Raw genomic sequence first — 144,179 nt, 5'->3', positions numbered from 1 at the left:
AGCTTCTAGAAAATCTTGGTTTTCAAACTTAATTTTCATTTAGACTCACATGGAAATGTAATTTATTAGCAGAAGAGTACCTCACTAACTTAGATTGTTGCAAGTCTCAAGTAGTTAAAGAAGAAAGGATGTTGTGTCATGGGTCAATGTTGTTGCAAGCTTTCCTTAAGGTGCAGAACATTTCACTTTTTCCAATTTCTGCTTTTGAGTGGTCAGACAACATTTATTGTCACTGCATACATTAACTTACAACTTTGCAACACTTTCATGAAGGTGAATACAAATTTTCCTAATGCAAGAGTCTCTTGATGCTCCATTTTCATATGCAATGGTACATTTACCTATTATTACAAACAACTATTTAAGCATGAGAAAATCCTACTTAACCTACTCAGAAAATATTCAGTAGTCTACCTATTATCCTGGTTTCATACTCTGGGATTGTAGTTACCCATGGTCAACCTTGATCTAAAAATATTAAAGGAGAAATTTCAGAAATAAAAAATTACAGTATACACTTTTCAGATAGCATGGTGAAATCTTGCACTATTATGCCTTTCTTGCTTGGACCAGAATCATCTCTTTATCCAAAGTATTCATGTCGTATATACTACCCATATGTTACTTAGTGGTTCTGTGGATTATGAGATCAACCATAATGACATCATAGTGCTTGTGTTTAGTAATCATTATTTTATTTAATAATGGCCACAAAGTACAAGGGTAGTGTTTCTGGCAATTTAGATATGCCAGAGAAGCCCTAAAGTTCCTTCTTTAGTGAAAAGGTTCAATTTAGTATGGAAAAAAAAAATGTGTGCTAGGATTGCTAAGACCTACAGTAAGAACAAATCCTCTACCCATGAAATTGTGAAGAAGGAAAAAAAATGTGCTAGTTTTTCTGTCAAACCTCAAAAATGCAAAAGATGCAGTTACAGTGAATGATAAACAGTTAAGATGGAAAAGCCTTTCAATTTGTGTATCTACATATAGGGAAAAGCATATATTTATAGGGGTTGTTACTGTCTATATTTTCAGGCATCCAGTGGGTCACGAGTCACCTCTCCTGTAGATAAAAGGAGACTATCATAGTTACAGCAGATGGCATACTATTTTGAACTAAAAGATACTAGTTTAATGTGGCCTTACTATGAGTAGTGATATGGTAGTCTAAAGAGATGCTCTTTTTAAAGTGCCTTATAAAATGAAGGAGTGACATAATCACTTTATAAAATAAAATTATTAAAATTTGACATACATTGATTGGAATTTGAGAAAAGCTGATTCTGAGAAATATTCAAGAAATGACATTTAGAATTTAGGTTTGCAGAGCATTTGCTGATGCTTCTGTCATTTTCAAAAACCTTTACTTTGAAGTTTAGTGTCTCAACATAAAGACTTAACTTACAGAACTGGAAAACCTCTCAGTGCAAGTTACATGATCATTAAAAGTATAACCAGTTAATTGATTTGTTACACAGTTTCCCACATAATGAAAAAAATCTAACTTACTTCAAAATTGGGGAAGGTGGACTTACATGTTGACACAGTGTTGTTACTTGGGTGATTTGCTTTATTCTGACGATAGCTTTTCTCTAACACTTACTACATGTAATGTGCCATACAAAGAAGGGTAGAGAAATTGGTCATGAATAAAACATGGTCTGTGGGTTAATGGGTTTTGAATAATAGGAGGCAGATATATGAAGCGACAGCTACATAAAGTGTGTTGCTTATTAATATTAATTTAATAAGAATTTATGAGATTACAGAGGAGGAAACACCCAGTCTAGTCAGAAAAGGAGTGAAGGATCAGGGAACACTGTTTTTTTGCAGACATATTACTTGAACTGCATTTTGAAAGATGAATAAGATTAGCAAGCAGAAAAAATATGGGGTAAAATTTGATTTTACTCATTTTGCTTTGAAAACTACTTATACTTCGTAAAGAAAACTAATATGTTTATGGTAGAAAACATAAGCACATGGGAAAATGCAAATAACTGTAACGTGACATTTTGCTTTGTTTACTTCTAGTCATAGTTACACATTTACTGTGTAGAGATGCAATCCGTTTCAACAACACTGATTAGACTTTCTTCTATTTGCCAACCATTGCTCCATACCTAAAATATCCAGTAATCAGACCACAGCCTAGAGAACTTAGACAATATTTTTACCTCTATCTAATTGTAAAAAGTCTTTCTACCATGAGGAGAACAAAAGGACCTTTCATGTGTCTCATTTTTGACAAGAGGTTTTCTCTCACTTCTGTGCTCCATTCAAAAATTGTACAATATTGATTATAGAGCTCTTGTGTGATCCCAAGAATTGCTTTATTCTGATGAAAAACCCATCTTTTAGTTTGTGTAGTTATTATAGCACTGCAGGAGTCTTCATGGATGCAATTATCCATGCATTGTTACAGAGCAAATGCCGCAAGGGGAAAAATAACTACATAAAACAACTGAACCAGATGTATATTTGAAAATAAAACACTTAAGATATATGTAGTTTTTTGTGGTTAACAACTGTTCACCAGAAAAAAAAAAAAACAATATAAATAAACCTTTGCAATTCTTCTAGCCTAAGGTGGTTTTGTTGATGGTTGTATTGTTTTTAATTCTCATTTGCATTTCTTTAGTTACTTTCAAAAGAAGGAGCCAACACATATTTTCCTGTTGCCTTAGTGGTTAGAGGAAAAAACAGTTTATCATTTCCTAGGGCAATGCCAGATGATGGGATAGAGTCAATTCCCAGGAGTCTATGGGAAAATTACCGGTTACAGAAAAATAGTAAATACCATATTTGAGACACTGTGACCTCCAAATCTAAAATTAGAGCTTAAATTGGGTATGACCTTACAAGATATCTTACTATATGGAACAAATGAGGAGAAAAAGTAAAGCATACTCCAGGTGGAGAGAAAAAGAGCAAGGATTCTTTCCCTCTAAACCAGGAGAAAATTGATCTATAGGTTCCCAGAAGAGGCCAAAGTAATGTTTGAGTGATGTCAAGACTGCAATAGCAAAGATATCTTTCACTGCTGTATATTTTCCCCAAGCTCAGAGTCTCATCACATGTGACCTCAATGATCACAAATGGAGATGAGTTGTTTTATACCATGCTCACCTTGCAGCTGCTATTCCTAATAGTTGCAGCATAATGTTTTCACGACATTTTATCATTATTTTTAAAGACCAGTTTTTTTCCTTCACTAGAAGGTGCAAACAGCAGACTTGCTCAGAGGGAAGTGAAGGTCGACATAAAATTCCTTGTATAGAGAGCATGTAATAATAGTTGTTAGGAAAAACGCCGCTCTCAAAGAAAGCTCACGAGAAAGCTCACGTCCATAGAGCAAGGTTTAATGGCAGGCCCAAACTGCCAGGCTGGCCAGGGAAAAGATGGTGCAGCCAGAGCCTGGGAGAGCAGTGGCTTTTATAGAAGGGGGAGGGTAAGGAAGTTGTAAAGGTGCTGTAGTCTCTGGTAGGGGTGGGGCTGTCTTAGAGCATGAGAATTTGTTTAAGGGTGGGGCTGCCATTTTGGCTGATTCACAAAATGGCGACATTATTGTTCTATCATTCCCCCATTTTTTCTTTAATAATGATGAGGGTAGGGGCTGTGGATCAGGAATTGGGGCGAAGCATCGATCTCTTTAACTGCTTCCTGCTGGCAGGGGGCGTTGTGTGGGGCGGGATCCTCAGGCTCCTGTGGTGTCCTGGATGGGGCCTTCACAGTAGTTTTCAGGGTGGTTTTGGAGAGGTTGATATCCCTGGAAATACAACTGGTTAAATTTTTGATCAGCAATAGCAGGCATGCAGTATGATACAAGGGAGGAAGCTTAAGAAAAGGAGAGCAAGAAACATAGGCATTAGGATGGGCATTGGCCAGGAGAACCACTGTGAAATGTTGCTCCCTAGACAATTTCAAGAGTCCTCCAACTACAGAGAGAAATGGGTGGCCATACATTATCTAAGACCCAAATAGGAATACTGGGAGGAGCATAAAAAGGTGTCTGTTCAGGGACTACATACCTAGGGATCTAAATTCTGCAAAATCCTATAACTGCCAGGAAAGCTAAAAGCTGTCTTATGGTATGGGGGTTGGGATTGGGTTGATGCATTTATGACTCAGGGAGTGAGACTGTCCCTTTAAGGCCACACAGGTAGGTGACCTGTGGGAGGCAGGGGCTTCAGGATTTAAATGTAACACTCTTGGATAAAAGAGAGCTTTAGCTCATTATTTTATATAAATTGACACTTTCAACCTTTTAAATATTTGTACCATATTCAGATTACACTGTTACAAGGTGGTCATTTAAGACACATAAGCAAATATGTAAATGAACTCTGATTTAGTAGTACTTAAAGCTTGACAAGATCAGCAGAAACCATGAGTAATTTCTTTGATAAAATCTTTCTCTGTAATGGTTTTTTGTAGATGTTACTCAGAGCAGAACAATATTAAGATAACCTTGTTATTTCATAGACATAGAGGATATAATTTTAGTTTGACAGGACCCTAAAAATCTTTTAGGCAACTCTTAGATTATATTCAACTTTAACTTTATCACACATCGAAGCTTTTTTTATACACTTTTCAAACTTACTCAGACCTTCATACAACATACTAAACCCTTTGATGGTTTGTCCTTATCCTTCCTATTTGAAACAATCTTTAGGACAAATCCTTCTTTACAAAAATCCTTCTCATCCAAAAAACCATTCCTTTTTCCTTTAACTTCCCAAAAAATACATTTATTACCTAACTATATCCTTACCAGTTGTTTACTTTGTAACTTGTATTTTAAAATTAACTTTTATAAGAATTTTAAATTTATTATAGGGGCTGGAGCAACTAATTAGTAGCCCTTGTTGTTTTAAGGAATTTATGATAGGCATAAGGTCTCATCATCCCTCAGGCTTGAGGGAATATTGTTTTAGGTGTGGAAACTGTAAGGGATTTTTGAGTTTTATTTGACTAGGGAGGGCTGTTTTGGCTCACCCTACACTCATCTCATAAGTCCACACTGTGGAATCTATTTGTTTCTGAAGGAGGGGGCAGCAGAAATAGCTGCCTAGGGGGAGGAGAATTTGAGCTTTTAATTGAGATAGTAAATCCCATCCCAGCAGGGACACTGGAGTTTCAGGTACTATGGGGAAAGAGTGACAGAGGAGGAGGTCTCCCCAAGAGCAGGCCAGAGGCCAGGTAAACTAGCGCTCTAGGGGCTGGCCAGATTTGCCCCGAATGATAACTTTTGTCATTGGACCAGGGACCAGGAGAAAAAGGTAAAACAGAGAAACAGGCTCTACTGTCTAGGAGGAAAATGGCCTTTTGTTTTTTTGCCATTATGGCTCCTCAACATTGATGCCAAGAAGTGGAGTGTGGACAGGAGGCTTGGACCCATCAATCCATAGAAGGTGGCACCTCGCCTTCCATCAGGTGACGGGGGCACTTAGACCTTTAGACCTTCAGTGGTTACCCTTGCAGAGGGCAGGGTCCCAGTTGGGGATGGGGCTGTCTCCCAGGCTGTCCCCCCTTAAGCATTCTCTGCAGAAGTGCCCCTCCTGTTCACCATGGTAGCAAGTTCAGGATACAGGCCCCAGTCGGGTGGGGCCCTCTCTGAGAGCAGCAATGAGGCCATGGTGTCTCTTATCTTTTTCTCTCCTGTTAGTAAGGTCCTGGACATACAGACGTAGCCATAAATACAGACGTGGCTGCTGTGTTACTTGGTCCAATGACTTTTCCCTTCAGCCACAGTCTGAGTTTTTACGAATATCTGGGACTGTTAGGAATTTATCTTTGAGGAGAACCTCTCTCACCTGTGACTGAGTCCACCGTGGTATGCTTTCTGATTGGTTGTTGCTGTCAAGTAAAGTTGTTATTTTACATTGACACCTGACACTCTGGAGAGCAGGTCTCTGAACTGTTCTGGGCCTCAGTTTCCTCACTTGAAGAATGAGGGATCTGGTCTAAGTTAAACTACGTATTTCTACTATGAGATGGCTAAAGTGACATAAATGCCACTTATCTTCTTTACCATTTTTTATTTATTTATTTATTATTAGTAATGCTGGGGAATTGAACCCAGGGCTTTTCACGTGCTGGGCAGACATTCTCCCATTGAGCTACTTCCACAGCCCCAAATATTATTATTATTATTTTTACATTGGCTGTACTGGACTTGAACTCAGGACTTCATGCTTGTAAAGCGGCACTCTACTGCTTGAGCCACATAATCATTTCCAACCTGAGTGGCCTGGGCCCAATCCCATTGCTTTTCTAATGAGATAAGAGTCTGATCTAGAAGCATAATATCCTTTCATGTCAGTTGAAAGGTTTGGATCACAGAGTTAAAGGCTTGAATGTATTTGTCTGGGCATCAGTACAGCTGTTCAGATGTTTTTAAATTTTCCTTAGATCTGATAACTGGAAGGGGACATACGATTTGTCCTCTTCCTACCATTGCCTGTTGGAGAGGGAAGCACTCATTAAGAGGTTCTGAGTACTGGGGTGGCTTAGAAGGTAGAAATTTGTATAGGGGACCTCAGTTTACTTTTTTACTTTTATAGAAAAGGTCTAATTGGAGTATGGTATTGTAATTTAAGGAACCCTGTGAAGGCCACTTCTCTTGGTCACCCAGGGCAAACTGAGGCCAGGCCTCAGTACAAAGCTTCCAACATCTACCAGCCAAAGACTGGAAGATGCAGGTCCCATCTAGAAAGAACAAAACGTTAGGATCCTGTCTTTTAGCTAACAGCAGGCAGCCTCTTTAATAAAGCCTATCTTTTTAACAAAGAAATCATTTGTAAAGTTAGAGAAGGGCATTCAGAGGGCATTTCAGGCCAGTAACAGTGTCATATGGGACAACTAGTGTTAATATTTGGAGGGAAAAATTTATGCTGAGGCCAAAGTTATAGAAAATTCTAAATGAGAAATTTAGAGACCACAGTAATATCTATTTTGTTATTTTGGGAACTATAACCTTGAGCTAACAATTGGCTTACAAGGGCTGGGTCTGATGCCCTGAGGTGCGAGGTGGGGCTAGGAGCAGGACTTGTGCAAGGCCACTCCCTCCATACACATCTGGGACAAATGACCCTGACTGCCTAGACCTGATCCTGAGGACTGTCCCCCCTCCCCCCTTCCTGTGTACTCTGGGTGCGTTTATTCTAGGGGAAGTGGCGGTGGGCTGCAGCCATTGCCACATGTGGCTGGCAGTCCAGGATTTGCTGGGTCCTCTCTATGGATTTTCCTAGCTATGGCAGGCGTTTTTGCTTTGTCCAGGAGCTGGCATCCTGTGCACAGGTGCGCCTGTTTGCTTTCCTCCTCCCCTTGTGGGGGTGGAGTTAGAGTGTAAGCATGGCATCTGCAGGTTTTTGCAAGCACTTTTGTAAAGCAGCAGATTTAAAGTTACGTTAGACTGAGAGGCCTGGCAAACTAGTTGGAATAACTTAAGTCATAAGGTACCATGGTACAGGTTTTTCATGGGGGTCAGGGTCCCAGTAAGCCCAGGGAGGGGGAAGGCAGACAGAGACAAAGGACAGGTGGTGAGACCATAATGGAGGCAGAAAGGTGTCCTGACATCTTAGGTAAGGGAGGGGAAGGCAGAGCCTGGAGGCATGACACATGCTTAGGGGATTAGCCATCACATGTGTCTGTAGGTTGCTTCCATTGATTAGTACTGGCATGCTTTCAGGAAATGAAACCTCCACTCTCTGGTCACAGAATAAACCATGAGCTCTCTCAGAGCTGGAATTGCCTGGAGGTCAGAATTGGCAAGGAGTGGCTCCCTTAACTCCATGACAGGGAAAGTTTTTCAGGAAGATAGGAGGAGATAGCTATGGTAAACAGTGTAAGAAGTCTGTTTACATGGGGAAGGAGGAGGTATGGGAGAGGAATTGGCTGATTTAGAAACTGGTTTACAGACTAATAGAATCTGCGCAGGGGAACAGAAAGTATAGAGGGAGGGGTTGATGCAGAGATAGAGAAAGGATTGGATGTAGCAAAGTTCTTTCCATTTACCAGCACGCTCACAGAGATTGTATAAATCCCTTAAAATATTGGGATTGAAAGTGCCATTAAGTGGCCATTTGGAGGCATTGCCCAATTGGGGCCAGGCCTGAATACAGACTAAAATGAGCTTTCGTGGCTTAAGATCAGGCGTTAGGCAGAGGGGCCCAAGGTTGGCCAGGAGATATCCCATTGGGGACTCTAAAGGAATTTGGGACTGTCCAACTCCCATGGTGAAGGCCTGACCTGAGGAGAGATATGGTGGGTGTCCCTGAAATATCAGGTCCTCAGGAGAGAGAGAGAGAAATGTGGAAAACAACCCCCAGAAGGAACGTCTTCACTACCAGGGGTTCCACAGTCCCAAGTGGGGAACCCAGTTTTCCCCGGGATGAGAGCGAGCTGTGACCTAGAGCTAGGGTTTTCGAGGAAATGAGAGAGAAACCACAGCTCAGCGTGTGAGGAGGACTCACCGAGGGAGAGAGGACCTTAAGGGAAGATTGGCCGGTGGTGGATGGCAGTTGGAGGTGCGCTGGGGTGGAGGAACTTCCCTGTGAGCTAGTGAGAGAGTGGCGCTTTCTAGCATCGGGGGTCCCGGTAAAGCAGCTCAGATCCTGGAGGAAAGTCGGGAGAGCAAGGTCAGTGCCAGGAACTCAACCCAATCCCGGGTTTCAGCACCAAATGTTAGGAAAAACGCCGCTCTCAAAGAAAGCTCAGGAGAAAACTCACGTCCATAGAGCAAGGTTTAATGGCAGGCCCAAACTGCCAGGCTGGCCAGGGAAAAGATGGCGCAGCCCAGAGCCTGGGAGAGCAGTGGCTTTTATAGAAGGGGGAGGGTAAGGAAGTTGTAAAGGTGCTGTAGTCTCTGGTAGGGGTGGGGCTGTCTTAGAGCATGGGAATTTGTTTAAGGGCGGGGCTGCCATTTTGGCTGATTCACAAAATGACGACATTATTGTTTTATCAATAGTAATACATATAAATCAAATTATTATTATGATTAGTAAACCAGATAGCTCTGCTAAAGAGGTAAAGATATAAGAAAGAATTCATTTAATAATAGAAATCATTTGAAATTAACCATAATTATTCTTTCTCCCCATATGTTCACCTCTCCATTCCTCCTTCATCCTTCCTCTCAACCTTCAAAGAAAAAAGAATTGGATCTTTAAACATACTGTATGAAATGCTTAATAATTACTTTAAAATAAGCTATCATAATTTACTAATTTAGAATGACTCTTTCAGTCTCTTTGGGACCTCCTGACATTTCTGCCTTGTTTCTGAAGGCTAGTATTTACATTGAGAGAGATCCATAGACTAGTTGTAACTGAAAATCAAACATTAACCTGAGTCATCTTAACATAGACTGCTTGATAAATAAAATGTTCCTTTGGGATTAATGAATGTATGAATGGATAGGTGAATCATGATGATATGTGAAGGCATATTGAGTATAAGAAGTATGATGCTCACTCATTGCTTGAAGTATTTTATTTGTAAATTTATCACTAAAAGTGTTTTAAAACTCATTGGTAACTTTTGTGTAGCTAAAACATTTTTACTAAATTATAATCAAAGATATTTTTAACTCTGTGACTCAGTGCTACCTCAGATATTTACTATTTGAAATTTTTTTTAGAATTTAGTATAAAGGAAAACTTATCCAGAATCCATTCCCTATTCATATAGGAAATTAGGAATATATAATGCAGATATCTCCCTTACCCTCAGCTGGCAAGAAGTTCAGACAAAAATTTTATACTGAATCTTAACAACTTTTTAAGAATTCAATTTCTTTTTTGCTTCCCTAAACACCTTATTTTCTTCTATTCTTATTTCAGTCTATTGAAACTATTTTTTTTAGAATACATTATTGTATGAAAAGATAATTCATCTGGGGTATGGTTCAAGTTGGAGAGCCTCTACCTAGCAAGCTCAAAGCCCTAAGTTTAAATTCCAGTACTGCCATAAAACAAAATAGAACAAAAACAAAGAAGATAATACCTAGACATTCTTTAGGATAGAAAAGACTTTAGTTCAAGGAACACTGAGTAGGCAGTATCCTTATGGATGACCATTTCCCAGACTTCATGAAGCTGTTGAGGTCCTAGGCAATTGATACAGCAGTTGTGATAAAAGCATTTCATCTAAGTCTCCTTTTCTTCATAACATAGTTACTGACATGATAGGAAGTTCTGAGCTTAAGGAAAGATAATTAAATTTTAGTTCTAGAACATGGGCGCAAAAGTGGCTAAAACAATTGACTGATACTTTAAACTGATAACTTGCCATTCCTCTGGTGTATCCTTCATGATTGCTCTACTGAAGTTTATTTCTCAAAAAATTTCCTTCACATTATTGTACGTAAGTGATAACTTGTCAGTGTTCCAGAGGTATCTTAGCTAGAACCAGTGAATGCCCTCACTTAGAGAGATTTTGAAGCCTGTATGTTTGGTATTGTTTGGCACTTCAGCATTTACATCTCCTAGTATGGAGGAAGAAGAAAACTGCACGTTGTTGTTTGAGAGTCTGTACATTTTAGACCAGATTTGTATTTGCACTGTCAATATGGCAAATGAGCGAGAAAATGTTAATACACTGTTGCATTTTTTATTGCTTTTTTGACTCAGCTTAAAATCAGTCTGAAAAATCTCAATATTTGTTCATAACAGTGAGGTTTTTTTAATGTTTATATTTTTTCTAATAAACTGCTGGAAGACTTTTTTAAAAAATGAAACACTAACTAGGCAAAACTTGAGATACTGTTTGACTGCAGAACATATTCTAGACTGTAATGATTTAATGTATATTTAGAATTTCTAAAATAAAGAATTAGTTTGCATAAATTTAATTTTCAAACTTATTTAATTGAAGGATTCCTGCCTAAGAATATATAGAACAAAATTTAGGACATGATGTGTGATATTATCTGTTGGGGATGGATAACCTTTTTTAAGCTACTCAAAAATATATACGAATATATACATGCAAATACAATAAGACACAGTGGAAATTTCTAATTAAGTCCTTTTAACCTTTTACACATAGATACTGATTTCAAGTTGATGAATATTCATTCATACTGCTGCTATGCATTATGTATGCACATGCATGTGCGAAAAATAGTTTTGTCTTAAATTAGTTGTTTTATATAATTGGTGTCATACTGTATGAATGTTTTACTCATTGGGTTCTTTGATGATTAATAATATGTAAATTATCTAACCTTATCAGCACTTGTGGATCAACTTTGTTCTTTTTATTGCTATATGGTGTCATTTAGTGTATATGTATCTCAATTTATTGGACATCATACCAATTAGTGAGCACTGAATTAAATCCAATTTGTCCTTCATAAACAAGCTGCAATAAGTTGAGTTAGTCAAGTTCCTTGGTAAATGAATGACCATAAATCTATGTGAAGACTCTTTATTTTCATTTTGTTTCAGTTATTTTTCCATTATCCTCCATCATCAACCCCATATACCTCCACCCAGTCTTCATTCACTCCAAGTAGTAGTATTTGAATATGTGTCTTTGGATTTGTAAGTATCCTTGAAAAGAATGTTGTTGCTTTAAAATGAAGAATTTCCCAAATTTATATAAAAAGATGAGTTACAGAAGCTATTTGTTTCCTACTTTATTAGGCATCAGGTTTTAAGATCTATCATGGCTGCTATCTGCACACTTAGTGGACTGCTTTCAATTGCTGCATAGTGTGTAGTTAGATAGCCACCACATTTTATTTAGCCATTATCGCTAAGCTACCTCAGGTGCTGTGCTTTCACAAACATTCTGTAATGAAGAGCCTTGATCATACCTTGTGGACCTACATATGAGCTTTTCAGGGATTTAGACACAGGCACAGAACTGCTGCTTCCCAATGTATACACATAATTAATTTTGATAAGCACTGCCAAATTTCTCTCCAGAAGGCCATAATAGTTTACACTGCAGTAGCAGTTACCAAAGATTTTTTTTTATCACTTTGTCAAAATTGCTTTTTATCTGGCATTTAAAACTTTGACCTTCTCATAGGAGGAAGATATGGCTCATTATTTTAACCTGATTTCTGTGATCACCAGTAAAAAGGAACATCTTTTCATTTATTAGCTAGCCTTTGGATTTCTCCTTAGAACTTAGTATCTAAAGTCTTCATAATATCTTAATTGGGTTCATAACCTATAGCTTACACCTAAGCAGCATTTTATATATCCTAGATAATATTCTTTATGTTTTATAAATCACATATATATATATATTCAATCTATCACTTAACTTTTTGCTGATATCTTTCAGTGAAACTTTAAAAATCTCAATTTTAGACTCACTACTTTTAAAAGTGACATGCTCTGTATTTGGGTTTTTGCTTAAGTAGCATTCCTCTATTTCCTTGAAGAAGTCACAATAATATTTTTGTACATGCCTTCTTTTTGTATTATTAAATACAGAACATTTCTCATTTACATTTGTAATCATCTTTAGGTAAGTTAGACAGTTTTATGTACTTAATCATCAAGTTCTATTTTAGAAAGGCAAAATTGATTTCACATAAAACATAATTCACTGGATTAGTACTTAACACAGAATTGTAAAGGACAGTATCAGTAGTGAAAGACACATATATCTATTTCCTGTCTGCTTTATTGTTTAAACATAATCTCTCCAACTGAATTATCCTATGGTTCAACCTCTCGAATACTATCTAACTATACCCACTCCTTTAATGAGGGTATGGAATTTCATAGTTTTACTATCATTTATAAGTCTAGGATTCCAAAATGTGTATCTCTAGTCTGGACCACTATCTCAAAGTCTATATTTATCTATCCAAGTGCATACATAACTTCTTCATTGTAATATGGAGATTTCAAGTTTAACTTAAACCAAATCCCTAATACTCAGTCTACCAAAATACATATTTCTATAGCTTTTCTCACTTCAGTAGTTATCAACTTTTCAAAACTTTTTATATCTTTCAGATAAAAAAGATTGCAATTGCTAGATCTTATGGTCATAACATGTTTAATTAATATCTTATTTGATAAACTACTTCTCAGAGTGGCTTTATTATGTTGCATTACCATCAGCAATATATGAGTTATCCAGTTTCATCATATCCTCACCCATATTTGATATTGTCACTACATATGTAGTGGCATATATATATATATATATATATATATATATATATATATAATAGATATCATCATCATCATCATTCATATAGGAGGTTTTGAATTGTACTTTGATGATGACTAAAAATGTTTAACATATTCTCTTTTCTTTCATTTTTTTCTTTTTTGTGGTGCTGGGGATGGAACTCATGCTGGTAAGTACACAGTCTATCACTGAGGTACCTCTTCAACCCTGAACATTTTTCATGTTCTCATTTGCCATCTTGTATTATGTATAATCAAATATCTGTTCATATCTTTTGCACATTTCCTAATTTAATTGTTTGTGTTTTTATTGTTGAGTATAAAAAGATCTTTACATTTTTTAGATTCTTATTGTGATTACTAATATTGATTGTCACCTTAATTGGATTGAAAAATGCCTAAGAGATTAGTAAAGCACAGTTCTGGATGTGCCTGGAAGGGCCCTTACAGAGACTGTTAAGTAAAGGGGGAAGACATGACCTAATGTGGGTGGTACCACCAAATAGGCTGGGCACCCAGTTTGAGCAAAAGGGGAAGGAGGATGCTGCTAGCACAGACAGACCTCGTGCTGCTTCCCACCCACCAAAAGGTGAACAGCTCTGATCCACCATGCTTCTGGCAAGGGCTTAGAAGACCAGAATATGGACAGGAAAACAGATACTGAAAGTCTGGATCCTAAGGCTTCAGATGAGGACAAGGACTCTGTTGGAAAATGGGCTAGAGACAATTCATATTTTAATGTAGATATTTTGTTCATATCCTGAGACTTTGGGAAAGTTCGAATTGAAAGATTAAATAACTAATCTGCAGAGGAAATTTCCAGGTTGCCCAGCATTTAGGCTAAGTTGTAATTCTTCTTGGCTGCTTTTTGAGAAATTTTTGATGACATTGTGAATATAAAGCAGAGTATTCTGTAGTTTGATCAGAAAAGCTGGTGTAAAGATGGAGCTAAGGAAAGGATGGTTTTTGAAGGGATTAGTGCCTTTAAAAAGAAGCCAAATAATTTGCATTGAGACAATAGGAAAGGTGCCTTCAGAACATCTCAGGAATCACTAACACCCCACCCATTACAGGCTGAAGGAGGTAAAAATGTAAACTGATTTGAAAGATTTTCCCTTGGGATGCAGGGGTGGTTCAACATACACAAATCTATAAATGTAATACAATACATCAATAGAAACAAAAACAAAAACCACTTGATCATCTCAATAGACACAGAAAAAGCCTTCGACAAGATCCAACACCACTTCATGATAAAAGCTCTAAGAAAACTAGGAATAGAAGGACTGTACCTCAACATTGTAAAGACTATATATGACAAACCTACAGCCAACATTATACTTAATGGTGAAAAACTGAAACCATTCCCCTAAAATCAGGAACGAGACAAGGGTGCCCACTATCACCACTCTTATTCAACATAGTACTGGAATTTCTAGCCAGAGCAATTAGGCAAGAAGAAGAAATAAAAGGAATACAAATAGGTAAAGAAACCATCAAAATATCCTTATTTGCAGATGATATGATCCTATACCTTAAAGACCCAAAAAACTTTACCCAAAAACTCTTAGATACCATAAACAGCCACAGTAAGATGGCAGGACACAAAATCAACCTACAGAAATCATTAGCTTTTCTATACACCAACAATGAACAAACTGAGAAGGAATACATGGAAAAAATTCCATTCACATTAGCCTCAAAAAAAATCAAATACCTAGGAGTAAATTTAACAAAGGATGTGAATGACCTCTACAAGGAGAATTACAAACTATTGAAGAAAGAGATTGAGGAAGACTACAAAAGATGGAAAGATCTCCAGTGCTCATGGATCAGTAGAATCAACATAGTAAAAATGGCTATACTACCAAAAGCAATCTACATGTTTAATGCAATTCCTATCAAAATCCCAATGACTTTCATCACAAAGATTGGAAAATCTACCATAAAGTTCATTTGGAAACACAAGAGACTGCGAATAGCCAAGGCAATACTCAGCAAAAGGAGCAATGCTGGAGGTGTCACAATACCTGACTTCAAACTATATTACAAAGCAATAGCAATAAAAACAGAATGGTACTGGTACAAAAACAGACATGAAGACCAGTGGAACAGAATAGAGGACCCAGATATGAATCCACACAACTATACAGACCTCATTTTTGACAAAGGTGCCAAAAATATTCGATGGAGAAAAGACAGCCTCTTCAACAAATGTTGCTGGGAAAAGTGGTTATCCGTCTGCAAGAAATCGAAACTAGATCCATGTCTATCACCCTGTACTAATATCAACTCAAAATGGATCAAGGACCTAAATATCAGACCTGAAACTCTGAAATTACTATAGGAAGGAGCAGGAAACACTCTGGAACAAATAGGTATAGGCAGAGGTTTTCTCAATAGAACCCCAGCAGCCCAGCAACTAAGAGAAAGGATGAATAAATGGGACTTCATAAAATTAAGAAGCTTCTGCACAACAAAAGAAATGGTCTCTAAACTGAAAAGAACACCCACAGAGTGGGAGAAAATATTTGCTAGCTATACATCAGACAAGGGACTGATAACCAGAATATACAGGGAACTTAAGAAACTAAACTCTCCTAAAATCAATGAAGCAATTAAGAAATGGGCAACTGAACTAAACAGAACTTTTTCAAAAGAGGAAATTCAAATGGCCAAAAAACACATGAGAAAATGCTCACCATCTCTGCCCATAAAGGAAATGCAAATCAAAACTACACTAAGATTCCACCTCACCCCCATTAGAATAGCCATCATCCAAAATACCACCAACAACAAATGTTGGAGAGGATATGGGAAAAAAGGAACCCTAATCCACTGCTGGTGGGAATGCAAGCTGGTGCAATCACTCTGGAAAAAAATTTGGAGACTTCTTAAAAATCTAAACATAGACCTTCTGTATGATCCAGCAATCCCACTCCTGGGGATATACCCAAAGGAATGCAACACAGGTTACTCCAGAGGCACCTGCACACCCTTGTTTATTGCAGCACTATTCACAATAGGAAAGTTATGGAAACCACCAAGATGTCCCACTACTGATGAATGGATCAAGAAAACGTGGTACTTGTACACAATGGAATTTTACTCAGCCATGAAGAAAAATGAAATCTTATCATTTGCGGGTAGATGGATGGAACTGGAGAACATCATTCTGAGTGAGGTCAGCCAAGCTCAGAAGACCAAAAATCGTATGTTCTCCCTCATATGTGGACTTTAGATCTAGGGCAAATGCAGCAATGTGGTTGGACTTGGATCACAAGAAAAGGGAAGAGCACATACAGAAGATACAGGAATAGATAGAAAACCCAAAACATGAAAGCATTTAATGTCCAGAGGAACTAATACAGAAACCTTAAAACAACAGGTTATCATGAGCAGAGGATCAGGAACCAATGTAAAGATCAGTTAAAGTTGAATCAACATGGGTCGTAACACATGGCTAGATATAGATGAAAGCAATAGTAGGAATCTTTCTGTATAGCTATCCTTAACTCAACTAGCAAAAACGCTTTGTCTTCCTTATTTTACATATGTCTTTTCTTCAACAAAATCAGTGATAAGGGCAGAACGGGACCTTGCTGAAACTGAGAGGGGGCAAAGGGGGTAGGGGAGGGGGGTGGGGAAATGACCCAAACAATGTATGCACATATGAGTAACTGAAAAAAAAAAATAAACAAATAAAAAAAATAAGGAAAAAAAAGTGAGGGTATCCTGTTCACACAGAGCCAAGTAGGAAGCAGTACTCCCAAGACTCATTTCACCATGCTCAGCTATTCAGGCACTCAGTGGTTACAGCAGCCATAGTACAAGGGGCCCAGTCTCTGATTCAGATGGCAGTAGATCTTGGCATTTTCTATATGATGAGTAGTATAGTGTCAGACATGCAGAATGCAAGAGTTATAAGGCTTAGAGGTTTACACCCAGATTTCAAAGGAAAGGTTGAGAGTTCTAGAAATGTGTAATAGGGTCAGAGTTACTGTGGGCTTCTCCTAAAAGGACAGTGTGTGAATATGTCAGCCTGAAGACAAAGATCCAATAGATGCTCCAGGATGTTAGATATGGCAGGAATATGGAATGTCTACAAAGAAAAACCACAAGCAATGAGCCGAGCCAGCTCAAGAGAAAGATCATGTGACCTAAAAATGTCAACATCGTAAGGGCAGGGCTGCACAAGGCTTTTGGGACCCACATCCCACCAGCACATGGCCTGGATGCCATACATGGAGATGCATGATTTAATGTTTGCCCTTCTGGGCTTCAGTCTTGCTTTTGGTCCATTCCTCCTTTCTATGCCCCTGCCCCTACATTTTCAATGGAAATGTTTGCTCTGGGCCATTATATCTTAAAAGTATACAATTTTCTTTTTGACTTTACAACGGCTCACAGGAGTTTGCCTTAAGTCTCAGAGGACTCTTTGAACTTAAGCTTTTGAGCAACAATGAAACATTTGAGAGTTTAGGAAAGGAATTGGTATGTTTTGGGTTGCATATAGGATAGTCATATCATGTTAGATGGAATTATGAACTTTTTATCTTTATTTAGAAATTATCTATATTATAAATATTGAAAGTAATAACCCTCTAGTGCCAAAAACAGACATACAAGAGAGAGAAAATCTTGACAAGGCAACTTTCTCTTGATCAAGAGGCACAAGCATGTGCTCACTCCCTCTAAGCGTCACGCAAGCACAAAATGGCTGACAGTGTCTCCTTTTTACATCCCTGACGCAGTCCTACCTGCCCCTCACCTGGGATTTGTCCAGGTCAAGGGTTCACAATCTCTCTCAATTGGCTAAAAGGCTTGGGGGATGGGTTAAGGGCATGCAGTTTGGTGGGTAATGGAGTTGTATAGGAAGCAAGGACCCTTTAAGCATGCAAGTCGCCTAAGATGGTGACCTGAGGAATTTTTAAGTAATCTAAGAGGGTAACAAATAGTTTGATAGAAAAGATCATTTTTCTCACATAAGGAAATGTGTTTGAGTGTCAAGTTGAGAAAAATGTTAATTTGTGAAGGTTAATCTTGATTCTCAACTTGATTGAATTAAGAAATGTCTAATAGATTAGTAAAGCACAGTTTGGGGTATGTCTGTGAAGGCATTTCCAGAGGCTGTTAACTAAGATGAGAAACCATGTACACTAAATATGGATGGCACTAACTAATAACCTGGGGGCCCAGATGGGATAAAAGGAAAAGAAAAAGGAAGCCCATTCTGCTTTCCAGCCAGCAGGTGATGAGGAGGTCTGATCCATGACACTCCCACCACCAAGATAATCTGTTTTGCCTAGGAGGCATCCAATGGAGCCAGCTAACCATGGATTAAAACCTCTGAAACCATGAGCCAAAATAAAATCCATTAAATTGTTTATAGGAGATATTCTGTCACATTAATGGAAGTCTGACTAATATACTTTGTTGGATATGTGGTTTGCAAATATTTTCTTCCACTTTTTAGTTTGCTTTTTCATTTTTTAATGTGGACTTTCACAAAACAAAAGTTTTCCATTTTGAGAAATCAAATTTATCAGTTTTTGTTGTCTGTGGATCATGCTATGGGTGTCACAACTAGGAACTCTTTGCCAAACATAAATTCTACAGATTTTTTCCCTTATTTTTTCTAAAAGTTCTACAGTATTGAATTAGAATCTATGATCTATTTTCAGTTATTTTTTTAATAAAATAGAGATAGATAAAGTAAAGTTTCTTTATTTTTGCATCTGGATGTCAAATTAATCCAGCAATATTGGATGAAATGTCTATTTTTTCATTGAATTGCTTTTGCACTTTTTTCAAAAAACAATTGTAGATATTTGTGTGGGTCCATTTTCCCTGCTTTTTACCATTGATCTATATGTCTATCACTTCAACAACAGTACTCTTTCATAATTACTGTAATTATGGAGTAATCCTTAATATCAGATTGAGTATTTCTTCCTGAAATATATCTTTCTTGAGATTATTATATCTCTTCAAGGGATTTCCACTTATATTATAGAAAAAGTTTCTTATGAACAGACATGTTTGTCTTATTTTCTAATATTAGGAGAAAATACTCTTTTATTGTTAGGTTTTCTGTAGATGCTCTTTATCAAGTTAAGGCAATTTTTCTTTCATGCTAGTTCACTTGGTTTTTTTAGAATCATAAATGGATGTTGGATTTTGTTATATACAGTTTTAGTTTCAATTGATACTGTCATTTGAAGCTTCTTTTCTAGATTGTTGATATAATTTTACACTGACTGCATTTTGAAGGTTGAATCCACCTTTATTCTGAGATAAATATGACTTGGTCTTGTGTATAATAATACTGGATTCAGTTTGCTAATGCTAAGGTTTTAAGATGTCCCAAGAATGAGGTCACAAAATTATTTTAGTGAAACATGAAGCATAAGACTGTAATCACTTAGTCAGTCTGACCCAGCATAGTAGTTTTCTGTGGACACTCTGTTACCATAAAACTGATAAATAATTCCAGTAAAAGCCTTTTCCACTTAGTGCAAGAAGTAACTGACAACCAACCAATATCCTGTGATATTTTTGTCAATCAGTACAATCATAACAAGTGTTCTGCTAAATCCTTCTCGTTCTTTTTTTAGTCTATAAAAAACAAACAAAAAACTCTCAGGTGCTATTTGGAGAGCACTTATTCTAGGCAACCAGAATTTGTGTTTTCTCCCCAGGTGGCCATCTTCATTTTGGCTCCAACAAAGTTTGTATTTTCAAATTCAGTGTGCCTCAACTTGCCTGTTAGGTGGATAACACTTTGTTAACAAATTTTCTTTATCTACCTTGTTAACTGAGAATAAAATCAACTGAGTCATGAACAAAAAAAAGAAGTGAGCACAAACTTGTTTTTATTATTTCTCATAAAATTCCTAATGAATCCAGCATCTTTAGTGATGGCCCCTTTTTCATTCCTACTGTATTTACGACTTTGTCTTATCTTTTTATTAATATTGCTAGAATTTTATCATTTAGTTTTAAGGAAGTTGATTTTTGTTTGCTTTATATTCTCTAATATTTCCTGCCAAAATATCTTCAATTTCCACTCTAACTTTATTACTTGCTCCTTTTAGCTTGCTTTGAGTTTACTTTTTCTTCTTTCCCTACTTTAACAAGATAAAAACTTATAGTGCTTTTTTGAGAACTTTCTTTATTTTTAGAATCAGTATTTATTGCTATAGTTTTCCCTCTTAGCATTGTTTTGGCCATATCTCAGATACTTTGATATGTTACATGTGTTTTTAAAAATAATTTGCTACCTATTATTTCATCCTCTGGTTATTAATATTATGTTGTTTAATTTTGTAGTGTTTAGAGGTGTTCTTTTTCACATTCTGATATGATTTTTAGGTTGATTCCATTACTGCCACTGAGTCATTTAATTATTTAAAAAACGTTGGCTGTTGTTTTATGGGAAACACTTTTTCTTTAATATTCTTTCAACCCAACTGTCCTCTGCATCTGGGACTCTTATGACATAATTTTTGGATCTTTTACTCTTGTTTCACTGGTTCACTCTTTATTTTTTTCTAAACTATTTTCAGTCTGTTTTCTCTCTGTTGCTCAAATTGGATTTATATTCAGTTTTACTGTCATCTCTATTCTACTTGAACATTTGCTCCAAGAATTTACAAAATAACAACCGTATTTATAAGTCAAAACTGCAGGTTGGAAAGTTGGTGTTAGTGAGTCCATCCAGTAAATTTTTATTTCGTTAATGTATTTTTAGTTTTGTAATTTCTACTTCATTCTTTTTATAATTTCTAAAATCTCTTTAGTAAGAATTTCTATTATTTCCTATTTCAAGAGAATTTATGATTGCATGTTGAAGTATTTTTATGAAGTCTACTTTAAAATCCTTATCTTGTCATTCCACACCAAATTCATCTCAGTATTAACTGTAATTTGTTTTGTTTGTTTATTTGTTTGTTTTTATTCAAGTTGTAATTTTCTTGGGTTTTTGGTCTGGTAGGTGATTTTTTTTTTTTTATTGCATCTCAGAAATTTTGTCTGCCAAGTTAGGAGACTCCAGGTTTTAGTTAAATATTTTATTTTAGGAAGCAGATACCTTGCTTAAGATTAGCATTTTGGTCTTGGCATACTTTTGTGAGCTGTGGTACTAGTGACAATATAATTTTCAGAAATGTAGCAGTGTTATTTTAGTCTCTTTAGTTTATGTGGTGCCTCTATGGTTGCCACTGCTCCCTGCTTATACTGCTTCAGAGACATAGAGGTTTCTTCAGGCCAGTGATCCAGGTGTATCCCTGTTGTGGAATCCTTCTACAGTGTCTTCTAGAATAACCAGAGTCTCTGGAGAGTCCCAGACCAGCAGTGAATATGAGGCTTCCCAGATGGGTCAAGCTTGCTAAAACCAGTTTCTGTTGTTCAGAAAGCCAGCCTAGTAGCTCTTGAAGGAGAATAGCCTCAGGAACAAAAAAGACTTCTTGAGTTGGGTCTCTTTCTGGGACTTGAATACTTTTTATTGTTGTATCTATGCACCTTATTTTCTCTAAGCACTAAAGGAACATCTTAGGCCTATATAGACAAAAAAGTTTCCTATATTGTACCACTAACAGCTAATTTGACTTTTTTGTTGTTGTTCCTGTTCTACCTTCCAGCCTGCTGTCTTTGGGGAGAGAAGTAGTGTATCAGATTCACAGGAACAATAAGGCTTCACAGACCAGGCCACATGTTATGGTTTGGTTTCTCTTATGTGTTTGACCATAGCATCTTCTATAGAAAATAGAAATTTCTGACATGTGGAGAAAGTGTTCTTCTGTGCATTTGGTTTGCAAAAGTCTCTTAATAGATGGTCCTTGCAGGTGGCATCAGATTCACATGATGATGTGAGAGATTCTCTTCCATTCTTAGATGAATGAGCTTACCTGGAGCTCCTTCTTTTGTAAGAAATCAGAAAATATAGGATTTGGCTCACATTCTGATCATTGAGAAGAAACAAGGCATGGACTGCTGTATTGCTCCTTCTGTCTTAGAATCCCAAACCAGCTTTCCTGCTTTTTACTACTATTAGAGTTCTCATTTGGCTATCTTTTCCATTATTTCCTGTATTAATAATTGGGTTTAGGGGAAAGATGCAGCAAAATTTTGTCTAAACCATCTGATCTGTACCAGAAATCTTGAATCAAGTGATTCTATAAAAAAATCTTTCTTAAAAAACTTTCCAGAAAGAAAATTACAAAATGTTTTTAAAGGCCTTTTAGACTGTATTATTATTAACCAGTTTTTCCTTGAACTCATTTACTCCCCTCTCTATCTGGTTTACTCCACTTACCACACTGAGCTCCTTTCTATTGTTTAAGCATACCAAATATGTTAGCAAGTTATAGCATTTGTACATGTTGTTGTCTCTACCTGAAATTCACCTTTTCTCCCTTTGTTTTTGGGTGGTACTAGGGTTTGAACTCAGGGTGCTGTGCTTGGTAGGAGAAAACGCATATATGTAAGTATATAGATAAAGTTTTTAAGTAATGTACTCATTCTTAATTTTAATATATTTTACCTTTTTATGATTCTATTTTCCTTTTAATTAATTATAAACTTCCTGTACTAGTGAACTCCAAAGTTATGTTTGTATGGTAAAACATCTGAGACCTTGCATGATGAAAGATTTTACAAACTTTTCCTTCACATTTGAATGAAGAATATAAATACTGAAGTGTGAAGGCTTTCTTCACTGTCACAATTTTAAAAATATTACTCTATTATCTCCTTGCATGAAGTTTTACATTGAGAAGTTCAGTGGCTTTGCTTCTGTTAATAATTTTCCACAATGTATGACATTGTCGTAAAAGAATGTAGCATATAAAATTAGGGAGATTTTTCTAATTTATTGTTTTTTCCTTTATGCTAAAGTTTCTGTACAAGATTTTAAATGCATACATACGTACATTTTGTTAGACTGCTCCATACTTCCCAGTCCTCTTAACTCTTTATTTTCAGATTTCACTCACTGCTTTAATATTTTCCCCATAAGAACGTGTATTTATTGTTGGGTCTGGAGACCTAAGGCAGATGAGTGCCTGCACCCTGAGAGGGAGTTGTAAACTGTATTTCTGCATCCTAAAGAAGAGAGAGATCTGATAGATCTGATAGATCTGCCACAGGACTGATGAGCATAATGCTCCCAAGATTGTTTCCCCATCCCATAAATGTGCAAAACCAAACAATTCACCTGAGAAAGCCCGAGAATCCACAGCCAATGAGAAAACCCACTTAACCCAGAGTTAAAACGTCCATAGAACCCCAGCCTTCACCTGAGCAGCAAGCTACCAGTTTCCCAGCTTCACTATTCTTTTCTAGTTGTAGCCTTTCCTTTCTCTCTAATAAATCCCACTTTATATACCAGCTTTGGCTCATCATTCAGCTGTCTCATGAGACAGTTCCCTGGCCTGTGAAGACAAGGACCTTTGACCCAGCCCGCAACCCTTCAAACCGGCATGTAACATTATCAAAAGAGAAATTTATACCATTAATTCTTACTTTTATGTTTTTATTAGATTCTACATCTTCATTTAATAAATGCATTAGCTTCTTTTATATTTAATACACGTACACATATATGTACAGATATATACATATGCATACGTATGCATATATTTCTTTCAAAATTTTCCCCTTTTGTGTTGTAATAGCTGAAACCTGGGAGAGTTAATATTCTCATTCTTGTATTTTATGGCTGTCATTCTTTGTGTTGGTTCTCTTCAAATGTTTAAGGTTATATTGTGTTTAACACATGCTCCCATGATTTGGGGGTATAAGATGAACCTGAGAAAAGCTTGACAATATTATGTTCTAGACATTGGAGAATTTCATTCTCCCATAAGTTACCACAATTAAAAAAGAGCCTCCCCTTGCTTCACCAACCCCAATCTTCAGTTTGGAAATAATACTTAGTGCTGCATACAAATGAATGAATACAGAATTTCTAAACCTGTTGAAATCATCATAAGAAGGGCACGAAAGTAGAAAGGAGAAAAAGAGAGGGCAAGAACCAATTCAAGTTACAATACATATATGTACATGGAAACGTCACAAGGAAACACCCTGTAGAGCTATCTTTTTATGATGATGATGATGATGATGATGCTGGGTGGGGATATATCATGGTGTTTACAAAAGTTCTTACAATGTATCGAGTATATCATACTTGGATTCACTCCCTCCCCAGCTCTCCTTTAGACCCTACCCACCCATTCCTGGAATGGTTTCAACAGGTATCATTTTTGCATTTACATACATGTATAACACAGTTTTAGAGAGATCTTAAACAAAAATGCCTTTTTACAAAAATGGAGAACAGGAAGATAAAACAGATCCTATCTGGGAGTTGGTACCAGTGAAAGTGAGGTAGATATAAGGAAAGGGTGAAGGAGGCTAAATATATTGGAAATACTATGTACTTATGTATGAAAATGGAAAAAAATGAGACATGTTGAAACTGTTCCAGGAATGGTGGTAGAGAGAGATAAAGGAGAATGATGGAGGGGGGAATTTAAGTATGATATATTGTAAGAACTTTTGTAAATGTCTCAATGTACTCCCAGTACAATAATATAACAAAAGAACATTTTGTAATAAACAATAAAAAAAGAAAGGGAATATGGAAAATGCCCTCCTAGTTGACCCATCTAAATTTAGTTTCTGAAACAATCATCTTGTATCTTTGTCTCTAACCAGTAAGCACTCTGCACAAAATCACCCTCCACCTTTCAAAAAAATCCTGTTCGTTGTGTATTTAGATGGTCTTTTCCTACTTCAATTCAATCATCTTTTAGTTTTTCTAACATTTCTCAAAGTTTTTGGTCATTGGTCGCTTTCTAATTTTGCAATATTTTAAGCATTTAAAATATGTTTTTATCATGAAACAAACAGGGCAATATTTTGAGAAAAGTACTTATTGTCCTGTATTTAATGCACTTCTTGATGCTGATTTATGTAAAGATACGTTATTTACCTGTGGTCATTCAATAGCATCCATTTAGGGAGTCAAAACTTCTGAGGCAAGACTTCAAAAAGAATGTGTGTGCCCTACAAAAGCTGACTATTTGGTTTGCATTCTTCTGATGTGTGGATTGGAATGACTAATTAATTATACTTTGAGTCTGTAAATCTGTCACTGCAAGCAAGATTGAACACTCTGCTGTTATTTCTGAGTCTATGTCTCTGCAGAGGAATAATGGATTGTTTTACTTACATTTAAAATCATCAAATGTTAGATTTATAAGGAAATGTAATTATATAGTCTAATCATTAATTTTCTAGTTGGGAAAATGAGTTTCGGCTATGATATGTGGTTTATTTAGGGTCAAATGGATAAGGAAGAGCCAAGATTTCTTATCTTTCAAATATTTTATTTTTCTATTATACCAAGCTTCTCTCTAGTGGCTTATACTTTTTTTCATTCCATAAATAAGTGAATTTAAGACTTGTAGTAGTGTTATGATATAATCCATAGGTTAATAAATACTTCTGGTTATTTCTTAAACTATAATTTCTAGAATAGCATCCTTTTATTTTTTATCTTCCTTCCTCCCTGCCTTTCTCCCTCCCTTTTTCTCTCCTTCCTTCCATCCTTCCTTTTTTCTCTACATAATTTTTAAATTGGCTATTGTCTTGAACAGGACTTCATCCTTCTCTCCTCTAGGGGGAGTTAGTGATGTCCTGAACCTGGGAGATATCCCTATGGTGGAATTGGGATATGACCCAAGGCAGACTTAGGGTAGAGGCAACAGAAGCCACTGCAATGTCCCTCAAAGATCACTCAAACACTCAGGTCAATACAACACCATTTATTCGCACTTCTAATAAACACCTATAGGGTCCGAGAGGGAATCACTGGCATATGGTCAGTTGCCTTGCAGGGAACCGCGTCAAGCAAGGCTTGTGCTCCAGGGATGGAGCCCACCAACCAATCTTTCAGGCTGCGGGAACTGGCAGGCAGAGCCAGTGTTCACAGGGGAGCCCTGCGCAGCTGTCAGCAGTCAGACAGAATGTCTGGAGCTCTTGAGCATCAGAGGACATTGGAGAGTGCACTCTGCTGTGCCCTCAGCTGGTGTCCTTTTTATGTGATTTTCTCCTCCAGGGTGTTCTCCTCTTATGTCATTTAGGCCTCTGCTGATTGGTTTTGCCCAAAAGTGGGGGCTCCAGCAAGCCGCTGTAGACATCATCATGTCTTAGCATAAGCATAGCCATATTGGACGCCATGTTGGTTGCATGCCTTATCAGATGGTGTCCTGGTATTGATAACAGCTGTTCATCTATAGTCCAGATGCCTGGTAGCTCACTGATTCTAAATTGCAATACATCCAAAGTTCAGACAAACTTTGCAGTTTAAGTGAGACATTATGTTCTCTACAGTTAATCTGTTATATTTTGCACTTATTTGTTTTCTAACCAAATTATGAATACTGTATCTGCCAAGTGTCTTAATAGGAAATGTGTGAAAAAGAATGTCACCTAAATATTCCCTAGATACACTCATAATTTTTATTTTTATCTAGGCTTACAGATCCTGTGAATGAACTTAAAAATATAAAATAAGGTTTTGTCATTTTATAATATAAATAATGAAATCTTTTTTTTCCCCTGAAGAAGCTTCGCTCTGCCATATTCTTGATCTCTTCAAAGTCAGTGAAAGAAATGCAAGGGAATTTTTGCCTGATTTTAACCAATAAAAATACCCTATTTCAGATGAGATGTTTTTGTTTCAATTTTAAATCAATTTGAATTGCATCGGCATTATGTTTTCAACTAAAGATGGGAATATGCACACATTAGTTTTATAGATATCACAAATTTTAAAAAATAAAGACAAATGTTCAATGTTTAGATAATTCAAAATATGTGGAAAAGGAAGTTGGCTAAATCTCTTTTCTGGATACACACATACACACATAGATGATAGATAGATGGATAGGTAGATACAATGCTGTGACATAACACAAGTGATAGTCCACTAGCCTACAAGCAGAGGCCCTTGACTCAACTCCCAGTTGCTACTAAAAAAAAAAGACAATCTAGATAAAGAAGCAAGTGAGAAGAGTATCAATAAACACAACAAGTAGCACTTGAGTGAAAGTCATTTTGAGCCCAAGTAAAATTAGTCTTTTGTTCCCATCAATACTTAAAAACTCTATTTTTTCAACTTTTTACAAGAATTCAAGTAAATTGATGTTTTAAGCATTTTGCTGAAAATTTTATAATTTAAAATACATATGTAAAATATTTTCTGAAATTCCTTTTTTGTGTATTTTGCTCTAGTCCCATCCCTTTTCCTGCCTCCCTATCATTCAATACTCCCTTTCCTACACAATAATGTGGATCTGTATTTAAGGCACTGATGACACCAGAACAATGAAGTGAGGTCTTGGGAATGATATGCATGAAAATTATTCCTAATGAAACCCTGGAATAAAACAGAACACAGAGGTACAAATGGATGAATTGTACTCAGAGCTCCAGTTTTGCCTATCCTTAGAGAACATAGCATTTTTACACCATTATCTGAAAAGGGTTTAATTATATTCCCATTATATCCATCTCCCTTAAAACCCTTATCATGCCAGAACATGCTGAGAAATCTACTTTCCAAACACTCAACCTACAGAATCCCTTGTGCAAATCTGCAAGTTTCAATGGCTTTATGGAACCCAACAGTGCCTCTAGAGGCTCTCCTTTGATTTTCCTCTGCCCTGCCTACATAAAGTAAAGAGAAAGGCCATTAACTCTCAGTTATCTGGAAGCCCATTTTACACTTTATGATTTTTTGCAGAAAGGTTTTTTTAATTCCTTATAGCTCCTGTCTGCATCTAGGTTATTACCTCTAACTTAGTTATGTTAACAGTGGCACTATCTAAACATTATTTTGAAGAGTAAACTAGCCACATTCCAAATCATGGTAAGAAATCCAGAACAAAAATATCCAAAAATAAACACCATTGACTACAGATTATAAATCTTTTCTGAAAACGTGTGGTTAATAACAGAATATATTTAAAGGAAAATGTCATCAGATATCTTTTAATAAGGAAGAAAATGAACATTAACATCATTTGCACAACATGACTAATTTTTCAACTTCAAGTGTTCGTTAGGGATGAATGACAAATGCATCCCACATTACAAAATACTTTAAAAAGACAAGTTTATAATATATGAATTAATGTACCTTATAGAGCTTAAGTTGATATAATTATTTTAAACAAATTACTCCCATAACACTTTTTTTTAACTATGTAAAAGTCTAAGTTGGCTAATAAGACTTTTTCTGTGTCTTTAAATATTATATGTATACTATAAATACATGTGAAGATAGCATAATGAAACCCACCAAAGACTGTGGAGGAGAGAAAAAGGAGACGAAGAATGGGAATGAATGGAAGGGGTAAAGTGGTTCAAAGTACACTGTATGCATATGTGGAATTATCACAATGAAATCCAATTGCATTATTAATGTATGATAAATAAAAGGTAAAATTTAAAAATTAAAAAATACACCTTAAATGCTTTTTAAAAAACCTTTCTCCCAATATCAAGAGGGCTCTATTTTTCTGTGCCACGTACTCTTCATATATAAAATATTTTAAGGTTATAAAAAATTAAACATTTCAGGAATATCTATTAAGTAAGTTAGGCAGACATGTATGTTAATAAGTTTTGAAAATGCTTAGTTTTCCAAATAAATATTTGCTATCAATTCTATCTTTAGTGCATAACAAATTTGTTCTTCATTCTATCTTCTCTTTATCTTTTCATTTATTTCATATACTATAGATACTAACATTAAAACAAACTTTCAAGTTTTAAGGAACAAAACATGCTAAATAAATCATCCTAAGCTTATTTTATCTACCCTTTATCTATAATGTTTTGATTTCCTGATTCTTATGATGCCACAAAAGGTAGTTAAAAGTTCTATTTTATGATAAAAATAATTTATTAGATGTTGTCTATTTGTTATTTCAAATCCATTCTCCATCATTTCCCATACTCTACTCTTTGTCTTAGGAGGCTGATTTTCACGGTGTATATGAAAAAGCTCCCTTAAACTCTACTAGCACCCTATTAATTCAGGCATTGAAGATTCTGCAGGTGGTCAAGACTGAGAGGAGGAAGCATGAAATTTATTCCCCCATTTCTTTTCTCTGCATTCTAGTGCCTTCCCTCAGCTGATGGTCAATGCTTTCCTCTAAGATGCCTGTTCTACATCACTCTCTCATTCTAGGTTTTTGTACCTGATTGCTCCCCACACCTGTCCTTCCCTACTTAGAATGGATAACAGGTTTGCTGATATCAGCCTCCTGGGTATAGCATCATCTTTTGTGAGTTACCTGAATCCTACCTGTATTTTATAAACCTTAAAACAGTATATTATGTTTTATGTTTGCCATCTGTCTGATGCCAGAAACTTTACAAATTGACTTTTATTTTTCTTAACCATAGATTCTTTCTCTACTCCTTTCCCAGCCTCCTTTTTCCTAATAAATTTAGAATATTCATGTGTGTTTCCTTTTTGTTTCAAGTTATATCTACTAGTATAGTAGATATAACTTTAATCCTTTCCCACCAGTATCCTATTTTGATATCAAAAATTGTTCTGCATTTGTAAAATTAATTGAACCTCAAGTATTGTTTTGAAATGCATTAAGAAAAGGTGTGTAAATGAAACTTCACCAAGTGAGCAATTTGCAGTTGAAAAGCAATTCCAATCACTACTATCCAAGTTCCCAGGCTTTCTTTTTATTGTAGCTAATTAAATTTCTTCTAATTACATGTATATGTATAAAACATGAAAATTAAAATGAAATATACTATCTCTTTGGGAAATGACAATGTATCCCTGAAATAGCACTCTGGTTATGGTATTCAGTTCCACAGTTAGCATTTTGTATTTTAAAGGAATGAATTCCTGATGGGTTTATACAGAACAATAAAGTAGAAAATTAATTAGGATATAGATGGATAATTCCATTTAACTATTCATAAACAAGTAAAACTTGTGAATTTCTTAACCTTACCCTCCTTTGTTACTTTTCTTCATTTGACTAACTAACAACAAAGGCTATTTCTAGGAGAACATTTTCCCCATGGTAAGAAATTGCTTCAAAAACAAAATAAATCAAAAAGCTTACTAGTTAGGAAAACATTGAGTCCAAGATGAATGAAGACAATGCAGATGATCCCTATGTACTTTTGGCATTAGAGTCAAGGGCCTTACCCAGTTTTATCAGATTATCAGAGAGTAGTTAGATAGCTACCCATTGTGAACATCATCTTGCTACACTACTGATGATAATTGAGAAAAGGAGAAAAGATAATTATAAATAAGACAAATGCTTTAATATCTGAAGGAAACATTTCATTCTTTAGAATTTACTAAATATTTATAATGGTTCAATAATAATTACAGCTAGTATTTATTGAGCACTTCATATATTATTTCATTTAAACCTCTCAGCAATGTGTAAAAGGGAGATATTTTTATTATCTCAATGGATTGGTGAGGGTCCACCAGAAAACAGAAATCTTATTAGTAATTTAAAATAGAAAATTGAATTTAAAGAATTAGTAAGAATTACATGACTAATTTTTATAAGTGTTAAGAGAAAACTCTCAAGAATATAGGAGAATCAAAAGCAGGGAGCAGCTATTACCAATGTATAAGGCCTTGAAAGAGCAAATGTAGAAAGGATCCCCCTAAGGCTGAGATCCAGGCCTCCTTAGGGGAGGGTATGGCTGCTGACCCTTGGATAATCAGGAAGTTCCCTGCAGCGCCTACCATCACAACTGGTCTGCAGCAGGCTGGCCAGGACCAGTCTTAAGAATGCTGACCACAGGATTTCTGGAGAAAAAAAGCTGGTAAGTGGAATGATAAGGTATGGGTCACTGGAAAGCTCACCAGAACCAGAATCAGAATTCTTTCATCTTTTTATGTCTTTTGGTACCCCTCAGTGCCTTCTCCTGGCAGAGCCTCACATTTCTCCAACTGGAAAAGAGAACTTTTCAGAGGGTCCAGCTCCAGAATCAGAAAGCTAAGAAAACAAGGGTCCATGTAGAGTTGAGAAGTGATAAATTGATAAATGGAACATCCTCTAGATGGATGAGAAAACTGAAGCTCTTGGAATGTCCATGACTTGTACATGGAAAGGCAAGAGCCAAACCCATTCTGAATAAAAGGCTCCTCCTTTTAAACCCTGATTGCTGCACTCCTTCAGGAACAAGCTGTCAAATCACAAGTTTCCTACTCCCTGTAAAATCACAGACATTTCCAGTTTCTACAAATTTGAAACAAATTTTTCTCCATTCTAATTGCAACTTCTTTCACACAATCTCAGCTATGAAGAAGCTGGCAGAGGATTCAGAAAATGTAACCACCTGAAGGCAAAACTAGCCACAGTCAACACAGGAGGCACCTATTTTATAGAAAACTTTTTGCTATCTTCAGACCACTGGAAAAAACATCTCTATTTGGCTTCATGGAATATATTTTCCCCCACAGGACTTAAGTATCCCATGGATAAAATCTCACTACTAGTAGTAAGAACCTCTTAATCTGATGATTTCAATTGTCTCCACTTAACTCTATTTGTATTTGGTCTGTCTCACCTCTGTTTAGACAAACATTGGGCATTTACCATTTGTTTTTTCCTGGCCCATTTGTTAATTTTGCTATATTTTAATTGTACATTTACAATTATCATATTATTTATTATTTGTCAAAATAGGCTCCCTCCACTTTTATTTACAAAATGTAAAACCTCTTTGATGTAAATACTGGAATTGCTATATTTGCTAAACTATAAGCAGAATAAATGCTACTACATCACATAGAAGCAGAGTTATAAATTGTGCTTTGTGAACATTTAGCAAGTTGCACCTAAAACCCTCCACATTTCAAATTCATAAAGTTCTTTTTAGGATTTAATCACAGTTTGAAATATGTTGTCTGTCACTTGTCAAGTAAATCCTAAATAAATCAAGAGGTGGGTCTATCATATATTTTTTCATATCTCCTTCCATGATATGCATCAATCCAGAGTTTTCCCTTTGTCTTAAAAATATATAAATATTGATACATTTTTTTTTTTGAAGATTTGTTAGCATTTAATGAACTTCCCTCTGTGACTTCAAGCTACCAGGACACAGGCCCCCCCCACCACACACCCTTAATCTTCTCCTCAGCTCTTCTGCTGAAGAGCTTGGCCTTCACGATGACAGGCTGCTTAGGAAGCTTCCCTTTCCCCAGAACTTTGTAGTCGCCCCATCGCACCACGTCAATGATAGGGGCAACTCCAGTCTTGTTTTTGGCAGCATTTTCCCGTGTCTGCTCACTGACCAATGTCCACAATTTATCAAGGTTGACAGTTGGGCAGAAGCTCTGGTTCCTCTTCAAGTGGTAATGCCTCATGCCAGCTTTCCCAAAGTAACCTGGATGATACTTGTCGAAGCTGATCCTGTGGTGAAGCATGCCACCAGCATTACCCCGGCCTCCTGGGTGCTTCCGGCGCTTGCCGATGCGGCCGTGGCCGTGGCTCACGTGGCCCCGAAGTTTCCGGGTCTTCCTCGGTCTGGATGGCTGTGGGAAAAGGAGCTCAGTACTAAGGCCTAAAAAGAAGGGCGGGGTGGGGGGGGGCTAGGCTTGTCAGCTTGATGGGCCCTGCAATGAAGGGCTCGACTTCTGGTGCATCCGACAAGCTTAAGTCAACTCCTAGCCCGGGATCGGCGACCTTACGCGGCGCCGGGACGCCCCGGCCCGCGTGGCTCAGAAATCCGAGTGCCGGGCGGAACACGCAGCCTCCGGCCTCCTGTCCCGGATCCACGCACCCCATCCTGCCCTGCTGCCGGCCACGCAAACCTAGAAGACCCGGCCAATGTGGCTGAGAGGCAAGAGTAACAAGGCTCCGCGTTGCGCCAGCATGGAAGCGGAGACAAGGAAAGAATAAATATTGATACATATATAAAGCTTTTCTATACTTTTAATTTGGGGAAAAAGGGATCAAATACCTCACATGATTCTGTGTTTTATTTTTCTCACTTAATATTTTTAGGACTTCCATATTTTATTATTTTATTATTAACTACCTATATCATTTTCCCTAGTATTTATGTACCAAAATGTAGTCAACCATGTATCTCTCATGGTTCTGGTCTTATTCAAGATATATGAAACAAAATTATAGTAAATATCCTTATTCATGTATTTTTTTAGCAATTGATATTTAAATACTATAACAGAGCTAGAAAGTAAGGCTGCATACATAAAAGAACAGTAGGAAAAAACTTCTTTTTAGGAAATTATCATTCAACTTTTTAACAACAATACCTTAATATCTTTCTGGGAAAGCATTTTTTTTTTTTTGGCAGAGTTCATGTGGAGTTCGTTCTACTCCAGGTCAAATGTGATGCACATTGAGAACTTTATGAACACACATCATTGTCCTAGTCACAGAGATTTGTCACAATATGGCTCTGGGAACTCATCAGAGTCATGAGAGCCTCTGAGACTTTCACTGAGATTTCTCAAAACAGAGGGCAAACCTCTTTCTTACGTGTTATGAAGATTCTAAAAGGTAAGCTCCAGTAATATCACCTTGTTCTGGAATAAATTGTACACTATTGATATTGTTTGGGTCCTGAATCAAACTGAACCAGAAACACTTCACTTTTTATACCATACAAGAATTTATCCAATTGAAATTTTTTCTCATTCATATCAAAACAAAGATAAAAAGAACATATGCATTTAAAAAAATGGTAACAGGTTAACTTTCCAAAACTTTTCAGTAGTTTAAGATCTGTAAATTTCTGATAGTCAGCTTTCCACATAATGGCAAACCTAAGATGGCATTAATTGTGCCAACTTTTGTCAGTACTCTGGGCAGAAAATAGACATCATTGATGTTTTAATTTAAATTTCCTATTTTGTTAATGAAATTGAGAAGTACATTTCCCAATATGCTGATTATTAACAAATCATGTGTTTGATCCATTTACCTGAGAATGACAAAATTTCATTCTTTGTGTCTGAGTAAAATTACATTGTATATAAATGCCACATTTGGTTAAACCATTCGTCAGTAATGAGGCATCTTGGCTGTTTTCATAGCTTAGCTATTGTGAATAATGCTGCAATAAACACAGGTATGCTGGTGCCTTTATTGTAATCTGACTCACACTTCTTTGGGTATATCCTTAGGAGTGATATTACTGGATTATATGGCAGTTCTAGTTTTAGTTTTTTGAGGAGCCTCCATACCATTTTCCAAAGTGGTTGTACTAATTTACATTCCCACCAAAAGTATATGAGGGTTCCTTTTTCCACATCTTTGCCCATATTTGTTGTTGGTAGTGTTCTTCATGGTAATATTCTAACAGAAGTGCAGTGGAATCTTAACCTGGTTAATGAACACAGAATTCTTAAACTGGCTGAAACCACCGTAAGAAAGAAATGAAGGTCGAATAAATAAAAATAGATATGAAATAATTGGGGTTATAATACATATATACATGGAAGTATCACAAGGAAACTCCCTGTGTAGCTATCTTTATCTCATACAAGCAAAAAATGTCATTTCTTTCTTTTTTTCTTCTAAAAAATCAGAGAATACGAGAGCTGAACAGGTCCTGCTCAGGCAGGGGTTGGTACCAGTGGGAAGGGGAAGGTGGTAGGGAAAAAGGATAGTAGGATGAATATAGTACAAAAAAATGTGTATATACATGAAAACTGATACCTGTTGAAACCATTCCAGGAATGAGGGTGAGATAAAGGCGAACAATGGAGGAGATGAAATCAAGTATGATATATTTGATACATTGTAAGAACTTTTATAAATGCCACAGTCTATCTCCACCTCACACAACAATAAAAAAATAAAATATCTTATGTGTGAATTGTCTACCTGTTCATGCATTTTTATATTCTCTTCCTATTTAGATCACTCAGTGTTACACTTGAGAACTTAATGTAACTAAATCTATCAAGCAAGGCAGTCACTGATACCTTTTCCAGAACTTTTCTCAGAAACACCTTTACATTCACACTCTAGACTGTCCTAGCTCTTCTCTTAACATCCTCTCACCATCCTTCTTCTTTCTCTGTGGAATGATTTATCTAAGGCTCACTGTGTGGTAAACACCTGGGCTTTGCCTGACATCTTGGCAACTCCTAACACATAAATGAGAGAAATGTGCAATTTATTTGCACATTTTAATAGTCAGATCTCTTCAATGCTGTTCCAATATCCTCAGGAATAAAAAATAAGCAACAGACTTATTTAGTAAGAATAGTGAAGGAACACATTTGACCAATACAGTAATCCTCAATGTGTTTCCCAAAAAGTCATTCAGACATCCTCAGTGACTTGCAAGTATATACAGGGAAACACATTTTCATGTAAACTACTTTAATTTCTAAGTTGAAAGCAATAAACATTTTTTTTCCCTGTGAAACAGACCAGTCTGAGCAAGCCATTAGTGCTGCTCAGGTGAGCCTTTTCCAGAATCAGCCACACATTGTCACCCAGCTAAACATCACTAATTTCTATTTCATGCTTTTAACATCTCTATATGAAATATAATCATACGATATTATCTGTGTTTCTACAATATGAATCACTTCTAAGTGCTTTTAAGATTTTTGCTTCAGCTGAGAAAGAAGCAATAATGAATACAAGAGGTGTGAAACAGAAGTCTATGGTTAGATGAAGACATTGAGGCTGTATTGGACTTAGCAGAGGATATCAGAAGGGTCTGAGGAAAAACCAAGAAACACATCTCCATTGTCTATAGCTGCACCATAGTGTTCTTGAGACCTGCAGTTGTGTAGGTAGTTATTTCTAATAAAAACTAGAAAATGAACTTGAAGAGTCACTCGGTTATCATGTATCTTACTAATATACTCAATTTACCCTCCCATTATTTTTTATAATGGTCCATAATTTAAGAATGTTCTTTATATTTGTAAATGGTTAGATTACATAAAAATAACATAGGTAACAACATTAATATCATCTATGTAACTTCTTGGCCCACAAAACTATATTTTTTCTGTACCTTTATAAAAAAGTTTATCAACTTTTGGAATAGAGCAAATATACCTGAAAAACTTTCTGTAATTTTACTCAATGTCCAATCAAAATAAGTATTCCATGTTATCATGTTCTAAGCAGATTTTCTGGACAATCCAGGCAGATCTGAGCAAGTAAATGTCGTAAGAATGACATTTATTTTGCTAAGATATCAAGTGATTTTTCAAATATCAGGAAGTAATTAATGCACACATGAATAGTATTGCAACAATTTACACAAATGGGTCCCTTGTGACCTGTGTTCTTTGAGGTTCCAGTGCTCTCAGCACTTCTTACGTTTTTGCTTGGCACTAAAAATATTTTTTATTGATTTCTTTACTTGGAGTAAGGGATGGGTCAAGGCACTTTATTGAAATAACAATATTAAGCTTTAAAAGTTAAGGTTAACAAATGCCTATGAAAGCAGGCTATAAGTCAGTTAATAAATTAGAGGTGGCAGATGACAGCTGTAGGTGCCTGTCCTCTGGATATTCTTAGAAGAGTCAGTTCCTACCATAGTTGTCAGAGATTATGCATCACTCAAAGAAGTTCATGCTAATCAGCCTATGACTGACATCCTCCTTGACTCTCTCCAGGTCCTCCATGTGAGGGCAAGTCATCATTGAAGAAACGTGAGTGGAAACAAAGTAAATTGATTCTTTCAGGAAATTGCTTTGCAGAGAGCACATCAGCAAAATATTCTTTAAGAAAAGTGAGTAAAAAGGAAAATACATGAGCAGATTTGAATTCATAAAAATAAGGCCAATGTTGAAAAGTAAACAAAAATACACTGAAATTTCTCCCAAACTATACCCCATTATTAGTATTCAATAAGCCAGACTTTTACTGAGGGTCACCTCAACAAAACAGTGTTGAATATTATTATAAAATATTTCTGATGTACTAAGAGAGATATAAAAATACAATCATATAACACACACTTATGCATCTGAAACCAAGTTTAACAAAACACATTTTAGTTGTGAACACCACTGCTTTCGGACCAGCCAACAAAACACATTTTAAAGATTGTGCAGACCTCTAATAACATCTAACCTGATTCTTCTCTGTTGAAACCAAATACTGAAAATTCATTTTGTGTATCATTTCCAAGTATGTTACTATATTATATTATCTCAAATAATACATAGTATAATTTTGCATACTTTAAGGTTTATATAAACGATAGCATATTGGATATTGCCTCCTGCATCATATTTTTCTCTTGATATTATATTTTGAAGATAACTCAAATTGTATTAATTCATTAACTTTTAATTCTGTACAGTGCATATGGGGGTAAATAAAAATCATTTCTATGAACATCTTGGTACATGTCTCTTTATGTACATGTGGACAAGTTTCTTAAGGAGAAGTTAAAGGGGATTGAATTTCTAAATCAATGATCATGTAAACTTATTCAAGACATTTTCTGTTCAATTCACTGCAATATGGTCATTTTAGTTAACTTTGTTCTGTGACTCTTAGGAAAAATATTATTCTTATTCTTCCATATCACAACTAACATGTAACATTTTTAGACATTTCAGTGTTTGCCGGTCTGTTCGATTTGAGCTCTGTAATTAAGTGTGTATGTGCATGTGTGTGTTGTGTGTATGAGCAGTGTTTATAAGTCATTAATATGTGTTTCCTTCTTCTTCAAAATGCAGGTCCCAATTCATATTTTTTTTGTCAATTGTGGTTTAGGATAAGTTATATTTTCTTAGTATTATATTATGTTCTTTGTATGTTATAGGGACTAAATTTTGAGTTGTATAACTCAAAATATTCTCCTAGTCTTTGCTTGTCACTTTCTCATTTAAAGATACAATTTGAGAGATAGGTTATAATTTTGATGTTCTCAAATTCATATCAGTTTTCCTTTGGTACCATGCTTCTTGGATGTTTTCCCACCCTTCAAAGCTAAAATTTAAAGCTTTAAATGTGCTTTTTAAGTTTACATCTAAATTTTACTTTGACTTACATGTATGGCCTGAAGAAGAAACTTAATTTCATTTTTTCCACTTAAATATCTATATTTCTCATGCCTACATATAAGAGGATTTATTTTTTCAAAATATTTATCCAGCATGTTTTAGTGGCTTTTAGTTGTGACATTTGTCCAAGTCCTTCCAGAAATGATAGCTTCCTAAAAATTATTTGACAAATCCTGTAGCTATAGTATACTTTCAACTACCTATTCTATGCATACTACCTTTCATTTTCTCACCTTGTATCAAGTTCTTGCAAAATGACTGGCACTATTTTACAATTTTCAGTCACTACTGGATATTAACATCTCTGTGAAATTGATGTCTCTGTGGAGGATAATAATCAAGGGTGAGGTGGTTGATTAATTAGAACTTATAAAATAAAGGACGTTTTTCATCAACCTAACACCTGAGTTGTGTTCTGAAACATAATAGGAAATAAGTGGACACAGTGAAGGACCATACCAGGCAGAAGGAAGGTCAGAGGAAGCACAAAGGCTATAGCTAGAGGGAGCTCTAGGAGGAGGAATAGGCAGCAAATAAGGCTGCACCAAATCCTCAAGAATCTTGTATATTTACCTGAGAAGTCTAGAAACATCCTGAAAGTTACTGGCAACACAAAGAACTAGAGACCAGTTTTAGGATTGAAAGTACACATTGAGATTTATTTATCAAAGAGAAAACAGACAGCTCTGTGTGTATGAGTTTGTGTGTGAGATCTTGGGTAGATGGCAAAGCTGGAATGATTGGCTCCTGAGTAGCAAAAGCAGTTGTGTTGGTTTTTTTTTTTCTTTTATTATTCATATGTGCATACAAGGCTTGGGTCATTTCTCCCCCCTGCCCCCACCCCCTCCCTTACCACCCACTCCACCCCCTCCCTCTCTCCCCCACCCCCCCAATATCCAGCAGAAACTATTTTGCCCTTATTTCTAATTTTGTTGTAGAGAGAGTATAAGCAATAATAGGAAGGAACAAGGGTTTTTGCTGGTTGAGATAAGGATAGCTATACAGGGCATTGACTCACATTGATTTCCTGTGCATGTGTGTTACCTTCTCTGTTAATTCTTTTTGATCTAACCTTTTCTCTAGTTCCTGGTCCCCTTTTCCTATTGGCCTCAGTTGAAAAGCAGTTGTTTTAATGATAGCAACTCCAAGGGAGAGTTATCAAAGCCCACAATAAGTACTGCCAAAGAGTAGGAGGGGATCTATTTAGAGGAGAGGAGCATCTAAACTGGGAGAAAATCGAATGTGATGAAAAGCTAAAGAAATCAACCTGGTTTATTTTGTGAATAGATGGTTGATAGTTATTGAAAGAGTGATAAACACCAGGGCTTATAAGATAAGTAAAAGCAGAAATATGATAAACTCACTTCATTAAATAATTACTGAGGGCCTGGTATTTTCAGTCTTTAAGAATTGATATTCACCTCAGAGAATAAAAAGCTGAAACACACGTCAACAACATATATGTATGAAATATTTTTCTAAGGCTGCTAACTCTTCATTCCTACTGAATAATAGAAAAGTGAAAAAGAACTTTCATTTTGGCTTTAATACTAAATTCTACAAGTAACACTCCATTCTACAGAGTGCTGTGAATATTTTGAGATATTTTCTTTTTTATTATCATATTACTATTGTACTGGGAGTACAATGTGACATTTACAAAAGTGCTTAAAAAATACCTTAGTAAAATTCACCCCTCATCTTTCTCCTTTATCTTTCCTCCCCCACTTTCTTAGAATAGTTTCAGTATGTCTCGTTTCTCCATTTTCATACATGAGTACATAATGTTTACACCACATTCACCCTTTTACACCTTTCTTTTATATCTTCCTCTCTCCCACTGGTACCAACCCCTAAATGGGACATGTTTTACCTTCCTGTCCTCCACTTTTGAAAAATAAGACATTTTTGTTTGTTTAAGATACCTGTACAGGGAGTTTCATTATGACATTTCTATGCACATATATATTATATCCCAAATTGGTTTATTCCCTCCATTTTTCTCCTTTCTAACTCAGTCCCATTCTTGTGATATTTTCTATAGAAGCGAAAGAGAATCATATAAATCCATGTAAATTATTGACATAAGCATAATCTGGCCAGATGTTTTTTGTTAAGAGATGGTAGCCTGTTAATCCCAACACGAGTGTCTAGTGAGACTAAAGCATTACGATCCTGAGTGTCAGGTCAGCTTCAGCGCCATAGCAAGACCAAGTCTCAAATAAAAAGAATTAATCTGAAGGAAACTCACAGACAGTAGTTATTTGAATGGTTTGGTTAGGTGACAATTTTCTTCTGCATTTTACTCATCTTTTCCAAATTTTCTATTGTAAATATACAAAAATTTTTAATTTCAGGGAAAAAAAGCTAATGTAATTTCTCTAAATTTATGAATTTGTTTAAAGATATGGTACCTCCTAAATATTCATTCCAAGCCTTTGTGTTTATGACTTAAAATTTTTAACAATTTATTGCATGCCTGAGCTTTCTCTGTCGCATATAGTTACTTTAAGTTAAAATCAAGGCACCATGTTTCTCCTGTTAGTTTGCCTATGTATACCTTGACATAGGGCTTTTGATAATAAACTCTGTTATTCTTTCCAGAAGCCATAATTGCAAGAAGAAGCTACAGAACAGATACTTTTGGGGTCAAGAATTAGGTTACCATTCAGTGTCTGTTTATAAAGACATGTTAACTAATTCTCTTCAAATTATTTTCACAACTCCTCATGTACAAGATGCTAGAGACTTGAATACCTTTTAAACAACCTGCAAATCTCTCTACTTATGAAAGGTGCCTAATGCTATCCTGGGAAACCACCATCTGCCAATACCTGATTTCAAACTGTTCCTACTGAGAAGTAGATGATGCCATGCTGTTGTCCAGTAATGCACATGCTTTCTTCCCCTCCCTGACCCCCAAACTGACAAAAACAACTACACTTTTCCCATACTAACATCCCATTAGCCATCCACTGCCTGCTTTAATTTGCCCTACTTGATGGAAAAGTAGCCACTTAAAAGCCACTCGATACAAGCTTTACAGTCATAGGCACAGGGCCAGAAATAACTCCTGCTTACCACCTACCACGCTTGTAATATTAGAAGTGTCCTGTGTTGAAGGCTGTCAGGCTGGAGCTGGGAGCTGCATGCTTTCCTTAATCAAAAGCCCACTGTGAGATGGGCTATAAAGTCATTGAGTAGTCCCTGCCAGCAATTAACAAACGGCATGTTGACCATTCTTGGCAAATCTGAAGTAGAAGCCTGGTACCAGAAAGGCAAGATCAATCTTGATAAGAGTGTGGCCATCTGTTGGCACTGCCTATTCTTCCTGCAGGGCTTAGCAATGGCACTCACACCCATGGTGCCAGCTTGAATGGGCAGCATTGTATTTCAATTTTGTTTGTAAAGAGGTTTCCTTATTCTGAGTTTCTGTTCTTTCTTAATTCCATAGAATAAAAAGTCTAGATTGAATGAATTAAATCTCACAAAAGGATAGACTTCTTTCTGTTTAACATTAGCAAGTTTTATTTGGATCATGGAAAAGTCAATCTATAGGGATTTATCTGGCAATGACAATGGAAGTCAAGATAATACACATAGAATATTGCTTACCCCAGGCTTCATCTCAGGCCAAGGTTTGTAGACTTTGCAAATTAACATACAGAATAGCAACTCAAATTTGAGTAAATAAGCAAATAAGCAAAAAATATTTATGTGTTCAGAATTAAGCAAGACTCCAATATTTTATGTACAACTCATTCTTGTCTGACCTTCTCTCCGGTCTGATTAATGGTTCATGATATCTTACCATTCCAATCTCTGTACTTAAAAACTGTTCACAAAAAAATTCTTTAAATTTATATAAACAAAAATGCACATATTCTCACATGTACACACCATAAAGTGCATAAATGAAATCAATCAAAAATATGCAGCCTGATGATTTTTTAGAAAGTTTATACACATATATGGATACCAAAATGTAGAATACTTCTGCCATCTCATTAGTCTCTGGTGCTGCTTTCCTCCACTGAGGTAACCCCCAGTTTTCTAAGCCTAAAAATTAGTTTTCATGACCTTTGCTAAAATCAGATCGGATACTATGAACTCTTCTGTGTCTGATTTAATTCATGCAACAAAGTATTTATAAAACTTGCCACTCTATGAGGTTAGCCTGGCCCAAAAGACCAAAAATCATAAGTTCTCCCTCATATGTGGACATTAGATCAAGGGTAAACACAACAAGGGGATTGGACTTTGAGCACATGATAAAAGCGAGAGCACACAAGGGAGGGGTGAGGATAGGTAAGACACCTAAAAAACTAGCTAGCATTTGTTGCCCTTAACGCAGAGAAACTAAAGCAGATACCTTAAAGCAGCTGAGGCCAATAGGGAAAGGGGACCAGGAACTAGAGAAAAGGTTAGATCAAAAAGAATTAACCTAGAAGGTAACACCCACGCACAGGAAATCAATGTGAGTCAATGCCCTGTATAGCTATCCTTATCTCAACCAGCAGAACCCCTTGTTCCTTCCTATTATTGCTTATATTCTCTCTTCAACAAAATTAGAGATAAGGGCAAAATAGTTTCTGCTGGGTATTGAGGGGTTGGGGGGGGAGAGGGATGGGGCGGAGTGGGTGGTAAGGGAGGGATGGAGGCAGGGGGGAGAAATGACCCAAGCCTTGTATGCACATATGAATAATAAAACAAAAAAAATTTGCCACTCTATTATGTGTAAAAATACCTTTTTTTTTTTTTTGCAGTATTTGGGAATGAATCTAGGGCCTCAAGCATCACACTTGAGCTATGCCCCCAGCCTTTTTATTTTGCTTTTGCTTTTATTTTGTTTTTGAGATGCTACTTTCAACTCACAATCTGAACACACTGAACTTCAACTCACACTCTTCCTTCCTCTAGTGCCTGAATTGCTTGTTTGCATTACAGGTGTACACTACCTCACCTGTTTTGTTATTTTAACATTTATGTGATTGAATGAATATATCACAATTTTTTGTGTTTTCACTTGTTGATAAGCATATGTGTTGTTTCCAATCTGGGACTAGTATGAATATAACTACTATAAAGTCATATGTCATTTTGGGCCTGTATACATGTGTATGCATCTAAGTATATGCATATATAAAAAACATGTTGAATAAATACGCATATTATTGAAGAAAATACCAAAACCATCATGAGCTATCTTATAAATTCATACTTTACACTTTTATTTAGTAAGAACATATTATTTTTCCTTTAGAGAACTAAATGATGCCTTTTGGAGAACAGGAAGTCAGTCCTTCAATATTTCCTGCAAATTAAAATTTTATTTTTGTAGATCAATTTTAATAATTGGGAACTTTATGACAGTAGAGCTCAAAACACTGGCTGCTCAAAAACTCAAGTATTACTATCAGCATACTCCAATATACCCAACATTCAAGAGTATTGTTCTTTGGTTTTGAGTAATTGAAACACAAAAACCCAGATCGATGATAGGGTGATCAGAGAGCTTGCCCTTGGGCACTTTCTAGGAAGCTAGGTGGGCTTTCTGCCCTTATTATTGCCACAGCCAAAGCTCCTCCACTGACATGATCAATAATACCTCAATATACAACCTCCCATTAGATTCCCAACCTAAGAAGATAGAAAATAACCTTTCTTTCAACTGATAGTTCAAAAATATTTTCTTCACATGTTGACAATGAAATAATTTTCCAAAAATTGAAGAAGCATCTTTCACCTCACTCTAAGACAAATGAATAAATTCTCAGTTTTGTCTTTCATATTTCTTTGTTCATACTTTAATATTTTCTATATATTTTATTGGAATGAAAACTTTTAAAACAAAAACATCTTTTTTCTACTACCCAAAGGAATAATTATAACTGTAATAAAAACTACTACTATAACTTTTACACTGTTCTAGGAACTTATCCCAGCCTATATTAAATCATGTTATAATACTAGTAAACCAAAAGTTTATTATTATTTTCCACACTTTTCTGATGAAGACATCAAGACAAGACTGGTTAACCTGGCCAAGGTCAATCAGCTACCTGCATTAGATTAAGATTTGTGACTGCATGCTGTTTCACTTCAGATTTTCAGTCATTAAGTGAGCTATGCTTGTCCTAGGTGTTATTTACAAAATAAGGAAGACAGACTGCCTGGCACCAGTGGCTCTCACCTGTAATCCTAGCTACTTTGGAGGCAGATATCAGGAGGATCAAGGTTCAAAGCCAGCCCAGGCAAATAGTTCACAAGATCCTATCTTGAAAAAACCCATCACAAAAAAAGGAATGGCATAGTGGCTTAAGGTGTACACCCTGAGTTCAAACACAAGTACCACAAAAAAAGATAGACTTTTCATCACAAAAACAAATGCCTTTCATTCTTGGAATAATTTCAATAGGTATCATTTTTCAATTTATATACATGTGTACACAGTATTTGAACCATATTCACTCCCCCTAAGAAAATAATTCCATTTACAATAGCCTCAAAAAATAAAATACCTAAGAATAAACTTAACAAAGGATGTGAAAGATCACTGCAAGGAAAGCTATAAACCATTGAAAAAAGAAATAAAGACTACAGAAGATGGAAAGATACCCTCTGCTCATGGGTTGGTAGGATCAAACTTGTGAAAAAAGCAGTCTACATGTTCAATTCATTTCCGATCAAAATTCCAATGACATTCATCACAGAGATTGAAAAATTCTCTTAAAGTTCATTTGGAAGCATAAAAAAACATGAATAGCCAAGGCAGTACTGAACAAAAAAGAGAAACACTACCCAACTTCAAACTATATTACAGAACCATCAAAATAAAAACAGCATGGTACTACCACACAAACAGATATGAAGACCAGTGGAACAGAATAGAAGACCCAAATATGAATCCATGCAGGTATGCCCACCTGATTTTTTGACAAAGTTGCCAAAAATACATTATAGAGAAAAAACAGCTTCTTCAACAAATGTTGCTGAAACACTGGATATCTGCCTGCAAAAAGCTGAATCTAGATCCATGTCTTTCACCTTGTACAAGTATCATTTCAAAAGGATTAAAGATCCTAATATTGTTGACTTTTGATTTAAGAACACCATTCTGCCCAGTGAGGCTTAAGGATAATTCTCCTGCACACTTCTGGAAATTATTCTTTTCCTGATTAAGAGCAACAATGCTCAAGGAGAAATGCAACATTTTTTATGCTCTTAAAGGTAGTAATTTGAGGATATGTAGCTATGTCTTGCAATAGATATTTTGCAATCATGAGATATTCAAGAAATTTTTAATAAACCCTTAATAAACAAAATAAAGGTTTATTTACAATAAACCTTTAATAAACAAGAACCTTCTTGTTGCTCAACTGCCAAATTCAACTGCTCCTTTGTTACTTATTATACAAGGTAGTTACATTCTAATTGTGGTCAGTAAATAAATAAACTTATAGCTAGAAGCAAAAACTAATAAAATGCACCTTTTTCAAAGTGTTTGCTATTATTAACTTAAGATTTTACTGTTATAAGAGATGAAAACATGCATTTTCACCAATTTCAAGGCAAATATATATGCCCATATTTCCAGGTAGCCACTATGAATCAAGGCAAATAGGAGACAAACTTATAATCCATAGTTTTTCTTGTTTATTTTTTTTTCTCCAGTGCAAACAGCTGCTAAAATAATGGTTGTATAAAAGAGAATGTTGAGGCAGCAGATACCAGTTTAACCACAAAAACAGGTTATGAGCAAACTAGAACCTAAACCATGGAATCTAAACACATTCTGCAATGCAAAAAATTACTCTTTGGAGAGTGGCTGATCTAGAGTGGTGGCAGGTAAAATACATGATGAGCCTGGAGCATTTGACAATATTAGAAAATACAGAAGTCCTCAAAACTAAAGACTAAGGTCACAGCAAAAGCATGCAGGAGTCAACCTGAAAGAGCCCTCTGCAGCTGAAGTTGGAGCAATTTGAACAGCAAAATAACCCAGTGTTTGACTATAATATGTATGAATCTATACTTATAGACATAGATTATTGAATAAATTGCAAGAAGAATCTCAAAAAATAAAAGTTGACCCTTCCCCTCCTAGCAGCAGGATTTTAACTTTACATATTTGGGTAGAAGCTGGACTTTTTTACCAGTGAAAAAATTATGGTAGGGCAAATAGTATTTTTGCAGAAGGGAGGACTGGCAAATCGTGCTTTAAATAAGTAATCAAAGTTAACAGCAATCATGCAACCTTATGTTGCTACCATGAGACCCTGACATGATGTGGTGTGAACTGCCTTTCACCTCCAGGATCAGTGTCTTCCTAAAATTCATAGCACCAGTCTAAATGTAAGAATGCTTTGGCTGATCTCAAATTGAAGGGTGTTCTATACAATGCTCCTAAAGAGTGAAAATCAAACATATTGGCAATAATGGCACCAATAGGTTTCGGTTCTTACTGTACCCTTAAGCTTCTGTTTTCCAGGATCACAGTCCTGCCTCAAGTCTAGCTTGAATCCTCCTTCTGCTCCAACCTCCAATCAGCATGAACCATAAGATCCTAACCAATCAGATCATGCTGAGTCTCACTGAGGGGTATTTAAGCCCCTGCCTTTCTCTCTCTCTGTCTGTTGGCTCTCTCTCTCTCCCACCTGGCAATAAAGAATCTCTTGGCCAGATCACTCTTCTCCACGTGGTCATTTTGGGGCCTACATTTCCAACATTTGGTGCCATGACTCGGGGCAGGTTTCCCCACTAATCCTGGTGGGACCCCGATTCCAACTCACCCCATGACCACCCTGAGGATGTGACTGGCCAGGACTCATCCTCCCGATCGCCCCACTTGCATCCAACACCGGACATTCTTTGGTGAGTCCACATACACTTCTTGGGCTCCCTTTGCTATCTCTCCTTTTGGTGTCTCTGGGGTTTGAGCATTTTCCCTGTTTGGCTATCTCTGGGGCTCAGATGGTAGAGGGGTTCCCTTTCCTCTTATCAGGCTTGGGTCTATTTTGTCATGGATCTCAGAGACCCCCATCCAAAAAGCCTGGCACCAGGTGACCCATAGCCCCAGGCCCTTTGGCCTTGCATGCCACTAGAACTCAGTGATGACTGTTTCTCGTGCACCTTGTGCTGTTCTCAGGTATTTGAGTCACACAGGGACGCTCCACAATTCATAATATCCTCCCAGTATAGCCCTCCAGGACCAGGTCCCACAATGGGGGCCTCTACGTTCTCTTTGCCATCTCCCTACTGAGATGCCTCCTCAATAATTTAGACACCTTGGGTTTAACCCCAGATAAAAAACCAAAAAATTTAATCCACTTTTGCACTCAAATCTGGCCCATTTATCCTTTAGACAACCAAAGTCACTGGCCCCTTTTTGGGTCTTTAGATTCCAACATTTTATGGGACATAATAACTACTGTGAGCAATCGGGATGATGGGGAGAGATTCCATTATGTCCAAGCCTTTTCATACCTCCATCTAAATCCGGCTCTCTGACTTCAAATGCTCCCTCTGTACTTTCTGTTCCCCTATGCAGATTCTATCAGCCTGTAAACCAGTTTCTAAATCAGCCAATTCCTCTCCCAAACCTCCTCCTTCCCCATGTAAACAGACTTCTTGCACTGCTTACCATACCTATCTCCTCCTATCTTCCTGAAAACCTTTCCCCATCATGGAGCTAAGCAAGCCACTCCTTGCCAATTCTGGCCTCAAGGTGGTTCCAGCTCTGAGAGAGCTCATGCTCCCTTCCTGTGGGCTGAGACCAAGCCCCAGATTTATTTGGCCACTGGAGAGTGGAGGTTTCGTTTTTGCTGAAAGCATGCCAGTACCAATCAATGGGAGCAACCTAGAGACACAGGTGATGGCTAATCCCTTAAGCGTGTGTCATGCCTCCAGACTCTGGCTTCCCCTCCCTTACCTAAGATATCAGCTCACCTTTTCTGCCTCCTCCATGGTCTCACCACATGTCCTTTGTCTCTGTCTGCCTTCCCCTCCCTGGGCTTACTGGGACCCTGCCTCCCATGAAAAACTTGCAGCATGGTACCTTATGACTTAAATTATTCCAACTAGTTTGCCAGGCCTCTCAGTCTTAAATAACTTTAAGTCAGCTGCTTTATAAAAGCACTTACAAAAAACTGCAGCTGCCACACTCATGCTGTAACTCTGCCCCCACAAGGGGAGGAGGAAAATCAAACAGGTGCACCTGTGCACAGGATGCCGGCTTCTGGACACAGCAAAAACGCCTGCCATAGCTAAGAAAATCCATAGAGAGAACCCAGCAAATCCTGGGCTGCCAGCCACATGTGGAGATGGCTGCAGCCCACTGCCACTTCCCCTAGAATAAACACACTCAGAGCACACAGGAAGGGGGGAGGGGTGACAGGCCACAGGATCAGGTCTAGGCAGTCAGGGTCCCAGGTGTGTGTAGAGGGAGTGGCGCCTTGCACAAGTCCTGCTCCTAGACCCATCTCACACCGCAGGGCATCAGACCCTTGTAAGTCAATTGTTCGCTCAAGGTTATATTTCCAGAAATAACTAAATAGACATTACTGTGGTCTCTAAATTTCTCATTTAGAATTTCCAATTAGACCTTTTCTATAAAAGTAAAAGTAAACTGAGGTCCCCTATACAAATTTCTACCCTCTAAGCCACCCCAGTACTCAGAACCTCTAAACAAGTGCTTCCCTCTTCAACAGGCAATGGTAGGAAGAGGGCAAGTTTTATGTCCCCTTCCAGTTATCAGATCTAAGGAAAATTTAAAAACATCTAAACAGCTGTACTGATGCCCAGACAAATACATTCAAGTCTTTATCTCTGTGATCCAAACCTTTCAACTGACGTGAAAGGATATTATGCTTCTACCAGACCAGACTCTTATCTCATTAGAGTAGCAATGGGTTCTGGCCCAGGCCACTCAGGTTGGAAATGATTATGTGGCTCAAGCAGTAGAGTGCTGCTTTATAAGCATAAAGTCCTGAGTTCAAGTCCAGTACAGCCAAAGTAAGAAATAATAATAATATTTGGGGCTGAGGAAGTAGTTCAATGGGAGAATGTCTGCCCAGCATGTGCAAAGCTCTGGGTTCAATTCCCTAGTATTACTAAAAAAAAAAAAATAGTAAAGAAGGTAAGTGGCATTAATCTCACTTCAGCCATCTCATAGTAGAAAAATGTAATTTAACCTAGACCAGATCCCTCATTCTTCAAGTGAGGAAACTGAGTCCCAGAACCGTTCAGAGACTTGCTGTCCAGAGTGTCAGGTGTCAATGTGAAATAACAACTTTACTTTACAGCTACAACTTTAAAAAAAAAATCCTGTTACCTTTCTACAGCATCTTAAGGACGCTCTCAGAAAGCATACCACCATGGACCCAGAGTCACAGGTGAGAGAGTTTCTCCTCAAAGATAAATTTCTAACAGTCAGCCCCAGATATTTGTAAAATATCATCAATAGCTATAGCAAGGTAGCAGGATATAAAATCAACATAGAAAAATCATTAGCATTTCTATACACTAACAATGAGCAAACTGAAAAAGAATTTATGAAAACAATTCCATTTACAATAGCCTCAAAAAAAAATCAAATACCTAGGTGTAAACCTAACAAAAGATGTGAAAGACCTCTACAAGGAAAACTATACACTTCTGAAGAAAGAGATTGAGGAAGACTATAGAAAGTGGAGAGATCTCCCATGCTCATGGATTGGTAGAATCAACATAGTAAAAATGTCCATACTCCCAAAAGTAATCTACACGTTTAATGCAATTCCCATCAAAATTCCAATGACATTCATTAAAGAGATTGAAAAATCTACTGTTAAACTTATATAGAAACACAAGAGGCCACGAATAGCCAAGGCAATACTCAGTCAAAAGAACAATGCTGGAGGTATCACAATACCTGACTTCAAACTATATTACAAAGCAATAACAATAAAAACAGCATGGTACTGGCACAAAAACAGACATGAAGACCAGTGGAACAGAATAGAGGACCCAGATATGAAGCCACATAACTATAACCAACTTGTCTTTGACAAAGGAGCTAAAAATATGTGATGGAGAAATAGCAGCCTCTTCAACAAAAACTGCTGGGAAAACTGGTTAGCAGTCTGCAAAAAACTGAAACTAGATTCATGTATATCACCCTATACTAAGATTAACTCAAAATGGATCAAGGATCAAGGATCTTAATATCAGACCACAAACTCTAAAGTTGATACAGGAAAGAGTAGGAAATACTCTGGAGTTAGTAGGTATAGGTAAGAACTTTCTCAACGAAACCCCATTAGCACAGCAATTAAGAGACAGCATAGGTAAATGGGATGTCATAAAACTAAAAAGCTTCTGTTCATCAAAAGAAATGGTCCCTAAACAGAGTGGGAGAAAATATTTGCCAGCTATACATCAGACAAAGGACTGATAACCAGAATATATAGGGAACTTAAAAAACTAAATTCTCCCAAAACTAATGAACCAATAAAGAAATGGGCAAGTGAACTAAATAAACAGAACTTTCTCTAAAGAAGAAATTCAAATGGCCAAAAAACACATGAGAAAATGCTCACCATCTCTAGCAATAAAGGAAATGCAAATTAAAACCACACTAAGATTCCACCTCACCCCTGTTAGAATAGCCATCATCAGCAACACCACCAACAACAGGTGTTGGCGAGGATGCGGGTTAAAAGGAACCCTCTTACACTGTTGGTGGGAATGTAAACTAGTACAACCACTCTGGAAAAAAATTTGGAGGCTACTTAAAAAGCTAGACATTGATCTACCATTTGATCCAGCAATACCACTCTTGGGGATATACCCAAAAGACTGTGACACAGGTTACTCCAGAGGCACCTGCACACCCATGTTTATTGCGGCACTATTCATAATAGCCAAGTTATGGAAACAGCCAAGATGCCCCACCACTGACAAATGGATTAAGAAAATGTGGTATCTATACACAATGGAATTTTATGTAGCTATGAAGAAGAATGAAATGTTATCATTTGCTGGTAAATGGATGGAATTGGAGAACATCATTCTGAGTGAGGTTAGCCTGGCCCAAAAGACCAAAAATCGTATGTTCTCCCTCATATGTGGACATTAGATCAAGGGTAAACACAACAAGGGGATTGGACTATGAGCACATGATAAAAGCGAGAGCACACAAGGGAGGGGTGAGGATAGGTAAGACACCTAAAAAATTAGCTAGCATTTTTTGCCCTTAACACAGAGAAACTAAAGCAGATACCTTAAAAGCAACTGAGGACAAAAGGAAAAGGGAACCAGGAACTACAGAAAAGGTTAGATCAAAAAGAATTATCCTAGAAGGTAACACCCACGCACAGGAAATCAATGTGAGTCAATGCCCTGTATAGCCATCCTTATCTCAACCAGCAATAACCCTTGTTCCTTCCTATTATTGCGTATACTCTCTCTACAACAAAATTAGAAATAAGGGCAAAATAGTTTCTGCTGGGTATTGAGGGGGTGGGGGAGATAGGGAGGGGGTGGAGTGGGTGGTAAGTGAGGGGTAGGGGCAGGGGGGAGAAATGAACCAAGCCTTGTATGCACATATGAATAATAAAAGGAAAAAAAAACTGGGACTGTGGCAGAAGGGAAAAGTCACTGAACCAAGTAATACAGCTAGCCATGTCTGTATTTATGGCTATGTCTGTATGTCCAGGACCTTACTAACAGGAGAGAAAAAGATAAGAGACACCATGGCCTTATTGCTGCTCTCAGAGAGGGTCTCACCCAACTGGGGCCTGTATCCTGAACCTGCTACCATGTTGGGCAGGAGGGCCACTTCTGTAGAGAATGCTTAAGGGGGACAGCCCGGGAGACAGCCCTGCCCTAACCAGGACCCTGCCCTCTGTAAGGGTAACCACTGGAGGTCTAAGTGCCCCCATCACCAGATGGAAGGCGAGGTGCCTCCTCCTATGGATTGATGGGTCCAAGTCTCCTGGCCACACTCCACTTCTTGGCATCAGTGTTGAGGAGCCATAATGGCAGAAAAACAAAAGGTAATTTTCCTCCTAGACAGTGGAGTCCGTTTCTCTGTTTTACCTTTTTCTCCTGGTCCCTGGTCCAATGACAAAAGTTATCATTTGGGGCAAATCTGGCCAGCCCCTAGAGCGCTAGTTTACTTGGCCTCTGGCCTGCTCTTGGGGAGACCTCCTCCTCTGTCACTCTTTCCCCATAGTACCTGAAACTCCAGTGTCCCTGCTGGGACAGGATTTACTATCTCAATTAAAAGCTCAAATTCTCCTCCCCCTAGGCAGCTATTTCTGCTGCCCCCTCCTTCAGAAACAAATAGATTCCACAGTGTGGACTTATGAGATGAGTGTAGGGTGAGCCAAAACAGCCCTCCCTAGTCAAATAAAACTCAAAAATCCCTTACAGTTTCCACACCTAAAACAATATCCCCTCAAGCCTGAGGGATGATGAGACCTTATGCCTATCATAAATTCCTTAAAACAACAAGGGCTACTAATTAGTTGCTCCAGCCCCTATAATAAATTTAAAATTCTTATAAAAGTTAATTTTAAAATACAAGTTACAAAGTAAACAACTGGAAAGGATATAGTTAGGTAATAAATGTATTTTTGGGGAAGTTAAAGGAAAAAGGAATGGTTTTTTGGATGAGAAGGATTTTTGTAAAGAAGGATTTGTCCTAAAGATTGTTTCAAATAGGAAGGATAAGGACAAACCATCAAAGGGTTTAGTATGTTGTATGAAGGTCTGAGTAAGTTTGAAAAGTGTATAATAAAAGCTTCGATGTGTGATAAAGTTAAAGTTGAATATAATCTAAGAGTTGCCTAAAAGATTTTTAGGGTCCTGTCAAACTAAAATTATATCCTCTATGTCTATGAAATAACAAGGTTATCTTAATATTGTTCTGCTCTGAGTAACATCTACAAAAAACCATTACAGAGAAAGATTTTATCAAAGAAATTACTCATGGTTTCTGCTGATCTTGTCAAGCTTTAAGTACTACTAAATCAGAGTTCATTTACATATTTGCTTATGTGTCTTAAATGACCACCTTGTAACAGTGTTATCTGAATATGGTACAAATATTTAAAAGGTTGAAAGTGTCAATTTATATAAAATAATGAGCTAAAGCTCTCTTTTATCCAAGAGTGTTACATTTAAATCCTGAAGCCCCTGCCTCCCACAGGTCACCTACCTGTGTGGCCTTAAAGGGACAGTCTCACTCCCTGAGTCATAAATGCATCAACCCAATCTTCCGTTTCCCAACCCCCGTACCATAAGACAGCTTTTAGCTTTCCTGGCAGTTATAGGATTTTGCAGAATTTAGATCCCTAGGTATGTAGTCCCTGAACAGACACCTTTTTATGCTCCTCCCAGTATTCCTATTTGGGTCTTTGATAATGTATGGCCACCCATTTCTCTCTCTGTAGTTGGAGGACTCTTGAAATTGTCTAGGGAACAACATTTCACAGTGGTTCTCCTGGCCAATGCCCATCCTAATGCCTATGTTTCTTGCTCTCCTTTTCTTAAGCTTCCTCCCTTGTATCATACTACATGTCTGCTATTGCTAATCAAAAATTTAACCAGTTGTACCTCCAGGGATACCAACCTCTCCAAAACGCAAGGATAGTTGGCTGATTCCCACCATGTGGAGGTCGGAGGATTGGCTCGAGACTCTTTACGACCTGTGGCTACAAGGGACCTTCACCAACTTCAGGGAAGAGGAAATCTTCATTTTCAGAGCCTGGGTGTACGCTATCATGAGGCTCACCACCCCAACATTGTTTGCCAACTAACCCTCCTTTCCCCTACGCCACCCCTTGCCAGCTCGAAGAAGCCAGAGCAAACACAACGCCCCCCTTCGTTAACAAACAAAAAAGGGAGGAATGTTGGCAATAATGGCTCTGATAGGTTTTGGTTCTTACTGTACCCTTAAGCTTCTGTTTTCCAGGGTCATGGTCCTGCCTCAAGTATAGCTTGAATCCTCCTTCTGCCCCAACCTCCAATCAGCATGAACCATAAGATCCTAACCAATCAGATCATGCTGAGTCCCACTGAGGGGTATTTAAGCCCCTGCCTCTCTCTCTCTCTCTCTCTCTCTCTCTCTCTCTCTCTCTCTATCTCTCTCTCTCTCTCTCTCTCAGCTCTCTCTCTCTCCCACCCGGCAATAAAGAATCTCTTGGCCAGTCACTCTTTTCCACGTGATCACTTTGGGGCCTACATTTCCAACAAAACAAAGGTTGATATTTGTTACAAACCTAAAGAGATAAAAATGGCATGACCAATAAATATGCTGGACTAGATTCTGAAAACTAAGAAGAACATTACCAGAATCATTGGTGAAACCAAATAAAATCCACATTCTAAACAACAATAATTATATACCAATGATGTTCTCTCAGTTTGACAAAAATACCACAAATATGTTAGAAGGAAACTTAAAGGCAATTGAAATTGGATTAGGATTTGTAACTTTTCTTTAACCAGAAATTATTCTATTTTTTAAATTTAAAAATGCAAACCATGGCCTGTACCTCTACAACAAAAACTAGAGAAGGGAATCTGACAAATTTCAGTTTAGGACAAGACTGGTCTGTGATTTTCTTAGCTGAGAAATCCAAAATTCTGTGTTTTTCCATAACCATGACTCAAAGCACTAGGTTTTCATAAGTAGTGACTATGTTTACAACACCAGGCCACTTTTAACCTTATCTGTGAGTCTAATTAATTATCTGTAGTGCTTTTAAATGATTCAATGTAGAGTTATATTTGACAAGTTTAATTTTGGCAATGATTTGCTCAAACAAAATAATTGTAAGGGTATTGTCCAAAAATTCACATATTTGTAAAACTGAATCTATAATTTATTGTACTTCATTAATGTTTGTACCACTTGCACACTCTAGACATGGAAGGCACATCGTTATAACTATTTCTGTGACTTAAGTTGGTTGCTATGGTTTCTCCGTAACTGTGATGTAACAAAGAAAACTATTAAGACTTTTGATGAAGAGGCAAATATAGCTTAGCTTTGCAAAAGTCTCATTAGTAATTTCAAGGGAGAAAGAGCTGAATATATTTATATTGGAAACTCAAAAACATACATTAAGGGGCAAAACTATGGGCCCTTGAGAAATAGAATTTTCTGTCTGAAAAGAGAACACTTCAGAATCATTATGATAATCATCCTTTTGCATTCAGTGGGTGAATATATTTGCACAGGATGACACTTAATGATGTATATACAAAAAAAGATAGGGCAAAAGCAGCACCTGTGCTGTGTGTGATGAACTAAAATGTTTACCAAAATATTGTCCCCTAAGCTGTTGAATGTATCAAGTCCTTTAATATGTTTGTCAGTGTGTATTTACACACTTCATTCTAGGACTGAAAAAATCTGTTTTGAGCCATTATTCATGTTCCCAGGGGATTTTAGGTAAATTGCCTTGGGAAGAACAGGTAACCAACAACATCTGAAAAGTCTGAGTTTTAATTGTTCCTTTTGCCCTCCTCAATATTCAATGAAACACCCTTTGACATGTGATATTTATCATTATAAGCTACTGCACACTAGATGCCAAATGTCAGGACCTTAATGTGCAAAATATATTTTTCCTGCTTAAATGGGAATTTGACTCTCTTTGTTTTTTTTTTTTTTTTTGAAGAACTGATGTCATAACTTGCCTTTTAAGAAAAACAATCCAAATACAACTATTTATTTGATTAGTAACAAGGGTAAAATTTTTCTAATGCAACTTGATCAAAGGTCAGGTTGGGGTCTCCACAATAGAACAAGTAGATTTTAGGGACTGTCTTAATAGTGATCTCCAGAGTTCAATTTCTCACCAATAAAGGATAATAAAATGTAGTATAGGATTTGATATTTGTTCAGATTTTTCAACTACCAAAGACTTAATATGCAACAACTGAATAAATAACACCACTGTCAGTTTCAGCAGCACAAATGACCTCTGATGGAGAAAGGGATCAATCCTATCCAAATCAAAAGTGGAAAGGGGCATTCTCTATTCAGAGAATCAAAAGTGGAAAGTTGCTTTCTATCCGGTTATTTAGTAACTTACACTTGACTGCAGAATACATAAACATCATGTGTAACTAATTTTAATCTTGACCTTAGAAGAAAGCAAAAAAAAAGTCAGAATGAATGAGGCTTGAAAAGAAGCAAAGGATTTGGAGTTTCTATTTTCAAACAATTTTTAGTAGCAAATTTTGTTTTCTGAAGTGATCACTATAATCTGACTTTGTGCTACTTTCTAGAATTTTTCTTAGTTATCACAGGTCACCTTGTATTTTTAGGGTTTTTGCACCATACAACTGGATTAAAAATACTAGCCCTCAGAATCAAGTTTTATATAATCTTATTTCACCAGTGCTGAGCAAAATGGAATGTTTAGAGAACACATGGGCTTACGACATAAAATAAAGAAGCTAGGTTGAGCTCATAAATACTGCCTCAGTATCTGTGTGATGGTCAGAAATTTGGGAAACCTGTTCTTCACATTAGTGTTTATTTCCCTTTGATTAAGGAATTTTCTGAGGAGCTGTTGATTCGTCTGTTATTAGGTGTTGCTCTTTAGTATAGTTTTCACCTCCTTCCTCAAATGCTGTAATTTGAAGACTTGCTCTCATATCCTGGAAAGTTTGGCCTCTGACTTCTTATTTCCCTGAACAAACATCATAATGGCAACTTCCTTTTTCAAATTTAAGCCCTTACTTTCAGACTTTTAATTCAGTTAGAATTTTCCATACAGTGTGTAATCAATATTCAGGGCTTAGTTTAGCTTTCTCCTTTCTCAAACAATCTTATAAAACTTAGTCGCTTTGTGATCTTTCCTCAGGAGCCCAACATCCAGAACAATAGATGAGAAAATGTCTTTGGTTATTGTCCTATTAATTAGGATTTCCTCCTTGGCCTTATTATTTTTGGTTACTGGCTCACATTAAACTACCTGGCTATAAATAATATGAAATGTGCCAAAACTAGCATTATAAGCCTGAATTTTAGTTTCTAGAGAGGAATTGAATTGTGTACATATTCAATTAGGAGGGAAAACCTGTTTGATTCTAACATGTAAGACATTTTCTTCCCAGCTAATGTTTTCTGTCCTTAGACTTTTCCATTTTACACTATTTCTTATGAAAACCTTGTTTTCAAAGGGGTAACATTTGATGATTCTTATATAAAGTGATACTTCAATTGATTTCAAATGCATGACTTTAATGATTCATCTTTCTGAGAGTCCTACCTACAGATCCTGGTTTCCTTTTGCTTTTATAGATAGTTGTAGCCATTATTGGTTCTGGGGTACAAGCACTACCTCCTTTGTGGAGTCCTCTATTCTGGGAAATGCACTGTTCTTGGTCATATCTGCAATTGAGTTAAAATGCTCACTAAATACTAAACTCCCTCTCCAGTTTAATTACTTAGGGAAAATAAAATAGATCAGAAATGTGACTGTGCATTGGTGGTTTGGGAAATCTGAGAACTAGCTGGTATGTTTTCCATACAGAAACAACTTTTATTTATTAACTTTTTACTACTTATAAAGAACTGATCCTTTCAGTCAATATTTCATATTTTCTCTTGGAAAACAGTAGATTAACTGTACTTATGGGAAAGATCATACAAATAATTCAGTTCATTATTTACTTAAATTGAGACTGATGTATGAAAAGCATTATCTAGCTGAATACACCTATGGAAAAATTTTGGTATAAGAAAAAATAAACAAAATGAGATTTCATTGAAAATGTATGGATTTGTTTTATCCATTAAACATCTTCATTAACTAGCTTAACATACTGTACAAAACCGGTACATAGTTTTAAGAAACAAAATAGATTGGAAAAGATGTGTTCCAAAAGCTCTGTCTCTTTAATTCATTTGTTAAGGAAAAATATATTTTAACATTAAAGTGTTCTGAATAATCTACTCCAAATGTTTAATGGGAATATATTCATAAATTTATAACAGGAAATAAAATTGCTTGTGGATGTCAAATAATTCAGAGTATTCCTTCATAGGAACAGAAGCATCATCATCAGAAGCCCAATATTTAAAAATTAAAATCTCCACTGGAGCCAGGGGCTATGCTCACCAAATAACCAATAAAAGGCAGTTGTTAACTGCTGGGAAAATAAATTGCTGAGGGAAGCATGTGACAAAGGCAATTAAAAACTTCTTTTTAGTCTACCACCATACCACCCTGAGTGCACCCGATCTTGTCTGAAAACTTCTTTTTTTAACCACAAAATGTCCTACCCCAGAAAAATGTGGGAATGCAGGAGAAAAGATTTTGCAAGTAAACAAATTATTTTTCTTCCTTTGACATTAATCTGAAAAATCTTTCTCTTTACTCTGGAGACATATTTATGTGGTTTGTTGTGCTTTAAAGCTTGACTCAACTGTAACTGATAACAAAGCATATCTTTGCCTTTGAAAGCACTCATGGACTCTCAGCTCTTCTAATTGCCCTGTGAAAGTGCAGCCTCAAGATCCTTGGGTAAAGCTAATCACTCCTAAGTGCTGGGAGCAAGAGAGGCTTACAGAGAGAACTGCAATAAAATATGGTGAGCAGATGGCTGCCTGCTCCACGTGGTGAGGACTACTATCAAAACACCCTTCATGACCTGCCAGAAAATCACGGATACCTCTATTATCACAATCTTTATTAGTTAAATGTCTATTGATATTTAACTAAAACTTTAGCAAGTGTCCACAGGCATTTTCATCCTGTTACCAATCAGTCTTTCCAAGAAAAGGTCTTTAAAACTGATTACAACTCAGGGTGCTGGCATTCTCAGTAATTCATTGATGACTGGCTGTTAGTGGATTAATAGTGGTAAATGAGTGCTGGCAATTCAGAAAAGAGAACCTCACTGCATGGAGGTATGATTATTTTGAAAGTATTGTAGACCTTTACGAATTGAAGTCTTTTATGAAGTCAAAAAGCCACAAGCATATATTTTACAAGAAAGGAAGACATTTTTTTATTATTTGACTAAATAAAACAAGCTTTTTAAACTACAAACTACATAGTTAAATTTAAGATGTTACATTTTCTTTATGACTTTCTATAGCAATTTGTACATGGTTTTTAAAGGTAATCTGTTTGTATTCTGACAACCTGCAGCAGGCTATACCATTTTATATTTGTTGATGGAGGAGAGGGAGAAATAGAGCCCTTGAACAAGCTTTAAAAAGGGAGTGCACCACTGTAGTTTAATAGGTTAGTGATAAAGAGTCAGGGAGGAGGCAGGAACTTGGATAAATCAGCCTTCAATAAACCATTTTTCAAACCTTACTTGTCTTTATAAAAACATGTTTGGTATTTCTGGTAAAAGCATTTTGGCTTATTAGATTCATAGTACCATTTGTTTTTGACTTTATTATAATTCATAAGTAGAATCATCTGGCCATGTAATAGACTTGATATAGGACTCTTCGAGAAAAATACAGACCTCGGGAATGAAATGTGTTCCTTTGTTACTATAGTTTATAGGGTTTCCCTATAATTTAAGGAATTATAATGTTAAAAAATAAAATGATGAGCTCAATGGGCATTGTTTTTATTTCTACTTCCTCTACAGAGAAGAAATTCAATAATAAACAAGTATTACAGCTTGGAGAGATGTATATTTATTCAGCCTTTCTACAATGAATCCTACAGCTTGACCATAAATCTTAAAAAACACAAAAATGTTCTTTCCAGGTAGGCATTTGCATAGCATCTTTCTTTTAACCTCTCGTTCCCAGTCCTCCAACAGGTTATCAGTTTGCTAATTGCTTACCACAACCAAGGTTTTAATCATCTGTTCCATCAACAGATCCTCTCACACTTGCTTTATCCGTCTTCTCAGTAAGTGACATCCTTAGTAATGAAAACAACAAATCTATTGATAATAACATACTTCCATGGAGTGGAAGGCATCCTACATTAGCTCTGCTTTGGAAACCAGTCTATTCTATTACAATTGACCTTCTCTTGCTGATTACCACACAAATCATAGTCCTTTACCCCCCTCCTCATCTATTAGAGTATTTCTCCTGCAGCCTTCCAATTGCCTGACTGCAGTTGGTAATTGGATTCATGTTTGAAGCACAGCACTGTAAAGAAAAGCCTGGAATAATCTAAATGGAACACCCTGGCCTAAGGCTCAGGCCATATGTTACACTCAGATTTGTGTCAGTGAAGCTTATTGCTTTAGCAATAAGAAACCCTGTTCAAATGTCATAAAATTTTGTTTTATTTTAGAACCTAATTTATTTTGAGCTGTCAATATAATCTAATGTCCACAAAATTGCAATCATAAAAGGATGAAGAAATTAGTGGCTTTTGTAAAATATTTAAAGAAAGAGAAAGCATTTAGTAAATTTTCTGTCACTTCTCCTGAATGTCATACTCAGCCACAAGTAACTTTGAATTGTGTGATATAAAAATTAGAGACTACCAAAAAGCCAACTATTTGGCAGCTAGCTTTCCTTCAACACTTACTATTCCATGTATGCCTACAAGCATCCTACTTCCATATTACTTCTTCAAATGGATGAGTTCTTCAAAGTGAGAGTTCTGTGTTTAAGAGAAAAAAATCCTTCCTGAATAAATTTAGTTGATGACAGAAAACTAAACATATATGCAGAACCACATAGGAAAGTGACTAAATATTCCTTTAGCCTTGTATGTCATTGATAGGTTTGTAATGTCCTTCGAACCCAACTGGTTTGCCTCCTGTCTGACATTCCTTAATAAGAGTCTTAGAATAGATTTTATAAATTCTGAAATGCTAGAGAGAGAAAACTGTTCTCTGGAGGAAAATCAATTTTTCAAGTCACTAAATTATCATGTCACGTAAAATGGGCTATGATGCAATTATTAACATGAATCCTTGTGGTATAATTGAATTCATATGAATTACTCCAATAATAATTAACTAATTAGTGGACAAATCAAATGATCCTCCTGTAATATCTTGTCATAAAATAGCCATAAATAATCTTATTGTTCCCCTTTATAGATAGGTAAGTTGAATGATGCAAGCAAGGGCCTGAAACAACCCAACAAAAGATTAAAATACGGAATCCTATCTTTTAAGACATAATCACAAACACTAGTGTCTTACCATAAGTCTATCCTGTGGCAACATTTGTCAGTTACTTCTCAATGAAGAGAAGTAAATGGGCCATGTCTATTTATATGTGGCCTTGGAATTATTTTGGTATATATACATTTGAATGTGCATATAGCTGACTCTTATAAGTCAAAACATTTCAAAAGAATAGTGATGCAAGTGTGTACAACTTCCCAAAATTTCTAGCACATATGTCTAAGTGCTAGAAATATGTGTACTTTTATAAATGTGCTCAAAAATCCAGCTAATACCTGCTATCCATTTCATGCTAGGAACGAGCTGTCATCAATCCAAATGACAAAGTAGTTGCATTTTTTTTAAGCTTAATTTTTTTCCTAAGTCATAACTTCATTGGAAACTTTAAGTATCATAAACTAAAAGGATTCTGTTTCTAAGTTTGGAAACCAGAGAGTAAAATAAGAAGAAAGTAATGAAAAAAGCATTAATGAAAGATTAGACTAACTAGACTTGATGAGGACTTTTGAAGTAGGAAATGTTAGAAAGTCATCATACATATCATTACACTCAACAAAGCATGGTGGCAACAACATAGGCTGCTAGTGTGACTATTAGGGAAAGAGGGTGGATATACTTAGCTATTTGGAAATTAATAGAAATTTTCTGGGTTTTTTTTCATGGTACAGGTTGAGACAAATTATTTGGCACTCTAAAGACTTTATCTATTAGCTGTCTTTATTTCAAAATAACTAACATAAAACAAGATGTAAAGTAGAAACATCCTTTTCAGTTTCATGCACAATATTATGGTGATATAATGAGATAATTATAAAACTTCTCAAGCTCACTCCATAGCCAGCCTTTCCACTCACTCCTCTATCAAGATGTTGGGCATTCCCAAAAATGCATTAAGTATGAAACGCACAATTCCTTACAAATATAAGTGGGCGCATTTATCACCTACAATGTTTTGTATTTCTGGGTATTTTAAGCTACTAAAATCATAAGTTAATGTACCTACTCTAGACTTGCTACTTTGTAACAGCTGGTGGGAAGGCAGTGATTTTAATTAATTGGTGTTGACTCAAAAAGAGTAAAGCAATTTGAAAGTTTCAAATATTTGTTGGTCAGGCTTTAAAATCCATAAATTTAGGTAGAATGAATCTTTAAGTTTCAAAATACATCTATTGCTTGAGGCTGAATTTACATGACGTTAGTAACAACTTAGGAGAAATAGCTTTGCAACTAAAATTTATGTCGTTTTTCAGTACCAGAAGATTTGAGAAGTGCTGAAAGCTTATGCTTCAAATTTTCAATAGTTCTGTTCTAAATGATATTGTAGAACGCTAATTAGTGTCAACACTTTGCATTAATATACACAGCTTAAAATACATCTCTAATTTTTCTTTTCTGGACACTGAACTTTATATATGGAACTAACTTCCTTTCATGAGACTCTTCTATTCATTAAAGTCTTGATTATTGTTTTCATTTACCCCCTTATCTGAAATTCTGTTTTTTGAAACTAAAATTTTGTAATATTTTCTGATAGTTGAAATTCAGAACAATTTTTAGTAGTTTAAAACTAATGGGAGAGAAAAGGTGAGATGTAACCACGACATTGAGCCAAAGACTCTGACTTAAGAATTTGGGATTTTCATTTCCTCAGCTTTCTATACAAGCCCTGAAAATGTTACTTATATCTTTCCTCTTCAATATCTTCATTTGTAAAATGATCAAAACAGAGAGGTATTATTTGACTAGAACAGAGTAAGAATAACACAAGTAAATGACACTTAGGAATTTTCTTTTTTTTATTATTATTTTTATATTTGGTGGGACCGAGGTTTGAACACAGGGTTTTGCAGTTACAAAGCAGGCACTCTACCACTTGACCCACACTTCCAGTCCATTTTGCTCTGATTATTTTGGAGATGGGATCTCATAAATTATCTGCCCAGGCTGCCCTCAAACCAGATCTTTCCCCATCTGAGTCTCCCAGATAGCTAGTATTAGAGCCATGAGCCACTGGTGCCCTAATGAAACTCAGGATTGTTGTCTACTATTTTAGTGTACAGTTGTTTAGTGATAAACAATAAAACAAAAACAAAAGAAATCCCATAGAAGTTTATATCATCCATTTTGAGTAAGTGGCAGTGGAAAAATGTAAAATGGCATTCACAAATTAGATATTTAAGGTTTCAAACTTCATTTGGAGATGGAACAAATTAAGTAATTCCTTGGAGATTTTATGAAGTGAGCAACTTCTGGAGAAAATAATGAGAAAAGGTCAGTCTAAGGTGGTGGTTCAAGTTTATAACACCAGGATTTAGGATGGGTAAGCAAGAGAATCTTGGGCTACATAGCAAGACCCTCAAAAAAATTAATATAATGACAAAGACATTCCTTACACAGAGAAAGTCAAAAATACAAAAGTAAGCTATAATTTGCTTTGTACAATAAGTAACTACATTAAGAAAAATGAGTAGAAAATCACAAAGCTAAGCAATGGGTTATCTTCAAATATGTACTTGGCTGGAGTTATCTATTATGGCCCACAAGATACATATAAAATATGATTGTTGTAGCCCAAAATTCAAAGCTCATGTTCACTGATTGATTACTTAAATTGGAAGGAAAATACTCAGGAGATAATAAATTGCATCTGGAAAGATAGTCCTAAAAATGGAAATAATAGAATAAAACAGGTAGAAAACAATAAGATGGCAGATTTCACTCGCATATTATGCTACTTGACCATAAATTAATTCCTCAGTGGCAAATCTACCTTGAAAATGGTAAACAGATATTCTTTATTTTTTCCATGTTTTAGTTTTTATCATATATGTTTTTCCAAGAGCAGCAAAATTTTGTGTCTAACATATACCACATAAGGTCAAGGTTAGAGCAATAATCTTTGGTAATTATTCAACCAATATTTACTGATGCTGTTAGTAGTGCCATACTCAAATGCTTTCTTGTTCCAAGTACATAATAGTTCTTGAACTTTAAATAAATGGGTCTTATGTCATGAATTGACATTTGAATTCTATAAAAAGCCAATTTTCAAAACCCCAATAATATTTGGAGATGGATTTTTTCATTTATAAAGCTGTTAGCAATATTTACATCAAGACTTAATTAAAAATATGCAATTAAGAATATAAATGAGTAGTCCAGATACAATTTGAAAAATATTCATATTTTTAAGGAGATTGATGTCAGTCAAACCTTCCAGACAGAATCGTCAAGGAAATTTTAGAGATCTGAGACACTATTTTTGGTTCACAAATGTGATGTTTTCAGATTTTAAAGTGGGCATATTATTTTCAGAGATTTTCAAGTGGACAATAAAAATCATTTTAGAATAAAGCCACAAAATCTTCAATGTGGTATCTGGTTTAGCCCGATGTCTACTTCAAAGAAATATGTACATACATACACACACACACACACACACACACACACACACAAATGCATTCCTAGATGATTCCCTAACCTCATTTAATAGGATATTCTAGTATATATATTCTTATCCTATAAGTAAATAAATAAATCAATATGACAAAGAGGTCAAGTAGTACTATTCAATTATCTGCCAGTTTGGTTGTAGCTCTTCAAAGACCAAGTTGAATAACTCATGCGCTTTATCTTCTGGCAGAAATCCAAAAGTGAAGAAAAGGAGAGTTCTTTGAATAATGAGAACAGAGACTTATCAATACAATTGGTGGATTGTCTAAAGACAATGTTTCTTTCTAATAAAAGTAATGAGACCAATGTTTATCAAAACACGTTTTTGGTTTTTCTAGCTTTTACAAAGGAGTGTAGTTCATTGTTTTATGTTTTTGGAAAGGTGATAAGAATAAAAGTACTTTTTATTCCAAAGAAAATAATAAATCTCTACTGATTAAGGTAAAGTTGGTACATGTAGCCATGTAGCCAGAATGAGTATGAGAATTTGCATTAAAGTTGACACTAACAAAGTTAAAATAAGCAACAGTAGGTTCTTAACTTTTAACTGTGAAGTATTTAAGGAGACACTATGGTATGTAAGATATAGCACTGTTGAAGTTATAAATGAGTTATGAACATATGATGCAAATAATTGAAGTTTTAGAATTGAAATAATATATATAGTTCAACAGAGAGCAAAAAAATATATTATATAAGCACATGATTGGCAAAATCAACAGGCTGATCACACTGCCTTCCTCATTCCTTTATAGGGACATAGCTAGACTACACTTCTCAGTCTTCCTTGCAGTTATATTTGATCAAAGGGATGTCATTTGAGTGATGCTATTTTCCCATTCTATAGTAGACTATGTATAGACTGTGATAAAGACAGCAGAGACTCAGCATGGGAGATTGCATCCTTAGGGGGCCATCCTTTCCAAGAACAACAAAAGCCTTCAGCTCATACCTAGACAGAAATTAATACTCACTGACCTAAGTTCTAAGACTGGGGGACTGTCTGTTATAGCACCTAATGTTACCTTAACTCAGTGGTTCTGAAACCTCAGCATACATCAAAACCACCTAGAGAGCTTGTTAAAACACAGTGGATTTCTCCACTCCAGAGTTTCTGATTTAAGAGGACTAGACTGGGACCCAAACTTTTATATTTCTAACTAGTGTCAGTCACTGCTGTCCTTTGTACCACTCTTTAAAAATTGCTTCTTTAACTAGTACAATGTGCTTGAGATAAATATGTTATTATTTTATTGGCTATTGGAATTTGAGCCCTTAAATAGATTCTTCTCCTTATTTTTATGGTCCTCATTCATAGTTATTTAAGTAGCACTCATTCTAGAATTTGAAATACTCTAACAATAGAAAAAAAGGTGCAGAAATACAGGATTGTATTAACTTTCCTACTTCTCTCTTCCTCAAATAACACTTTCTCTTTTACAAAGCCAAATAACATTTTCTGAGTTGATTAAGGAAGAAATGTAAGATACATTGTGAACTCCTAATTAAAGAGAAGTTATCAGGAATTCTGTTCTGTTTTCCTTGATAATTGCCATCTGATCCTGGACACGTTCCTCCAAGTCACCTCAGTCTGGTGAACTTTGTCCTGTATCACTTACCTTTCCTTCCCTTGCTTTCTCTTTTAACTCCAAGGCTCTTTTACTGATGCTTACTCTCCTGGGCTTCCATAAAAGGCAGGGAACCAAGATACTGTCTTTCAGAATCTTCAAAACTTGAGAAACTAAAAGCCTCCAATCACTGCACGAGTTCTTGTTTCTTACTTTCTCAGAACTTCCTCTGTCAACCCATAAATATTTGAACACAACAAAATTATTTAAAGATTCACAAGATTTGATTTGTCAGTGTCTTTAGGAAGTTTCAACAAGAGCTATTTTTTGTCACCAAATTAAACTATAGAAACAAGTTCTAATGTAGACATAAACTTTTTGGTTAAAGATAAATGAACATCTACCTTTATGTATGTATGTACTTAAATAGAGGGAAAAATCTATAGATATAATCAAAAGTGCCAACTTTCTCTGAACAAGATGTTTCAAATCAGCTATCTCCTTTGTGAAATGGGGACTTTATTGTACTAAAAAATAGGATTTTGTAATATATAAGTAAGAAAAGGCATTTAAAAATTAATTACTGACAAATAATCCTCAAAAATGTTAGTTATTATTACTTTGGACTCCTAAACAGGCATTTTAAGTAACAGTGACCTGAACTGGTGACTAGCAATGTCTGTGGTTATTTTGGAAATCTCCTCAACTGACAGGAAATAGGGCTGGGGATGGGTGCTATTGTTAGTATGACTTCCTTTGTTGTACGGGTAAATATATGCAGTCTTATCTAGAATACATTTTAAAAGCAGAAATCATTCCACAGATTTTTCTTAAAGTTAACATGTGTAAATGATAGCACAAACCTTTTATTTTGGGGGAGGGACTGGCACTAAGAAAAACATAACAGAAAGGAAGAAGGATGAGTACTTCAAGGAGACTGCTGAGACTTGTGACCTCTAAGCAGAAAATGTGAACCTGAAAGGGGCTAAAGATAGATTTTTTTGTGTGGTAGTTATCCTTTTGTTTGTGTTGCTTGTTTCTGCATGGACATGCATTTGGAGCTCTGTAGCAGTAAGATCCTGTGAGGCACAGGCCTCTTAACATACTATAACACAGAAAGTTTCCTGTAGCCATTTTCACTCCTTACATTAGCTTTAAAGCTTGCATCAATTTGTACATAGGATGACAAAGATTACCAAAGAACTATGAGACTGTGTCCAAAGTCTAATATTAGACATTGGTTATCACATGGCGAGTAGACCTAATCACCGTAAACCTCAGGGTTTTTTGAATTATAAAATGATTTTATTGTTTTTGTTTTTTATTTTTTTTAAATTAATTGGAACTCACCTTGTTCAGGATAATCCTAAGGAAACTTTCAGCAATACACAATTAGTTAACACAATTTATAAAAAAGAGAATGAGGAATGTATAAACTAATAGAGAAGGGAGCTGGGAATGAGACCAATATGCATATTGCAAATAGCTACATGCAGCAATTTTTTGTGTGTGATACTGGGGTTTGAACTCAGGGCCACATGCTTGCTAGGCAGGTTCTCTAACCTTTCAGTCAAACCTCCAGTTATATACAGTAATTTTTAACAAGAGTACAAATTTTGGGAAAATTACAACTTATTTTCATGAGAATCCAGTGTAATAGTATATATAAAAGTGCTTTACACTCCATATAGAACCATAAAAGTACTTAGTTTTTAATAAAACAGTACAAAACTTTTCGATTAATTCATTATCTCATTTTCTCCCAACTCACCTAGGGTCAATATTGTCATAGCATGGGAACTTTCTGGCTTCTAATTTTCAAAGTGGATAAGTAAAGAAATGAACTTAATTTCTGAAAGTCTGGGTGGCATAGCTACAGTGATACCACGGGCTTCATAAAAAGCAGCTAGGTGCTTCTTACTTTTTATTTCCTTGCATTTCTTAAAGAAGTATCAAACACTTTTCAACTACTAAACAGCTCTAATTTTACATACACATACACACACGTGTGCATACATATTCTAATATATACTCTAATATAAATCTAACTAAATTTGTAATAAAAGAGCCACATGGGTATAAAAATGCAAACTATTAAAATCATATTTTACATTCTTCCTAATACAAAACATTTGAAAATATAATTCAAAGCAATAATTCAAAAAATATTTCCACTCTAAAATATGCTTGGGTTCATTGACCTTTTATGTGTGTGCACAAGCATACAGGAGAAACACCTGGATCATGCCAGAATTGAAATAAAGCTCTACCACCTGGAAAAAAAAAACTGCACATATCTCTAATACCTCCACATACCAGGAAATCTAACAGAATTCATATGTGCAACAAAATAATATTTTTGTAAGTGAGCATTAGGTTTTCCATCCTTGACAGTGCTGGAACATGTTTTCTGGGTTAGTAGTTGTAAGCCACTTGGCAGAGGTTATTCTTTTCATGTTTTGAACACTGACAAAACACAAACTTGTTATAAGTTGCTATGAATGCTCTTATCTATATGGTTCAGTCCATCTTTGAATATGAAACTGTCCTTTCCCACGAATGCACAGTTTGAAATTTTCTTTGTCATTATTTTTATAGTGGCATAAGAAAGTATATTTGCCCCAATGTAATATGGACAAAAATTAGGATCCATGTTCTACAGACAAAGAAAAGTCTAAAACAGACCTCCTTATTCAATGCTATTTGTTTTACTGTCACCCAAAGTAATTGTTAATTTATTCAGTGATTTGAAATCATTTCATCATAATATGTGTTTCCTACCATCTCCAAAGATCAGAAGAGTCATAGTATTTGTTGTTGTTTTTCCTTTATTGTTGTTCTGGGTAGGGGTACATTGTGGCATTTACAAAGTTTCTTACAATGTATCAAATATATCATACTTGAATTCACCCCCACCACCTCTCTCCTTTATTCCCCCTCCCTCAATTCCTGAGACAGTTTCAACAGATACCATTTTTGCATTTACATGCATGTATACACAGTTTTTTTTTTAATTTTTTTTTCTTTTATTATTCATATGTGCATACAAGGCTTGGGTCATTTCTCCCCCCTGCCCCCACCCCCTCCCTTACCACCCACTCCACCCCCTCCCTCTCCCCACCAATACCCAGCAGAAACTATTTTGCCCTTATTTCTAATTTTGTTGTAGAGCGAGTATAAGCAATAATAGGAAGGAACAAGGGTTTTTGCTGGTTGAGATAAGGATAGCTATACAGGGAGTTGACTCACATTGATTTCCTGTGTGTGTGTGTTACCTTCTAGGTTAATTCTTCTTGAACTAACCTTTTCTCTAGTACCTGTTCCCCTTTTCCTATTGTCCTCAGTTGCTTTTAAGGTATCTGCTTTAGTTTCTCTGCGTTGAGGGCAACAAATGCTAGCTAATTTTTTAGGTGTCTTACCTATCCTCACCCCTCCCTTGTGTGCTATCGCTTTTATCATGTGCTCATAGTCCAATCCCCTTGTTGTGTTTGCCCTTGATCTAATGTCCACATATGAGGGAGAACATACGATTTTTGGTCTTTTGGGCCAGGCTAACCTCACTCAGAATGATGTTCTCCAATTCCATCCATTTACCAGCGAATGATAACATTTCGTTCTTCTTCCTGGCTGCATAGAATTTCATTGTGTATAGATACCACATTTTCTTAATCCATTCGTCAGTGGTGGGGCATCATGGCTGTTTCCATAACTTGGCTATTGTGAATAGTGCCGCAATAAACATGGGTGTGCAGGTGCCTCTGGTATCTCCTCTAACTTTATTCATTCTACCTTAGTCTCTTTCTTATGGTAGTTTCAGGTGGTTTAAGATTTCTATATTCATTCTTGTTGATTGGGGTCTTAAGAATATTTAAATTGCACTTGCTCTCAAGTGATATATTCATCCCAGAATGTTTATCCCTGGCTGAACTTTCATTCTTGATTTAACTGAGTATATTTGTGACCGTCTCATTACTAACTTGATAAAAATGAAACAGTTCCTTTCTCTTGTACTACTTTTCTTCTGAAGTTCCTCATCCCATTGGTCTTTTTCTTATGGGTAAATTGCATTGATGAGATTTTTTTAACCCTGCACTGGCTGTGAATACAGATCCTAGACTGTTATCAAATTTTCTGTTAAGCAGCTCTTAATCTCTTTTGAATCTACTCTTTACTTCCACCCTAACAGTTACCTGTGGCCTGCTGCAGCCTCCTCCAGACTCAGTGCTCCTATTCAATATGACTGTCTTTCCTCTTACGCCTTACGTTCCTCTTACTGGGATGTGTTATATACGTAAACATGATCTTAGAAAACACTTTGACCATGAACTCCTTTCTCAGATACTTGGTTTAATTCATCTCTGGTATTCTCTTCAGCAATCCTAGATTCACTATCCTTTAATTCCTGAAAAATGTATTTCTCTAAGCCTATTTAACAATAACTTGCTGAAGCAACTCTTTTAATCCTGCCTTATTCATGAATTCTTTTGTAAGTAGAAGACAAAAATGAATTTCATTTTGGTCCATTCACTTACAGAACTGGATCTACCTTCTTATTCAAATTAATTAAAATTTATGCATTTTGAAAACGACTTGCACACACATATCTTGATTCTGTTCATATTTTATAAGTAACCATATTATCAAAAGTACAAAGTTGAGAATGATTATGTCTGTCTTAATCTTCATACAATTAATGATACTCATGTCCAGACAGAAACATGGCATTTTAACATTATTTAAAATGTTAGTAATAAATACTAGAACAAAAATATATGTGAAATAATCACATATATAACCTAATTTGATAATCAGGTTGACACTTCCTAAATTATATAATATGCTACTTCTCAAAGAAAAATGAAAAATCATTTTATAATAATACCATGTAAATAATCTTAAGAAACTACCAAACATTAAGATTTTTGAGTGTTTGATTATAACTATAATGAAAACATTACTATAAAGAAAACCAGAAAAGGAAATATGCAGGCAAAGTAGAGGAGAAAAATCAAAACCAAATATATATTTAAAAAAATGTGAGTGACATTTGATGTTTATTGATCCTTAAATATTAATACTTTTGATGATTTATAATCTATATCTCACATGACATAGTTTAGGATTTTAACATTTAAAATTACATTCATTTTTGAGTATCATAAAATCCAAAGTAACAATGACTTAAAGAAGATATAAGCTTATGGCTTTTGTGTAACTCAACCCAATTTAATACGAAAGTTTCATAATCATCTGGTTTTCTGGATTCCTTTGGTAAGATTTTCTTTGATCCTCTGTATAAATCACCATAAAAAGAGGGTACTTGAACTCAGCCATTATACTGTATTTCAGCCTGCAGTAAGAAAACAAGTCTAAAGAATGACCACAAATTCTAAAAATGCTTTGCAAAAGTCACAACATCCAACTATCAGTGAATCACCTATACGCATTTAGCTATAAGGTGAGTAGAAGGAACTCTAAAAATGTGGTCATTTTATTTTCACTTTCACAGAGTTTTTTTCTTTTTGACTTTTTTTTATTATTCTGCTGGGGGTATATTGTGTTATTTACCAAAGTTCTTATCATAGTTGAATTCATTCCCTCCATAATTCTCTTTTCTCCCTCCTTTACCTATTCCTGCAATAGTTTCAATAGTTCTCATTTTTCCATTTATATACAGGTGTACACAGTATTTGCATCATATTCACCCCATACATTCTTCTCCACATTCTCCCTTCATTCCACTGGTACCAACTCACCAGACAGGACCTGCTCTGCCCTTCCCTTCGATTTTGTCAAAAACAAACAAACAAACAAAAAAACATTTTTAAAATTTAAGATAACTATACAGGGAGTTTCATATATATATGTTTTATAACCTGAATTGGTTCAGCCCTTCTTTTCTAACTCCTTTCTACCTTAGTCCCCTTCTTATGGTGATTTCAACAAGTTTACATTCTTGTATAAGAAGTACATCAACCATATTCACCTTCTTAACCTCCTTCTCTTATCCTCCCTTTCTCCTTTGTGACTTTCCCTTAGCATGACATGTTTTTCATAATATCAGTTGTATTTGTATTAAGTCTATATTCCACATATAATAGAAAACATGTGGCCTTTGGCTTTTGTACCTTAGTAACTTCACTTAAGATGATATTCTCCAGTTCCATTCATTTACCTGCAAATGACAAAATTTCATTCTTCTTTATGACTGAATAAAATTCCATTGCATATAAATACCACATTTTCTTAATCCAGCCATCAGTAGTGAGGCATCTTGGATGCATCTAAGTATCTATAGCTTAGCTATTGTGCTTGATGCAACAATAAACATGGATGTGCAGGTGTTTTTATTTTTACGTGACTTACATTCCTTTGACTATATCCCTAGGAGTGGTATTAGTGAATCATATGGCAGTACTATTTTTAGTTTTTTGAGGGGCCTCCATACTGTTTTCCATAGTGGTTGTACTAATTTACATTCCTACCAGCAGTGTATGAGGGTTTTTTTTTTCCCACATCCTTGCTAACATTTGTTGTTGGTGGTGTTCTTGATGGTAGCCATTCTAACAGGAATGAGATGGAATCTTAAGGTGGTTTTGATTTGCATTTCCTGTATGTCCAGGGATGTTGAGTATTCATGTGTTTTTTGTCCATTTAGACTTCCTTTGAAAAAACTGTGTACAGTTCATTTACTTACTTCTTCATTAGGTTATTGATTTTTGAGGGAGTTTAGTTTTTTGAGCTCCCTATATATTTTGGTTATCAGTCCTTGTCTGAGGCATAGCTGGCAAAGCTATACAAATTTATCTAGCAAAAACCAGGTTTTCCGTACTAAAACCCTAAGAGTAGATGTTGAGGAACAACCAACAGTCTCTACTGCAAGGTCATAAAAATAGGTTTTATATTTGGACATAAAATTAAAATCAGTCTTCCTCTATCTTCCACAAAGGATGGTGGTAATTCCATTTAAGTCAGGTCAAAGAATGACTCCAAGGAATTGAGTGAGATCTACCAGAACTCTCCTTTCTGCTGTTCTCAGTATGGCCAGATTCTGAACCTGAAGCCAGTAGTGGCTGCTAGAGACTGAAAACAGGGCCAATCAAGAACCACAATATGGATCTGCTAATGGCACCTGAGCTTGGACTCAGGATGTGCCTCGAGACAATTTTACCTATGTGTGACAATAAATTTGCTTCCATAGTGACAGATCAATTTTTTTTCATGATTTCTAAACTTCTTCTAGGCTCAATAGAAACAAGTTAGGGGACCATATATGCAAAATCAATGTATGTCTGTTCATTTTAAGTACTTATAATGGTTTATATATTAAGGTGATTCATATTTGTAAAATTAAAAACAAATCATTAAAGAAAAATGTGCTATACATTCATTAATGTTTTAAAATCTGTTTGTTATGTACTCTAAACAAATGATGTCGAGTATAAATAGAATGCAAACCACAGATGTGAGCCACATTTGTAATTTTAAATTTTCTCAGTAGCCACATTTTAAAACACATTAAATTAAATCATTAATTTATTTGACCCAGTATTTCAAAATATTAACATTTCAACATGTAATCAATTTAAAAGTATAGTACATTCCCTTTTTTGTATAATTTCAAAATCCAGTGTCTATTTTATAGACACTTCCATTCAGATTAGTTACATTTCAAGGGCTCAGTAGGCACATGTGGTGGTCAGGGGCTACCATATTGAATTGGACTACTCCAGGTTTAATAAATTCACAGGAATAACCCATTCCTTAAAATGCAGAAAGAACTCATCTACAAACGAATTGAGTTTTGTGAAGTTGGTGGGAAGGAATGTGTGCCTATGACAAATGTTATCTTTTCACTTCTTTCAATTTTTGAAAATCTATTTTGATAATTCATTTTTGCTGTACGTAGAGTTTGAAAATTAGAACTGTTCTGTTGAAAGTAACTGAACTTTTTCTAGTTTCAACTGCTTTAGGGAGAAAAATGGGCTATATGGGGTTGTGTACTTATAAAATCCATGGGAAATGTCAGAGGCTCAAAAGTTAAGATCAAGGAGAGCAGCTATATTATGAGGTATGTGGGCTCCAATTTCAGTCAGGTAGACTCTCTTTTTATAGTGCCTCCTCAGAATTCCAAATTTATGTCTTCTTGGTTCAAGTTCAACAGAAAGGAGCATTATATTCCAACTATATTGATAAAATCCCAGTCTGATCCCTATCAGTTTAAATTGATTCACATGCCTAATTTCTAAAGCAATCATTGGGGCTAGGGTAGAAGTTCAGGAAGACTGAAATTATTTATTACCTTAGGTCATATGTCAAAACCTGGGCTGGTGATAGAAAGTGTCCTACTACGAATGAAATGTGAACAACTGGCACTTCTTCAAAGTAAATTGGAGGAACAGATGCAAGATTAGAAAAAAAGCAGCAAATGTCTACTCCATTGCAATCAACTATTTTTAATGTTTTTTATATTTACAGTTTTGTTTGTTTTTTCAATCACAATATTTTGCATTTGGAATTTTCTCCTTTTTTCTTGCCTAAATTTACTAAGTTGTAAATAATTTCTTACATACTTATGCTATACATGATTGTATAGCTTTATAATATTTTAAAGACGTTAATAACTACAGGTTTTCTTTTTTGTCTTCCTTTATGTGTAGCACTTTCAGTTTTATTTTATTAGACCCTTCTCTATGTTTTTTGTCTCAGGTTACACCCACAGTTGCCTGTATTTGTAGTAAGAATCAGGAAAGAACCTGAAGACTTTTACTGCTGTGCTGAGTCATGTTATCTTTTCCCCATGTTTGCTGTGTCACCCAAATTTAAACCTGGCCCTCTGCCTTGTTCTCTCTACTTGAAATGCTGTTAGGAAAAGATCTTGAGAAATCCTGTCATTCATTACACACTATTTATCTTCCTGTGGAATTAAATATTTTTTATCACATGTGATTTGTATTTTCTTCTTTGTTTCTTTACTTTGACAATGGCTCTATATGATGCTATAATCAGAATCTAATAAGTTTTACTTTAAAAACACTGAAGTATATCCTAAAAACACATTTAATAATCCAATAATGCCATCTTTTAGTTTGTAGATGGTCCCTTCTTTTAAGATGAGGATGAGCTGGTTGTATGACTCCTTTACTCTCACAATAACCTTTTGAGAAAATAAAAAAATTAGAACAGAATAGTGTAGAATAATCCTGATTTTTTTCCCTACACTTTCGTGTCTGGTCGGTGTTTGGGATGGGGACTTTCTTGAGGACTTCTCACACTTGTTTTCTTACCCAAAGTTTAGACTCAATGAATTTAGTCAACTGAGGTCCCATTTCTTAAATTCTTATATTTTCTTATTTTCGTCCTGAAACTACAGGTTTGTGTTTTGTTTGTATTTCTTATTTGGAAAAAAAAAAAGTCACCCCTAAAATTAGCTGGAACTAATTTTCTCATATGCAAGTTCCCTGTAGTGCTCACCCATCCAGTAGGCCAACCAGTGACTTTGCCAACACATATTTTGTTCTAATGCCTTTTGCAGAAAAACATAGACAATCAGCTAATAGACTTTATTAAAAATAATTCTGACCCATGCAAGCATAACATCTTAGGGCTTTCCTTGTGTGGTTTTCTCCTCCTATTTAGTTCCTTTATAGAACCTCCTTCCCCTGTCCAATTTACTAAGAAGAAGCTCTGCTAGACACCTTTTTAACTTTGTTATAAACCATCATCTCTCACATTCATTTCCAAACCAGATTGCATTTGTGACTCATTTATAATTTGCCCCTTGAGAAGAAGCACTGCTCTTCCAGGTTGAGGACAACCCTACTGGTATAAAGCTATATTGATTCACATCTCTATTGCTATATAATATGTGCATGGAATCTTAGTTTCACACAGAAGTCATTTCATGCTCTGCTGTGAGGGTGATAATTCTGTTGTCCTCACTGTTTTATCAAATGTTAGACTTGCTTAATGTGATGGAGAGAACACTTTTCAACTGAGATTTCTCATTTCTTAACATCTTTTTTACTTAATAGAAACATTTGTAGAATAACAAACAATCCATACTTGATTTACAAGAGGTTTTCATAGTTGTGAGTTTTCATAATAACATCTTTTAAAATACTTGCTATTTTCGTGCTTATTTATTCAACCACTGACTCAAAGCACCTGCTTGTGCCAGGTGATGTCTTAAGTACTAGACATTTTCCAGTAAAGAAAAAATTTCCTGTTCCTGGCCCATGTGGGGTTTAGAGACAAGTGAGTACAAAGGATATTGAATGTACTATTAGCTAAATGATTATTTAATCAATCACATTTTCTGCAAAGGAAAACTACACAGTATTATGAGGCGAAGTAATAAGAAGATTAACTTGGAAGTGACATTGAAACTGAGATCATCATCACTAGGAGTGTCCAAGGTTTTAAGAAACAATATTCGTTGGTGTTAAAAGGAATGACATGAGCAAATGGCCTGAGGCAAGAAAAAAATTACATCACTGAGAAATTAAAAGAATAACTAAAATTTATTAAACACTAGGAGAAATGGTTTGAGATATAATAAGCTCATATGTTCTAAAGCTAGATGTATTGCTTCCAAATATATATGTATACATATATATTTTTTTCACTACCCCAACACACCTAAATGTTCTGAATTATTCCTCTTTTTACTCCTCTGATCATAAGTGCTGTCCATCTTTGCGGGAGAAATATCCTGTGCAAAATCTGGGTCCACAGCAGGACAAAAGGGAAGCCGTCTGATGCCAGATGATCCCTGACCTCCTCCTATGTCCTGTTCTTCTCTCAATCACTTAACATATATACATTCTTTAATCCTAGATGGATTACTCCCTCTTTACCTACAGAAAATAATGTAGTTTGTAGCAATAAAGATAATAGGAACACATGAAAAATAAACTGGAAGCAATCCTGACAAGTATCCACATGAGAAAAACAAGATGTCCTGAGAAATATAAGCTCCTGCATCATGCAGTCTTATGCATCAACAATCTCTTTCTGCTCAAGTCCCTGGATTCCACCAAACTAGATCTTTGGCATCTTCGATCTGTGGACTTTAAATACTCAAGCCTCCTACCTTGGAGCCGCTTTCCCTCCTCATGATTTAGAGCTCCCTGGGAATCTCTTCTCAACTTTGGCCTCACCCACTGCTTCTCTTTACAACTGAGTGTAGTTTAACCTCATTGCTTCTAAATCTTTTCATTCTCTGGCTAACAAGCTACATGCTTCCTCACCCTTTTCTCAGAAAATCCTGTCTAACTGGCCTAAACTAAATCTTGACTCTTAACTCAGGATACAATGCCACTTTCTCAAGCAAAAACTACTCACTCTCAAGATGCCTCGACCTGCAGGGAGGTGACACCAACACACACTTCTGCTTGCACTAAGATGGGCAGATCCAAATTCCTCTGCCTTGTTACATATGGGCCCTTGGCCTCCTTTAGCTTACTTGACCTCTCATTACATTACCCCAGGATCAGCTTCTTTGCACTTTACTCCTAGATTTCCTCACCCCAAATCCTGCTATCATCACGGACTATTTATAATCCAGGAGGTGGATGGATTTGACATTATATTCAGTAACTTTTCTACTCAGACAAATCTGCTGGCTTTCACCACTTCTCCACTATCTATTAAAATTCCTTTTATGGAGTCAACGTTTTCTTCTGAGTCAGTGGTTCATAATTTCAACCTTTTTTATATCTATGTCCACAACTTCTTTTACTCATTCCTTTTGAGAAAATTTACCTAGAAAATTCCAAGACTTGTTAAACTCAACCTCACCCATCTTGCTAAGTAGAGATGGGAAAAAAATACTTTATAACATGTCAGTTAGGAATTAGCATACGACTTTGCATCGTGTTTAGAACAGAACTGACAAACCTACAACCAACAGTGCATTAGTGCAATCTTCCTTTGTTCCTCTTGCAATGGAATCTCTGTGGCTTGTTCTTGCCTGGATTCCTTCCCCTCCCACGTGCTCTATGATCTTGCCCAGCAGCTACCCTTATGCCTGCACCACCAACTCTCATTGCTAAAATATGAATGCTTGCCTTCATTCACTGTTCTCAATTCTTAACATTTTAATTATTCCTAAATCATAACAACCCAATCTGACACCCCAAATTCATTAAAACTGTTGTCTCCAAACCAACCCAATTCCTTTGCCCAAAGCCAAATGGAAATTTAGCCCTTAGTTTCCTCCTCTCTATGAAGCATTTTCACTTTCTTTCCTTGTTCAAAGTAATTTACTTTGGCTTCTGTGATGGTACTTTCCTGAGTGTCTTCACGGTTTTTTATTTTTTATATGTAATTCATTAACGTTGGGATTGTTTTCCTTATTCAGTATAAGGAAAACATTATAAATCAAATAAATATTTATAAATCAACATTTAATATATCACTATTCAGCTATTATCTTCAAACCCATATTATTTTATAACTATTTAATTCTATCATTTCTTTTTTTCAAGTTTAATCTATTGCACTTATTTCCAGCTTCTTTTTTTTGCCACAGGTGTAAATCTAGTGGGTTTTTTTTTATGCTTTATATAGGTTTGCTTATTTCATTGTGACTCCTTTTAATGTATCCTTGGGCTTTAAAAACAGATATATTCTTTGATCTTTAGTAGTATATAATCATTATTTTCAAGCTTATAGTCTCTCTAGTTCAAGGGCTGATATTTAGTAGTATATATCCATTATTCTCAATCTTATAGTCTTTCCGGCTCATTACAAGGATGTATGCTTTTTTAAGCTTTCCAAGCATGGGAGGAAAGTAATTTTTCATTTTTGTAGCTGAAATCTAATTTAATTTCAAATATTGTCTGTTTTCTTCCTATTTATCTGGTCATTTATTTTCCAACGAATCTGTAAGCTACTTCTTCATTTCTTCATTTTCATGTATTCTTTGGAAAAGTTTGGTCCTTGGCATGCTCTTGTCCATCTGTAGACTTGCCTTGAGAAATATACTCATTTCCATTGCTCCAATAAATATTTCTGAATTAATGAATCTTTAAAACATTCAACTTTGAAATGATTGAAAAAAAATTCCTAGGCACAGACAGGTTGACAACGAACATTTCAGTTGTCAAGCTGTTTTTTATTCAACAGTTCAAATATTCAAATATAATATTAATTTTAATTCTTACTTTCATGCCACACTTTTAAAAGGCAGCATGATAATTTCTTAAATATTCAAAATATGCTACCTTAAATAAAATGGCAATGTTGTTATCTACTTTTAACAATAAGCTACTGTTGAAGATGGGAATATTTTGTTTATATGTTTTTAAAACTGTACTCTATAATTAGCTCATAGTTATATAAGTGGAGAATTTAATTTTTTTATCAATAGGTAAACGAGAAGTTTCAAGATACAATGGTATTATTTATACCTATTTTCCCACTTTTTTTCCTGAACTACAAAATGCAAAGTTGTGGCGACTTTGGATGTCGCCCTTGCAACTCAAGAATGAAAAATACAAACTTGGCTGTATGCTGGGCATTGGATCATTTCCCTCAAAGTGTCATCAGGGGAAATCTCACAGCATCAGGGGTAATCCTAAAATACAGATTCCTAACTGTCAATATAGACTAGGGTAGCAGAAATATCTGGAGTTCGGGACTAAGACTCTTATATTTTATAAACTTCACAGTTATCCTTGTGCATCTTCGAGACCACTTAAATACATACATTATTGCCTAGTAAAGCAAATATTCCCATTTAGAAGTTTCTAGAACACATGCTTTTCAAGTTTTCTAATGTTTTATAGCAGCTTTTATATGGTATAAGGAGAAAATACCTATATTTATGGGGAAAAGTCAATTTCTGAAGCTTAAGGAATGATCACTGATATCTTTGAAAGATAGGACAATATGGAAAATTCTAGTACCTAAAGCATCTTAACTCTGAGTGCTTAGCATTTGTTTAAATATTGTAGACCAGGGCTTCTCAGACTCTTTGTGTGAGAAAATCATGTGTTTAACTTGGTAATATGCAAATTTAGAAGGGTTAGAGGCAGTTCTGCATTTCTACCAAGTTCCCAGGTGAGGCCATACTTTGACCAACAAGTTTACAAGGAACAGTTGACTCGTGATAGAGATAGCACTCATCAAAGTTTCCATATCATTTGCCTTTCTTTAAAAACTATTTTTCTATTATTTCCATTCAGCAAGATAAAAATACAGGATCTTTGATTAAGGAAAAAAGTAACAAGTTGGTATTTTTCTAATTCTTGTTGCTGTTAAAAATCTCATTGGTATCATATTGCTTCTGAAAAAAGATACCTTTCTCTACTTTTGGTACAAAGTACTATTAGGATATAACTAATTTCTCAGCAATGATTACCATGATAATATTATTAAAAACAAGTACTCAAGCAACAAAAATATAGAACACAGGAATGTTTTAAGTAATTTTACCTGTGATTACACAAACATAACAAAATAAAGTTAATAAATTTTGTAGGATTCAAACAAAGATTAGTGCTTTCATTAATGAATCCAAGAAATTGCCTCAGTGCATATAAACATTAAAGTAAAAACAAGAAAAGTGAACAGTTTGGGAGTTTAAATTTTATTACAAATGGACAAAGTGGCTGTTGGAAGTAATAACCCTCCGGTGCCAAAAACAGACACACAAGAGACAGAAAACCTTGACAAGGCAATTTTCTCTTGATCAAGAGGGTGCAAGCATGTGCTCACCCCTGTTAAGCATGCATGCAAGCACAAAATGGTTGACAGTGGCTCCTCCTTATCTTCCTGATGCAGTTGTACCTGCCCCTCACCTGGGCTTTGTCCTGGTCAAAGACTCACAAGGCTAAAAGGCCTGGGGGATGGGTTCGAGCATGCAGTTGGTGGTCAATGGAGTTGTACAGGAATCCAGAAGAAGAAACAAGGACCCTTTAAACATGCAAGTCACCTAAGATGGCTATCTGAGGAGTTTTTAAGTAATCTAAGAGAGTAACAAATACTTTGATAGAAAAGATCATTTTTCTTACATGGCTAACATATGTAAGTATTCTTATTTAAGGCAATTTCAGGCTATTTGTAAGAACTAAAATCCCAGTGTTCAACTTCAGTAGCTGGGGCTGCTGGGGAGGATTGGCTATTACTCAGCCTATTGACACTTATAAAGGGGAGAAGCCCAGAAAGCCCAGCAATGCTGACTCATAAGAATACATTTGTTCTAGGCTTCTAAGGGAATTAGACATGCAACTCCTATTAACATTAACAGAAGACAGAAGTTCTATATCTAATTTCCTTCTCAGCAGACTGGAAACAAACCCCATAATTTAGAGGATTTGCAGGTTTTAAGCAAGCAACATTGTGATAAAAAAAAATTGTATATGATGAACTGGAAATGATGGAAAAAATGCCTTATCCCTAAATTTAAATGACCTTGTGTTTCACGAAGCATCTCAGCCACAAATTACAATAAAGAACAGTTTTACTGCAGAGTAGCCTTTATTCTTAAACATGAGAGTTACAGCCCCAACGCCTTGGACTATTAAAAATGGGGAGTTCAGCTTCCTGAAATGCCAATCTGAAAATTGATTTTGTCTAAACTATTCAATTTTGTCAGTAAAACAGCTCAATACAGGTTCACTACTTAAGGTGAAATATCACAATTCAAAGAATTACAATGTTTCTTTAGAAAAGGAAAAGCCACACAGATAAAAATACTATTTATTTACTGCTAGTATTGTTATTTTTATTGACATCTGTGGGCCTATTTTTGTAGCATTGCAGCATGACAGAGAAGAATTTTTTTGTTTCATTGGTTTTTTATTTTTGCATGGCTGGTGATTATTAAAGATGCGTAGGTGTCACTGAAAAACAGTGTTAAGGCAGAAGTTACAATCATTCTACACAATTACAAGAACCAAACAACAAAACAAAACAAAAAAAGCAAAATTTTAAGATACTTGTCCTTTTAACTCTCTGCTTAATAATAAGTAAATAACTTGAAAATAATTGCTGTTTGCAGAATGATACTTCTGGGAAGTGGAGTTCAATGACACTTACCTAAGGTTGTGGATAAAGTGGCACAACTGGTAACTTCACTTCAGTGTTTTTCTAAGCACAAAAGAATTCTAATATGAAATACTGAGACAGGGGCATCCATCAAAGAAAGCTAGTCAAAGAGTTGGAAGGGGGAGGCGGGAATATTAGGAGATACAGATGATGAAAGACACGAATCCAGAACAGGAACATCTCAAGACGGGAGTGCTATAACCTGTTGACTGCCAAGATTTTGCCAAGTTCAGGAGCTTTTCCTCACTCATTGTCTGCCTGGTTTCTCACCCTTTCACTCACTCATCACTCTTATAACAAGTAGAAATTCTCGTCTCTGCTTTAGCCCCTCCCTTGTTGCTGTATCTCAGTGATGTGACTGTTGCGGGAGGCAGGTCAAAGATGAGGCAGATGCTCATTTCCCACTCCCCGATCTCATCTGGGAATTATTCTGACATGAGGATTTTGAATTATTATCACCACACTTCTCCAGTAGTTTGTTTTCTGCCTTCATTTTCTTTCTGCTCCCAACATTATAATCTGTCATTTAGTTTTGAAAGCAGCACTGACCAAGACACTACCTTTCTCTGAAAGCTTCTATTATTAGCCATTTAATAACAGTATAACATAAACTGATTAACCTGGCATTTGTGTCATTTCATAATGGGAACTTTTTTAGCCTTACTAAGTAGATTTTCCATTATCACCCACACGTATCCCTCACTGCCACCTAAGCAGACTATTCTGGCAAAACACCTGTGGTTTTCTTATTTTGAGCCTGTGCTGTGCTCTTCCTTCTCTCTGTTATCCACAGCTTCCCTCTCTGGAATCTCCTTGCACTCAGTTGTTACCTTCATTTCAAGGCATATCTTTCATTGCATCATGAATATTAAATTAATTGCTTTATTCTTCTTATTGAATTCCACATTTGTGGAAAGCAAAAGTATTGATGTTCTCTGTAGTTTCTAGCACAAAACCTGGTAAATAATAGTCACTCAGTAAAGATATGCTGCATCTTCTAAATGTGCTTTTGAAGCTTTAAGACTAAATATTTAAAAGTCATTATTATAAAATTTTATGTAAAATGTACCTTTTATGTACAACTCTAAAGATTTGTGTAAAAGTTAAAGTGGCTCACTTTTAAAATTATCACTACACTCAGGTGCCTAGAAGAGCACTTGACATATTGTAAACACCCAATTAAAATTCATTGAATAAATGAGTGAGCATATGATTAAAATCCACTTAGCTCCACATATCTCTTTTTTAATTTCACTCACAGTTTATATCTCTCATTTCTAAATATATATTTCTGACCATCCTGAAAAATCAAAGCAAAGAGGTGAGTATTTTTAAAGATAGACAAAATCTAAATAGTATGAAAAAAAACATGATAAAAATGTTTAGATTGATTTAAAAAAATCTTTACTATGTAGACCACTTGTTAGCAGTACTGACAATATCGATGATGATGCCAATAATTGTATCACTTTTTCTATATTTAATTTTTAATTCAAACATGATTATCAAAGTGCTCAGTTACAAATGTTAATTTTAAAGAATATGTGAAGAAAGTCTCCCCCATCTTTTTAGATGCAACAAATACCTCAAATTATAAGGCATATAATTTTATATGGAAAAATGCCTGTTGCATGAAATATTTTATGTACTACATCTGGAGATAGGTGTCTACTGGGTGGGGTGAAATTCCCGATAGTTTCCAGCAGTGAACACCATTTGGCACCATGCCACCAGGACTCTACAGATATTCTTACGATGACCTTGTAGCTAGAAGCAGTCTGGACAGAATTTTTTTGTTATCACCCCTTTCATGCTTTGAAATGCAGCAGATTTATCAAAACTCTGAGATAGAGCCATAAAAGAACTTCATATTATTTTACTAGAGTCACAGCAAAGGAATCTAAAAATAAAATTCTCTCTCTGCTCCTGGGGTGTGAGCACTTCATGTAGCCTTGTGATTTGACATCACAAGAAATTCCAGGGGAGGCTGTGCGGGCAGGGAGGAAGCCAAGGTCAAGGAGCAGCGGGTTCTGAACCTATGCTTGCCTTACTTTGATGATCTTATTTGTTATATCAAATCGGGCAGACAAAAAAGGCTCTCAATGAGCATAAGAAGCTACTCTTGGTTTTAATTCACTACCTTTGATTTCCCTCAACAGCACAGATTAAAGATGGATCTTTCTTTTCTCCTGGTGAGTCTGACTGTGGTACTCACTAGGAGAAAGAAACAGTCAACTTTAAAGGATTCTTTGTCCAACATGGTCTCTTTAACTACCGAAACATCATCCAGGATGAAGTGCCCAGGTGTTTGATGCTGGCTGAACTAGATACCCTGTTTTGTCAATCAAAAGCAAACCCGGTAACTGGCAGCCTAGTTATGAAAATCAGACAAAATGACAGAGAAAGAAAAATTTTAAAAAGCTCCTCATTAATTCTATTTTTAAAACTACCTTACTCCTTTCATTTACATAAATATAGTAGTTCCAAGTGTAAAAAAATCACTAAAACTGCTCAACTGAAATGCAAGGATTGTTTCAGGACTTGGTGCCCACCCAGTTCCATGGGCACATGTCACCCTGGGCTCACATGCTCTGTTGCTAAAGTCACAGCCATTTACCTATCAGTTGATAATGAATGTCAGGGCTAATGCTTCAAATCAGCAAACATGTTTTAAACATATGTTTTACATAGTATAATCAATCTCTAAACAACTAGTACATCTAACTTGTTGTATATGGTATTAATACACTGAGAGAGTTGTGCTGCAGAGAGATAACATTTCTTTGCTCACTGGAGACTCTAATTTGCTCCTTATGCCTCACAGCACTTTCCAAGAAGTGTGTTATCTGGAAGTAACACACCCTTGGCTCATGCCTTATTGCTTAATTATAATTCACAAATGTAAGATCCAAATAATTGCCATCCTGCTTTGCCATTACCCATTGTAGGCTTTCTGACTTAATCTAAGTGAACATTTCAAAAAATCTTAATGTTATATTGACCTTGGAGGAAGCAATATCTTTTTTTCTTTCTTGTAATTACAAATTTAGAGTGGAGAACAGTTGGGGAGAAAAGCAGAAAATCAAGGATTTGGGTATTTCTGCACTTTTCAACATGGTCCATCTTCATAAATTTTTTGCATTCCAGAGTACACACTTTCCTCTATAGCAATAAAAAGTTATGAAAGAATACTTTTAGCAACACATATGTGGTAAAAGCAGACTTTGCCTTTAAATAGCACATGACAAGACTCTGAGTGGTCCTAATAGGTCATATCTCAAAGGTTTAGCTTTATGTTTCATCTCTCCCTCTAAACATAGTATTAATTTGCACTAACTCTGACTTGATACAAGAAGCGTAAGAGCTCCCCTACCTTTCAAAATGAGTAAAATATATTTTAATATCTTAGGTTATACTACTAATGACTTATTTTGCCTAATACAAAGGTTTTCCAATGAGATTTCTCACTGCAAGAAACTCCTTCTACAGTCCATCCTGTCCATCACTGCCACACTAATTTTCAGAAGCAGAGCTCTGTCATTTACATTTGAAAAAAAACTTCTTAGACTTTCTATTCCTTTTAGAATAAATTATCTAAATTCCTATTCTAGCATTAAAAGTTTTAAATGGTAGGACCTCAATTTATTTCCTCAAGTGGATTCCAGTTCATCCTCCTCACTTACCTTATAATTAAGCTAAGCTCAAAAAATTGCTATACCTTCCCTACACTTTCTAAGATCCACACTTTCCCTGTGCTGTACTTGCAAGAATTCCTTTCCTCGTTAGTCTCAATCCAAATTATTTTCCTTTTTCCATTATTAAATCATATTTCATCTATTCCTGAGATTCCTAGATTCCTATCTAATTCAGTGTTTAAGGCCACACTGTCAGACACTGTATTTGATGCTCATGTAAGAAAACAATTCAGGTAGGTTAATATTTTCGGTGTAAGTGCTATATGATAGAATATCCAGGAGGCAATAAATACCTATGGGTCACAAATTAAGCCTATATGGTCAAGGAAGACTTCTTGAAGTAGATGACTATGAACAATAATTATAGGAAGAGTAAGGAAGACAAAGGAGAAAGGCTTTCCAGGTAGAGCAAGCAGTGTGCATCCAGATTCTCTCTGTTCCTGCTTGTACTTTGACTTTCTGTTATCTAAATTCTTTCAACAGCCTCCTTGATGCTACTTTTATCACCATTTTCTTAGGGCTTTAATCAAATTACTTTCTACTCTGGTACCTGGATCTTTTCCATCCTCTCTGCCCCACTGGCTGCATTCATGCCCCAAATGGTGTATGCATGTTTTCCATCTGAATGGCAGGCCCTTGCTCTGATTTTCATCTAAGTGAATTTTATGCAGCTCTTTCCTTGCACTTCATTCACAAAGCAGAATTAGTTTATCCCTCCTCTGTAATTGTATACAGTACTCATGCTTTGATCATAATTAGTGCCACTTTACAGCCAGATGGGACTATTTTCTGTAAGTACCGCCAGTAGAAATCAGGTTGCCCTATCGTGTATTGACTGGCTCAAAAAACACTAACTCCCACATTTTCAAACTTCTGTGAGAAGACAATACAATGATTTTAAATTCTGTCTGTTGACACTGAGATATAATAGCCAAACAGATAAATATCACTTAAGTTCTTTATGAGTTTAAGGGAAAAAATTACTTGCCCTGATTAGATATGCCAAGCACTATATCAAAACATGATATCGCTAATTCTCTCTCTCTTTCTCTTTCTCATTCTCTCTCTTAGACACACACACACACACACACACACACACACACACACACACACAAGCCACCATCACCACCATCACCCAATAGGAACAATGACAAAGACAAATGCCAAAAATGGACATGATTGTACAGGTAAGATAAGAGGAGAAAGGCATAGAGATTAAGAACCTCATGTAAGGATGCACAAATTGTAAAAGGCAAAGTAAACTTATGTTCAATTTGGCTCATCCCAAAAGATTTCTCTGCCATATAACACATAGCATACAAAGTTGTTTTTATTAGTACTTCATTTTATCATGTCTTCAGGGTTCTTATTATGTCTTACTTTACTTATATGAAAAAATATCCAATCTCCTTATCATAGACAATAATTCATTTTTCTTTTCTTTTTATTTTTGTTCTTGCTTTAGCAGCACTCGTGTTAGCTAGGCATGAGCAGATGATCTACTATTTGAGCTATCCCTCCATCCTTTTTTTGCTTTTGGTTATTTTTCAAGTAGGGTCTCACATTTTTGGTCTATGCCAGCCTCAGACTGTGATCCTCTTACCTATGCCTCCTGTGTAGCTAGGACCACAGGCATGCAACACTATGCTCAACTTATTTGTTGAGGTGGGGGAGGATCTCACTAATTTTTCTTTTTGCTCTAGCTATCCTTGAACTGTGACCCTCCCAATCTCCACCTCCCAGGTAGCTGGGATTATAGCATGAGACATTGTGCTCAGCCTAGACATTAATTCTTTCATATATTCCATATTATTAGAAGGTGTGGGATGCCCATCCTTTGTATTAGTCAGCTTTATCACAAAATGTTCCATCTCATAATAAGAAATAACCTTATTTCTTGAAAAATTTTTGGATATTTGAGTACTCTATTTAAAGTATAATACAGGATAAGTTGTAATATACCTAATTAAAATTTGGATAGCAATTTTCCTCCTGCATAAATAATCATGGCTTCGATTGCTTAAGTAACCCCCAAATTTCAAGGGCTCAATTCAAAAGAATAGAAATTTACTTCTTGCTAACCTAGAGTCCGAGATTGGTATTACTACCGTTGGGAAATAGTGAATGTCTTTGTCTTCAAATCATTTAGCTTGGGTTAATGGCCTGGGAACTAGAGTTCTTCCAGCAGAAAGGAAAGAACACCATAGAGAAACCTATGTCACTTTCCAACTCAAAACTGCAAATTCACTTTCATTCACCATTTTTAGAGAAGAACTACCAATGTAGCCCTATCTGGATATAAATGGGCTTCATTTATCAAATACTGTGGGTTCCAAAGCTACATAACACTAGAGCTCCTTTTCAAGGTAATACATATTAGTATCATACAAACCTTTTAAAGAGGATTTTGCCAGTGAGGGACCTTAAAACAAAAGCGATAGGTAAGACACCTAAAAAACTAGATAGCATTTGTTGCCCTCAACACAGAGAAACTAAAGCAGATACTTTAAAGCAACTGAGGCCAATAGGAGAAGGGGACCAGGAACTACAGAAAAGGTTAGATCAATAAGAATTAACCTAGAAGGTAACACACATGCACAGGAAATCAATGAGAGTCAACTCCCTGTATAGCTATCCTTACCTCAACTAGCAAAAACCCTTGTTCCTTCCTATTATTGTTTATACTCTCTCTTCAACAAAATTAGAGATAAGGGCAAAATAGTTTCTGTTGGGTAGCGAGGGGGTGGGGGGAAGAGAGAGGGGATGGGGGTAAGGGAAGGGGTGGGGGAAGGAGGGGAAATGATGCAAACATTGTATGCAAATATGAATTTTAAAAAAAAAGCATCAAGAGTGCCACAGTCAGTCTTTGCTGGCTAAATAAATGCAGTCCTAGGCTTGGGAGCTAGCTCCAGAGTGACTTCCACTCTGTGGAAGAAGGAAAGAATAGGTGGTAGATAGCTATCTCTTTGCATTATGCAAATTAAAAGACAATGCCTTGGACAGATACACTTTCAATAATACTATTATCTATCATTTATTAAACAAATCTAACAATGAAATTTTTTCAAAAATCTATAATCAAGATTTTAGAGTTTCCTAAAGCTGATTGAGCTCAAGTGAATTGAGTGAATGCTTAGTAAAGTGAAATATCTAAATCCAATGCTTAGGTTTGTTTGTTGGTTTCATTTAAAAACATTATTTTATAAGCTCAGAGCTTTCTTTGACATATTTTCTAAAAAGAAAAGTAGATGCTAAAGTTTAGTCATAGCTCTTGTGTCCATGACACAATAGTGAATTATTACTTTAAAATATGCTTAATAAATATTATATACTACCAGCTACTCTAACTTATTTTCATTTATAGTTCAAGGAGTATGTGTGGCACAATTCAATGGGCTCATTTCTAAAGTAATTTTACTTCAATAACACAGGTATTTGAATTCTGCAAGCCATTGTGGCCTGGTGAACCCCAAATCTCCAGCTTCCTATTTTAGCTCTGCTGTTTCCTTATTGTAACCTATTACTTACCTACCCTCAGTCTGCAAAATGGGAATTATAGTAATTTAAAAGATTCTGTAAAAAAAACAAACACTGCTGGTAAGAAATCATTTAGTGATGATGAAGAACTTGGTAGATACAATGTGTTACAAATTATGTTACCATTCTGCTAATGAGCAAGTGTTAATGTGGTCAGGCAAATTACTTACAGAATACACTAAATGAGATATCTGTGTGAAAGTTCCTCACCCACTAGATGAGGGATTTTGAGTAAGATACGTAATTTTCCTGTGCCTCATATTTTTCTTCTTTCACAGGCTCATGATATACCATCTACGTTGCATGCATGATGTGAGGATTAAAGGACTAAAAGCCATGTCTTGGTCATAGTACACACCATAGCATATATTAAGTATTCACCGGTTAAAGAGATTGTTTTGCACACACTATTGTTTTCTTACAAAATCATCTGAATATTTTAAGACAACCTAAATCCAAATTATATTATAGTATACATATCCACATATCAACTTTAAATGATCTTTTAATTATTTTTTTCCAGTTCAGTAAGTGCTAAGATCACCTCTAGTTGTACTTCCTTGGGAGTCTGAATATAATTTGAAATCCTTTTTATCAACCTGAAGAGTGTGGATTCTGTGGTTTTTATGTGTAGGGGTGAAATAAATATAATCTCAAATCTCCGGTTATGTGCAAATATAACTTTATCCAGATATATATTGTACTTATTTGTTTTCCAAAGTACTATTTTCTACAGCAATGCTTTTCTATCTGAATGCACAAAATGTTTTTAGCATCATAAATTCTATAATTTTTCTCAAGTATGTCAATAGCCAAGGCAATTACTCCATCTTTTTCAAATTCTTTTAATGAAAAATGTTTTCCTCTTTTTGATTTATGCCTGCCTTTTGTAATTTCATGTTTTGAAATCTCTAATATCTCATTCTTTGAATCCTTTTAACGTATTTCTATTTTTGAGAAAGTACAAAATGCCTGAGTGTTATTATGTTGTAAATTATTAATTTACAGTATTTACATTGCATTCATAATATAGCAAAAGCATATTATAATTCTGATCCTATATATACAAATAGAAAAAACTGAGAAAAAGTGCCATTAAATAAGTTTAGAAACACAAGAGACTGGGAATAGCCAAGGCAATACTCAGCAAAAAGAGCAATGCTGGAGGTATCACAATACCCAAGTTCAAACTATATTACAAAGCAATAGCAATAAAAACAGCATGGTACTGGCACAAAAACAGATATGAAGACCAGTGGAACAGAATAGAGGACCTGGATATGAATCCACACAACTATGCCCACCTTATTTTTGACAAAGGTGCTAAAACTATACAATGGAGAAAAGACAGCCTCTTCAACAAATGTTGTTGGGAAAAGTGGCTAGCCATCTGCAAAAAACTGAAACTAAACTAGATTCATGTTTATCACTCTGTACTAGTATCAACTCAAAATGGATCAAGGACCTTAATATCAGACCCAAAACTCTAAAGTGGTACAGGAAAGAGCAAGAAACATTCTGGAAATAATAGGTATAGGCAAGGACTTTCTCAATGGAACCCCAGCAGCTCAGGAACTAAGAGATAGCATAGGTAAATATATAACATAGACTAATAATATAATATAATATATAGCTAATAATATAATATAATATATAGCATAGACTAAAAAGCTTCTGCTCAACAAAAGAATTGGTCTCTAGACTGAAGAGACCACCACAGAGTGGGAGAAAATATTTGCCAGCTACACATCAAACAAAGGATTGATAACAGAATATATAAGGAACTCAAAAAATTAAACTCCCAAAATCAATGAACCAATAAAGAAATGGGCAATGGAACTAAACAGACCTTTCTCAAAAGAAGAAATTCAAATGGCCAAAAAACACATGAAAAAATGCTCACCATCTCTAGCCATAAAGGAAATGCAAACCAAAACTACACTAAGATTCCACCTCCCCACAGTTAGAAAAACCATCATTAAAAACACCACTAACAACAGGTATTGGCAAGGATGTGGGGAAAAAAGAACCCTAATCCACTGCTGGTGGGAATGCAAACTAGTGCAACCACTCTGGAAAAAAATTTGGAGGCTTCTTAAAAATCTAAACATAGATCTGCCATATGATCCAGCAATCCCACTCCTGGGGATATACCCAAAGTGATGTGACACAGGTTACTCCAGAGGCACTTCCACACCAATGTTTATTGCAGCACTATTCACAATAGCTAAGCTATGGAAACAGCCAAGATGCCCCACCACTGACGAATGGATAAAGAAAATGTGGTATTTATACACAATGGAATTCTACTCAGCCATGAAGAAAAATGAAATTTTATCATTCGCTAAAGTAAACACAGCAATGTGGTTGGACTTGGATCACAAGATAAGGTGAGAGCACACACACAGGAGGTATGGGGATAGGTAAGAAATCCAAAACATGATAGTATTTGATGACCCCACTGCAGAGGAACTAATACAGAAACTTTAAAGCGACAGAGGTCAATATGAGAAGGGGATCAGGAACTAGAGAAAAAGACAGTTAGTGATGAATCAACTTGGGTTGTAACACATTTATGCATGGAAGCAATGCTAGGAATCTCTCTGTATAGCTATTCTTATCTCAACTAGCAAAAATGCTTTGTCTTTCTTATTATTGTTTATACTTTCTCTTCAACAAAATTAGAGATAAGGGCAGAACAGATTCTGCCTGGAAGCGAGGGAGATTGTGGGGGAGAGGGAGGGGGCGGGGGTTAGAGGGGAGAAATGGCCCAAACAATATATGCAAATGTGAATAAATGAATTAAAAAAATAAGTAAGTAAATAATTTTAGGACATGGTTGTAGAAAAGCAGCAATTCCCTTACTTTGTTTCTGTTTTTTATATTTATAATGCTCTTTTCATTAAACACTTAAACAGATAGTTTATAGCTAATTTGATTTATATTCTGAAATGCCTTGTGAATTCAGAGGTCAAACTATTGATTACTAGTTTTATATTCATATCTTTAAAATTACTTTTTTAAAGGTAAATTTCAATGGAAAGGCATGTCTCTGTGCAATTGGATCCATAGCAATCTTCACACCCAACAAACAAAAAGAATTAAAAAATGAAGGGAACTTATTATGTAAAGTGATTATTGTATAGTGACTTGAATTACTGCCCACAGAGGGCCATTTGATAGGAAAAAAGTTGCAACTTTTACATACATAAAGATATATATATATATATATATACACACATATATGTGCATATATTTATTGATATGTAAAACTTATTTTTGTAAGTTGCACATTTTTATTTTATTACAAACATTATATATTACCAAATATGCATTGTGGGATATGTTTATTATGCTACATTTACATAGCTCATTTATTTAAAATGCTCAAATGCATCTTGTATGTATAATATTCATTTTATTTTCATGTTTTCTCACACTAAAATTTATTATCTTTGAAATAAACCTACCTTTGGCAAGTTTGTAGGTCTATTTTTTTTTTCTATAGTTTCTTCCTGTGTAGAAAGGTGAGGTCAACACCATTTTTCAGGATGGGAAGAGAATTACTTGACCTAACACCCTGAGCACAGAGAATGGAAGAATCAATACAAACAACTGTACAGCTTTTATTTTTCATTTTAATAATTACCAATATCATGATTTTAAAACTTCAAATTGAAGCATGTATTATAGCAACTTTTTCCCAGGATAACTTAAGAATCACATATAAGATGTAGCTGCAATCAATTATTTGGTTTTTGTGTGTTATTTCCACATAAGGAGTGCTAATATTTTCTGACATATTTTCCAGAACTGTGTTCAATACTTTATATCCTAGTTCATTTAACTCTTTGAGAAACACTGTGAGAAGGTATTTTGCTCACAGTGTAGATCTGAAAAAAATGAACCTGTACTAGTTTGTAGTAATAAGCAAAAACTCTTAATAAGAGAATTGATCAGACAAAATTATAGTAATTAGCCAAACTCGGTTAATGGCAGATCATGGGTTGCAACTGTATGCCTGATTTGAATATTCTTGATACTTCCTTTTTTGATTGTAACATAATTATACCTATTTCTTATATTTGCTTCATGCATAAATTCTACATTTAGAAATAACACTAAATGTTTCTTCATGGTCCCTTCTTATTATGCAGCATTTGTAAATTATCTTCTTTCCAGGTTGGTCTTCTTGCACATGTTTGTGTACAAAACAAAGAATTTAACAAAGTGACTAACAAATATATTTATGGAAGGAATATATAAGTGAAGATCAAATAAATGAAAATATCCTAAAACTCTTACAGATGAACTGGTAAGGATAACATTTTGATCTTTGTCCTGAAGCTTAAGTATTTTCCTAATCATTATGACTGGTAGGACAAGTCCTTGATAGCTTGACTTTTGTATTTGGTCCTAGTTAACCTGCTTCTCCAGGTGTAAATTATCCCCTTGTGTCTGATTCATATCAAAATGTAGTCTAAGACATCACCTGATGTCCAGGCAGTTTGTTCTGGAAACTCTCTTACAACATGGATTATAAGAACCGGCCAGAAATAAAGACATATACACAGGGATCAGTTAACAGCCAGACCAGAAGGGTCTCCCTTCAGAGACTGTTCTCAGAATTTGAGAGGTTTACCCTCACTTCTACCTGCATGATCCAGACACTTTATCAGGTGCTTCTTTCACAAAGGGAGTTTGAACTATTCTTATAAGGGTAAGTTTTGTTCAAAAATATTGCATCTGTGTTGAAGTGGCCTTGTCTCTAGGAAACCAGAGGCTTTAGATTTCATTGTCATGGAGCCCAAATAATTCCTGGACATTCTTAAAACAGGTTACATCCTATTGTTAAGTGATACATAGTGTAGACCCTGTGAGATGTCTAAGTAGCCTATGGCTATCATTAATCTTATAGCCACAGTGTTTCTCTTACAGTATACTACATTGATAAAAATGCGAACCACGCACATTATTCTTACTAAGATATAAACGTATTGAGGCTGACCTATTCTTACAGTAGCTCTCTTCAGAGGGAAGAGAAATCACTACATTTGGTTAATGTAGCTAAAACACTTAGGAATGGCAACAAACTGAAGTAAAACTTTGACCCAACATATTAAACTTTTCTGAGCAAGGAAAATACATACCCTAACTTAAGCAGAGCAGAAAAACTACAAATTCAAAAGTGTGTACAATATACATTTCTTGATGCTAATTTTCCTATTTCTCCTAAAAATATAATAACTTGGTTTATTAAGATCCAATATGACTTTTTCTCTAGTTTAGGCAGATTGTTCTTTTGGTCCCACATTGTTGTTCCCCCTTTTCTGCTAAAATTGATAATTTTCTCAATCAGGGACCTTCTTGATCATCAGTCTTAGACTTGTCTAATGTAATTCTCAAAGTATTCTCTAAAGTTTTTAGTGAAGTTTTGCTTTTAAATTGCTTCTGTTTTTAAACTGAAAAAAATGTCTATTTCCTTACTCCAAGGGGTTCCTTCTCTCTAAACTTTTGTCAGAGCAAAATCTGTGTGCTTTCACTTTCTGTTACATTTGCCGTCAGTTGTACTGTGGGTATACACTGCCTCCTTGGTTGAAAATGTCCCTCTCTACTTCAGGTCAAAACAGCAAAAGGAGCATTCTACATTCAGTGGGAACATGATTCTCTACCAACATACCCTTTCTGCTCTGATGGAGAAAGATTACAGTTTATTTTTATTTAATGATATGCTCCACAAGCTTACATTGGCTCCTTCCGAACATTTAAATCATACAGCTTTCTTGACTGAAGCATCTCAGCTCTCATGAGGTCCAGTATTTGCTCTTCTCTTCAACTTGGTCAGTTGCTCACATTCTGTGAAGAGTATTAGCCTCCTATAAGAAATTTACAGAAATAATTTAATAGCAAATTATAGTGACCTTCATGACCCAACTAGAATATACCCAATTAAGAAATGCAACATTAAATACTCCTGACTACCCATAAATATATTAATTTTGGGCAAAATAAGACCTTCAGTAATATAGCAAATTGTATAATTTTGAACTTTTGCTTTTAATCTACGACCTACTATAAGGAATATGTAAAAATATTTTTATTATTTTAGAAAATAGAACTGTCTACTAATTTGATTGAATCCATGGGTATGTATAAATTTCTCTTGGCTACAGCATGAGCTTTCTGTATTGGGAATCTTTAATTGAACAGGCATCACTTGTTCCTTGTTTTTCATACATAAGCGAGCTGCCAAGACTTCCAGGGGGTCATTGCTCCACAACACCCATCATCTGGATATGGCATGCTTTTACAAACATTCAAAATGATGGTATGATTGTAAGGTTTACTTGTTCTTTAAAAGAATGTAAAAAGTGGAGAAAGGTACAATATTTTTCCAATTATTGGGATTTCTTCATTATATTCCTCTACTTGAGATCATTTCTACTATGTTGTTTCTTTTCATGTGAACTTTTAAAATAATAACACCATCTGGAGAGTTAGCTGAAATAAAACTGAAATGCTGAGTGTATGAAATTATGATTGTGGGAAGTATAATCCTAAATAATTTATGTTCATGTATAGCAAATACATTTTGAAAATGTGTCTCTGTGTCCCAACACAAAGTTCTGTCTTATTTTTAGAACTATTAGAAAATAATTACTCTACAGAAAAATGAAAGTTTCCCTTTTTCCCTAAAACATAGATATCTCCATTCTTCTTATTGCATCATATTGTTTCTCCTGGAAATTTAGAAAAACTAAAAAACTATTCTATAAATTTCAGAGTTTTTGTAATAACACTTCTTCATTTGATTGAAAAACTGAGAAAGATAACTGATCTCTCCTGCTTCAGGGCTTTGGCATTTCCTATATTTTCTACTTGGAACATTCTTCTCCTCACCTCAGCATAGGTCTTGTTTCTTTTAGATTATGGCCCAAATATCGTCTATCAGAGAGATCTGCCATTATCATGGTATAAAACAATACCATTTCCTAGCCATTCCATCAATCTTTCTATCTTATTACCATGACTTTTGGTTTTCTTTGCAGTTAACACCATTGTATGTTTTTGTACATTTCCATTTATTCATTCATTTTCAATCTCTATTAAATTATTAATTCTATGAAAACCAAGATTTTTTTCACTAATGTGTCACAGTGCCTAAAACACAACCTGCTCAACAAATAGATCTCAATAGACATTTATTTAAAAAGTGACTGGATGAAGGAATATATTGATAATTGTGTATGCCATATTTTGAAAGATCCTCTCATAAGTTAGGTTTACCATTCTGTCTTACTTACTACATGGCTATTTCCTTCACCACTGCACATATAGAGAAAACCATAAAATATTTCTATTTTTCACTTTTTACCAGGAATTTATAACTCAGTGTTCATACCAATTTCTCAAGACGAAATATTTTTCCCACCATTCCCCAAACCAATTCCAACTATAGACATTCTCATCATCTTTTAAAGTTGAAATTAGAAGATATTTCCTGCAAAATCTCTTTATTTTCCCAGTCATAATGAATTAAGTTTTTTTCTTTCAATTGCTGCTGTTGTATTCCTGTTACAGTTTTTATTCATTTTAGCTTTTTTTTAATTCTCTGTCCCCAGTTAGATTGGTTAGAAAAGAAATTAACTTATCTTTCAATTCAGCACAAAGCATTACATACCTAAGTACATACAATATTTTTGTGGTGAAAAGGAAAGAAAAAAATGAATCAAATCCAGTGCTCTCAGTAAATGCCCACAATAGTATTGAGACTCAGAGGGGTTGATGCTAAAAGCATCTCAAATTCTATTTAATTAATTTCATCTACCTTTTAAAAACACGAGGTCAACTTAAATTGACCAGTTTATGCAGAATAAGAAATAAACCTGTAGAATCAACTCTCCCATCGAAATATTCCACCCATAAATGAACTTTGGGGAAATATATTTATAGAATGACTGGTGAAGACCTTGAACAAGAAAAACAATATAGTCTGCAGAAATTGACAGCCTGATGTTTCTATCTCTATAATAATTCAACTGTGTTAGAAAATATTGAAGCACATAGTTTGTCATTTCATCTGTTCAATAACAGACAATATCTGAGACAAGAATATATTTCAAGTATTCACTATATATATATTTTTTTCACTATATGTGTATATATATATATATATATAGTCTATTGATAATGAGAAAACCTCAAGAAAGAAACTGTGGTGGTGTCTTTTCTAAAGATGTTTCCTGATGGGTGGGCTGCCAATAAGTATCAGCATTGCCAACATCCTGACAAGGTATCTGATCCTGCTCTTTGTAGCCATTTCTTAACATTAGTGAGAAGCAGCCCATATTGACACTGGAATCTGTTTAAAAGCGAGGCGTCTGACAACTAAACTTCAAGAAGGCAAAGCCTTTAAAAATGTGCAGAGACACATCATGTTGACAGCAGGCACTATTGACTTTTCGCACTGAACAGTCCCATGTCAGGGGCTCAGTAAAGCAGGAAAGAGAAAAGTAGCTGGGCTTTTTTCTTTAAAACTACCTGCTGTCCGTCAGTTTGGCATCATTTGAGGCAGCAGGTGCTCTACAGCATAAAATGGAGGATTGTGAAACAGTTTCCTTTTTCTCTTCTTCCTTCCTTCCTTCCTTTTTTTTTTCTCTCTCTCTTTTTAAATAACTCATTGATGATGGGTTTAGTTGTAATGAAATTCAGTTTACTTTGACAAGATAACTTTTCCTTCTGGATAATAACCCGGTCACTGGTCTATGACAGACTATGGAAAAAGACAGCAGAAATTTGTGTTTTCCTATTTTGGCTCTTCTTTTTTTTGCACACAAGAGCTATAGTTAGAGAAAAATCCACACTTATGTTTCACCTATAACTCTCCTAAAATAATTTCTATACCAGTGTTTCAGTTTTGCTATATTCTTAAAATTCTGTCCCTTTAACATTTCTTGTCTATGAAAGATTATATTTGCATGATGTTTACCATGCTGTATTGCCTAAGGTGAGTGGACTGATTGTAAGGTCAGTTGGTTGAATTCAAGTAATTTTGTGTTATAATATTTGTCATAATTTATCTACAGGAAAAAGTGACATTGCACATTGCCAAAATTTCACAACTCAAGTCTGTAGTGATAAAATAATGTTGCTTTGGGTCTGATTAAGTAGAAAAAAATATATGCCTAAGTGCAAACAGTTCCTAGAAAAGTCCATGGAAAATGCTAAAGCTGACATAATGTCAAGTATTACAGCTACAGCAAACAGTGGCAAACCATGGACACATTTGATAAGTGCACATGGAAATTACAGATTAAAAATAAACTAGGTGATGTATGCATTGGGTTTAAATCATAAAATAATTTTAAGGCAAAGTTTTCACTATCACAACTGAAGAAAGAGGAAAATTTAAAAAAATATTTTGCAGCAAGCAAAATCAAGAGAGATTAGATTCAAAATCAAACTCATCTTTTTAATTGGGTTCACACATGAATATGTAATTAGGGTGAAAAAATAATTCATTACAAATTACTAAATTTAAAACACTGACATACAACACAAAATGAAGCATAGTATGACATTTAAGCAATTAATTTTCTAATATTTCTTTAGATACATTTGGGTGACAGATTCCTTGCTTACCTCTTTATGAGATAATGACTCTTTTTGTCGTTGTTGTTTGAGACAGGGTGTCAATATGTAGTCCAAACTAGCTTTTAACATGCTATATAGCTCAGGCTGGCCTCAAACTGGATATCGTCCTTACCTCAGCCATGTGCTGGGATTACACTTGTGCAAAGGACAATTACTTTTGTAATGTGGAAAAAATTATTCAGACACTCCTCAAGCAGATTGACTCAAATTTGTTCTTTAGAATCAATGGTTTTAGAAAGGATTCCTTGAGCTTTGGTAAGACATGCCAAGACCAGATATGGCCTGGTGAATGAATAAAACAGAGAACTTCCTACACTGACATCCTCAGAATTTATCATACGCTGGACCACTATGCTCTACAAACTCAAAGATCCTGCATAATTCATGTCCTGAAGAAAACAAACATATGGCACAGGTTTATTTATAATCATAATCAAGAATAGTCTTGAGGAAAATTAATTAAGTACCAGGAACATTCTCCACATGAAAACTGTCTTTGGCCAGGCACCTATGAGTACCAAATAATTCTCCAAATTTTCAAATAATTGGAAAAATTCCTAACAGGTTTCTTTCTGTATGTGCTAGCAATATTGGAGATGTGTTGAGGTGACCCATCTACCTGGGATCTAGGCTAGAAAACCCAAACATCAAGCTGAGGATTTTGAGTTTATCATAGTGGCCATAGACTGGTAAGGATGTCATTTTATATTGTTCTATTTTGTTAAATAGCTTTAATGAAAACTAATTCATATGCTATCCAGCACATCTATTTATAATACACAATTCATTTGTTTTTCAGTACACACAATATTGTGTAATTATGACCCCAATTTAATGTTAGCACACTTCATGACCCCAGAAAAAAAGTGCACATCTTTTAGTAATCACTCCCACGTTCCCCTCCAACTTCTGACAATTACTATCTACTTTTTGTCTGTGAAGTTGCCCATGTTCAACATCTCATGCAAAGGAAATCAAGTGATATATTTTGTGTCTTGCCTCTCCCTTAGCAGGTTTTCCAAGTCCATCCATGTTGCTCTTCATTCTTTTTCATTATTGAATAGTGTTACATTATGTGAATTTGACATATTTATTTGAGTGCATCCAATTTTTAGCTCTTATGACTTTTATGTAGACGTGATTACTTATTTATTTTGTGTATCTATTAAGGATTAAAACTGCTAGTTTACATGTAAAATGTGTACTTAGCATTTTCCAAGAACTGCCACGCTGTTTTCCAAAGAGGTTGCACCATTTCATGTTACCATCAGCAGAGTATGAGGGATCCTCTTTCTCCACATTCTCACAAGCACTTTTTATTATCTGTCTTTTTGGTTGTAGTCATCCTAATGGTAGTGAAATAGTACCTCATATAGCTTTCATTTGCATTTCCTGAATGACTAATTTTGTTCATCATGTCATGTGCATATTTGTGATTTGTATATTTTTGGGAGAATGTCTATTCAAATTCTGTACCCATTTTCAGATATTTATATACAATTCAAAGTATATTTAATATATTATACTAATCATACATAAGTTCAATAAGGTTTGTTGATTATATATACTCATACCAATATCATGCAAAACTATAAACAGAACATTAGGATTAGCCCCCAAAGTTCTGTCACTTCCTTTCCCATAAGTTCTCTCACCTAACCAAGGTTAAATATCTCTGATTTATGTCACCATAGATGGCCTGATGCATATTTTGGGGTCTTATGTACATGGATTAATATAATACATATGCTTATTTTTGGTTTACTCCCTTCAACATTTTATTTTTTAGATAATCCATGTTTTTGCATATGTCAGAAGTTCTTGAGGCTTTTTATTATTAAGAAATATTCCACTGTGTAGATAGCGTATGATTTGTGTGCCCATTCTCCTGTAGTGGACAGAAGGGTTATTTCCTATGAATAAGACTGCTAGAAACATTCTTTGAGGGCTGGCAGAGTGGTTCAAGTGGTAGAGCACATACCTAGCAAGCGAGTTTCAAACCCCAGTCCCACCAAAAGTTTTTTTAAAAGATTCGTTGATAGACTTTTTATGTTGGAATGTGTTTTCACTTCTCTAGGAGTGGAATCATATGGCCATTGTGTAAAGGCATATTTAATTTTATGAAAAATAGGCAGAGTTTTCCTCAGTGATTTAATGCTTTACTTTCCCATCAACAATATGAGGTTCCACTCACTCCACATTCTCGACATTTTGTATTTTTAAGTATTTGTAGTTTCAGCCATCATATCAGTTTTGACTTGGTAACACTTCATGATTTCAGTGTGAATTTCTCTGATACTTGTACAGATGACAAACATGGATCTAGTTTCAGTTTTCTGTAGGCAGATATCCAGTTTTCCCAGCAACATTTGGTGAGGAGGCTATCTTTTTTCCATCGTATGTTTTTGGCACCTTTTTCAAAAATTAGGTAGGTATAGCTGTGTGAAATCCTGTCATTTGTGAGTATGTGCAGGAGCTACAGATCAGTGTGCTAAGTGAAATAAAACAGCCACAGAAACACATATACCACATGATTTCATTCTCATGTGGAATCTAAAACAGTTGATCTCATCAAAGTTGAGAGTAAAATGTTGGTTAACAGAGGCTGGGAATAATGGTGTAGGGGTGAGGGGAAAGATTGCCCTGTTGGTACCAAATTATAGTTAGATAGGAATAAGAAGCTCTGGTGACAACGATAGTGCATTGCATAATTCTTAACATGTTCATTGTGAAGAAATGGTAAGAGTTTGAAGAGCTATGTTTAATATACATGTGTCAAAACATCACATGGCACCTCCAAAATCCTGTAAGTTCTTATGCTTTTATCTATTAGTTAAAATAAATTTAATTTTAAAAATGCAGAAAGAAAATAAAACAGTATATGAAAGGATCAAATATAACTCACTTGCTGTAGCGATGCTAATGTCCAAAAGTCTACAGTTTCTTTAACTCTAATGGCTTGGGTGTTTGAAGGATAACAATATGCTAGATGATTATAAAAATGGTCCAGAGCTTTCAGCTCATAATTAAAATTCATCCTCATGAGACTACAGATTACAAAGCTTTAGCAATTTTCTCCATATAAACCTGATTTTGAAACTCTGACTTCAAAGTAGTCTAAAACTTACTCGTGGTAAAGGAAAATATTTCATGTTTACTTTGACATCTAACAAAAGCTTGTTGAGAGTAACAATTAAGTATATATATATGATTTGCATGCTTAATATTTTACTTGGGTCTTATTAACTAGTCTGAAGAGATAAAACTAGTCGTTAAAAATAACTAACATTTTTAGTTTTTTATTGACATTATGAATTTAAATATTTATCTACTGTCTAATATTTGGGATGCAGGGTTTTTTTTTTAATTTTTGGTCATTGTTATTTAAGAACTGACAATAGTCTAGGTCAGGGTTTGGCACCTATTTCTTGAAGGTCAAATTTAGTCATGAACAAAATTTTATTGGAACAGAGACAGACTTGTTCATTTATATGCATGATGATGGAGTTGAGAAGTTGCAACAAGAGTCAGCATAGTCTGAAAAGCCTAAAATATTTACTATCTGGACTTTTATAGGAAAATATTTGGTACAAAATAAATATAAATGCTGTGAAAGTCATCTCCCAGGGGACGGCTATCAATTAAAGTAAGTTAAAAAAACTAATGAATAATTAGTGGAGAGTCTTGATTAGGAAAAGTCATTAAGGAAAAAGATTACTCATGTTCCAGTTCAGACTTGAAAAAGGGTAAAATCCTGACAATTTGCTTAGAGGATGGTTCTCTACAAGTGGAGGATTTAAAACAATATTAGGAGCTGTATTGGGCTGTCTTACACTCCAGGGCTTGCTCTCACCGGTCATGCAGTCCATATCAACCCTGATAGAAGCCATAGTGGAATGGAAATCAAACACACAATTATATTACAAGGTTACCAAAAAGTAAATCCCATCCCTAAAATGAAGGATGACTCATTTTGACAAATAAAATGTCAAAGCTTCAAAGAGGGGAATGTTGGGGCCAGCTTGGCTATTTTTCTGGGATTTACTGTGTCTGGTAGTTCCCCCACTCTGAGTCCATAGGCAGCTTTCTCCTAGTTCTGCAAAATTGCAAGGCAAGCCTCCAGCTAATCTGCAATGGTTCCTGTAACTGTGACCACATTCTGTAGGGGGCTGGAAGACAAACTCTGTATTTAGCCCAGCTCCTGACACAGATTGGGGCTCAGGGCTTTGAGAAATTATGTCTCCTGTGTCCACTAGCATAGTAAACTCCCTGCTTCCTGTGAAAAAAAAAAGGAAAAGTCATTAAGTAGTTGGGTAGTAAATTGTACTTTAGTTTAAGAAATCATTGGTTTATTGATTACTAATAGATTTTTCTGGAATAGAATTTTTTAAATACTTAAATTACATATTTTAAAAGTAGAGTTAAATAATATAATATCAATCAAAATCATAACACAATGATAATTAAAACCTGTAACTTAGATTATTATTTAGCAACATAATGATTGTCCTTCTTAGTTAATGCAATTGTTTTCAAAAGCAGTTATTACCATTTTCTACTCTAACTAAATTAGTGTGTGGTTAGCTTAATGCGTATTGACTTATTTAAGAAGAAATCAAGTACCTTAAGTCAATTCTCTACATAAGCAGATTGCTTATTTCTCTTTAAACCGTATCCTTCACTTCCTCCCCTACCCCATGATAGAATTAGATACGTTTTTAGGTTTTGTCTCCAAATAAAAGCATAATGGACCCATCAAAATGATTGGTGTCAACTTAAATGAAACAGGTGTCTAAGTCAGAAAGGGATGTTTTTGCAGGAAAACTCTTGGATCAGCTTTCTTTTGTTATTTACATGCATTGCAAACATATATTTGTCTTATGTTTGAAAATTTGTATTGGCTATTCCACTGAATATTGTTTGGGATTCATTTTTCTAATCCACTAATGCATATTTGGTTATAAGTGGAATTTTATTATAGTAACTTCATATCTACTTCATTAGGACTTGACTAGATTTAGTACAGTTTTTTTAAGTCTAGAAATATTTACCAATTAATTTTCCCACTCATGGAGATGTTAAGAAAAATTCAGACTTTGATTCTAATGACAATCTCCCAAATAATTATAAATATATATTTATATATTATTAAAATTTAGCTATTTTTTCTTTTTATCCACTTAGCATCTTCTGTGAAATTAATTTCAAATGCAAGAAACATACTGTTAAACTCTGTTAAATCAGAGTTTTATGATGTTTTATATCTGACATTTTTTGGAAAATTTTTGACTACATTAATAAAAAAACATGAATTTATATTAATTTTAGAAATGCTACTTTTGTCTTCTCTTATTTTGAAAATATGTGAATACATATTCCTACTGTCTGATAATTAATATATTTTCAAAACTATTTCCAAATTTTATATATTTTCTTACCTATGATTGCTAATCACTTCTATAAAATTTAGAAAGCAAAACTTAATTGAAGGCTATTAAAAATATTTAAACAGCTAGGTGTCATAGTGCATGCTTATAATCTAACACTTGGGAGGCTGAGGCAGGATAGCGAGTTTGAGGCCAGGTTGAGCTACATAGTGAGACTCTGTCTTCACAAAAATTATTAAAAATGGCAATATATATGAAAACACTTTTATCAACTACAAAGTAATTTGTACTTACTTTTGGACTTTATGACAAAAGTCCAAGAATTTTGGACTTTATGACAATCACAGATCACAACATGTCCATAATAGCACCTGATACAACACAGTAGTTGTTAAATTCTACTGATTCATTATCTATAGTTGATGAAACATTTTTCTGTCCATTGCATTGGAAAGATAATACTTATCAAAATGAGGGAGGCTGAAAAATTTACTGAAAACCTGAAATGTCAGACATGCTGTTTGATCCACAATATTATAAATGTCATCAACTCTCACCAGTGTGCAGCTATAAATTAGTGCCACTGTGACAAACTGAATGCCACAATGTCTTTCTCATGCAGTAACTGTGGCTCCATGAAAAATGCTGCTTCAGTTCCCAACAGGTATTTTGGCAAATACCAAGCAATATCTTTTGTTATGTTTATCAATTATCCCTGTTCTAATTTTGGGGAATTCATTAAAATTCACTCATTCATTCATTCTTCTGAGTTACAGTTCTATGAGCAAAGTTTCACACACCTGGAAATCTATAGCTATGACTATAATTCATGCTATAGATTTGCCAATGTGAATGGGAGAGAAACCCATGTGATTAACATACCCTGGTCATTAATAAACTTGACCCACAAGCACACAAGATAAAAGATAAAAGCAATCTTATGCAAGATGGCTTTGACCTGGGAAATTTCTGTTGAACCCAAGCTATGTAGTTAAAAGGAGGGCCTTTTAACTGCAACTCAAGCCTCCTTGTCTTTAGCTGGCCGTCCAGCTAAGTTTATGTTATAAGCAGAGAATTCTTTCCTGGGACTATGAAGGTTGTAGTGCTACATCTTACTAAAACTTATTTCTTTGCCAACTTCTTAGCCCTATGCCTTTCCTTCAAATATGTTCATATACATATTGGTTAACCTTAAGTGTGACACCATTTTTGTTCCTTGACAAAAATGAAGATATTCTGAGTCACCATGCAAATCATGAGAAGGAAAAATGTGTGGTCTGGATGAGAGAGTTGGGAAGCACTGGAGGGAAAAGAATCACCTAAACAAGCATACCAATATCTGTGTCTCAAGTCCTGTTTAAACAGCATTAGCCAATTTTATCTTTAGAATAGACTTATTAAGTAGTTTTGGTATAATTACAATTTTAAAGATGATGACATTGAGGATGATAAAAGCATAAGTCACGCGTTTGTGTTGCATCATATGAGGGTTAAGATTCTAAATGAGGTCTATGTGAATTGAATGCCCTTAGTATTTTTCTATATTAGGCATAACAAACATATATACATATATGTATAACATAGACATGCATATAACTTTAGAGAAATAGCATCATTTGAGTATTACTAGAAAATTAGGGAGCACTGCTTTTTCTGCTTCCTTTCCCCAGCCTTCCTGTTTTCAAGTCAGTATGTGTGTGAGTGCATGTGTTTCTTGTTTTCAGCAAGTTGAGATAGGAGGTGGGGCAGATGCCAAGAAATAGGTGCTGACCCTTCAAGAAAGAAGAGAAAATGTGTGGAATGACACAGAGTGGCTCAGTGCTAATCTTTGCCTCATTCCCTCCAGCCTAATTATTTTAAATAATTATATTATGCAAGGTAATAATTGAAAACTTCATGGTACCCAGAACTGGTATGCTATGAGTGTCTAACATCAAGAATCATTTTTTAAAGGGTGCTTGGCCTTTTTTTAAGTATATGAAGTATGGACTAGTGGGATTTCTTCCCACATGATTTTTTCTCAAAAAATCAATTTCTTAAAAGAGAAATGACATAAAGGTTCTAAAATATTTTAAATCCCATTAACTATCAGGTATCGGCAGGAATTTTAGTTCTTCATCAAATTCTCAGTAACATAAAATTTCAAAGGTCTGCATGATTCCATGGTGCAGGTCAACCACATTGCCATAGCTGCTCAGGAAGCTGTATGTTACCTGTGTGCGTGTGGGTGGAATCTGTGATAATTCTACGCCACATGTTTCTGAATAGTAAAATCCTGGACTGACTTCACATATCTAAGACGTGACAGGCCTAGAGACCAAGAATTCCAGTGGATAATATGATTCTCCAGGACAAGTCATGTAAATCCTTCTTCCTTTCAAACTTCAAGCCAGTGGACTTCATCATTCACAGGACCAGTGACCTCTGGGTCAAAAGTGTCAAGTATGCTGTCAAATCTATTAACATATTGCCATCATTTCTTTCCTTTCAAGATACTGTATTGTAAAGAACTTTCATTCATTTTGGACAGCCCTATTTCCTCCAGTAGTCTTTAATTCTGATTCCAACAATTATGCATGACCTCAGATATATGAAAGCAAGTTTATTTGTCCCTTTCCTTTATTTCCCATTAAAAGCAAAAAAGTATAAAAATATCCTCAAGAAACCCAAACAATGACTACCAGTAATGATAAAAGATATTTATTTTATTTTATTTATTGGAGAAAACATAAAAAACAAAAATCAAAAAAGTCACATCTATAAAAGAAAATATTAATCATAAAATTTGAATTTATATATGCTTTATCTGCTGTTTAAACAGAAATGGCCATACAAATAAAATTATATGGAGTTTGTTCTAATTTTGTATGCTTTTTTTTTTTTTAATAAAAATAGGATGTTAGTGACATGGAATATTTTCAAGTAGTCTTTCAAAACACCTGGTGAACCTGTTGGAATGCAGATTGTGAGTCGGTTGTTCAGGGATGGAGCCTAATATTCTGCATAATACTGATGCATTGGGCCCCAGTAGTATATCTTAGGTAGCAGCAGTCTAGTTAAGAACAGGGACAATTAAACCTACTCTAGATAAACCAGATCATAAATATACATAAATGGGATGAGTGATTTACAGAATAGTTCTTAATCTAGAAATATACAAGGATAAAAGGTTATTTTGATAGAGTTTCATTATATCATATATTTATTGAGGAGTGAAATTTCTACCGTTACTTTAAATAATTCATTTAATAAATCTGTCTATCACCTGTATATAATTATACACTTTTCAGAATCCAAGTCCTGCCCCACACACTAGGGTTTGTGGTTATGAATGTCTTTGTTCCACATAATAGTTTTATGAAATAGGTACTATTTTTATCCTCATACACGGAGTGGTTACATATTGAATGTCACACAGTCTATTAACTCTAGCATTGTAGTAGCTAAAATACGTCTAGATTTTCTTTAGAGAGTCATAAATTATACTCTGCTGAGGTTTTCTCATATCCTTTGCTAAATTTGTCTGAGCAACATATAACTTTTATTTACTTAGCACGTATATGTGCCTAGCACAGTGCTAGGGATTTTATTTTTGTTTTGGTATTTTTCTCAATTTTTTTAGTAACCTTGTGAAATATATTATTATGCATTTGCAAGTAGAATTGCAAAACCAAAGTGAATAATGTGACTTAAGTTATAAATCATTGAGTGTCAACATTCATTTTGATAGAATTCGATCAAGTTTCTTTTGAAATGTGTTATGCTGTTTCTCCAAAGTACGAATCCCCTAAGAATTATAGAAAATTATTTAAAAATAGTTTCCCATATGAAAACTGGTAATTTTGGTATTTAGTATCTTATATACTTTAAATTGACTAGTATTTTTACTTATAATTATTAAATACTATATAATTGAATACCCAGTAATTTTTTCATTTTGACTTCTTAAAAATATAACAGAATTATTCGCTGTTAATTACAAAAGACCAAAATAATTGATTTGAAGATGAAGATATTATTTCAGATTTATTATTAATAAAGTGACATAAATAGCAAAACTGGTTTTAAAATTAATAAAAATTACTCTATGAGGCATTAAACTGAAACTGTCTTTTTCAAAGCACTATTCTGAATATTACTGATACTTATTCAATCAACTCCAGCAATATATGGTGGCTGTATTCCTTATTACTGATTTAATTATTAAAGTTTCCTGACAAAAGTTCAGAGGGAAGAGACATTAGGAGAGAGCAAGTAAAGAAAATGTAACCATTTGTTTCTAGACATGTGATATTAAAAATAAAATTTTATCCAAGAAAGGTAGGAGGAGATGAAGACCCAGGGAAACTGTTGACAATCAGGTGGTAGCTGCAGTGAGGAAGTGCCACTGCTATATATCCTTTACTCAGAGCTAGTACTACTGCAGACAAACCAATCTGCAACTGCCAGTCGAAGACATAACCTTCACAGTCACCTTTTTGCAAATTATCAGGACTATTTCCTTTTAATAATGGGAAGGCCTGTCATGAATTTGTACTGGGAGTGATGTCTGCCATAAAAGGCTAATCCACATCTTTATTTACATGTCTCAGATGGCCAGTATACACGGTGAATTATTTTAGTTTTTACTTTTTCCATTTTTTTACTTTTTCCCATCAGAGATGTGGATCATTGATCTCATTTGTTCATTTGTTTTATTTTGCATCTTCTCCCTTCCCAACATATGTCTCTTTGACTTTTCTTCTCTGTTTTCTTCCCTTCTACCTTCTCCAGTGTCCCAGGGCAGGGTACAGAGTTAGACAAAAGCAATAGAACATCCAAACAAACTGCTAATGTTGGAACGTCTGCAAATAGATCATAGTGTATTTTTTCTCAGAATTTCTGTTTAAGACTTAGAGGCCATTGATGCTTTCTCTATAAAAACATCAGGCTTTTGTATTTGGTAACAGCCCATGCAGTCTTTCTCCCTATGTCCCTTTAATCTCCTTATCTTCTCTCAGACAAGATCAGGAACTACTTTTCTTAGTATTTTTCTGGGGAGCTGGAAGAAGGACTTTACTAACAAAACACACATCTTTTCTTTCTAGAAAAACCCTACTAGTCTCTTTTCTCAACTTTCTGCTATCAAGTTTTTGCTTTTACTTTTTCCCCCTTCCAGTACACAGCCTTTAGGGTTTCCCATTCCTCTGTTTAACCTTACCAGATTTAGCACTTCTTAATTCTTTTATTTGTATCTGTCTTCATCTCTATATTTATATATACACACCCACTACTCAATGCCAAATATAAATATGCAGCATTTTAAAGCCAGCTGAAGAGGCATTATTCCCAGATATACCACACATTTGCCCGATTGCCATTTGGCTGTATGGACCTCTTCTCATGGCAAGGGCAGATTCACCTCACTGGAATAGACACACAAGCTTTATATATGGAGCTGCCTTTGTGAACATCAACATTCACAGACTCCAAATGCATAATCCTCCCTTGTAGAATTCTATGCCACATTTCTACTGATTAAGGAATTCATTTTAAGTAAAAGAAATTGCAGCAATTGTCCCCCCACCCATGGTAGTATCTGATTTAACTCTATACTCTGTCACTTGGGAATGGTTTGCCTCATTGAGTGTGAATGAATTATGGCAATACTTGTGCTAAAAACCTGAAAATATGAGATTCTAATACACATCCTTCATTGGCCTGTTTTGTAACATTAGAGCTGGAACTTGTGAACATTTAATTATCTAGCTGGCAACATATTATGCTTTGTCCATAGATAGCCTCAAAGAGATACTGCAGGAAGAAAGATGCTCTGTTTCTGATAGTTCCTCTCTTAAGCATGACTTCCAGCTCTCTAAGGGGAAGACACACAGTGGTGCTCACCTCCAACAAGTTGTGTTTTTTTGTTTTGCTAGTACCACACTGTGGATCAGCTCTGAATCAGCCTTGGTTGGGGTAGAAGGAAAGCAGCCAGCAAGTTTTTCTGCCACCCAACAGACCATAGCCACACCCTATGCAATCAGTTCTGAATCTCAGTCTTGTGAAAGTGCATCATTTCCTGTAGTTCTTTTTCATCCCCTTTTAGTAGCTAAACCATTGCTATCAGGTAATAATGCTTTATGATAAATTCTCCCTGCTCAAATTATTCTCACGGCTTATATTCCCTAACTATATCCTTTGTGATAGAATAAATAAAAATGCTTAATATGGTACTTAGGTTACTAGTCACATGACAGATAAAAGCTTTTAAATGTCTTAAAATAACTTGAAAATAATCAATTATAAAATTAAAATAAAACATATATTATAGCATACTAGGGAGAAAATGGTCATGATAAAGTAAAAAATAAATTATGTAGTTTGTTCCCATTGTCATAGATATTCATAAAATTCCCTCATGGGGTTACCAAGCTCCCAGTGGCTTCTTCTTTTGAATGATGGTTAACAGGAAGCTAGGATGGAACTGCAAAAGCAGTCCTACCTACCCTTTGGAGACGGCAGTCATCTTTGGAGGAGGTCTCCTCCATGCTGCATGTTGGGACTCAAGAATAATGGCTCCTCAGATCTTTCAGGAAGACTTCCCAGGACATTCACATAGATGTCTCAGGTTGCAGGAGGGTTTATGAAAAATCTTCCTTTTCTCTTTTACCTTCAAGGGTCTATGGTATTTTTAAAAAGAAAATCTAATTTTATTAGTATAATGATGATAGGGGTCAGAGGAAAAAGTGTGATTTACACTGGAATGTGTACTTCTCCAACATGGTTTTAAATTGCCAGGATATGCGAGTAGGAGACAACCCTTCTCTTCTTCAAAAAAGCAGATTCTATCCCACCCTTCCATGTTCAAGTAGGTAGAAACATCTTAAATTATTGAAAAGCACATTCATGAAAGTCAGTATTTGAACCAAACTCTTATTTTTAACATCTTTTTCTTTGCACTATTTAGTTGTATGCAGCATCACTTTGATTTTCTATTATTTACAACATTTGGGTAGGTTTTAGAAACCACTTTAACATTATCATTTTATATATTGAAATTTAAAATAATGATGCCAAAATATTAAAAATAATCCATGAAGAAAAATTATCTGCTTTCTATACATGTCACAAATTACCATGAAAAGGCATATTTTTCAAAATTAACAGATCTCTAAATATTTCTAACAATGTAACAGAAAACTTGAATTCTCATCATTTCCATTTTGTCAAACACTGTGCCTCTTAAATAGAAAAAAAAAAATTCAGAGTACAACAAACGAGTCAGTAATATATTAAACCCGTGATTGCTAGATATGAAATCTGAAATTTTGGGAATCTTCCCAGACTAAAGCATACTAACAACTGATATTAAATTACCACAAAATATGTAATAAAAAAGCATGGCATGACATAGGATAAGAATAGCTATATTAAAAAGGATCAGATGAAAATATAATTATCTCCCAGTGAATACACACATTCACAAAAGAAATATAAATCTATATCAACTGTCAGATCATTTTTTGTTTTTATGAAACAGGAAATTTAAAACACACAATTTATTCTGCCTGTTGAAGTAAGGTAAATGATGGTGGACTTAGTTTGATAACTCCACTGCTCTTCACATTCACAAAATGGAATATAGGCAATTATGGAGTATATTTGCTATCAAAGCAGGTTGACATTGAATCAAAATCTTATGAAATACAATGTATCATAGGAAGAAAAACAATGCAACAACTCTAATAGCTTAACAATGGTTAATGAATGCTTGAATGTTTTACCTTTCCTGACATAGGAAATTATATGCATGTGTAGTTTTAGTATTTGTGGCATACTCTGTGACTTAATCGCTCTTGGAGTCAGTATCTACATCTGCGAAATGGATTTAACAATGTTGCCTGCCTTATACAGTAATTGCGAAATATAACATAAGACCATAATTGTAAAGAATTAGCTCAGGCCTTGGAATTTGGTGCATTTTTATAAATACTACTGGCTATTGTTTAAGAAATTAATTTTCTCAAAAGCAAATATAGGTCTTTTCTGTCCCCACATCCTTACCTTTTTGTGGCTGCTATTGGAATAAAAGTGATAAAAGATATATCTGATTTTGCTTCCCTCAAATTCAGGGAACGAAAATGCCTGGGCCTATTTAGTCTTTTCCTGTTGCCAGCACCATCTGAATTGAAATGCCTCCTTCCTCCATCAGTCCACACATATTCATGTTGTCTCCACCCCTATGTCCCTTCCATTTACTGACATACAGACTTAGATTTAGTAATCCATTAGGAGCCTGCTCATCTAAAGTAAATCTGAGCTCATCTAAAGTAAATCTGAACAGGTATTTGTAAATTTACTCAAAACTAATACTGAACACCTCACACCTAGAAAAGACTCTGACAACAATACAAAAAAAATGGGATAACACACTCTGTCATGAGTGTGTGTGAAAATAGGCTTTCTCCTCCATTACTGAGAATAAATTGGTACAACTCTTTGGAAGCCAAATTGAGCATAACCAAGGAAGTTTTAGATGGTAATATCCTTTAAAACAGGATCAATCTTTTAAAATATTATGAACATTACAGGATTATAGCATCATGTATAATATAAGATGTTGCAACATACTATATATATTTACACCATGTTAAAGGACATGTAAGTGACATTACAACCAGGCAATTGTACATAAGGCAGTCGTAAAAGAAAAAGGAAGGTGCACTATATGTATAAATAAGAGAATTTCTAAGCACAAATTCATTGCTAACCAGTGTGCTATTTCAAAATAAATAAATAAAATACACAAAAATCTGCATTTACATTTGCTAACAAGTTTTACTTAAATTTTAAACTAAATATCAAAGAAGAATGATATCTAGGAGGAGAGGGAAGCATGTAGATCTGTAAGAGATCAACTTTTCACTATATAACCTTTAATAATTTCTCCACTGAGAACAGAGCAAGTATTTTACTTTTCAAAATGAATTTTCTTTTGGAAAACAACTACTATTATTCTCCTAATGGAGAATAATTTGTAAGAAACAAACTAGGAAGCAGAGAGATTGGTTAGTATGCTATTTCAATGGTCCAGATAATAGATCAGAAAAGGCAAAAAGGATTTGATGATATTGGATATGGAGCTTAAAACAAAAGGGAGAGGCAAAGAAAACATAATAGATAATATCACAAAAGACAAGTAGGGAAACAAATTTGTGACAAAAGTTTCAAAACATTTGTTTTTTGGATATGTGGCAATAAGAGACTAATGTTAAAATGGCATCAATGTGTAGATGGATTAGATAACTGAGGATTTTTTTCATGGTTTATAATTATTCCACTTTTAGCTAGAGTGATTAAAGTTGCAAAAGAAATGTGACAATTATGTAAAGGAAACATAAGTTTGTAGTAATGAAATGATTTATTTATTCATATATAGACTTATTTATCATAGTTGTTTGCTTTTCACACACTGAGAAGAAAGTATTCAATACTTTCACAGCTTGAATTTACTTCAAGGATGTTTGTAGTTAGGTTTGGAGTTCTAAAATAATATTTTACAGTGGTTTGAATTTGTCTTTGAATAGGGAAGTACTCTTGTGTTCACATAGGGATTTTTTTTTCTCATTTTCTCGTGCGACCAGTTTTAATATACTAATATCACCTCCTTAGAGTTTATGACTCTAAGGAGTCATATTCCTTATACTCTACTTTCCCCAGAACTGAGTACATCTTAAAAGACAAATACCTATGTACATATTCTGTAACTGAGAATGATGAAGTTAAGGAAAACTAAAAAGAAATATGAAGAAATTCTTATTAATTTGATTCTGAAAACACATTGCATATGGTAGAACACAAATTTGGCTTCGAGTTTGTCAACTATCAGTGAGAGAAGAAGTGTTTTATAGTGCAGAAAGGGTAAAATAAATGAACAGCAATGGAAAAAATAAGAAATGAGAGAAAAGAGGGAAGGGAGAGAAGGGAGGGGAAGGGAGAGGAGAGGAGAGGAGAGGAGACCACTGGATAGGATAAGAGAAGGGAGGGAGGAAAGGGAAAGGAAGAAGAGAAACAGTGCCAAATGACTTCTAAAGTAAGAGTAAGATGTTTAACACTTTATGTAGATCATTCTCCACTGAACCTTTACAATGGCCTTAAATTCTCAGAATTTATCATGAGTGCAATACAATATTTGAGTAAGCTTAATTCTTAAGATGTCTTTCAAAGCAGAGAGATACTAATATTATATTCCCCAAATCAAATTATGTATATGTTCAAAATAATATATCATAGTATTCGGTTTTTAAAAATTAATGTATGGACTTAAAATCTTTTAGATATCTATGAACAGAAATTACTTTTTAGAATCACACTTATAAAGTTTTTGAAACTCAACACTTTGAAAATTGCCCAAAATTATTTTTTTACTTATTAAAAGAAGATTTAATTTTTTAAAAAAGGTGGCCATGCTAGATGAGAATTAAATGTTGGAGATAAGCAAGAAAACTGCTCATTAATAAAACCAAGAACCATGTCACCTCTGCAGGAGATGGCTGAAGGAAATAATTGGATTCTGCTTCAATTTGCTGAAAAATACAATGAGTAATTAAGTTTCCAAAATCCATCTGATACAACTGCAATAAACGAAGTGTTGTGACCATATGACATATTGGTATTAATTTTATGGTGTGGACAACAATAACTTATTTAAAATAGAAGGCATAAAATCTTGTGAACAGTCTATGAAAGAGTCAATTTTTAACAACTTAACATTTTGTAAATATAAAGCTAACAGTAAATAGCATGCAGTTGTCAGTTTCCCATAGTACATGGTCCCCACTGTCTACTTGAGGCCAAGGTAGTTGCCTTGCATCATCATGCTTATATTATTGTTCCTTTTAAACCACAGAAACATTACCTATTCTTATGTCTCTATCAAAAGAGAGAAAACAAAAGAAAGTAGAGGGTCACACGAATTAAGAAAACAAAGTATACTTTTTGTTTCATGCATATATGAAATATGGGTGTACTGAAGCATCTTTACTCACCCTCATTGCTTACCTGATTCCCACAGGCATTCGTCTACAAAGTAAAGGTCTGAAGTAGCTAAAAGAATGCCACATGAAACACAGAGATGGCAAGAAGATGAAAGGAAATGAAGAGCTGTGAAGTTTCCAGGAAGGAAGATGTTCTTTGAGCTCCTTCTTATAGACTCTCTTGCTTTAGAATATCCAGAATTAAAATGGCCTTGAGGATCAGTAAGGTTTGCAAAGGACCAGTGAGCAGTTCAAATTCATTGTGATTCTCTAGAGAAACAGAACAGAACAAAGTTATGTGTTTATACAGAAGGAGATTTAATTTAAAAATGGCTTATGTGATTTTTGGAGACTGGCAGGTCTGAAATCTTCATTATGGTTCAGCTTGCAAGAGATTTGGGAAAGGCTTGGTTGCTTTTCAAGTACAAACAACAGCTGCTATCAGAGGGCCTTCTTGTCCAAAAGAGGTTGGTCTTTGTTTTGTCTTGGCTTGATTGAATGAGGCCCACCCATATGTATAGCATCCAAGTCCACTGATTTAAATGTTAATCTTATCTAAAAATACTCTCAAGCTCTTACATCCAGCTAATTGAACACAGAAATTCATATAGCCCATCTCAGTAAATTCTACCTCAGCCCAACAGTTATACTCTAATAAAAATTCACACATTCTCCTAAATGTGGAATTTATTTCTTTTCTTTTTTATAGGATATTGTGGAGAATCACATTTGGCATGCAAAGTTGTCAAATATCCAGAAATAGTTCATCTGGACCTTCCCTAGAAAAGTTGAAGAAATTTAGGCATTTGTTCATTTGTTCAGTTGCTTCTTATTTGCAGAGTAAAGTGGCTAGTAGATATAAAAGATTCAAAATGACATCACTCTATAAATTTACTATTGCTTTTAATGTTACCTTTATGAGATTGTTAAAGCCTTAGTTCTGAGTTGTATCTACATGTTTAATTACATCAATAGCACATTTTGAGGCCACTTTACAGCACAAAAAAATTTGTCAGGTGGTATAAAATGAGCATTTGGACAAGTTAAATGAATTTTCATGTATCTTTTTAGAGATACAAGTATTTCCATCAGTGGTTGTTTTGTTTTAAACCTAATCAGACTTACAAATATCTCTCTTTATAAAATTATGCAGTGTGGTTCATCATTAGTTGTCCTAATTTCAGAACATGTCACTTGAATATAATTGTTACTTTTCTGTGTGGAGACTAAGATGTTGTGAGTGCTTGTTTCTAATTTTGAGAACTTGGAGAAGTTCTGGGAAAAGTTTTATCCAGTTACATTACATTGAGTAGGGTATAAAACATGTAAAAGTACTTGCATTATTTAAAATGGTAGTATTGCAGAAAAGTGGAATTGTCATCCTTTTCATTTTTAGAGATGACTAGAATTCCTGAGAGATTATTATGCATAAAGTTTTATGACAAGTTCAGTTAGCTTTGCAGATAGAAAAACCACATGGAGTTTTTAAACCATTCAGCAAAGAAAGGATATTAAATGAGTAAAATTTTACAGCCATCTAGTGCAAAGGGACTCTCCAAATGTATTTTAAAAGAGTTATTTAACTTGCCCACCAAGATGTAATGTGTAATTATTAGTAGTTTCCACAATTTTTTTTAAAAAATGGAACTGCTGTTACCAGTTACTACTTTTATATGATATATGCACCTAAGAGGATTTTATGAAAATTAATCACTCAACTACCTTCCTAATATATTTTTCCATGTTTGCCTTGTTTGTTTGTTTGCTTGTTTTTTTTCTGTACTAGGGCTTGAACTCAGGGCTTACGCCTTGAGCCACTCCACCAGTCCTTTATTGTGAAGGGTTTTTTCGAGATAGAGTCTTGTGAACTATTTGCCTGGGAAGGCATAGAACCACAATCCTCCATATCTCTGCCTCCTGATTAGCTAGTATTACAGACGTGGGCCACCAGTGCCTGGTAGCAAACATGCACCAGGTTTCTTAAGTGTGAGCAATTTTAAAGCATATTATAGAATCACGAGTATCACTTAAAAATCTTTGAGATTGGTGATATAAGTTTTAAGTTCCCAAAGTATTATCTTTTAAAGAAGAGTTAGTTGCTTCCTTTTAACACTTTCTCCTCTAGCTTTTCTTTTTATCTTTAAGGAGTAGATTTCCAAATAAACTAAAACTGAGTTACCCTTTGGATATATTTAGTCTATCATGATAAAATATTTATAGACATATTCTTATCATGGCATGGATCAAATAATCAACCCAGATATAAATATTTTTTGATCTAAGTAGATGTAAAAATTACAGATATATACTTATCCAATTTAGCTGCTTCAATTATATCCAAAAAGGGTAAAAATTGTATTTTCCTTGAGAAAAATTGTGTCTCTCACTAATATATAAATATATATATATATATGTATGTATTCATTCTTTCATTCTTCTTTGCAAGTCAATTAATCAATCATAATTCCATTAATCAATACCTAAGGGAAGAGCATGTGAAAATTAGAAAAGAACTTCCATAGGTGAAAACATCCTAATTCTTTTCAATGTCAAAGAAACTCTATTGCTGTCTATGGATGAAATATCCAGATATTTACCCATTGTGTTCCAAATCATCACTAAAGTGATCTGTCAATAAGAGAAAAGTCATTTCATATTTTACTGTTCAACCCAATGGGTATTTTAAGATGATTTCCAAAAGCATATGCTAATGTTTGTATATTTGTCTCCTAGTATGGTGTGTTCCTTTTAAGGTAATTTTTAAATCTATTATTTAATTATATTTTTGCTTAGAACTATGAAAGGCAATGATTTGATTAACACGATAGCTTTAATACCTGTTATCTTTTCTATCGAGCTCAGGATATTTTCAGATTTATTAGTACATTTATTTTATTATCCTAAAAACTATGTATACAATAATTTTGTTACTAAATTCATCAACAACTGATTTAGAAGATTGCATTACAAAGATCAGCAAATTCTTTTTCCCTACTGCCAAAATGATTTCTGGATATAGTCTCTAAGTGCTATCTCCCCCATGTGAATCACTCAGTCTGTATACTATGAAGACAGTAAGAGCTAAATAATGACATTGGAAATTAACCGTGTGGTTTATTTTGACATAAGTGTATTTATAATTGAATGCTCAAAGTCATGTGAATTACCAATTAGTCTACTTTCTCTTGCACAATTGTGGGGAGAAACTAAGTCTGCATATGATTGAAATAACAATATTCACTGGAATGCATGTCAAAATTTGTAAGTCACTACTTTTCCTATGAAAATATATCTTGAGACATATGGAAACATTGCACAAGTTTATGTCCAAATCATCTTAAAGCATGTTATGTAGAATGTACCTTTTGTACAAATCACAGCTTGTACTTTAAGTAAAATTAAAATGTATTTATAATGAAAGATAAAAATAGTTATAATTTTACTTGACAATTCAAATTATACTTTTGTTTAAGCTTTCTTTTCTTATTTCTCAACAGATATAGAATGAAGTTCAACTTCCTGGCTTCCTTCCTTGGACTAAATTTAAAAAATGGAAAGGAAGAGATCATAAATATATAGAAAGAAAAGTCAAAAGGAAGTTAAAGCATGATGCTATCATCTTATAGTTTAAGACAAAAATAATGTTATTTGTAAGCTTTAACATCTTGATAAAAAATATTAGTGAAATGAATCAGGAATACATATTAATTGCAGAGATTAGGACTCATTTAGAAGCTAGTATAGCTTGATACTAAAGTTTGTTCATAGGAATAGTTCAATTAATGAAAATTAAGTTTACTTATAAATATGTCTGCAAAAATTCTAAATCTAAAATCATCCAAGTAAATCTTTCAATTTATTAAAATCTAATTAATTATGTCCAAAGTTTATTCCAAGAATGTAAGAATGATATAGCATTATGAAGATTAATTAATAACACATACTGTTAGCATAAAAGAAGAAAACTTGTGTAGAGGAATTGGAGGTAGGTGAAGATTTTTTTTGACCTAATACATTTATGTTTGTAGAAACTTCTTAGAATATATGGGCAAGATATCTCTTAGCCATAAAATTATATTTCACAGAAACCTACAAGAAATGTATTCTTAGTATAATTTAAAACTCCAGCAGCACTTCATGTGATACTTTGAGCTAAAGGTCTGGCTGAGGCAATTACACAGAAACACTGAAAAGAAAAACAAAATTTTCATTATCCTCTGCTGATATAATATTTTACATAGAACATACAGAGAAATAATATTTAAATTAATATAATGTTCAGAATATTCTCAGACATAAGATTAATAAGAATAGGCAATAGTTTTCTACTATAATAGTTAACGAATACAATGATAGTATTAGGGAAAATTTATATGAGCCTCATCCAAAAATGTGCATAGTAATTAACAACAGTCATTATGTACATAAAAAGTATATAGATAATTCTAAAACTATTCTATAGAGAAGAAGATGTGTATAATGGCATATGTACTCTGTCACCTGCTTTAAAAATTGAAAATTATAAATTTATAAATTTTGCACTAATTCATAAATTTTATGAATTTTGATACTAGTTTTAGGGATTTAGTTGAAAATATTTAAAATAAATGTGAAAGATTTTGATAGATAAGATAATTTTTGGATACAAAAAAATAGTTGACCACTGAGTTACCTTATCAATATAAAATATCAAAATTATTATAGCAAAAGATGTAGGCACAAGAACAGATAGACTCTCAGAGCAGAGTGGAACCTGGGATAAGATGATCCATGAGAGGATGGTATAGTATAGAAACAGTATCAAAAATTAGACAGGGAAGAGATGAACATTTAAACACATCTATTTACGCTATCAAATGAGCGAATTTAAAAGTAAATTATAGCCAGGAGTTGGCAAGGGTACAATGAAGAGGTACTTCCTTATGCCCTGCTGATTACAGCAGAACCTGGTCGGCCAGACATTCTGGAGAAGGTTGGAAGCATGGATCAGATATGAATATGCTCCACGGCCCAACAGCACGACTCCCACATTGTACTGTTAAAGACTTCTCTCAACCTTGAACAAGTACCACAGGGAAGATCATCTTTTCTGCATTATTTTAGTAATGAAGAGTTGGAAACATCAATGTAAACTGATACAGAAATGATTAAATAATGTGGAAATTTAAAATAATTAAATATTATAAGTAAATAAAGAAAGAAGAAACTATATCTATACATCAGTTGGGGGCAATTTGGAGACATAATACTGAAGGAAGAAGCCAGAGGATATTTAAATTAGATAGGAAAAAGTTGGAAATGCAAGAGAAAGTAATGAAGTTAGGGAGAAGGAACTAAAACAGAACAAAAGTAAAATAAAAATAAAATTCCCAAAGGGATCATTCATGGATTAATAGTGTTCCAAAAACTAAACTATTTATCATTAATCCTTATAGAATATGTCATCATACACTAACACTATGTTATTTTTATACAAAAGGAATAATTGTATAATTTTCTGTGTCCATTTTTTACATATCATGAGCATATCATTCTCTGTTTAAATACAGAGTTTTTTAACTTAAGGAGCTGCACTGTATTTTACTAAACAAAAAATTTGCTGAATATCTCTTATAATGATTGACATTTATATTGTTTTAAATTTGTTCCTTTTCAAAACAAAGCCATAAGGAATATTTTATAATGCTTTTACAAACTTATAAAAAACACAACTGTATTTTTCTTACTTATATCAATATAACTATAGAATAAATGTCTGAACTGAATTACTAAATTGAAGATTATCTGAATTTTAATTTGGGGCGATTTTACTATACCCTTCCTTAGATTTTATTTCAAGTTCTGAGAGATCATTCTACTTGAAAATTTGCAACAAAACTTTTCTTACAGTTTCTTTAGTAAATATTTATATTTCTGAGTCAACTGAAATTTTAGTATCAAAAGAGAAGTAAGGATATAACTTTATTGTTAGTCTGTTGATGAACAGAGGTTTTTCAATGAAAGAAGACAAAATGCCCAAAACACACATGAAATGCTCAACATCCCTGGTCATAAAGAAAATGCAAATCAAAACCACATTAAGATTCTACCTAACTCTTGTTAGAATGGCTATCATCAAGAACACAAACAGCAACAAATGTTGCCAAAGAGGTGGGGAAAAGGAATCCTCATTCACTGTTGATAGAAATGTAAATTAGTACAATCACTAAGGAAAACAATATGGAGACTCCTTAAAGAACTAAAAATACAACTGGCAGATGATCCAGTAATACCACTCCTAGGGATATACCTGGAGGAATGTTTAAGTCAGGTTACAATAAAGGCACCTTCACACACCCATGTTTACTTCAGCATTCTAAGTTATGGATACAGTCAAAGTGTTCCACAACTGATGAATGGCTAAAAACTGTGGTATTGATATACAATGAAATTTTATTCAGCCATAAAGAAGAATGAAATTTTCCCATTTGCAGGTACAATGGATGAAACTAGAGAACTTCATCTTAAGTAGTTAGCCAGGTTCAGAAAGCCAAAGGCTGCGTGTTTTCTCTCATATGTGGAACATAGACCTAATATAAATTCAAGCAATATTATGAAAAATAGGTCATACTAAGAGGAGGTCACATATAAGAGAGGGATGATAAAAGAAAGAAGTTAAGAAGGTGAACATGGTTGATGTACTCTCTATACAAGAATGAATATAGAATTTTTAAATCTGTTGAAATCACTGTAAGAAGGGGATTAAGATAGAAAGAAGAAAAATAGAGGAAATGAACCAATTCGGCTTATAATACATATGTATATAAGTCACAATGAAACACCCTGTATAGCTATGTTAAACATACAAAAATGTCATTTTTTTTAAATAAAAATGGAGAATAAGAAGGGAAAACAGGTCCTGTCTGGGGGCGGGGATTGGTATCAGTGGGAGGTGGGAGGACCTAAGGGAAGGGTGTAGGAGGTTCATATGGTGAAAATATTATATACACATGTATGTAAATGGAAAAATGACACCTACTGAAACTATTCCAGGAAGGTGGGGAGAGGAGGGGTGAACTGAGCTATGATATATTTTTTAAATGTCACAATGTACTCCCAGTACAACAATAATAAATTTTTTTTAAATGTTAGGCAGTTGTTACAATACTAGGTGCTAAAAAAGCTTTCCCACATTTACTATATTTTTCAATGGATTTCACTCTCACTGTTTAGCCTTTCTCGAAAATATAAATCATTACTCTAGTTTTGGGGCTGTGTTTTAAAATACAGTTGTTCTTCTTGACCTTCTTAAACACTACTTTGTGTAGTAGATTTTGATATTTTCTTTTGGCTGTTTATCCAGAAGAATAAACTAAAATTTTTTCACATTTGTATAAATTTGTATTAGTATTTTTACATGAATCATATTTCATTCATTGATTACTAGATGAAGAGTTGAAACTTAAACTTTTGAGTATTTTAATACAGCAGAATGTATGTTAAATTTATTGCTCCTTTTATATCATAAAACAATTCTAAAATTAATTCATGTGAACATTTTTAATTTCTTAAGCTTTTCTATAGATATTTTATCTTTTAATTATTTTAGTGAATGGCATTATTCTATCACATTTCTAACTGGTTGTTTTAAGATAGAAAAGCTAATAATTTTTATGTAATAATTCTCAGAACTTACCAAATATCAATCTCTTCACTTAAATTTTCCAGTCATACAATCATCATATATAAAAAGAATAATAATTGAGCCTTTTCCTTCTCATTTTTGATATTTATTATAACTTTTTTTCAACAATTTACATTGGTGAGAATTTTTCAAACAATGTTAAGTGATAATGCTGAGAGAGCATTCCAGCTATTTGTTCCTATATAATAAACCACCAAAGAACTTAGTGATTAAAACAACCACAATTTCTTTTCTGTCATAGCTCTATTGCTTGTGAAGACACAACCTGGAAGTTGTTCTGCCGACTTTTTTGTGGCTCCTGAATTTGCTGTCAGATTGCAGCTAGAGCCAGTCATGTGGAGAGGGATAGGGGCCCTGGAACAGCCTGGCTTCTCTTTTCTTCATGTGCTGTCTGAACCTCACCCCTGCTCATCTATCAACATATTCTCTTTAGTTATGTAGTAGGCTTCTTAAAATGCAACCAAAGCTCTTCAAAAGCGCAAAAGAAAAAGTGGCCAGGATCTTCTAGACCTTGCTGAGATTGACTTCTGTCACTTTCCATGCATAAATAGTCCCTGGACCAGTTCAGGAAACTGAAAAATATGCAGTCAGCCTTAATTTCTTGAAGTAGGACTTTTATGGTTTGCATATGGTTTGGGTGTCCCAAACTGTTCATGTGGTTGGAAGCTTGGTCCTCAGGGTGGAAGAATTGGGACGCTGTGGAACCTTTAAAAGATGGGGCCTAGAGGGAGGTCCTTAAGACCACATGGGGCATGCCCTTAAAAAGGGATTAAGGTAGTTAAGGCAGGATCCTCCCTTTGCTACCTATCCAAGGTTTTAAAAGCCTTAAGTCTGCCCCATCTGGCTCTTTCTGGCTTTCAGTTTGAGATGTGCTCTTTCTCTCCCACAGGCCTTGCTACCACTGTCATCTGCTAGAATGTGCTGTAATCAAGAGGACCCTTCCCAGAACGAAGCTGATCCCAGAGCCATGCCCTGCTAAATGAACCTCTTATTTTGTAAAGTTAGCTGGCCCAGGTACTATAAAGTGATGAAAATCTTACTAACATACTACCTTTTGCCCACAATTATTTATACTTCCCTCCCACGTAAAGTACACTTTGACCCCTTTGTAGGGCCCTGAATGATTTCATCACATGTTCTATCTTCAAGTAATACAAATAATGCAAACTAAAAAAAAAAAAAGTCACCTAAAATAAAAAGATTTAAAAAAAACAGAAGTCATGGTCTAAATGAGAAGTAAACGGATTTTGAGTGGAAGCGATAGCTGAATGGCGGCAGCTGCTGATTGTGTTCTAAGTGGTCAGAGTGAGGAACATGGTTTGCTCTGCAGGAATGGCGTCTCATTCCCTTCTTCATTACCCTGGCAGCTCAGGGCAGAGTCTGCAGCAGCAAGGGCAGAGGTGGCTGCATCCCGCATGAATCAGGAAGACTGCTGTTCAAATTACTTCTGATTGGCTACTCTGGGGTTGGAAAGCTCTGCCTCCGTCTTAGATCTGCAGAGGATACACATGCGGAATGCTGTATCAGCACAATTGCTGTGGATTTCAAAATCAGAACTATAGAGTTCGATGGGAAAACAATCAAGATTCAAATATGGGACACAGCAGGCCAAGAAAAATTTCCAGCGATCACCTTCAGTTACTGCATAGGAGCCCATGGCATCCCAGTTGTGAGTGATGTGACAGATCAGGAGTTCTCTAATTCTGTTAAACAGTAGCTGCAGGGAATAGATCGTTGTGGCAGTGAAAATATCAACAGGTTGTAGAGAACAAAAGTGATCTGATGACAAAATGAGTAGTAGACTGTACCACAGCAAAGGCATTTGCTGATTCCCTTGGAATCAGCAGTTTTTCATGGTGATAGCAGCTGAAATCTAGTGTAAAAATTCAGAGCATGCCAGTGAAGCAGTCAGGTGAAGGTCGCTGTTAAAATCTTCCTCAGTCCTTTTCTCACAGCAATGATTTTGCAATCTGCATCCAAGTGAAAAAACAAACTTGCCTGAATTGTACGGTGTGTAGCTGCACTACAACAAATTCTCACCATCTCCACAAGGGTCAGATATTGTAAATGGTCAATACTGATTTTGTTTTATTCGCTTCACTTCAAGACAGCTAACTTCACTTTCAGAACTGTTTTAAACCCTTGTGTGCTGGCATAAAAAACATATGTGTAATCCTTGTTGCTTTTCTGATACCTGTGGTTGGTTAGAATATATTTTGTTTTGATGTTTATATTGGCATGATTAGATGTCAGGAATAGTTTTCTGAAAATGAAATTCAACCACTTTAAGCAGCACAACTAGTGTCTGTCACTTTCCATGCAGAAAGTCTGGTGAGATGTCATCCATAAGTTCTGGTTTGCTAGTTCTTCATTATAGAGTTATAAATGAAACACTATCTGATTGTTTCTTCAAACTCTGCATAGAATTTCTGGCTGCAGAATACTGTAATTTGTTTCACAATACATAGCAAAACAGTTGAAGACATGTTTGATAAATATTGTACTTACTGGAATTATAAAAATAATATGGAAGTGTGGTTCAGGTTCCATAGAAGTAAATTACTTGAACTAAATTACTTAAAATTAAAATAGAAGGGTTTTTTCCCCCACATACTTAGTATATAATGATAAGACAGGGAATTAAATGTACACTTCCATTTCAAAGATGGGGCAAAACAAAAGGCCCAGAATACCTAGCAATACCACTTTTGGGCATACAGGTGAAGGAATGTAAGTCAGGATACAATAGAGACACCAGCACATCCATGATGATTGCAGCACTGTTTACAATAGCCAAGTTATGGAATCAGCTTAGGTGTTCTTCAACTGATCAGAGGAAATGTGGTATATAAACACAATGGAGTATCATTCAACCATAAAGAAAAATGAAATATGTCATTTGCAAAAAAAAAAAAATGGATGGAACTCTAGAACATAACATTAAGCAAAATAAGTCAGATTCAGAAGGACAAAGGTCACATGTTTTCTCTCATATGCAGAATTTAGACCTAAAATAAGTGCATATATACATTATGTAATATATATATATATACACACAAACATATATGGAAAAGAGAGCAATAGAGGGTTTCTATGATCAAAGAATAACATCTATATGTGTGAAATATTATAGTGAAACCCCTTTGTATAATTAGTACACAATAATTTACAAAAAGGCACATAGTAGTCACTGGTCCTTCATAACTCTGAAATCTAGGTAGGCACACATAGTCGATGCCTTCATTGGAAGTTACTTCTATTCCTTGTGGATGGTTCTCTGGCTTGTGGTTCTCCCCTCTGAACTCTTAGCTTTGTCCTTTGTGTTGCACTGGTTTCCTATATGTTTAAACAGTTAAGTAGTTCAGCTTTTCCGTGTGCTTGCTCCTACCTTAGGAGATTTGGGGGTTGTAGGACTCCATTGTTTCTTTCCCTTACAGACCATGCTAGTATACATACATATCAAAATAATTTATTCCAGGGTATAAAATTCACACCCACTTCTCTTTTCTAATCAGGCCTTTTCTACCTTGGACTGAGAGGAGTCAAATTGCTGTGAAAAAATTATCATTAAGAAAACATTGCATGCACATATGAATAAAAGAAAAAAAGAAAAGATTCTTAGGAGCCCTTTTGTCTTGCAGAGTACCTGTAAGTAGCATTTTAGTCTTTCTGAGGTGCTAACAAAGTCATATCTTCAAGCTTCACTTCTTTTTTTTTTCAATTTTGCATTTACTTTTTACTTACATGTGTATACATTATTTGGATGACTTCTCGCCTCCAGGCAGAACCTGTTCTCCCCTCTTGCTGATTTTGTTAGAAGAAAACTCATAAAAGATAACAAGAAAAACATGGCATTTTTTCCAGTTTGAGATAAAGATAGCTATATAGGGAGATTCCTTGTGTTGTTTCCATGCATATGTGTATTACAACCCAAACTGGTTCATCTCTACCAGACCTCTTCACTACTTCTTAGTCCCCATTCCATAGTGGCCAAGCCCAGTTTAAGATTACTATATTTATTTGCAATACAGTGAGCACATCAAACACACTCAAGTTTTTGGTTTCCTTCTCTTGCCCTATCTCTACTGTGTGCAGCCTCCCCTTAATGTGACCCATGTCCAATAATATTATTGCATTGTTTTAGGTCTACAATCAGCACGTGAAGGGCAACATGCAATTTTTGGCCTTCTGACCCTGTCTAACTTCATTTAAGATGATATTCTCCAGTTCCATATATTTACTTGCAAATGACAAAATTTCATTCTTCTTTGTGGCTGAATAAAATTCCATTGCATATAAGTACCACATTTTCTTAATCCATTCATCAGTAGTGGGGCATCTTGGCTGTTTCCATAGCTTGGCTATTGTGGATAGTGCTACAATAAACATGGGTATGTAGGTGCCTTTGTTGTAACCTGACTCACATACCTTCAGGTAGATTCTTAGGAGTGCTATTATTGGATTATATGGCAGATCTACTTTTAGTTTTTAAGGCGCTTCCATAATATTTTCCATAGTAGTTGTAATAGTTTACATTCCCAACAGCAGCGTATAGGGGTTCCTTTTTCCCCCACATCCTCTCCAACATTTGTTGTTGTTCTTCTAACAGGGGTGAGGTGGAATTTTACTGTGGTTTTGATTTGCATTTCCTTTATGGCTAGGAATGGTGAGCATTTTTTCTTGTGTTTTTTAGCCATTTGGACTTCTTCCTTTGAAAAAAATCTGTTTTATTCAGTTGCCCATTTTTTTATTAGATCTTTGATTTTTTGGGAGTTTAGTTTTTTGAGCTCCCTTTATATTCTGGCTATCAGTCCTTTGTCTGATGTATAGCTAGCAAAGATTTTCTCCCATGCTGTGGGTGGTCTCTTCAATTTAGAGACCATTTCTTTTATTGTGCAGAAGCTTTTTAATTTCATGTAGTCCCATCTGTCAATCCTTTCTCTTACTTGCTGATCTGCCCGAGTTCTACAGAGGAAGTCCTTGCTTATGCCTATTGCTTCCAGTGTGTTCCCTGCTCTTTCCTGTAATAGCATCAAGGTTTCAGGTCTGATTTTTAAGGTCCTTAATCCACTTTGAGTTGATATGAGTACATGGTGACAGACATGGATCTGTTTTCAGTTTTCTGCAGGCAGATATCCAGTTTTCCCAGCAGCATTTGTTGAAGAGGTTGTTTTTTCTCCATCTTATGTTTTTGGCACCTTTGTCAAAAATTAGGTGAGCATAGCTGTGTGGATTCATATCCCATTCCTCTATTCTGTTCCACTGGTCTTCATGTATGTTTTTGTGCCAGTACCATGCTGTTTTTATTGCTATGGCTCTGTAGTATAGTTTGAAGTTGGGTACTGTGATACCTCAGAGTTGCTCTTTTTGCTCAGTATTGCCTTTAAGGAACTTCAGGGTATATTTTTCAATCTCTGTGATGAATGTCACTGGGATTGTCATGGGAACTGTGTTGAGCATGTAGATTGCTTTTGGTATTGTAGCTCTTCTAAATATGTTGATTCTGCCAATCCATGAGCATGGGAGATCTTTCTACTTTCTATAATATTTTCCCAGCTGTTAGGTGCAATTAAAAGCTGTTTTACAGGTCAGTCCTTGAATTTTATGTGCACCTAATGTGTTTGCAGTTATTATTTGGCTAGAAATAATCAGAATTACCCAAGTGTAGCTCCCATGTCTTGAAGTGGTTTCTGAAATAACAGAGATCAGGAATTCTGATTCCCTATTCTATCTGCCATCTTGGATCTCTTTCCAATCTTCACTTCTGAATTCAATTTGCTTTCTTTGCAGGATATATACTTGATCTTTAACTTGAAAGTAATTCTTTTCTAATCCAGTGATGTCTGGGGAATCTCAGAATAAGAAACAGTTGTAATTTCCAAATAGTAAGATCCAGGTGAAAAATATTTTCTCTGCATTCTTCTTTTTTCTTTAACATATGCATCAATCAGGTAGCACTATTGACATTCTATCTGGAAATCTTCTCTTTATCCACCAGCATGAATACATGTACATCCTTTATCCCTATCTCAGGGAGCTTCAGCACTAAACTTTGTGGTGACTTTTACACGGTAATATGAATTGAAAGCACAGAAATATGAAAACTATGGCATCAAGTAGGCGAGAGCTGAAACAATAGGCAGAGCACTGGAACCATGTGTGTCAGATGATAAATTTTTCACTGCTCTGTGCATGTCTATGAATGATGACATGGCAAGAATTGACCTTTTCTTTCTTGGCAGTACTGGGGTTTTGAACTCAGGATCTTGAGCCATGCTTTCAGAATGTTTTGCTTTACTTTGTTTCTCAGAGAGGGTCTTGCACTTTTTTCCTGAGACTGATCTTGGACAATAATTCTATTTATACCTCACTGGTAGCTGAAATTATTGGTCACACACCACCGTGTCTGTGGTTGTCTAGGCTGGTCTCAAACTGCCATCCAACCTATGTCTTCTGAGTACCTGGGATCACAGGGATGAGCCACCGTACCTGGCCAGCATTTTGAGGTTATATGAAGACAATATGGTTTTCTCCTTTGATATGTGACTGTGGTGTATTTACAAATAGATGGTATTATACTGAACCATCCTCTTATTTCTGCAGTAATGCAGTATACTCTTCTGGCTGATATATAAAATTCTTTAGTTCAGTATGGGTTAAAAATTGTTTTATTTAAGATTTCTGCCTCAGTAATTAAATACTGATACCATTCTGTCATTGTGCATAGATATGATAATTGTCAATTTTTGGTAGCAGTTTTATTCTTGCTTTGTGACGAATATTTTGAAAGAAGTTTTTCTTATCCTTTACTTTGAAAGAATTTAAATTCATTCTTATTATTCCTTGGAATTACAAAAGACATTATCTGTAAATCCATTGGGAACCATTTGTTATTTTTTATATGTTTAACTGTCTGAAAAGTTTTTCTTTCTGTAGCAGTTATTGTGCTATTGACTTTTTATTATTATCATACTATTGTGTACTTGGGGTACATTATGACATTTACAAAAGTTCGTACAGTACATCATAGTTGAATTCAACCCCTCCACTATTCTCCTGTTTCTTATTCTTGGAATAGTTTCAACGGGTTTCATTTTTCCATTTTCATACATAAGTACATAATATTCCTACCATATTCACCCTCTTATACTCTTTCCTCCCCCTCCTGTACCCCAGACACGACCTGTTCTCTGTTTTTTAAAGAAAGGCATTTTTGTTTCATTGTGACATTTCCATGAATATATGTATTATAACCCAATTTAGTTCATCTCCTCTATTTTTCTCCTTTCTACCTTAGTCCCCTTCTTATGGTGAGTTCAACAGGTTTAAAAGTTCTATTCTCATTCTTACACAGAAAGTACATTAAATATTCACCTTCGTCATTCTTTTACCCTCCCTCTCCAGTTTGCCTGGATTGATTTGTTCATTTTAATTTCCCTAAGAAAGTACCTACTTCCACAAAGTTTATAAAAATTTTTATAGAACTAAACAAAAATTATTCAAACCTCTCAGCTCTCAAGAAATTTATTTATGTAAACTAAAATTTTGCTCTTTTGCAGCTTTTGGTAGGATTAGGAAGCAATTTATTTCCAAGAGAACTTCATTATTTGTGATTTCCTGGGATAAAAATATGAAAGAGGGAAACAAGCCTGGAAAAATCCTTTGGGAATATTTCACATCAAGCCCAGTTTGTCATTTCTCAGTGAATCCCTTAGAGTTCTGTTTTCCACCAGCATTGAAAGAGATTTCCATTTCCTTGAGCACCACATGAAATACTGGCCTGCATTGTGAAGTCAGGTTGAATGAAAAATAAATATGTTTACACACCAGAACTATACTTAGATGCATGCTTCTCACATTATGAAAGGCAGAAGGGAGGTGTCATTAAGCTAATAGAAAGTTTTTCTAACTCCATGCACAATCGCTTCAGGGCACACTCATCCAGAATAATGGAGAAATGGTACAGGGAAGCCCTTCAGGGTTATCACAAAAAAATAGAATTTAGATGAAGCTATGAAGAGAAATGTGCTTCTAAACTTTTTTTTTCTCCTTTTTGCCCCAATTCCATGTATTTGGTAAATAATCTTCATAGTTTAGGATACAAGGGTATTTTGTTGTTTCAATGAAGACCATATTTCTCTATTATTTATTTTCTGTTATTGCCTATGAGTTTTTTTTTAATAATTATTTATTCACATGTGTATACATTGTTTGGGTAATGCCTATGAGTTTTTTAGAAGACAAAAACATGAACTAAAATGCTTTATTCCTTCACATTTAATTCAAAGGCAAGCATCTTATTCAATTTTACCATTGTTATTTTAGGATTATCTAACATCTTATTTCATCAGAAAATATTACATATCAATAAATGAAATCTTTTGAATTATAAAAACCTATTTTATAATGTTGCTATAATTGATTTTTAAACTTAGACTTGTATAAATGTCAAAATATCTGTAATTTAATAAAATATACACTTTTTAAGTTTTGTTCCTGTATAAGAATTCTGGATTGACTCTGGAGGGATCCAAGATGGCAACTAGAGGGAAGAAGCAGACAGTGTGAACTCCATAAATCAAAAATCTAGCTGAGATGCTGGAGACACACTTGGCAGAAAAATCCACCAAGAAGAGGCAAAACTCTGACACCCCCAAATCCCCAAACCACACAAAGCTTCCCAAACCACATTACACTGAGAAACCAGTAAGGGTCCCACACTGCCAGATGCCAGCTCCAAACCTGCTTGGGAGACACAGACCACCAAGTGAGCAAATAAGCAGCACGTGATATTTCCACAGCTACCCCTGGGATAAACCAGCAGAGCCCCCTGGACAGACTGACCCCTGCCCCACAAAAAAAACTGAATAATAAAAAAGGAACTGAAAAGGGTATGCAGAAAAGAGGGTGGGGTGCTTTGAGAGCATGGGAGAAGGTGGGAGGGCAAGGAGCTGCTCTCCACATGAACTTTCAGTAAACAAAGCCTGCAACAGTAGCTGGTTGGCAGGCCTTTCCACCAGAGAAGGGGGGAGAGGCAGCTGTCCTTGCAAACTTTTAGTAAGCAGAGCCTGCAACAGTAGACAGCTGGCAAGCCTTTCCACAAGAGAATCGAGGAAGGGCAGAAGGGGGAAGAGGCAGCTCTCCATGCTAACATTCAATAAACAAAGCCTGCAACAGTAGATGGCTGGCAAGCCTTTCCACCTGAGAAGGGGGGAGGGACAGCTCTCCCTGCAAACTTTCAGTAAACAAAGCCTGGAAAAGTAGATGACTGGCAGTAGGCAGCAGATGAGCTACAGCCTGAAATAGAGCAGATACACAAAGCTGTCTCCTGACCCAACCATGTGGTGAGACTACAACAGAGCTACTGCTTAAACACTAACAGCAGGACTGGGTGCTGAAGGAGTAACACCAGAGCTATGAAGACTGAAACTTCATTGTCCCTGAACTTGACATTTTTTTTCTTTTCTCCTTTTTTCTCTTTCTAAGTGCTTGTCTTGTTCACTATTGGTTAGTACATCATCTGTACCTGTTGATTTCTTTGGTTCTCTATTTATTTATTTTTCTTTCTTCTTTCTCTTTCTTTCTTGGTTTCACAACTTTTACTATTGTAAGTTAGCTGATACTAAATTGCACACAGAACAGAGACAAAAATAGCACAAAGTGGAATGATGGAAAGACAAAAAAGGGATGGAAACATTTCTCCCTCCAAAAATAAATTAGTATAGGATTCAGAGGGAAATGAAAAAAATAGGTACCCAGTTCCAGACCCCAACAAAATAAAGATAGACTATCCCCAAAAGAACCCAGTGAAGCCCACAAGGACAATCTGAAAGAAGAAATCCTGCAAGAAATCACTGAGAATGTCATGAACATGTTACTAGACAAGGTCAACAAAAATGTACAGAAGGCACTAATCATGGTGCCTTCAATATCATGGATATTGAAGAAGGAAAAGAGGTGCAAGCAAAAGGAATTCATAATATATTCAACAAAATAATTACAGAAAATTTCCCAAATCTAGAGAAAACTATGCCTATTCAGGTACAGGAAGCCTCCAAGACACCAAACAGACTTGACCAAAATAGAACTACCCCACGACATATTATCATTAAAACAAAAAGCACAGAGAATAGAGAAAGAATATTGAAGGCTGTAAGACAGAATAAACAAATAACATAGAAAGTAAACCCATCAAAATCACAGCAGATTTCTCAACAGAAAGATTAAAAACAAGAAGGTCATGGAGTGAGATATTCCCTGCACTGAATGAAAGTAACTTCAACCTTAGAATATTCTACCCAGCAAATCTATCACTCAAAATAGATGGAGCAATAAGCAGAAATATATGATCACCAAGCCACCACTACAAAAGATTCTTCAAGGAATTCTGCACATACGAAATGAAAGCAAACAAAACCATGAAAGGGCAGGCAATACAAAACTACAGGAGAAGAAAAGGCAAAAAAGTAGAGAGTAACATTGATTTAGATGCACACAATCAAACCATTGAGCAACAAAGACAACTAAATGACAGGAGTCACCACATACCTATCAATACTAACAATGAATGTTAATGGACTTAATTCCCCCATCAAAAGACACTGTTTGGCAAACTGGATTAAAAAGGAAGATCCAACAATCTGTTGCTTACAGGAGACCCATCTCATCAACAGAAACGAGCACTGGCTTAGGATGAAAGGCTGGAAAAAAGATTTACCAAGCCAATGACCCCCCAAAACAGGCAGGAGTAGCAATACTTATCTCTGAAAAAGTAGACTTCAAACCTACAAGGATCAAACAAGATAAAGAAGGACATTCCATACTAAAAAAAGGGGAAATAGACCAAAAAGAAATAACAGTTATCAACCTATATGCATCCAATGTTAATGCACCCAATTTCATCAGATATACTCTGAAGGACCTAAAAACATATGTAGACTCCAACACATTGGTAGTGGGAGACTTTAATACCCTCCTATCACCAGTAGATAGGTCATCTAAACAAAAAATCAATAAAGAAAACCTAGATCTAATTCACACCATAGATCCAATGGACTTAGCCGATGTCGACAGAATATTTCATCCAAATTCTACACAATATACATTCTTCTCAGCAGCCCATGGAACTTTCCCCAAAATTGATCATATCTTAGGTTGCAAAGCAAGCCTCAGCAAATATAAGAAACTAGAAATAATCCCATATATTCTATTTGATCACAACACATTAAAGTTACAACTCAACAACAAAAACAACATTAAAAAACATGCAAACAATTGGAAGCTGAACAAGACATTGCTCAATGATCAATGGGTCATTGATGAAATAAAAGAGGAAATTAAAAGGTTCCTGGAAGTTAATGAAAATGAAAACATGACCTACCAGAACTTATTGGACACAGGGAAGGCAGTTCTGAGAGGAAAGTTTATAGCCATGAGTGCATATATTAAAAGGACAGAAAGATCTCAAATCAATGACCTAATGTTACATCTCAAACTCCTAGAAAAACAAGAAAAAGCAAATCCCAAAGCAAACAGAAGAAGAGAAACAATAAAAATGAGGGCTGAAATCAAAGAAATAGAAACAACAACAAAAAAAAATGAAGAATCAATAAAACAAAACGTTGGTTCTTTGAAAAAATAAGTAAGATAGACAGACTCCTGGCAAACCTGACTAAAATGAGGAGAGAAAAAACTCAAATCAGTAAAATAAGAAATGCAAAAGGGGAGATAACAACAAACACTACAGAAATCCAGGAAATCATCAGGGACTACTTTGAGAACCTTTATTCTAATAAATTTGAAAATCTTGAAGAAATGGACAGATTTCTAGATACTATGACCACCCAAAATTGAACCAAGAGGTTATTAATCACCTGAATAGATCAATAACACAAAGTGAAATTGAAGCAGGAATAAAGAGTCTCCCAAAAGAGAAAAGTCCAGGACCTGATGGATTCTTGGCTGCATTCTATCAGACCTTTAAAGAAGAATACCAACTCTTCTTAAACTGTTCCATGAAATAGAAAGAGAAGGAACACTGCCTAACTCATTTTATGAAGCCAATATTACACTCATCCTAAGGCCAGACAAGACACCTCCAAAAAGGAAAACTATAAGCCAATCTCCTTAATGATCATTGATGCAAAAATCATCAATAAAATAAAGGCAAACTGATTCCAACAACACATCAGAAAGGTCATTCACCACAACCAGGTCAGCTTCATCCCAGGGATGCAGGGGTGATTCGATATGCATGAATCTATAAATGTAATACAACACATTAATAGAAGCAAAGACAAAAACCAAAAACCATGTAATCATCTCAATAGATGCAGAAACAGCCTTCAACAAGATCCAACACCACTTCATGAAAAAAGTTCTAAGAAAACTAGGAATAGAAAAGAAGTATCTCAACATTATAAAGTGTATATATGACAAACCTACAGCCATCATCATACTTAATGGTGAAAAACTAAAACCCTTTCCCCTAAAATCAGGAATAAGAAAAGGGCACCCACTATCCCCATTCCTATTCAACATAGTACTGGAATTCCTAGCCAGAGCAATTAGGCAAGAAAAAGAAATAAAAGGAAAACAAACAGGCAAAGAAACTGTTAAAATATCCCTATTTGTAGAAGACATGATCCTTATACCCTAAAGATCTAAAAAAACTCTACCCAAAAATTCTTAGACACCATAAACAGGTACAGCAAGGTGGCAAGATACAAAATCAACTTACAAAAATCATTAACTTTTCTATACACCAACAATGAACAAACAGAGAATGAACATATGGAAACAATTCCATTCAAAATAGCCTCAAAAAATCAAATACCTAGGAGTAAATTTAACAAAGGATGTGAATGACCTCTACAAGGAGAATTACAAACTCCTGAAGAAAGAGATTGGGGAAGACTACAGAAGATGGAAAGATCTCCCATGCTCATGGATTGGTAGAATCAACATAGTAAAAATGGCTATACTACCAAAAGCAATCTACATGTTTAATACAGTTCCCCATCAAAATCCCAATGACTTTCATCACAGAGATTGAAAAATCTACCCTAAAGTACATTTGGAAACACAAGAGACCATGAATAGCCTAGGCAATACTCAGCAAAAAGAGCAATGCTGAAGGTTTCACAATACCTGACTTCAAACTATATTACAAAGCAATAGCAATAAAAACAGCATGGTACTGGCACAAAAACAAACATGAAGACCAGTGGAACAGAATAGAGGACCTGGATATGAATCCACACAACTATACCCACCTCATTTTTGACAAAGGTGCCAAAAATATTCGATGGAGAAAAGACAGCTTCTTCAACAAATGTTGCTGGGAAAAATGGTTACCCATCTACAAGAAACTGAAACTAGACCCACGTCTATCACCCTGTACTTGTATCAACTAAAAATGGATCAAGGACCTAAATATCAGACCTGAAACTATGAAGTTACTACAGGAAGGGGCAGGAAACACTCTAGAACTAATAGGTATAGGCAAAGGCTTCCTCAATAGAACCCCAGCAGTGCAGCAATTAAGAGAAAGGATGGACAAATGGGACTTCTTAAAATTAAAAAGCTTCTGCTCACAAAAGAAATGGTCTCTAAACTGAAGAGACCACCCACAGAGTGGGAGAAAATATTTGCCAGCTATACATCAGACAAGGGACTGATAACCAGAATATACAGGGAATTTAAGAAATTAAACTCTCCTAAAATTAATGAACCAATTAAGAAATGGGCAACTGTACAGAACTTTTTCAAAAGAAGGTATTCAAATGGCAAAAAAACACATGAAAAAATGCTTACCATCTCTAGCCATAAAGGAAATGCAAATCAAAACCACACTAAGATTCCACCTCACCCCTGTTAGAATAGCCATCATCAAAAACACCAACAACATGTGTTGGCAAGTATGTGGGGAAAAAGGAACCCTTGTACACTGCTGGTGGGAATGCAAGCTGGTGCAACCACTCTGGAAAAAAATGTGAGACTTCTTAAAAACCTAAACATAGATCTGCCATATGATCCAGCAATCCCACTCCTGGTGATATACCCAAAGGAATTTGACACAGGTTGCTCCAGAGGCACCTGCACACCCATGTTTATTGCAGCACTATTTACAATAGCCAAGTTATGGAAACAGCCAGATGTTCCATTACTGATGAATGGATTAAGTAAATGTGGTATTTATACACAATGGAATTTTACTCAGCCATGAAGAAGAATGAAATGTTATCATTCACAAGTAAATGGATGGAACTGGAGAACAGCATTCTGAGCAAGGTTAGCCAGGGTCAGAAAACCAAAAATTGTATGTTCTTCCTCATTTGTGGACTTTAGATCTAGAGCAAATACAGCAATGTAGTTGAACTTGGGTCACATGATAAGGGGAGAGCACACACAGGAGGTATGGGGATAGAAACCCAAAACATGATAGTATTTGATGTTCCCACTGCAGAGGAACTAATACAGAAACCTTAAAGCAACAGAGGTCAACATGAGAAGGGGATCAAGAACTAGTGAAAAGGTCAGTTAGAGATGAATCAACTTCGGATATAACACATTTGTACATGGAAGCAATGCTAAGAATCTCTCTGTATAGCTATCCTTATCTCAACTAGCAAAAATGCTTTGTCTTTCTTATGATTGCTTATACTTTCTCTTCAACAAAATTAGAAATAAGGGCAGCACAGATTCTGCCTGGAAGTGAGGGTGGGTGGGGGACAGAAGTAGGGGTAGGTGGGTAGAGGGGAGAAATGGCCCAAACAATGTATGCACATATGAATAAACAAATAAAAAAAAAGAGAATTCTGTCTTTAAGTTATCAAGTAAATTTCAATATCACCATTTTGTTTCAAAAATATTAATAATATTTAAAGTATTGAAACTGAATATTCACTAAAGCAAACATGATGATTTAGCTACATTAATTAAGAAAAATATGAGGAATTCTGAGTTCAAATACATACATCTGTTCTCAAGTCTATAATCATGCCAAAATCTATTGCTGGTTTTATTTAAATCACTATAGTACTAACTCTTCCTTCTGTCATATGCATTCACCCTTAGTTTCACAATTAATTTCTACATTTATAGTGATGAAAGGGTTTGATTACAAAGGAAGGATTTTAAAATATATATCCCTTAAAGAAGTATATTGATTTTTCATTCCACATTTTCTATTATTCTCTTAGAGCACTTCTCTCCTCATATCCTCATTCAGCTCAATGTGTAAATGAGAACATGGCTTATTCCAAAATCTGTGCTCATTTGCTGGAGGTACAATGTTGAGCAAGATGAATACCGTCTGTCTTGAATAGAACTAAAAATATAGCCAGAAAACTATTTTTTAAAATGAACTCAAAAGTATAATATAGTTACACAAATGCTACAGTAGAGAAAGTGCTATATAAAAATATCAACTAAAAGGGTTTATAAACCAGAGCTAATGAGGCAAAAAAATAAAAAGATAAGAAATAATTTATGAATAAGTTACCATATCTACATAGCAGTCGTGTTAACTGTCTGTGTATAACTCTAAGTTTAGTGAAATTTCTTGCCTGTCTCAGCAAACATTATGCTTTAATTCTGAGGTTTGGTCAGTTGTGAATTTAGAAAGTAGAAAACGCTGTTGCTATTTTGTTTCATTATGTTTTATGCATTAATACAAATACTTCCCCACAAATGAGGATAATGTGAAGAGATAAGACATTGGAACCAGTAAAAGTCTCATCAAGGAAACCACATTATTTTTAGGATTTTCTTTGAGTTTTTTATTATTAACATATAACAATTAAACAGAGGGATGCATTGTGATATTTACTGATATTCTTATATCTTAGGTAGATTTACTCCCTCCATTATTCTCTTCTCTCCCCCTTAGAATAATTTCAATAGATTTCATGCATCTACCTTTATATACAAATACAAAATGTGTCAACTGTATTCATACTCATTACCCTTTCCTTATGACCCCCCCCCACTGGTAACCACCCTACCAAAAGAACTGTTTTACCCTCCTGTCCTTTATTATTTTTTTAGGTGTGTATTGATAGTCCAAGAGGGGTACTTGGTACTTCAGGTCTGTATATCTTGTGTTTTAATCAAATTAGTCTTTCTCTATCACCATGCTCCTCTAAAATTCAACAGCTTATGGTACATTACATTATATTATGTTCATATACAGATGGGTTCACATTTTCTTTCCTTCTCCCACCTCCAACTGTGCTCTCAGATAGACTCACTAATATAATCTTGCACTCTCTCTCTGTATTTGTGTATGTATGTATATATATAAATATATTATATATGTTTTATATTTGTATATATGTAATTTATAGGTCTAGTATCCACATGTGAGGGAAAATATTCTTTTACTATTTGAGCCTGGCTCACTTCTCTTAACATGATGTTCTCTAGTTCCATCCTTTTACCTGCAAATAAGATAATTTCATGCTTCTTTATGGCTGAAAAAAACTTCATTGTATTTGAATATATATATATATATATATATATATATATATATATATATATATATACCATGTTTTCTTAATCCATTCATCAGTTGAACTACAATACCATTGAAATCCTGCTTTCCAAAATGGTAGCCAATCTTAAAGGTTCATGGCTTTACCCATGGAACTCCACCAGCTATTTTATACATTTAAGAAAAAAAAAAACATACATTTTTCAACAATATGGCTTTACGGACTACCTCTAACATAAAATTTCTAGCTTTCTTTTGATGGACCTTCTTCTGCAAAGTACAAAGTAATAGATTCTTTTAAAACTCTAAGGTAAAGTAATTTCAATATATAAGGTCCATATTAAAAGATATTGCATGGAGTCATAAATAATAAAATAAAATAATTGGCCCAATGATCTTAGAAACTGACCTAATTTTTATCCTATTTAACCTAATCTATTTCACCCACCTATTTGATAGAGACCAAATGAGAATACATGTTGTTTTAAAAGCTAAACTACATTGATGATATAACTGGTTTATTGAATTGACTACAAAATTTTAAATAAAATAAGGCTGAGAGGGATAAGCTAATGTAGTAGAGAGAGCAGCAGAAAAGTGCCTGATGGTAATAAGTCAAAGAGATTTGAAAATAAGGAAATGGTGACAGCATATAGAAATCAACTTTTTTAGAAGTTTGAAATTTAGGAGTTAAAGAAGAAAAGGCAATAGTGACAAGTCCAATAAGAGTGTTTCTATTTGTACCTTTGTTTTAATGTGAGAATCCTGAAAGGAAATCAAGGGAAAAGATTAAAAGTGTAATCTTTTGTATGAATTTTCTACAACAAAGTTGAATTCCTAACACCAATGGAAGCAACTCCCTTAGGTGTGAGGAAGACAACCATCCCCTTCTCGGTAGCAAGTTGCTTGGAGGAGAGACACTAAGCTTAGAAACTGTAGGAGTTACCTCTTTTGGTTGAGGTGGTAGTGAAGGCTATGTGTGCATCACTGTAGAAGGGCCAGATTCTGAGTGGGGTGAACGGTGAGTGTTGTATTTAAATGCATTCAATAGTATTCGTGTCAGTAATACAGCACCAACTATGTACCACGGCAATGCTCAAAGTATATTATAGATGTGAACTTGTTTAATCCTCTCAACAACTTTAGTATATAGTAATTTATGTCATTACCATTTTTTTGTTTCTTATTTTTCCTTTATTATTGTGATGGGTGGAGGTACATTGTGGCATTTCCTTAGGTTTTTATAATGTATCAAATATATCATACATGAATTCACCTCCTCAACCATTCTCCTTCATCCCCCACCCCCAACTCCTATAGTTTCAACAGGCATTTTTGCACCATATTCACTCTCCTACCCACTTCTTCCAACCCCTTTCCCCTCCCACTGGTGCCATCCCTCCCTCCTGGGCAAGTTTGTTCTGCCCCTGTCATTCATTTTAAGTGGGTAGGAAACTGAGGAATGAAGATTATGTTACTTTCCTGCTGTCCCAAGGTAGTAAAGGGTAGAGCTAGGATTTGAATTCTGGCATTCTGGTGATAAGTTTATTATTTGGTTATAAATTAGAGTTAAATCTACTTAAATGATAACAATAAGAAGTTATAAACAGTAAGGCTGTAGACAGAGACAGGGCATATATACTGGAAGGAGGATAGCTAGTTACCGCCATATGTCCTTCTTCTCTTTATTTTTTAAAGTGACTCAAATTTTATTCCAGGTGATGATGCAACAATTAAAACACTTCATTCCACAACCTTCATTGTACTGCATTTGACATAACCATATGGCTATCTCTTCTCCAAGGGTAGAATTATGGTGTATAAAAGAACTCAACTAAGGGAGTTTCACGGTTGGAAAGATCATCACTTCTTCCTTCCTATCTACCTCCTTCTTCCGATCTTTCAAGTAGACATAATGGCTTGAGCTACAGGAGCCACCCTGGACTAGAGGTGACCTTGAAAAAGGCACAGAAAAATAAGATCCTGGATACTCAGTGATATGTTAAAGATGCCATACCACTGGACTTCCTAATTACAGACATATTTTATAAGAAAACAAAATATCTTCATTATTTTAGTATTTTTTCTGTTAAATGTAGGCAATCAATAAGTAAAAACAGTATCCAGATGCTAGTAAAAGGAACTATCTTTTAAAATGTGGGAAAAATCAGGTGCTTTATTAGACATGAAATGAAACAATGACTGAAATGTGCTTATTGGAATATGCAAAAGGAGGCCTTTGATGACTAGCAAAAAAATTTCAGGTGTAATGGTTTTTAAAGTGAAAATAGTAAATTATATAAGTAGTAAACAGTAGCAGACAGTATAAATCAGAAGGTGATAGCATAGAGATAATTTGAATGTATAATGCATTAGATACTTGTCTCTGAACAAGAATATAGAGTTAGGGGTAGTAAATAGGATCAAAACAGGTCTGATTTGGCTTAGTGGCTTTGTTTTGTATTAAGAGTTAGAAAACCAGAGTGGTGTCACACACCTGTAATTCCAGTATGCAGGAGGCCAAGACAGTCGGATGGACTACATACTGAGATCCTTTCTTAAGAGGTGGTGGCGAGGGTCTAGGCATGATGACCTGCAATCCCAGCTGTGGAGGAGACACAGACAGGAGAATGGTGGTCTGAACCTGGCCCCTGGCAAGAAGTGAGACTCTATCTGAGAAATAAAATAAAATAAAGCATGAAGGGCTATGTTCATGGCCTTAGTGGAGTAGGAGGAAGGAGAGAAAGAGAAAGATTTTCTTTTTAGCATGGGGAAAATTATAATACAAATGCATATATACATATGCGTATGTAATTATATATACACATACATGAGAGAGAGAAAAAGAGAAAAAATAGAGATGAACAGAGAAAATGAGAATGAGAGAGACATTCTCACAAGGTATGAATTTCTATTTATGTGTGAGGCTATAAGTGAAATTTCCAAATGAAGTAAAATCAATTTAAGTCTCTCAAAAGAAACAAACACAACATTAAAGAGAGATAAGTGTCATACCACATAGCACAGAATATAAAATAAGTTTGCACCTTCATAGCCTTAACTTATAAACTCTTGCTAGTGATTGTTTAATTACATCAGAACACTGTTAATAACAAAATATATTTAGGCTTTTGATCAGATCATGTTAAAGTTTCACTTGAGAATATTTTAGTAGTGAAATATCTGAAATTGAAACTGAGAACTTCATGGTGCATTTGAGAAAAAACACTTTAGGAAGATTTCTATGGCAAATTGTTTATGTGCCAGTAAATTCTCTAATAGACATTTCACCAGTCTGCTAAAGTTTCATCCCAGCAAAGCAGAATAAGGAATGCATTTATCTCATTTTCTGTTTCCTCTAAAAAACAACTATACTTTTTAAGAAAAAAAATCTATAAATTTTCACCATATGCTTCTCAGAAAATTACCTAAGAAAACTATTGTTAAAAAGAGAACTGCAATCTACACATTGAGCTCTTGGCAGAATTTTTATATCTGTATTTTGAAATTATGTAGAAACTAGATTAAGTGTTACATATTGAGGTCCTACTGGGAGCATCAGCAGGGTTATAGTTAAGAATAATACAATTTTTCTCTGCTTAAATATTGTGACTAAAATTATTTACAGTATGAATAATTTTTGAGGAAAGAAAAATCATTCCTCTTTGTCACTTGCTTTAACAAATTTCTAAGAATTAATCTTTCAACAAAGTTTCTAGGAGGCTCACTCAAACTGATTGTTACCTTTTGCTATGAAGGTACACATATGTGGCATAATTCCTTCTATTATATCTTTGTTAATGATCGTTTTTATCTGTATCATTCATCTCACTACAATATAAATGGACAAAGTTCCCAGATACAAATAACATTCCTCCGAAGATATGGTTTCTGAATAAAGAAATATTTTGTGTAAAACTTCATATTAAAAGATTTGCCAAGAGGCATCTTTACTTATGCCCTAAAAATATTGAAAGTAGAGATTGTTTACATGGTTAATTTTATTACTGCCTTAAAACTATGCACAATAATTGTCAAAATGTAAGAACTGAGGACACATAAGAATACAAGTCTGCTAACTATGTATGTATTCATATGTTTATTTCAGATATACTATATTTAACATGATTTTCAAAATATACAAATAGTACAAATGTGAATAAAGGAATTTGTTTTTCATGCTCCAGACCTTCATTTTTCCAGAGGTGACCACTAGAGCTGCTGATTA

General features: G+C 35.1%; 1 pseudogene; it reads right to left on the bottom strand.

Moving 5' to 3' along the window:
* Window positions 1-32,338: 32,338 nt before the first annotated feature.
* LOC109701689 (large ribosomal subunit protein uL15 pseudogene) lies at window positions 32,339-124,873 on the bottom strand (annotated as a pseudogene).
* Window positions 124,874-144,179: the final 19,306 nt, after the last annotated feature.

Source organism: Castor canadensis, chromosome 5 (assembly GCF_047511655.1).
Source record: "Castor canadensis chromosome 5, mCasCan1.hap1v2, whole genome shotgun sequence".
Lineage (NCBI taxonomy): Eukaryota > Metazoa > Chordata > Mammalia > Rodentia > Castoridae > Castor > Castor canadensis.
Note: the sequence above shows the minus strand (reverse complement) of the source record. Positions and strands in the feature narration are given on the sequence as shown.